Source organism: Ambystoma mexicanum, chromosome 1p (assembly GCF_040938575.1).
Source record: "Ambystoma mexicanum isolate Mex_15411 chromosome 1p, UKY_AmexF1_1, whole genome shotgun sequence".
Classification (NCBI taxonomy): domain Eukaryota; kingdom Metazoa; phylum Chordata; class Amphibia; order Caudata; family Ambystomatidae; genus Ambystoma; species Ambystoma mexicanum.
The window spans coordinates 485,547,263-485,691,441 of record NC_090921.1 but is presented as its reverse complement, the minus strand read 5'-3'; positions in this window follow the sequence as shown (position 1 = coordinate 485,691,441).

Genomic DNA, 144,179 nt, shown 5'->3' with positions numbered 1-144,179 from the left:
CCCAGCGCGGAAACACTTCCCGCACTAGGAACTTCGCGGCGCCCTTCGCGTCAGGGCGGGCACATGGGCCTGCCTCCACCCACCTCGAAAATGGACATACAACCACAATCATGTACCGAGCCCCATTACACCTTTCTCCCATGTCTACATAATCAATGTGGAGCTCTCTGAATGGGCCATTTGGTTTTGGTATCGTACCCCTTAGTGTACGCAAGGTCATACCTGAGTTGTAAATTTGACAGGTCGTGCATTCTAGGGCTAACCTTGTGACGTGTTCCTGGAGGCAAGGTGCAAACCAATCTTCTTGTATCTCTGCCATTATGTGTTTCTTCGTGTTGTGTGCGGGAAAGTGTAGTTGTTGAAATGCTATTTCTAACAGCGTAATTGGCATTACCACTTTTCCTGAACTCTCTTGTCGCCACAATAAATCAGTCGATGATTTGCTGCACCCTCTCTTAGTCCACCGCAATTTTTCCTCTGCACTAGCTCCCTCTTGCAGCTCTATTATCTCCTGTGTGGACATCATGTTGTATCCTGTGGGGACCTCTTGGCTTGCTGTGTGGTGCAACATGTACTCTCCTATTTCACCTTTTTGTAGATATGAAGCTGCTTTGGCAGCGGCGTCTGCTGCCGCGTTCCCCAAAGATACAAGATCTGTATTGGTGGTATGAGCTTGACATTTTACGATGGCCACTGCCGTGGGGTCTTGCAGGGCCTCAATCAGTTCTTTCAATAGTTCTGCATGCTGGACTGGTGTTCCGTCTGCTCGTCGGAACCCTCTCCGCCCCCACCGGGCCAACCCACCGTGAACTGTTGTTGTCATGTATGCTGAGTCTGTGTATATGGTCACTGCGCATCCCTTGGCGGCATGCAATGCTTCTATTAGCGCTATTAGTTCTGCTGCTTGCGCTGAATAGTGTGATGGGAGGCGGTGTTGTACTAGTATCTCATATTCATCTTCCTCTAATCGTACCACTGCCATACCCACATGCTTTTCTCCTGTCTCCATGTCTATTGATGCTGACCCGTCCACAAAATACACCTCACCCTCGGTCAGGGCATTTTCAAAAATCACTGCATCCTTACCTTCGTCACCTGTGTACGTGGCGCAGTTATGGTTTTGCATGTCCTCTACAGTGCATGCCTCTGTGATGAATGTGGCTGGGTTCACTGTTTTACATCTCACTATATGGATGTTAGCGCTGGACAGTATTATCTCATATGCTGTGGCGCGTTGTGTTGTCAATGTGCTCTTTGTTCGCTCTAATATTGCAAAAAGTGAGTGTTCCACAAACAGTGTCACCGGGCAGCCCATCACTATCGTGGCACTTTTTTCAATTGCGAACGCGGCTGCAGCTAGGGATTGCTCGCACGCGAAGTGACCTTGCATTACTGCATCTAGGGTGCCGCTATAGTAAGCGAGTGGTTTGTGCCCTAAAGATGTTTTCTGCGTCAATACTGCTGTCATCAGTGTTCCTTTGCAATGTGAAAATAAGAAAAATTCGCGCCCATAATCTGGATTTGCTAGTACTGGAGCGCTTGATATCAGCTCTTTTAGTGAGTTAAATGCTGTGTTCATCTCCTCCGTCCATTCTATGTGTTTGTGTTCTTGTTGTGCTTCTTTCAGTGCCTGTAACAAGGGCCTTGTGTACGCCGCATAGTCCAAGATCCATGCTCGGCAATAGTTACACATACCCAGAAATTTCTGCATCTCTTTTACTGTTTTGGGCTCTCCAATTGTTCTAATCGCCTGTGCCCTGTCTGGTATAATTCGCTTGCCATCCTTTGATATCAACTGACCCAAGTATAGGACCTCTGTCAGACAGTACTGTAACTTCCCTTTGTCCACCTTGTACCCCTTGTTGGCCAATAATGTCAGGAGTGTTATTGAGTCCTTTCTGCACTCTTCCTCAGCCTGTGCACAAACCAATAAATCATCAACGTACTGAATCACTGTGCTTTCTACAGACAAATTCCCCAGATATTCATGTAGTACCCTGTTAAATATGCTTGGGCTCTCGCAATATCCTTGTGGTAATCTGCAATGTTCGAACCTCCTTCCTCCCAATGTGAATGCTGTCAAGTACCTGCTCTCTTCTGCTAAGGGAATCGAGAAAAATGCATTTTTTAAGTCAATTACTGTGAAGTGTGATGCTACTTTTGGAATGTTGCACAGTATTGTCGCCGGGTTCGGGACTAGAGGGAACTCCTTCATTACCACATCGTTCAGTGGGCGTAAATCTTGTATCATCCTCCATGAACCCCCCTTTGCTTTTTTGATTGGGTAAATGCATGTGTTGCATGGGGAGTTTGAGGGCACGATTATACCCTGTGCTAGCAGTGCTTCTATTGTCTCTCTGATCCCTTCTTCTGCTTCTCGCGACAGTGGATATTGTTTCACCCGGGGTAGTATTGCTCCCTGTTTTACTTTTATCACCACAGGCTGAACTTCATGCAGCAACCCTACATCGTGGGGGCCATTAGTCCATAAGTCAGTGGGTACTGAACTCATGTCCTCATCAAAAAATGTGTGCGGTGCTCCTATTACCGCCATTAGTTCAACCTTAGTTTGTCTGGCTGTAACTACAATGTCGCAGGGCATTGCCAGTTCCATCACTATTTCACCATCTCCCTCAGTGTCAGAAAATAGCTCCTCGTCAGAGAGCTCTCTCAGCGGGATATTTGCATTTGTACACAATACTGTCCGCCACTCACACCCTTCCATGTCCATACCAATCACACATATTCTGTTTGTTGATACATGTATTGCATGCAAATCCAACGATATCACTGACCCGAGAGCAGTGTCGGGGCTTGCTATGGGGCGAAAAAGGAATTCTGCTGGGATCCTCCACTCCACCCTTTTTAGTTCTGGTACTATGAGAGCCAATGTTCTCATGCCTTCGACAAACATCTCCTCATTTCTTGGTACCCCTCTGATCTCTTTCATGATTGTGTGGCCGTGTATTACTGCTAATATGCGGAGGGGGCATATGCCTGGCGTTGAGCATACGATACCGCTCCCTGTGAATGATATTGTCATGTTTAGTTTGCTCAAGAGATCTCTCCCCAGTAAGTTGATGGGAGAGTTTTCATAGTACAGTAAGGGTGCTTTCACTGTTTTACCCCCCACTGTCACATCCAATACCTCTGTGTAAGGAACTTCAATTACAGCCCCAGAGAACCCCTGCGTCTCTAACGTTCTATTAGATAACGGGAACCGGCCCTCTCTAATGCATGATTTCTCCGCTCCCGAATCCACCATGAAAATGAATTGCTTGTCTCCTATCTGCGCTCCTATCAATGGTTCCTCTGATGCATTGTGGGTCGTAGACAGTACTGGACACGCAAGTGCTCTCTGTGGGCTGTCCTATGCGGGGTGTCTCATTGCCCCCCCTTGATCGAAAATGTTCCCCGAAACCACTGACACTCCACTGTAAGGTGCGGGGGCGGGTGCTCCATTAGCTACTGTTGCGAAAGTGTTACCAGGCGTGTAGTGCACATTGTCATTATTCTGTGGGCTGGTTTGTGTTCGGTACTGATGTCCATGCAGTTGTGCGTTACTCCTTTGTGCTACATTTTCTGGTTGCTGGTATTGTCCCATGGGGAGGCCGTAGGGGCTTCCCGGGTGGGGGTGTCCGTATTGTTCTATCTCTTGGAACCCGTTGTTTTGTCTACTCCTACATTCTCTTGAGTAATGCCCCCATCTCCCACAATTCCAACAGCTCCCCTGTGGACCTCTGGGACCCTGCCACCCATTTCCTCCCATACCTCCATACCCTTGTCCTCCTCTTCGACCCCTGTACCCACCTCTTCCTCCTCTTGGGGCCCACTCTTGCCACGTTGGACCTCCGTTCTGCTCCTGCTCTGTCCACTGTCGTTGCCCTTGTCCTGCCCAATTCGCTGCTATTCTTCCTTGTATTGCTATTTGCCCCTCCTCTCCTTCCTCTCCCTCCCGTGTGAGTGGGAGTCCCGCTACCGCGGCTGCGACCTTCACCAATTTTGATTGCACCAACTTCGCCTCGTCCGCCAACCTTTTCTGTGCTACTTCCCTCTCTCTTTCTTTGATCCGTTTACAATGGTGTACTATTATGCTTTGGATCTCTGGCCAGCCTTTTGCCTCAACGCCTGCTATTTTATCTAGTGCCTTTTGCACTTCCTTTGGGAGCCCTCTCTTAATGATGAAATAGAATAGAGATGTGGATTGGTGCCAGGGCGTACCCGTTTCCGCTCTCCACATCTCCTGCACCCGGAGAATGTAATCCATAGCGTCCTCCCCGTCATTCATGGTACATTGCATTACTGACTGCAAATCAGGGGTATCCGGGAAGGTTTCCCGTAGTGCGTCCCACACCCTTGCTCGCACAGTGTTAAAAGAAGCCCCATCATGGCGATCACACTCTAAAGTTACAGCTGGAAAACCCGCCTTAGCCCATACTCTGTCTGCCTGATCCCCTACTGCGGACACTAGTAGGCTTTTCACATCACCTACTGCCAGCGGTATACCAGCGGTATGTTTCTCAAATGCATATATCCACTTGCTTGCCCCTCCCGACAGCTGTGGTAGTAATTTCATTAAATTAGCCTTGTCCATCTGAGCCCACGGTATATAGTTTGGCCTCCCACCTCCTCTGTGCAGTAATGGGAGTTGTAATTTCCCTTTTGCCGTTGCAGCTTCCTTTTCCTTAGTCACTGCTGACTCTAATGACGCCATCTTCCCCACTCTATTTCTTAGTCGTCCCATCCATTCATCTTCTATAGTTTCCAGTGAACAGGCACCATCTAGCTCCTCGCCTTCTCCTCCTATTGCCATGCTCAATCTATCGCTCTCATCCACCCCTCCTCTGACATCACATAACAACTCCTCTCTGATCCCTCTTTCTCGTGATACTTCTCCAATGCTTCCTTCTGCTGTCCCCACTTCTATTATTCTTGTCGGTTCTTCCTCAATTCTGAACAGTATTTCCCCCTTTTTCCATCCCTCCTCAATTTGTCTAGTTTCGCTTGACGCTCTAGACGTGCGTCCAGATTGTGTAGGGGCGCATGCTGTGCGTTCACATATGTCTTTTATTCTTGAGAGTTCATCTCTTGCCACTGTAAGCCTCGACTCTAAGTCACTCGTTAACTTCTCTATATCCACTCTCTGTGGGCCTCCCTGGGCGCGCTCTCTGGTGTTTTCGTATGGTGGGGGTGCAGTTGGCCTCTGTGGTGTGCTGGTCGACGGGGGAGGCACATAAATAGGGTCGCTATATCCTGTTGCAGGGGCTGGTTTGGGTAGCATTGGGTACAACATAACCACCTCCGCAGGTTGTTCTATGCTTACCTGTTCCTTTTCCTCTCGTGGAATCATTAGTGGATTGTCTGTGGTGGAGGGTAAATCAATATTTGGTGCTGGGGCTTTGGGTGGGGGTACTTCCTCAAACAATCTCCAGAGATCTAATATCTCCTTCCTAGTCTGCCATTTTTTCCCCTTATACTTGAGGCGAATACAGGTACATACCATATCGAGAACGCTTTTGTCAAAAGACCCTCCTTCTGGCCAAATCTGGGGCAACCCCTCCCCTTTCAATTCTGTTAACCATTGATCATGATATTTATTTATGCGTTCAGCATATCCCGGCAAGCTCTTACAAATGTGTGACAAGGGAGTTTCAGCCCCCATCCTCTAAATCGTCAGCGCTACCGCGTTCGCCTTCGTAACTTTTAAATAGGTGTAAATATGCGTACGTATACCTTTATGGCACAGACAAGAGCGGACCTCTCAAAATTGTCACCCACTGTAATTCAGTGCACAAATCTCTTCTCACTCACCATATCTCATCTCTTTCTCATTCTCAGGCACACTTATGTGATCTCACTGGCAATCGATCTAGTACTGGTTATGTCCACACTCTTTGGCACCACCTCACGGCCACCTGTTCGTCTCTAACACTCGTACGGTGCGCGCACCCTTCACAATACTTCCCACTCACACTTTTGTCTTTTTCCTCCCTTTCCTCCCTAGCCAGCTGTCCCTGTTTCCCTACTAAGGTTACTATGTTCACGTCTGTACGTGCCACTACTGAGTCCCCACTTTTTAAGATGTTCTAACTACTTCATACCCTTCTCATTTTCACCCCCTACCCCGTGGAAATGGAAAAAAAGAAATAGAGAGAGAGAGCACAATCACTAAAAAATATTCCCGGTGTCTCCTTTTGCTAGACACCAATAACTTATTTCTCACTTCTTCATATATTCCCAGTACTAATTTAGATAGTACTATGCGGCGCCGCCTTCCACCCCCTTTCGGAGCTAGGTTTCCGTCACTTCTACCACGTCACTTATTTCTTACTCCTAATGGCCATATGCGAAAGAAAGAATAAAGAAAGTTTCAAGACCCGTCTTTAGTAGACCCCCGCAATTCTCCTTCTCTACCTTTCCCCGTTCCTCTATTCCCACTTCCCCTTCTTCTCCCCTTGCCGATCACTCGCACTCGGTACTCACGTGCCCGTCTTGAACCGATACTCTCCGAAACTGGGTCCGTCCAGGCGGCGTTACCGGTAACTCAACGGTCAGCCCCTGGCTCCGGCGAGCGGCACTCAAAGGGGATTTTTTTCCAATCGGGATCCCGTACCCTTTCTCATTGAGTGCGCACTTCTTATTGTGCCGGTCGCCGTTGGCGGGCGGCCTCCCGGAGGCGGTTCACCGTGCGTATCCCTTCTCAACCGGAGATTCTCGTGCCACAAGGGGGTCGTTAAAGAAGGAGTTAGGAAAAATAATTTGGAGATATCACGCTATCGGGGTCACCACTGAAGGGAAGCGCCCCCAATTCAGCACGATCCTCCCCGCAATGAGAGACAATAAGGGACTCTCCCGTAGTGGGAATAAGACCAAGACAGAGTGCGGGTGAGCGTAAGTGGGAGTTTATCCAAGGATAAGGCATGCAAAGAACTCTGCAACCTACGAGAGCGCTCTGTCTGACAATAGCAAAGACAGGCGTATTTCTAATACAGAAAACGTCATCAACACCTAAACACTATAGGGGGCACAAGTTAATTGGGATTGGGTATCGTCGACTAACTATAGGTGTTGCTGCAGCATGGTTGGTCTTGGCAAGACGACGTCACTGGTCAGCCTCGTGGGTTGGGTTGGGTTGGGCCTGGCAGGCCGGCTTGAGGTCATCCGTGCGGTGTTGGTGCGCTGGGGCAGCCTGGGACAATGATGAATACCTTTCCTGTCTTAGTTGCCCTAGGCCATGCACACTGCAGTTATTCAGAAAATGACATTTACGTTCACTAATAAATTGTTCCGTAGCTTATCTTATAAAATAAACGCAACACATGAGGAATGCACCTCGTGAGAGGTCTGGTGGTTATCGGTTGGGGTGAGATTTACCTGTGTCCTATTGACCGGTACTTTAGGTCGTAGGACGGGGCTCTGGGGCCTGGGCCGAATGATACATGTCTGTCTGCTGCGTTAGAAGTTATTATATAGATGGGTCTCTGTGTCTTGTCTCAATGATGGGGGTCGTCCTTACACGGGGTCAGGATTCTTGGGGGGTTCGTGGGATTTATGAAAGGGTGCTGGTAGATCAGTGGGTTCATCTGTGGGTTTATTACCGTGCTGTAAATAACACAGGTGGCAGGCTATGGCCTTGGTTGCGGCGCCGGGGCCTCTGAAGTAACGCCAGCTTGGTTGGGGGAGGTGAGGGAGCGCGGCACAAGTCTTAGCTTTTTTATCTTGCAGGCTTGGTAGGGTGGGAGAGGGAATGGCCTTGCATATCCACAAAGGTATTTTCCTCGTGCGTTGCTGATCAGTAAATGCAGAAGTTTTATACTGTTCTGCCTTATTTTGACGTTATTTAGACACACATATATATTTCAATTTCATTACACATTTCTTTAAGACAGTCGATTCCAGTACCTTTTCATTGCCTAACATTACATTCATTACATTGTGTGCGTATTGTATGTACATTTAGACGTTATACGAGGGATATCTAGGTTATGGCCTACAGAGATTGATGCTTGCCACTTTGGGTGGTTCAGTAAACATATATGAGTTCCAGTTTCTACATACTATGGAAAAAACACTTTTACAGATAGAGGTTATACGTTTGGTCAACATCTTTCTCCGTGGTTATAGCAGCATTAGTCCAGACCTGGAGGGATATCATATAACGTTACATTTTTATGGCTTATTCACATTTTAAAACAGAGGTAGTTCATTAGTACCAATACTTGAATTGTTTTCTACCTTCTTCAGATAGTGATGCTTCAGCTTTTTTCCTCGCTACCCCGGCCTTGCGGTCCGGGTCATACGGGGTGCAATATCACATTGTTACTAATATAATGTTGCCGTGTTGGCATCTCGGGTTTAGCTCATCTCCGACTTTCTCATGGGAACGCGCTCGCAGCGGATCTGCCAGTGCTGCTGAGGCGACAGAGACGCATGAAAGGCCCTCCAAAGGTGGGGGCCTCGTTACAGTGTGCTAAACTCACGCCGTGTTTGCTAGACAAGATGGCATCTAGGCCTGACTCGATTTTTGGTAAATGCAAAGACGAGGTGCGTGTGGGCAATGTCGTCGGCGGGCGAATCCTCCTCCACCTGGGCCCGGGTGGCATGAGGGGGCGTCCACCGAGTCATGGTCCTCACCTGGGGAGAAAGCTGTAGGTGAGGAGGGCCAGATAACATATGCATTTCTGGATTCCCATCACCCTCACAAATGCACAGCGATGCAACATGAACATTTGGAAAAAATATTAATATTTATCATTTTATCCATTTTTATTAAATCCACAGATATGTTTCAACTGCTTTTGTAGAAGATAACCTCATGATTACAATTCAACTTTTCTTTCAGTTCAGTCATATGTTTGTAGAGTTATAGCCAAGATTTTAGAATGCATCTCTAATGCTAACTCAAATGATTTTCATTTCCTTGAATTATGAAACCATTAGCTACCATCGTGAGACATGCAAATAGCTCACAGTGGTCCCTCTGTTGATCATTCATTAACTGGGCATGTGGTGGACTTTTTTGTGTTGTTGTGTCAAGAGGTGACTGTCAGGTAAGGACCACACAGGAGTTAATCTGTCTGAGCTCAAACTTTATTCAGTGAGTACATTCTAAAAAGGTCCTTAAACTGCATCCACCTCCCTAGACCACCCAGCCCTCTCTTCCCAAATTTCATCCTCCCATATGTATACAGGCATTGTTACATTCCATGGTGGAACTAGAGTCTCTTCTGAACTATAAACATAAAAAAACAAGGAACGCCCAACTGCTGTGACAGCCTTTTTTTTAACTCAAGCACATAAAGTACATCTTCCCTCTACACAAAGGCAACCCCAAGGATATCACCTCCTCCACCTATCCAATTCCCACTACTCCCCTTGCAACCAATCCTCCCCTTGTTCCATATCCCTCCATCCTCCAGGATCACTTCATCACTCAAAGCCTTCCATACTCACAACAGCCCCATGAACTTGCATTGACCCTGAGTTCTCAGTCCTGCCTTCCATAACCACACACTCTCACCTTCAGTCACTCTTGTGAGTCTTGCTCCCTTAATTCTGTCAAACATCAACTTCATCTCCAAATTCTTTTCACTCACAGCTTGCCTCAACAAGTGCTCTTCCAACTCTGCAAAGCATGTCCTGCCCAGCTACGGCAGACATACCGACATACATGCTTTCCTTCACCTCAGAATGTCAAAGGGCACCAACCCTGTGGTGACATGTGGAGCAAATCTACAAGCATATACTCTTTTTTCCATACATGCTTCCCAGCTCCTCCACTCCCTTACAGCTGTGCAAATCCCTTGCATAAGGGTAGGTTTGAAGCATTCTGCAGCCCCATTTGTTTCTGGGTGATATAACGCTGTCCTGTGATGGGCAATGTCTATACCTGATAAATAATCCTCCATTACCCTCTATGTGAACGGCACTCCATTGTCTGTGAGCATCTTTCTTGGAAACCCTTCCCTTTGAAACACATGATTCAAAAACATTACTACCGCCTTTTAATACATCTCCTGCACCCCTTTGGCTTCTACCCATTTGGAGTACAAATCTACCAGTAAAATTACATATTACTTTATGCTCTTACCTCCCAGAATGGGTCCTAAGATGTCCAGTGACACAAAATCCCAAGGCATATCCGGCATGACTAATGGCCTCAGGGGCTGAACACAATTCTTCAGCTCCTTATCAGAATCACTAGAAGAACTACCATTCCTCACCTCTTCCTCAATCTCACCATCAAGTCCTGACCACCAATAATCTGCTCTTAGGCATCCCTTGGGTATTTGTCATTTCCAAATGCCATTCACAGCCAGCCTCCAACAAAATTCGCCTGACCTCCTGTGGGGTATATTCATCCAACCTTACACACAAAGTCTCCTTCAATACTTAACTCATCCGTCACTCTTTGCTTTTTCAATCCTCTCAAACTCATTTTGACACTCCGCTGACCAACTGAAAGTGATATAATTTTTACACAAATCCCATATTTATTAATTTATTGAATACAATAATATGCTTATAGCCACCAAAGGCTTTACCTATGACAATTTCATAAAAACAAAATTAAAATCACCAACAGAATCCATATTCATCATTGTTAAAAAGTCTACTACAAAACAAAAATGCCAACAGATAATTGTTTAAGAATATTTAGATGAGCTCATAAAACTTAATCATGTGAAAAATGTAATTCATATTGGTTCCATTTAAAAGGGTTTTCCAAATGTCATTCATATTATCGAGAACACTAGAATTATCATATGCTTTCAAATATTAAGATCTTAGGAAGTTGAGACTTTCACATCGACAGATAATATGTTGAGCAGATTCTATAAATAAGGACCCACATAATCCACACAATTTATTTTCTCTTGCGCTTCCACATTTCGGACCTACTATTTCTAACTTGTCACACATGTTAAATTTAAATAGTTTGTAACGCCTAATTATATAACTATCTGGAAACATGGCCTGATATTTAGGTCTTCCAGAATCATTCAACCAGTATTTCAAGAACTTTCCACTAGTATCCCTTATGCTCTTGCAGCGATCCGCAAAATGTCTCACAGATTTGGCATAGTATTCTACAATGCCCAAAAATGACATGACAACCTGTCTGTCCTTTGGTGGTTCCAATCTCTCTATTGCTGTCTCAAGAGTCTCCATGAGTAAAAACCCTCTTTTACTAAGCCTATGCCCCAGATAGTCAATTGCTGCCAACCTGAAATTATATTTTTTTCTCTGAAGGGTAAGACCAATCTTGCTAAACTCACGCAGTACATCCGTAAATCTACAATCATGTTCCTCTAAGGTGCTCCCCATAACTAATATGTCGTCCTGAAAATATGACTTTGATGGAGGTGGCAGCGAGATGTGAAAGGGGCCTCGAATGCAGGATGGGCCCAGACCTAACCAGAGGCACAGGGTGCCCTGCACCCCATCTGGAGAGATTACACAAGCTCAACTCTTCAATTCAGGATAGAGATGCCAACTAACCAATTCCACTAACAATTTCCTCCTCTGCATACACCTCTCAAACTCCAAACCAAACGCAACCACAAACCTACAGCACAACAAACCGCACAAACTTCACTAGACTGCAACAACAAAACAAAAAAACACACATAGACTCGCACAACAGTACACGACGAATACTGGCTGCAAAAATGGTAAAAAGGTAAATAAAAACCCCAATCTAAATCAAATTTACCCAATGCGTTTTATATGGGAAAATCCCAGGATGAAATAGGAATGCTAAAGTGACACCGATACAGGTGCAGTCTTAAATATGGTGACTTAATTTCCTTATTTCATTAAAACCCAATGCATTTTGTGTTGAGGGGTGCAATGTAAAACTGAATGCATTTTGGTGCCAATTAAAGGCAGAATTTTTTTGTAAAATTATGCACCATCAAATACACTAGGCTCTTGTCGATACCGATTCACAGAGGTCAGAGTGTGTTTCTGCTTATGTAATAGGAAATATTGACTCACTATGTCATTGTGACCTTGCACTTTAAAATGTCTTGGGTCTTTTTATTGGCTTGCTTACTAGGCTGACATTCCCAGGGATTACATCATATTTCTGAGTGTGTGAGAGGTTGGAGGGCTGTGCGTTTTGGACAGTTTTTGACACACACACATATTTCATGCATATCTCTTTGTAGCAACATGATACAAAGATAACATATGCATTTCTGGATTCCCATCACCCTCACAAATGCACAGCGATGCAACATGAACATTTGGAAAAAATATTAATATTTATCATTTTATCCATTTTTATTAAATCCACAGATATGTTTCAACTGCTTTTGTAGAAGATAACCTCATGATTACAATTCAACTTTTCTTTCAGTTCAGTCATATGTTTGTAGAGTTATAGCCAAGATTTTAGAATGCATCTCTAATGCTAACTCAAATGATTTTCATTTCCTTGAATTATGAAACCATTAGCTACCATCGTGAGACATGCAAATAGCTCACAGTGGTCCCTCTGTTGATCATTCATTAACTGGGCATGTGGTGGACTTTTTTGTGTTGTTGTGTCAAGAGGTGACTGTCAGGTAAGGACCACACAGGAGTTAATCTGTCTGAGCTCAAACTTTATTCAGTGAGTACATTCTAAAAAGGTCCTTAAACTGCATCCACCTCCCTAGACCACCCAGCCCTCTCTTCCCAAATTTCATCCTCCCATATGTATACAGGCATTGTTACATTCCATGGTGGAACTAGAGTCTCTTCTGAACTATAAACATAAAAAAACAAGGAACGCCCAACTGCTGTGACAGCCTTTTTTTAACTCAAGCACATAAAGTACATCTTCCCTCTACACAAAGGCAACCCCAAGGATATCACCTCCTCCACCTATCCAATTCCCACTACTCCCCTTGCAACCAATCCTCCCCTTGTTCCATATCCCTCCATCCTCCAGGATCACTTCATCACTCAAAGCCTTCCATACTCACAACAGCCCCATGAACTTGCATTGACCCTGAGTTCTCAGTCCTGCCTTCCATAACCACACACTCTCACCTTCAGTCACTCTTGTGAGTCTTGCTCCCTTAATTCTGTCAAACATCAACTTCATCTCCAAATTCTTTTCACTCACAGCTTGCCTCAACAAGTGCTCTTCCAACTCTGCAAAGCATGTCCTGCCCAGCTACGGCAGACATACCGACATACATGCTTTCCATCACCTCAGAATGTCAAAGGGCACCAACCCTGTGGTGACATGTGGAGCAAATCTACAAGCATATACTCTTTTTTCCATACATGCTTCCCAGCTCCTCCACTCCCTTACAGCTGTGCAAATCCCTTGCATAAGGGTAGGTTTGAAGCATTCTGCAGCCCCATTTGTTTCTGGGTGATATAACGCTGTCCTGTGATGGGCAATGTCTATACCTGATAAATAATCCTCCATTACCCTCTATGTGAACGGCACTCCATTGTCTGTGAGCATCTTTCTTGGAAACCCTTCCCTTTGAAACACATGATTCAAAAACATTACTACCGCCTTTTAATACATCTCCTGCACCCCTTTGGCTTCTACCCATTTGGAGTACAAATCTACCAGTAAAATTACATATTACTTTATGCTCTTACCTCCCAGAATGGGTCCTAAGATGTCCAGTGACACAAAATCCCAAGGCATATCCGGCATGACTAATGGCCTCAGGGGCTGAACACAATTCTTCAGCTCCTTATCAGAATCACTAGAAGAACTACCATTCCTCACCTCTTCCTCAATCTCACCATCAAGTCCTGACCACCAATAATCTGCTCTTAGGCATCCCTTGGGTATTTGTCATTTCCAAATGCCATTCACAGCCAGCCTCCAACAAAATTCGCCTGACCTCCTGTGGGGTATATTCATCCAACCTTACACACAAAGTCTCCTTCAATACTTAACTCATCCGTCACTCTTTGCTTTTTCAATCCTCTCAAACTCATTTTGACACTCCGCTGACCAACTGAAAGTGATATAATTTTTACACAAATCCCATATTTATTAATTTATTGAATACAATAATATGCTTATAGCCACCAAAGGCTTTACCTATGACAATTTCATAAAAACAAAATTAAAATCACCAACAGAATCCATATTCATCATTGTTAAAAAGTCTACTATAAAACAAAAATGCCAACAGATAATTGTTTAAGAATATTTAGATGAGCTCATAAAACTTAATCATGTGAAAAATGTAATTCATATTGGTTCCATTTAAAAGGGTTTTCCAAATGTCATTCATATTATCGAGAACACTAGAATTATCATATGCTTTCAAATATTAAGATCTTAGGAAGTTGAGACTTTCACATCGACAGATAATATGTTGAGCAGATTCTATAAATAAGGACCCACATAATCCACACAATTTATTTTCTCTTGCGCTTCCACATTTCGGACCTACTATTTCTAACTTGTCACACATGTTAAATTTAAATAGTTTGTAACGCCTAATTATATAACTATCTGGAAACATGGCCTGATATTTAGGTCTTCCAGAATCATTCAACCAGTATTTCAAGAACTTTCCACTAGTATCCCTTATGCTCTTGCAGCGATCCGCAAAATGTCTCACAGATTTGGCATAGTATTCTACAATGCCCAAAAATGACATGACAACCTGTCTGTCCTTTGGTGGTTCCAATCTCTCTATTGCTGTCTCAAGAGTCTCCATGAGTAAAAACCCTCTTTTACTAAGCCTATGCCCCAGATAGTCAATTGCTGCCAACCTGAAATTATATTTTTTTCTCTGAAGGGTAAGACCAATCTTGCTAAACTCACGCAGTACATCCGTAAATCTACAATCATGTTCCTCTAAGGTGCTCCCCATAACTAATATGTCGTCCTGAAAATATGACTTTGATGGAGGTGGCAGCGAGATGTGAAAGGGGCCTCGAATGCAGGATGGGCCCAGACCTAACCAGAGGCACAGGGTGCCCTGCACCCCATCTGGAGAGATTACACAAGCTCAACTCTTCAATTCAGGATAGAGATGCCAACTAACCAATTCCACTAACAATTTCCTCCTCTGCATACACCTCTCAAACTCCAAACCAAACGCAACCACAAACCTACAGCACAACAAACCGCACAAACTTCACTAGACTGCAACAACAAAACAAAAAAACACACATAGACTCGCACAACAGTACACGACGAATACTGGCTGCAAAAATGGTAAAAAGGTAAATAAAAACCCCAATCTAAATCAAATTTACCCAATGCGTTTTATATGGGAAAATCCCAGGATGAAATAGGAATGCTAAAGTGACACCGATACAGGTGCAGTCTTAAATATGGTGACTTAATTTCCTTATTTCATTAAAACCCAATGCATTTTGTGTTGAGGGGTGCAATGTAAAACTGAATGCATTTTGGTGCCAATTAAAGGCAGAATTTTTTTGTAAAATTATGCACCATCAAATACACTAGGCTCTTGTCGATACCGATTCACACAGGTCAGAGTGTGTTTCTGCTTATGTAATAGGAAATATTGACTCACTATGTCATTGTGACCTTGCACTTTAAAATGTCTTGGGTCTTTTTATTGGCTTGCTTACTAGGCTGACATTCCCAGGGATTACATCATATTTCTGAGTGTGTGAGAGGTTGGAGGGCTGTGCGTTTTGGACAGTTTTTGACACACACACATATTTCATGCATATCTCTTTGTAGCAACATGATACAAAGATAACATATGCATTTCTGGATTCCCATCACCCTCACAAATGCACAGCGATGCAACATGAACATTTGGAAAAAATATTAATATTTATCATTTTATCCATTTTTATTAAATCCACAGATATGTTTCAACTGCTTTTGTAGAAGATAACCTCATGATTACAATTCAACTTTTCTTTCAGTTCAGTCATATGTTTGTAGAGTTATAGCCAAGATTTTAGAATGCATCTCTAATGCTAACTCAAATGATTTTCATTTCCTTGAATTATGAAACCATTAGCTACCATCGTGAGACATGCAAATAGCTCACAGTGGTCCCTCTGTTGATCATTCATTAACTGGGCATGTGGTGGACTTTTTTGTGTTGTTGTGTCAAGAGGTGACTGTCAGGTAAGGACCACACAGGAGTTAATCTGTCTGAGCTCAAACTTTATTCAGTAAGTACATTCTAAAAAGGTCCTTAAACTGCATCCACCTCCCTAGACCACCCAGCCCTCTCTTCCCAAATTTCATCCTCCCATATGTATACAGGCATTGTTACATTCCATGGTGGAACTAGAGTCTCTTCTGAACTATAAACATAAAAAAACAAGGAACGCCCAACTGCTGTGACAGCCTTTTTTTTAACTCAAGCACATAAAGTACATCTTCCCTCTACACAAAGGCAACCCCAAGGATATCACCTCCTCCACCTATCCAATTCCCACTACTCCCCTTGCAACCAATCCTCCCCTTGTTCCATATCCCTCCATCCTCCAGGATCACTTCATCACTCAAAGCCTTCCATACTCACAACAGCCCCATGAACTTGCATTGACCCTGAGTTCTCAGTCCTGCCTTCCATAACCACACACTCTCACCTTCAGTCACTCTTGTGAGTCTTGCTCCCTTAATTCTGTCAAACATCAACTTCATCTCCAAATTCTTTTCACTCACAGCTTGCCTCAACAAGTGCTCTTCCAACTCTGCAAAGCATGTCCTGCCCAGCTACGGCAGACATACCGACATACATGCTTTCCTTCACCTCAGAATGTCAAAGGGCACCAACCCTGTGGTGACATGTGGAGCAAATCTACAAGCATATACTCTTTTTTCCATACATGCTTCCCAGCTCCTCCACTCCCTTACAGCTGTGCAAATCCCTTGCATAAGGGTAGGTTTGAAGCATTCTGCAGCCCCATTTGTTTCTGGGTGATATAACGCTGTCCTGTGATGGGCAATGTCTATACCTGATAAATAATCCTCCATTACCCTCTATGTGAACGGCACTCCATTGTCTGTGAGCATCTTTCTTGGAAACCCTTCCCTTTGAAACACATGATTCAAAAACATTACTACCGCCTTTTAATACATCTCCTGCACCCCTTTGGCTTCTACCCATTTGGAGTACAAATCTACCAGTAAAATTACATATTACTTTATGCTCTTACCTCCCAGAATGGGTCCTAAGATGTCCAGTGACACAAAATCCCAAGGCATATCCGGCATGACTAATGGCCTCAGGGGCTGAACACAATTCTTCAGCTCCTTATCAGAATCACTAGAAGAACTACCATTCCTCACCTCTTCCTCAATCTCACCATCAAGTCCTGACCACCAATAATCTGCTCTTAGGCATCCCTTGGGTATTTGTCATTTCCAAATGCCATTCACAGCCAGCCTCCAACAAAATTCGCCTGACCTCCTGTGGGGTATATTCATCCAACCTTACACACAAAGTCTCCTTCAATACTTAACTCATCCGTCACTCTTTGCTTTTTCAATCCTCTCAAACTCATTTTGACACTCCGCTGACCAACTGAAAGTGATATAATTTTTACACAAATCCCATATTTATTAATTTATTGAATACAATAATATGCTTATAGCCACCAAAGGCTTTACCTATGACAATTTCATAAAAACAAAATTAAAATCACCAACAGAATCCATATTCATCATTGTTAAAAAGTCTACTATAAAACAAAAATGCCAACAGATAATTGTTTAAGAATATTTAGATGAGCTCATAAAACTTAATCATGTGAAAAATGTAATTCATATTGGTTCCATTTAAAAGGGTTTTCCAAATGTCATTCATATTATCGAGAACACTAGAATTATCATATGCTTTCAAATATTAAGATCTTAGGAAGTTGAGACTTTCACATCGACAGATAATATGTTGAGCAGATTCTATAAATAAGGACCCACATAATCCACACAATTTATTTTCTCTTGCGCTTCCACATTTCGGACCTACTATTTCTAACTTGTCACACATGTTAAATTTAAATAGTTTGTAACGCCTAATTATATAACTATCTGGAAACATGGCCTGATATTTAGGTCTTCCAGAATCATTCAACCAGTATTTCAAGAACTTTCCACTAGTATCCCTTATGCTCTTGCAGCGATCCGCAAAATGTCTCACAGATTTGGCATAGTATTCTACAATGCCCAAAAATGACATGACAACCTGTCTGTCCTTTGGTGGTTCCAATCTCTCTATTGCTGTCTCAAGAGTCTCCATGAGTAAAAACCCTCTTTTACTAAGCCTATGCCCCAGATAGTCAATTGCTGCCAACCTGAAATTATATTTTTTTCTCTGAAGGGTAAGACCAATCTTGCTAAACTCACGCAGTACATCCGTAAATCTACAATCATGTTCCTCTAAGGTGCTCCCCATAACTAATATGTCGTCCTGAAAATATGACTTTGATGGAGGTGGCAGCGAGATGTGAAAGGGGCCTCGAATGCAGGATGGGCCCAGACCTAACCAGAGGCACAGGGTGCCCTGCACCCCATCTGGAGAGATTACACAAGCTCAACTCTTCAATTCAGGATAGAGATGCCAACTAACCAATTCCACTAACAATTTCCTCCTCTGCATACACCTCTCAAACTCCAAACCAAACGCAACCACAAACCTACAGCACAACAAACCGCACAAACTTCACTAGACTGCAACAACAAAACAAAAAAACACACATAGACTCGCACAACAGTACACGACGAATACTGGCTGCAAAAATGGTAAAAAGGTAAATAAAAACCCCAATCTAAATCAAATTTACCCAATGCGTTTTATATGGGAAAATCCCAGGATGAAATAGGAATGCTAAAGTGACACCGATACAGGTGCAGTCTTAAATATGGTGACTTAATTTCCTTATTTCATTAAAACCCAATGCATTTTGTGTTGAGGGGTGCAATGTAAAACTGAATGCATTTTGGTGCCAATTAAAGGCAGAATTTTTTTGTAAAATTATGCACCATCAAATACACTAGGCTCTTGTCGATACCGATTCACACAGGTCAGAGTGCGATAGCATGCTAACATTTCTCATGCCTGGGTGAGTTTGGATATAAATGATATGTTTGTGAAAAACGAAATTAGCAGAGTATTCATCCCATCTTAGAAAATATTATAAAGTGTTAAACCCTTACAGGCCCTCATCTTTGAATGCAAACCCCCCCCATGCCTAATGTGGCAGTGGAAGGATTTTTTTAACATTATACATATACAGGTCGATTCATGGAATTAATGTGGGCTGAAATTTTCAGCGCAAGCGTGCGAAAGCGTGCGATTCGCAGTGCCAGTGCGAAAATCGCAGCGAAACCCGCGCACAGCGATTCATGGAAGTCCGTGCGCGTGTAAATCCCAGGATGTGCACCAAAATTCTGCGTGGCACACGCTGGCGCACACGTCTCCAAACAGCGTGCGCTACGCGCACAGCGAAATCGCACATAGCGTGCCGCACACAACAAAAGTATGAGGAACAGAGGGTGTGACACGCGGAATGGGGAACAACGCGTAAAAATGTGGGCATCACGGGGGAAGTACAGGAGGCAAATGCGCGGATCGCCCACACGCACGTTCAAAACACGTATTCATGGATTCGAACGGGGCTAACGCGTGTGCGAAAAAACACGCGCTAATCCGGAAACACATACGCCAGCAGGAAGCAGGCGTGCGTGGACCCACGCAGCATAAAAGTGCACGCAAACAACAAACAAGCTCAGATGCCAGGATGAATATACCGTTCCTAGCAGCAGTGGCCGTGGGATACCGCAGGAGGAAGAGGATAGTCAGGCCTAGAATTTTCACACCCAGAACCAGCCTTTTTGGGTTGCCTGATGACCAGGTGTATGGGAGGTACAGGTTTCCAACTCACATAATACTCAACCTGGTGAGTGAGTGGGAGGATGACCTCACATCACCCACCCTGTGCTCCCAAGCACTCAGCCCCCTGGAGAAGGTCCTCAAAGTACTGCACTTCTTGGCCACGGGATCATTTCAGCAGACAAGTGCTATAGTGGGGGGGTGTCACAGGCCACGCAGTCACGCTGCCTACACCAGGTCTTGGCCATCATGACTGCACGCCCATCAGTCCACAGGCACATATACCAGCCCAGAACACCTGTAGAAAGGCAGGCTGCCGTCCAGGATTTCTACGGGGTGGCACAATTCCCCAAAGTCCTAGGTGCCATTGATTGCACCCATGTGGCTCTACGTCCCCCCAGGGCATCAGAGCACATCTATAGAAACCACAAGCACTGGAATTCCATCAATGTCCAGGTAGTATGTGATGCCATGGGAATCATCACCTCAGTATATGCCAACTATCCAGGGTCCACCCACGACAGTTTTATTTACAGAATGTCAACCCTAAACAGGGACCTAGAGGTGGGCGGTATGGCGATACATGGCTGCTTGGTGAGTATAAATACCACATCACATGCATGCATGTCAGATACTGAGTAATGTCACATCCCCACTAATGATACCCATCACCACCTCCCCAGGGGACAGTGCCTACCCTCTGAGCACCCACATGATGACGCCAATAAGGAACCCCACCACGCCACCCGAGGTAAGATACAACACAGCCCACATTACAACCCGGGGCATAGTGGAGCGCACATTCGGCGTGCTCAAGTCACGCTTTCGCTCCCTTGACCATTCCGGCGGGCAGCTGTTGTACGCTCCCCCAGTAGTGTGCAGGATCATAGTGGCAGCATGTGTCCTGCACAACATTGCAACACGCAAGGGCCTGCCCGTGGATATGGTGGTGCCCCCACATCCCCAACCACATGCTTGGCCGCTGCGCATGGGAGGGGAAAGGGCACGCAGTGAGGCAGCCTGTATGCAGCTGGTGGCTAATTACTTCACCTAAAATCACACCCCTGTGTAGTGCACACAGCCCTAGCACATACCAATCAATGATGATGACATAAGGGACAGTCAACTGTCACAACCATACCAGATTGAGATTGGTCACCTGGAAGTGTTACATTGTGTGCATCCCTACCTACACAAACACGACCAATGCTGTGTCATCAAAAGACACACTTCTATGCTGCTAAATTCATTACCCCATTGCAAAATACAACATGACAACAGTGCCATGTCACCCAACCCCTCCCCAGCACTGCCACCCAACACACCATGGCATGTCAAGCTATATGAGAGCAAAAAAAGTAATCCCCAAAACATGACACACGTGTCACAAAGTACAGTGTCCCTAATGGAAACTGGCCACACACAATATGCTCCCAGTAATGTAGAACTAACAACACACATGACCAAATACATACCAACAATACAATGCAGCTACACAACCTCAAACATAGCATAAACATGACAGTACTAAGTTAGAGTAGTGGTAGTTTTACAACCTGATTATGCCAGCACAGCGACCACTTCCAACTGTACAGTGCTGCTGCCACGCAAATGTGTAAGTGCACTGCTTACAACATGAACTTCATCTCCAAAGTAGACGGCCTTGTGAAGACATGAGGAATGAACCTGCAAATTAGGAGGAAGACATGGATGCACAAGCACATATCAATACACCATGCAGTGTACAATACAACAACAATATCCACTAGGAATGTATACACAGTATTGACTACAGACTGCCCACACAGCTCATGGGAGTCCAACGTCACTATGTAAGTCACTGCCGCTTGGGCACACCCTTTGCAAGCCCATGGAAACGGGAAGCAGGAGGGGTGTTTGTCTCACGAACCCAAGCATCTAACCCGAACTCAGGACAAGCCTGCATGTGCCCAGCCGGAATACAGTGGATGCCCACGGGAGCCACACAAGGCAACACACTGTAAAAAAAATCAAAAATCAAAAATGGCCATGTGGGGAACGGGGGGGCAGTCCACCCAGGTGGTCCGAGAAAGGGTGCGCACCAACAGCCACCTGTGTGGATGTTGGGAAAAAAAAACACCTGCATGGGCTCATGGCCTGCACGGCTATGCCAATGTGGGAGAACTGCTGCTGTCGCTCTCATCACCCTCTGCTGCTGCCACTTGAGGTGGTGGTGCTATGGGAGGCAGCCCACGCAAAGCCCTGGTATGGTCCTCCATGGCAGCAAGCAGGCGGGTTATGGAAGGTCTCGTTCTGGAGGATAATAGTGCGGAGATCCCCATGCACCACCTGACGTGATGCCGGATCTCCTCCCAAGTTGCCTGCATCTCAGCTGAGAGCGAACGTGTGAGCCGCTCCAGCTGCTGTTCTGTCCACAAGTTAGTGGAAGCCTCAAGGTCAACAAGAGTCTCCCTGAGGTGATGGAGTTCTACCCTCAGGGCTTCCCTGTGGCCCTGGGACTCTATTGGTGTTGATTGGCGTAGAGTCTCCAGTGCCGCCCGTCTGTCCCTGTTGGACGCCAACATGTCCTCCCTGTGTGATTGGCAAATGGAGTCGGTTTCCTGCTGTAGTTGCTCCATCTGCCTTTCAGGGGGGACAATGGAAGTGGCCACCCTCTCCATTGCTTGAGCCATCATCTCAACTGATGCTGCCTGTTGGGTTGCCATACCGTACATGGATTGTTCCCATGTGGTATTGCCTGGTGGCGTACGGCCACCGCGTCGGCGGGCACCACACCTGTTTGGGGCAAGGCGATCTGCGCCTTGCTGTGCTGGCACTGCCTGAGGCTGCAGGACTGCATTCCCCCTCTGATCTGCTGGCCCAGGAACAGGATCAGATGTTGTGGAGTGTGACCCTGCATCCGTAACCGCCAAAGGCGGACTTACCAACACTGACGTCCCCATAGAGGGTTCTACCCCTGGTGCAGGTGGGTTGGACAGAACAGAATCCCTGCCAGAAACACTTACCTGCGACGGCTCATAGGTCTCATCATCCGAATCAGCACCTGAATAGAGGTCTGGGGAGGTGCACCCAGAGACACCCCTGGACAGAATGGTCTGCAGCAAGATTGGGTTCTCACCCACCACCACACCACATCCCCCACTGGTGCCCGGTCGTGCCTGAGATCCCTCCTGGGTCTGCACCATCTCCTCAACCTCAACAGCATCAAGTGCGTCATCGCCTGCAAAAGCATGAAAGACAAAAAATGGAAACAGGCATTAGCACCATAGCACACAAATAGGCCTGACAAGCTACAGAACCAGTACATGATTTACACATGTCCCACATGACTATAACACTCCCATGCATGCACTGTCACTGAGTTGGAAGTGGAGGCAAAAGGCAGACACTGATGACACCAAGATGGATGAGCAACACATTTGCTGCATGCTGGGTAGCACTGCCATCACACATTGGCCTGTGAGTGGCATGTCCAATACGCATACATGACACATGCCATCACACAGATGGCATGTACCATAGCCATTGTACATTCCACAAGTACATCCATATGTCAGTGAATGAATATTGTCAGCCATCCATGTGAGATGGACATGATGAGATGAAAAATGCTACATAGTGTGACAAAATAGGCATGTGCCACACACTGCAACACATCCAGTGTACAAAAATAAAGTGATTGCAGGCCGATGTACACATCAATGGTTATGCATTTCAACATGACAGGAAACAACTATCATGTTCCACATTCAAACAGGCCCCAAAAATGTATGTGATCAGGCCAATACTCAATCAGCTTGAATGGTCAAATCATTCACCTAACAAGGTAACACATGTGGGCCAATGTGGGGTTCATCAATGACAGAAGCATGTCACAAATGTGACAATAGGGCTGAGGAATGCGTAGCAAAAGTGGGAGAATTGAAACAATCAGCCTGAACGAACACTGAAAAATACAAACAATGTTGTTGCAAGATGCCACTTCAAGGGCAACTGCCGTAATGTTGCGCTTAATTACTACTGTGGGCAGAAGGGATACTGTCACACCCAAATCCAAGGCCGCTGAATGTTTTGGATGAAGCACATGGGTGACCCATACCACTCAGGCATACACACCCTCACCTGGCACTCAATCAAAACCCGTCACCCAAACAACATACACATGCATTACACACAAATGCATGGGCACTCACCGGACAATGCATCATAATCAGGTAGTTCTCACACACCTTGGATCTGTTCCTCTGTGACGAAGGCCCCAGCAACAGACTCATGTTCAGTGAGTTTGTTGTCCTCTTGTGGAGACCCACCGCCAGTCACCAGAGTAGCGGCATGATTTGAGGCCAGCTTGTTCTTTGCTCTGCGTTTCAGGTCATTCCACCACTTGTAGCAATCATCAGCTGTGCGCCTCACAAATCCAAGGGCACTTATGCGGTCGGCGATGGTCTGCCAGTGTGTCCTACGTTGACCAGGTGTGGTCTTGCACCCTGCAGTCACCACCATTTTGCGGCTATGTGCTGACACATAGGCCACAAATGCATCAAGTTCTGGATCATTAAAGCTAGGCTTTCTTGAGGTACCGGAGTGTGTAGCCGTGTCTGGGGTCTCAGCCTGTCATGCCAGAGCACCCTTCTTCCTCTTCTTTAAAGGTGGAGCAGAGCCAGAGTGGCTTACGCCGCTCTGGTCAGTAGGGGCAGAATCACCGGTGGACTGGGTAGTAGGAGTGTGGGAATGCACAATGACCATAGGTCTTGATGCAGGCATTGGTTGCAGGGTAATGTTGACAGGGGGAACGTCAGTTTGATGGACCTGTACTGACACTGTCCTGACTGGGAGAGTCAGAGCTGGGGCGGATGGAGCTGCAGCTGCCCCTGCAGCCTCCCCACCCTGCATACTTGGGGCAGCAGATGACATAGCTGCCCCAGATCCAAGCGGCTTGGTGACAACAACTTGCACCGCCACACGTGGCCTAGTCTTGCTGACCTGGAAGTCAGCCAGGGAGTCATCCTGTGCCAGGTCAGGTGCCACAATGGGCTGGTCGAACAGGGCTAAGCTGGGATGGTGTCAGCCACGTTTCCCTAAACCATGGGGGGAGCGTGGGTGTCCCTGATTGTTCCTCCACACAAGGGGGTATAGGGGCACCCTGCAAATCCCGGCCAAGTCCCCTACCGCGCCCACCACACCCACCATTTGAAGGTCGGCCACCTTTGCCTCCCTTACCGCTTGGTCGCCTCCCAACCATGGCACTGATGTTGTTGTGCGAATGGGAGTTGCAGTAAACTATTGTCCTGGGCGATTGGGGGTGAAAGGGGTAGGATACTAGATGGAATTCGTACCCTAGTACTCTGACAAGGCTGTCTGTGACCCCTGCGGGAAGATGACGGGTCATGCAACGCACAGGCAGCCCAAAATCAAAAATTAACGTGCACGCAACCCCTCGTAGACCACGTGTGTGACAATATGAACCTGCACTACGCTGTGGCACCCAGAAACACAAAACTAAGCGTACGCATAATACACGCAGCCTACAATGACCTCTGAAGGGGAACGCGACACACGGGGCAAGCACAGTTGCTAAGTACGCACGGAACTCACCGTCTGCCTGGAAAAAGAACGTGAAAAATATGCGCGTGTGCGCATTGCCAACACCCCCACCAAAAGAAGAATTGTATGCTGTCTGAAGAGACAGGGCAAAAGGAGAAGTGAACTCTGTTTGAGGAAACAGGCCCAACAAAAATTCAGAAAAGAGCTGTCAGAGGTAACAAGGAGTACGAACTAGAAACGCTGTGAAGTAATCGAGTGTGAACCGACAAGAAGTACAGATTTCACTCACTCGCTCTCCACGAAAAGCACGTACAAGGAAATGGCGTCCTACACGTGGCTTTTAAACCGGCCCACACGTACACATCAGATACGCGTGTACGCGGGCGATTTCCTCCAATTACATGCGATGACACTCGGATGTGCAGTTTTTCCACGTGTGCTCTGTCATCACGTGCTATGAGGGAAACGCCCGCGTGCGTAATGTAACTTACACGCTTACGCGCTAAGGGCCTTTGGTCCAATGAAATCGCGTGCGTGTGCTGACGCGCTTATGCGCTAAGGCCTTTTCCTCGAATTACACGCTGACGTGCAATTTTTTTCACGTGCCAAATCACTCCGTATCAAGCTGGCCACGCGAAAACATACAGAAGACCACGCTCCTGCCCAGAAGGCCGAATTACTGCCCCCAGAGCCCCGAGCACGCTCCCACCTGCCATCTGCTGCTGCCTGACTGCCTGCTGCCCACGTGCCCTGCCATTTGCTGCCTGCACATCAGCCAGGGGTGTAGTTGCTGTGACCACCCTTGCTGGAACCGAAGACTCCCGACTGAGATTCCATCGCTCCACAGCCCAGGACCCAGTTGCCCACCCACTCCTGCCTCTGGGGTTGCCATGTCCAGCACAACACCATCTGGCAGCACTGGCAACCCCCAGCCAGAGAGGCAGAGAGCCACCAGCTTCACTGCCACTGAAGTTGGTGTCCTGGTGGAGCAAGTCCTGGGGTAGTATGATGCCCTCTTTGGAAGTTTGCACGCCGACAATGAAGGACGGACCAGTATCTGGATGGACATCGTGACTGCCATCAACGCGGAGGGGGTGGCAGTCCGTGACTTACATCATCTCAAGAAGCCCTGGGAGGACTTCAGGTCCAGGACCCCCAACAAGACCCAGCACCTCGCTAAGCCAGCGGATGCCAAGGGGTGCCGGGGCCAGCTGTCGAACCATCAAATGAGGGTCCTGGAACGCATATGCCCAGCGCTCTATGTCCAGATCCTTGAGAAGCAGACCCGTCTGGAGTCGAGCGGTAAGTGTACATTCATGTTGATAGTACGCTGTGCATGTCGTGGTGTGCCAGTAGTGTGCAGGTTGCACATGTGTTTATGTAGGGCCATGTAGGGATGTGTATGAACATGGGTGTGAGGCTGCCACATGTGAGTCCTCTCAGTTGTGAGACACATTGATGGTGTATGTGTTGGTAAGCATGCTGGGCAAATGCAGGTGTGGGAGCACACATGTTTGAATTTCTGTGTATATACATTGGCATGGTTGTGGCATGGATGGTGGTTCATAATGCATGTATCTGCACTGTGTACATGTGCATGTATGTGTATCTGACAAGTGTGCAACTCTGATGCAACATGGATGAACGTGACACTGATATGTAGAAGGATGAATGGCAGATGTGACATGTATGGCGATCTCATCACTGCAACAGTTGGAGGAGATGTAGACATGCATGTAAGTGTGGTGGCGTGTGTGCATGTCTAGTGCACTCCTTGTGTCTCATGTGATGTCAGGCTCACCTTTGGCTGTTCATGCTGATGTATGTGTTTGGATGGTGCTGCCTGGTGCAATACTGCTGTTGAAATGTTCATGTGTGTGAGTTAAAATGACATGTGTCTCATGGAGTGTGATGCCGTGTCTGAAGTTAAACATTGCCACTCATGTGCAACTGTCATGTGTGTATCAGTCCATTGTACAGTGCTCTGATGCCTGTGTTTTATCTCTCCCTGTCTGCAGCGTCAACTGAAGAAGAGGGCGGAGAGGGTGCTGTGGAGCACAGGGGCAGGGATCGTCCCGCCAGCCGGAGACGCAAGGCCCGGCTCCCCTCCCAGATTGTCATCTCGTCAGGGAGTGAGGAGTCTGGTGCCGCATCCCAGGCTTCAGCTGCCGAGGGTAGGTCCAAGAGGCGGAGGTTTAAGGTGGACTCCTTGGCAGCAGAAGGGGCAGCTGTGACCCCACAGGGTCTGACGGAGGAAGATGGCATGGAGTCATCCAGGTTGGTGGGGGGTTTGGTGGAGGAGGAGGCCGTGGAAGGGACACACACGGGGTCTGGAGGTGGGGATTCCACTGGTGCTAGTGGTGCAGTGCAGGACCAGGGACAGGAGGCAGCACAGGCCGCTGCGGAGGTGCCTGTGTGCAATCCTGTCTCTGATCCTGTCACTGCATCATTTGGCACCAGCAGGGATGCCTACATCCATCCATGTTTTCAGGGAGGGGATGAGTGCACAACAACTGGCCTTCCTCTCCCTGCGGACGTGGCTATCCAGGACCGTGTTGAGCCTGTGCTGGCCGGGATAGCGTGGCGTCAACAGGGCATGCGAGGTGACGTGCAGTTCTTTCGTGAAGAGACTGCACGTCATCTCGAGTGCCTCTTTGACCGCGTTGACCTGTTGGGACGGGTCACCAGTGCTGTATTCCTCCGTGTGCTGGATCTCCATGCAACCCCCTCCTCACCTGAACCCCCTATGCACCAGTCGTCCTCCATGCCATCTTCCCACCAATGTATCACCTGGCTACCCTGTGGAGATGCCTCTGACCCTGCGGCCAGGCTGGTGGAGGACACATCCCTGCCACAGTCGGGAGTCAGACGTCCAGCAGGGTTGGCCACCTCAACAACTGCATCCCAGCCGGAGGAGGATGTGCAGGCAGCAAGAGCCAGGGCACAGGCAGAGGCACAGCAGCAGCAGCAACAAGGTGGGAGCCATCATGGCTCGGGGCCTTCGACATCGGAGGGGCAGGCATCGGCCAGAGGGCAGGAGGACCCAGGACTGGAAGTGTCTTCCGTGTGGCAGCGGTTAGGCCATGCTATAGATGCGGAGTGGCAGGGGGCAGAAGAGGCACAGCTCACAATGGTCAGGGCGGAGAACTCCATGCGGAGGGCCCTGAGCCCGGCCGAGTGCCTCGAGGCAATTCGCAGGGAGTTGGAGGAGAACATGTCGTCATCCCTGCGAACCCTCGGGCCATGGAAGAAGACCGCCTCCAGGACATTGAGCAGGAGTTCGATGATGCCCTGGGCCGGGACATCCAAAAGTGAGCCGTCAGCCTAGCCCGCTGCCCTTGTAAATAGTTTTTAGGGTTAGGTTTCCTTTTCGTTTTCCTTTTATTTGTGGTCAATGGACAATGCCACACAAGTTTGTATATAGGTATATTTTTACGTAGTTTGTTAGGTAGGTTTCATTTGTTTGGTTGGGATCATGGACCCTTTACATCCTTGGACAATGGATTGTAATTAGTTTCATCATGTATTCATTTTATTTTTTTTTGCATTATGGACATGGGGCAATGGATTTATTTTTTCCGGACAATGGATTGTAAATAGTTGGACTATGGATTGATTTCTCTTTTTTTGTTATTATGAACATGAAGCAATGGAGATTTCTTTTTACATTTCCTTTGGATTTGTGTTGTTGGAGGGTGACTTTGGACTGTTTTTCTTTCAAATCTTTTTGGATTGGTTATCATTTTCATTCAATCATCTTTTTCACATGCTTTTCATTTCATGTTTCATATTTTGGTATGCTTTCATTTCATTTTTGATTTTATGTACATAATACATTTTCATTTTTTAGTTCCATGTGTGGGATTCGCTCATTGGGTTGATGCATGTGAAAATGTGGGTTTACACAAGCAATGTCAACCAGTGTATGTGTGTGACGGACATGTGTTAATGTACATAGTTGACTTTTGGTTTGTGTCATGAGATCGGAATTTCTCTGCTGGGGGGTGGGGGTGCAGGGGGACATGAGTGGTGGCCTGCTGGCAGGTGCCCCTCAGAAATGGGGGGTGGGGGTGCAAGGGGACATGAGTGGGGGCCTGCTGGCAGGTGCCCCTCAGTGCTGGGGGGTGGGGGTGCAGGGGGACATGAGTGGGACATGAGTGGGGGCCTGCTGGCAGGTGCCCCACAGTGCTGGGGGGTGGGGGTGCAGGGGGACATGAGTGGGGGCCTGCTGGAAGGTGCCCCTCAGTGCTGGGGGTTGGGGGTGCAAGGGGACATGAGTGGGGCCTGCTGGCAGGTGCCCCTCAGTGCTGGGGGATGGGGGTGCAGGGCGACATGTGTGGGGGCCTGCTGGCAGGTGCCCCTCAGTGCTGAGGGGGTCGGGGTGCAAGGGGACATGAGTGGGGGCCTGCTGGCAGGTACCCCTCAGTGCTGGGGGTGGGGGTACAGGGGGACATGCGTGGGGCATGAGTGGGGGTCTGCTGGCAGGTGCCCCACAGTGCTGGGGGTGGGGTTCAGGGGGACATGAGTGGGGGCCTGCTGGCAGGTGCCCCTCCGTGCTGAGGGGTGGGAGTGCAAAGGGACATGAGTGGGGGCTTGCTGGCAGGTGCCCCTCAGTGCAGGGGGTGGGGGTGCAGGGTGACATGAGTGGGACATGAGTGGGTGCCTGCTGGCAGGTGCCCCTCAGTGCTGAAGGGTGGGGGTGCACGGGGACATAAGTTGGTGATCAGTAGTGCAAGGTGACATGTGGTTTGGCTGGGTGGCATGCCCATGGTGGATGGGCTGCCTGCGGGACATGACCAGGGGTGCAGGGTAGTCCCCTGAGGTGTAGGCTGCCTGCAGGGGTCGTGGAGGGTGTAGAGGGAACACCTGGGAGGACCCACACTGCCAATTCACGTGTAGGACTCGCCGCGCACCCCCGAAATTCACGTACCCTGCTATGACAGCAAAATCCTGTGTAAAACTTCCCGCGCACCCCAGGAATACACGTACCCCACTCGCACAGGCCCTTTCGTGGTGAAACTTCCCGCGAACCCCATTAATACACGTACCCCGCTCGCACAGGGCCCTTTCGCGTGTAAAACTTCACGCGAACCCCAGTAATACACGTACCCCGCTCGCACAGGGCCCTTTTGCATGTAAAACTTCACGCGAACCCCAGGAATACACGTACTCCGCTCGCAAAGGGCCCTTTCGCGTGTAAAACTTCACACAAACCCCAGTAATACACGTACCCCGCTCGCTCAGGGCCTTTTCATGTGTAAAACTTCACGCGAACCCCAGGAATACACGTACCCCACTCGCACAGGGACCTTTCGTGTGTAAAACTTCACGTGAACCACAGGAATACAAATACCCCACTCGCACAGGCCCTTTCGCGTGTGAAACTTCCCGCGCACCCCCGTAATACACGTACCCTGCTGAAATCGCGTGTGAGACTTCCCGCAAACCCCAGTTATACACGTACCCCACTCGCACAGGCCCTTTCGCGTGTGAAACTTCCCGCGAGCCCCGTAATACACGTACCCTGCTCCAATCGCTTGTGAAACTTCCTGCGAACCCAAGTAATACACGTACCCTGCTCACACAGGGCTTATTGCGTGTGAAACTTCCTGCGAACCCCAGTTATACAACTACCCCACTCGCACAGGTCCTTTCGCGTGTGAAACTTCCCGCGCACCCCCGATATACATGTACCCGGATCCAATCGCGTGTGAGACTTCCCGCGAACCCCCGTAATGCACGTACCCTGCTCCAATCAAGTGTGAAACTTCCCGCAAAACCCAGTTATACACATACCCCACTCGCACAGGCCCTTTCGCGTGTGAAACTTCCCGCGAACCCCGTAATACACGTACCCTGCTCCAATCGTGTGTGAGACTTCCCGCGAACCCCCTTAATGCACGTACCCTGCTCCAATCGTGTGTGAAACTTCCCGCAAACACCAGTTATACACGTACCCCACTCGCACAGGCCCTTTCACGTGTGAAACTTCCGGCGAACCCCGTAATACACGTACCCTGCTCCAATCACGTGTGAAACTTCCCACGCACCCCCAAAATACACGTACCCGGATCCAATTGTGTGTGAGACTTCCAGCGAACCCCCGTAATACACGTACCCTACTCCAATCGCGTGTGAGACTTCCCGCAAATCCCAGTTATACACGTACCCCACTTGCACAGGCCCTTTCGCGTGTGAAACTTCCCGCGAACCCCAGTAATACACGTACCCCGCTCGGTCAGGGCCTTTCGCGTGTAAAACTTCACACAAACCCCAGTAATACACGTACCCCGCTCGCACAGGGCCCTTTCATGTGTAAAAACTTCACGCGAACCCCAGGAATACACGTACCCCACTCACACAGGGACCTTTCGTATGTAAAACTTTACGTGAACCCCAGGAATACAAATACCCCACTCGCACAGGCCCTTTCGCGTGTGAAACTTCCCGCGCACCCCCGTAATACACGTACCCTGCTGAAATCGCGTGTGAGACTTCCCGCAAACCCCAGTTATACACGTACCCCACTCGCACGGGCCCTTTCGCGTGTGAAACTTCCCGCGAACCCCGTAATACACGTACCCTGCTCCAATCGCTTGTGAAACTTCCTGCAAACCCAAGTAATACACGTACCCCGCTCACACAGGGCTTATTGCGTGTGAAACTTCCTGCGAACCCCAGTTATACAAATACCCCACTCGCACAGGTCCTTTCGCGTGTGAAACTTCCCGCGCACCCCCGATATACATGTACCCGGATCCAATCACATGTGAGACTTCCCGCGAACCCCCGTAATGCACGTACCCTGCTCCAATCGAGTGTGAAACTTCCCGCAAACCCCAGTTATACACGTACCCACTCACACAGGCCCTTTCGCGTGTGAAACTTCCCGCGAACCCCAGTAATACACGTACCCCGCTCGCACAGGGCCTATCGAGTGTGAAACTTCCCGCAAAACCCAGTTATACACATACCCCACTCGCACAGGCCCTTTCGCGTGTGAAACTTCCCGCGAACCCCGTAATACACGTACCCTGCTCCAATCGTGTGTGAGACTTCCCGCAAACACCAGTTATACACGTACCCCACTCGCACAGGCCCTTTCGCGTGTGAAACTTCCGGCGAACCCCGTAATACACGTACCCTGCTCCAATCACGTGTGAAACTTCCCACGCACCCCCAAAATACACGTACCCGGATCCAATTGTGTGTGAGACTTCCACCGAACCCCCGTAATACACGTACCCTACTCCAATCGCGTGTGAGACTTCCCGCAAATCCCAGTTATACACGTACCCCACTTGCACAGGCCCTTTCGCGTGTGAAACTTCCCGCGAACCCCAGTAATACACGTACCCCGCTCGGTCAGGGCCTATCGCGTGTGAAACTTCCCGCAAAACCCAGTTATACACATATCCCACTCGCACAGGCTCTTTCACGTGTGAAACTTCCCGCGCATCCCCAAAATACACGTACCCGGATCCAATCACGTGTGAGACTTCCCGCGAACCCCCGTAATACACGTACCCTGCTCCAATCGTGTGTGAGACTTCATGCGAACCCCCGTAATACACGTACCCTGCTCCAATCGCGTGTGAAACTTCTCGCGCACCCCAGTTATACACGTACCCCACTCGCACAGGCCCTTTCGCGTGTGAAACTTCCTGCAAACCCCGTAATACACGTACCCTGCTCCAATCACGTGTGAAACTTCCCACGCACCCCCAAAATACACGTACCCAGATCCAATCGTGTGTTAGACTTGCCGCGAACACCCGTAATACACGTACCCTACTCCAATCGCGTGTGAGACTTCCCATGCACCCCCGTAATACACGTACCCTTGTAAGAGGATTCAATTCAACACTACAGCTAAGTCAATGCCTAGTCTGGGATACTGAATGGAAACCCTTATTGATATATCTTTATGTCCAGTTCATGCATTCTGGATGACTACCCCTATATAACACCCCTCTCTAGGAATCCCCCTGACCCCACTGAGCCAAGAAGTAGTTCTGTTTTGCAATTTAAAAGGTTTATTTGAGAATTTGAACAATATAGATATATATCACACTTTATAATAAATTAATAATTGGATATCACACTTAATCAGTAATCAATAATGGATAGTCTGATCAGTAATCAATAATGGATAGTTTGGCACTAGCACACTTGTTTATAATCAATGATGAGTGGTTATAGGATGGATAAGATAGCAACAATACTTTATGGTTTCAAATGGATGCAAGGTGGAATTAAAATGCAGTACAGAAAATACTCAATATGATTTCAACAAAACAATGTAATCACTTTTCTCTGGCAATCCACTCCCCCCCCTTTATGCAATGCAAGGAAATGGAAGGATAGCACACAGTTCTCAGAAATGTAATCAAATGTAATTCAGTTCACCCCAGCAAGCTTAGACTACAGAAGTTTGAAACACAGGCCCCAAAATGCTTTTATATGTGATAGCAATATATCGGAAAATGTGCTAAAATGATTTTAATTCCCTCTTGAGGTTCAGGGTGAGTGGTATCAAGTTAATATTAGTCCAGGCTCACTCTAGCAATGATTCAGGGATGGTTGGCAGGTTGCAAACGACTTTCTAACAGTTCTAGCAAGAAGCTGCTGTTTTCACACGTGGCAGACTTTTCAAATCGCGGTAAAATTCGCGCGTGCGTTTTTCGCGATTGCGGCAAAAGTATCTGGGGTAGGAATGCGTTCTAGGTCCATAGGAAAGCCAAGATTCCCAGCTTTCAGAGGAAAGTTACTGCAAGTCTCTAAGACAAACGGCCACGGAGATATGAGCGATATGGTAAAGGTCGTTTTTCAGATTTGAAATTTTAAAGTTCAAAAAGACAAGTGACAGCTAGCAGCTAGAAATGACAGGTGACAGCTTTACAAATGACAGGTGACAGTTAGGAGGCAGTTCTACTTAGATTAAAATAGATTGAATTATATTATTTTAACTAAGAGATTGGTTCTGCACAGTCTGCTAGGTACTCACAATATATTTTTGAAATAAATGGGCCTCGCCACGGATCTGGTCAGGTTTTAGACTGGACTCTGGTCTGGTCTCGGCACTTCACAGTGATCTGGGTCAGCTCTCTGGTTCTGCTAACGGTTGCTTGGGTCACTCTGCTCTGCCTCTGGTTTTGCACTGCTTCTGGATCTTTCTGCACAGCTTTCTCTGGAGATTGATGGATTTGAAGTCTGGATCTCTGGATGTGGTATGGTCCGGCAGAGCGCGTTGCAGCAAATGGAATTGAATGTCCCTATCTGTCCTGACTGTCTGCTTTTATGTGTTTTGAAAATGGTTGTGTGTGCAGCATCACTAGGCTCTACCCCTCTCCACTTGTCATTGGCCACTTCATCCTCTTCCCCTTGATTTGGGGAATGAAATGAAGTGTCATCATGATGAGGTCTGTTTATGGTACAGAGAACCCACCCCTGTCAAATTACACACAATCTATATTTTGACCCAAAAGACATATTTGCACAGGTACACATTTGTTTAAAGTTAAATGCACCCATCACATATCACAGGAGGTATACCCTGTCCAAATCTGCTCTTCCTGGGAGCTTGCATTCAGAAATGGCAACATTTGCACTTTTTAACTGATTTCGTAATATCGGACATTACCCCAAATTTACACACATGTGCGCAAGGAGCATGGACATTAATTGATGAAGTGTCAGATTTTTAACATGCATACATTTTCAGTAATACCCTCTTAACTGCTAGTTTGCCCCCAGATCATGCCACCGGTTCTAAAAACCTCTTAAAATGTGGGCAGAAAAATCACAAGAATTACGGTATCATTTAAATAAATATGACAAGTCCGTACTATGAGTTATTCATCTTTTTCTAAAACCATATTCTCGCTACAGGGGTGTGGTTTCCCCCCAGCACAAGGTTGAATTTCTGGTTTTTCCAGTTCTGCCAAGCCAGCTTGCTCTCACAGGCAGTGCTCCTCCCCTTTCCTTCCAGGAGGAAGCCACTTTTTACGGCCCCATAATAAAAAATTTGCCTGAGTCAGGACAGGGCTTTGTTCAATTTCCTGCAGAGCCCAGGTAATTCAATCAGGGAAGTGTCATATCCCTTTTGGTGGGAGCAGCAAAAGGGCAGCTAGGCCTGGGAACACAGCTGTTGTGCAAGCCTCATCTCCTGTCGGGGGTAGCTGGTGGGCAGAATTCAGTTCCTTAAGCCAGGCCCCAGCTAATTTCACTTTTAGTTACCCAGTTTTCTGCATTCAAATAAAATTATCCATTTCTTACATATGCAGCTAAAATGCTGATTCTAAGTTTAAAACTATGACATTTAAACAATTGCAACCTATGTGACACTCAAAAGTAGGTCACTCATTTCTTTTAAACATTTAGATTTTTAGTGTCTTTCAGTCAAAATTTACTTAAACTGCTGAAATCCACAACTCAGCCAGTCTTGTTATAAACCTTCAAGTCACTTCAGAATATAACTTTAGATTGTATCCACCTCTCAGTAAGTCTTTCTTTGGCCTGCCTTGGGTTCATTTATTCAGTTTTACACAAAAAGAAAAAAGTCTGGTGTTGTTTTAAACCGCCGGCTTTCTGATAGTGGTGAGTACTGGTAATGCACCCATTTTTGGGATTTAAGAAAATGAATTCCCAACAATTCTAGGTTGCTTTTGGCAATCAGCATTGCCATTCCCAATGGTTTCAGGCTACTGTGTGGGTAGTCCAATGGTGGTTTTAGGCAGTGCCCTTCTGTGCCCATAACATCGGCAAAATGGGTGGCAGCCTATTCTTCATGCACTTCCCTGGGCATTTTCTGGGAAGCTCTGGCCATCATGATGTTTTTAATGCCAGTACTGCACAGTTTTTGAGGTAGGGCTCGGATGCATGGGTAAGAACATCCCACAAGCCCCCCTCTTGCGATGGCCATTCTGTTTCACTGATGGGACTTGCAAGACCGGGGATGTTTCCTCATCTTCTTCCAATAGATGGCACAGTTCAGCATCTTTTCCTCCATCCGGTCGGATCGATCGGTTCTCCTCGCCGGTCCTGATGGGAATATTGGGCGGTACCCTGGGCCCCTTGCGTCTCTGCTCCCGGTCTCCGGATCGTCCTCCTTGGCCCGTCTCCAGGTTTTCTTTCTCCTAGGATGACAAAGGAAGAATGGCAATACCTATTCATGGACATTTCTCCCCCACCATTGATATAGTGGGGTGGCATATAAATTTATAGTCAAAACATATGAACATGCACATTTCTTTTTGCATTCAAAAACAAAAACACCCACATTGAGAAACTCAGAATTTGATAGGCGATATGTAGGATATTTTAAGTTAGAACTGAATTAATCTGAGACAGTACCCTCTAGGATTCCAGAGGATTCCTCCAGTTGTTGCAGAGTGTGCCTGGGATGGCAACACTTCAACTGGTTAATGTGGACCCACTTGTCTTCCCCCTCTGCCAAACTGCCTTTGGGGATGCGGATCTTGTAGGCCACAGGGGAGATTTTGTCTATAATCTCAAAGGGTCCCTTCCATGTAGGCAAAGATTTTCGCTGTTTGGCCTGGTTCCTTTGGAAATTGTATAGATAGACCCGGTCCCCCACCTGATATTCCTTCCTGGAAGTCTTCAGGTCATAGTGGGTCTTCATGCTATCAGCTGATCTTTCTAGATTCCGCTGAGCATAAGCAAAAGCATGTTGAAGGTGTTTCCTTAAATTCTCCACATACTCATGAGTTGTGGAGGCATTTATCAGTGTCTGCTCTTGGGTCCTGTAGAGCAAATGCTGAGGAAGCACCACCGTGCACCCAGTCATCAACTCAAATGGTGAGATTTTGGTTGAAGATGAAGGGGTAGATCTGATGGCCATTAGGACCAGAGGTAATCGGATATCCCAACTTGGCCCAGAATCTGCCACAAACTTCTTTAATATGCTCACAATGGTTCGGTTATATCTCTCTACTGCCCCAGAAGAAGCTGGCCGGTAAGCAATATGCAACTTCCTTTTGACCCCCAGTATCTCACACATCTTTGTCATTACTTCACTGGTGAAGTGGCTACCCCTGTCTGACTCAATCCTTTGAGGTAGACCGAAACAGGAAAAGATGTGGTTAATCATCAGGGCAGCAGCTGTTTCTGCCTTGCAATTTGGGGCTGGGAGACATTCCACCCACTTGGTAAACAAGCATGTCACAGTCAACATGTACTTATTCCTCCTAGCAGAGCGAATCACGGGGCCTACAAAGTCGATTTGTAAATCTGACCATGGCAGTTTCATCCCCCTCTTTTGGAGAGGCGCACGGTGCGTGAGGGATGATGGCTGAAATTGTGCACACACAAGACACCCCTTCAAGTATTGGTCGAGGTCCTGCCCCATGTGTGGCCAGTATGCAACCTCTCTTAAGATTTCCAATGTTGTGTGAAACCCCCTATGACCAGCAGTGGCCGCATCATGGGCGTGACTTAACATCAGGCTTCGGAATGAGGTAGGAACCACCCACTGATCGTGGCCAGCTTTGGATTGCCTTACCAGCAAACCGTCTTGGATTCGGAACATTTTCGGACATTTCATCAACACTCTAAGGTCCTCTTTCCCGTTGTAATCGGTATCCGTCAGGGGAAAGTTCTCAGGGTCCTCAATGTGTTGGTAAAATTTACCAATTATTGGATCCCCCTTCTGAGCGGTAATCAAATCAGCATCAGGGGTCTCCTTACTCCATTGTGCAATTGAAAGGTCGTTGTGAGCATTTGTCTGGGACCTAGTGATAGCAGTGACCTGGATTTCCCCCAACAGGGACTCAATCTCAATTAGATCCCCTTCGATGGCCCCGGTTTTGGCCAGCTGATCAGCTAAGTCGTTTCCAGTTTTGTCTGGTCCCTCTACTTTGGAATGACCCTTGATCTTTTTCCAATGGATGGTCATCTCATTCGAGGTGACCAGATCATCAATGTTTTGGATCAACTTCCCATGTTTCAAGGGTTTATTATTAGCACATAACATGGCTCTGGTTTTCCAATTAACCAGGTGCTCCACGAACCCGTTCCGTACATAATCCGAATCTGTGATTATATCCAGTTTGTGGAGTTGATGCTGGACAGCAGTGAGGATGGCCTGATGCACAGCCATCAATTCTGCCACCTGACTACTTCGGGGACCAATTTTGTATCCAGCGGAGGGTTCTGGGGACTCATTCACCCATGCTTTCCCTACGCCAGCCACCAGTTCTTTCTCCCCGTCGTTGTCAACATGGTACGAGCATCCATCCACATAGACAGTGGGCATTCCCTCACACTTGTCCTCTTCAAAGACTTTGTGGGGGGAATTAAGGTATGCCTCCATGTTGTCCTTTGTTTTTAGACTTTCGTCCTTGAGACAGTTTTCTCTGGCACAATCATGCAAGTCAGCCAGACCTTGCGCGAGGGGACTTTTCTTGTTTTGGCCATATCCGACCTCCACAGGAAAGCCTTGCATTGACAGAATCCAGGAAGTAATTCGGGAATTACCCACATTTCCGGCCCGGATTCTGTCACTTTGGAGATATTGCAGAGGCTGGTGTGGAGTCTCCACTATGATGTGTTCCCCATGGATAAACGGGCGGTAATTCTTCAATGCCCACACCGTTGCCAGGAGTGCCTTCTCACAATCGTTGAATTTTTCCTCCACAGAGGATAAAGTTTTGCTCGCATAGGAGATTACTTTATTGACCTGGTCATGCTTTTGGTATAATACCGCCGTCAAGCACGTATTAGAGAACCCCGTCTCCAGGAAGAACTCCTTGTTTCTGACAGGGTAAGCCAGGCAAGGAGCTTGTGAGAGGCTTCTTTTGAGTTGTTTTACCGCCTCGGCTTGTTCTGGACCCCATTCCCACTTGACCCCCCCCTTCAGGAGATGAGTCAGGGGTCTGGTGATCTCTGCGTAGCCCTCAATGAACGTTCTGCTGTAATTAGTCAGTCCAAGGAGGCTCCTTAGTTCCCGCAGAGTTGTGGGGTCTTTCAGTTTCTGAAGTGCTTCCACTTTCTTTTCCTGGGGCCAGAGACCCTGAGGAGTAATCTCATGCCCCAAGAAATTAACACGGGTTCTACACCACTGTGCTTTCTGAAAGGAAAGTTTTGCTCCGGCGGCCCTCAACTGCGTCAGAACATAACGGATCTCCGCTATGTGTTCCTCCACAGATGAACTTTTGATGAGGACATCATCTACATAAGCCAGGTTACCCCTCGCACCCAGGTCGGGCACGGCCTTATGTAGGAAAATATTGAACTCATTACCGGAGTTGAGGTATCCGAAGGGAGTCCGGGTCCATGTGTACTGCTGGCCCCCAAAGGTAAAAGCCAGTTTGTATTGGTCCTCCCTACTGACAGGCACAGTCCAGTATCCATTGGTCAGGTCTATTGCAGTGAATACCTGTGACCCCTGGATCTGGGCCAGCCCTTGGTCAATGTAGGGCAGAAGCCATCGGGAAGTATGGACCCGTTTGTTGAGCTCCCTGAGGTCAGCGCAGAGTCTCCACTGGCCGTTTGGCTTTAATATTCCCAGCACCGGATTATTGAAGGTGCTGTGGACTGGACGGATTATTCCCCGGGACTCAAGGTTCTTAATTATTTCAGTAAGGGACTCCATTGATGCGAGAAGCAAGTGATATTGCTTCACAAACACAGGAGTCATGCCAGGGTCCGTGGGGATTGTTGTTGTGTGGATGTCAGTGCGACCACAGTCATATGAGGCTACCGCAAAGAGATCTTGGAAATCCAAGAAAACTTGTTTCAACTTTTGCTTTTGTTCCAGAGTCACACAAGCATCAGCTAGGTTGACTCTCTCTTCCACCATCTGCCTGAAGCCTGGAAAGACGTCTGGTTTGGCTATTTCAGCGGCCTCCTCCAGCTGGGTGGAGAAGTCCCTGGTCAGAGTGCTGATTTGGACTGGAGGCTTCAGGTGGGAAAGGCAGCCCTCATGGACCTGGAAAATCACCTCATCCCTTCTGAAGTCACAAGTCACATCTTCCTTACCATAAGGGCAAGAAGTGTACACCAGGAAGTTCCCGCCATGCCGGGTAAAAATCCTGTCTGGTGTTGTATTGTCCTCACTGTCACTGTCAAAACAGTCCTTGGGGATTGGCCCTAACAGTTCATTACCTAAATCTATGGAAAAATGTCGGTCATCAACCGCCATTCCAATAATGGTGCCTGTGTCTAGAGTAATACTCTTTAAGTCGCTGTTATCCACCTCTATTAGAATGGTGTCATGTTCTATGTTGACTAATGGTGTTGGGTTTACCCCTAACCCTTGCTGTTGGAGAGAAGCATTAAGATGTATGTAAGCATCAGGGTTTTTCAACTGTTGTCCTCTTTTAACTTCACTTCCAGGGAGAATTGTCGGGTCCTTTCTGGGATGGTGACTTCCTCTTTGATCTGAATTTCAACTGCATAAGGTAGCAATTGAGCTGACCTAAATGCTTTTTCTGGATCATCAAAGCCCATGGGATTATCCGCTAAGCGGGACCAAGCTTTGAAGTTTATTAGGTCCAAACTAATGGCAAAGCGATTGAGAATGTCACTGCCTAAGTAAAATGCGGCAGTGACGTCTCGCACAACCCAACAATTATGGACTATGCTCTTGTTGCCAATGGAGATTTTGAGCATACACCTGCTTGGCAGGAGCTGTTTGGAATTAGGTGCTTCCAGGTCCATTTCCCATTTGTCTATCAGTTTGAATGTGGGAATGGCTGGATCTTTTGGGAGTTGGCGAAACATGGCTTCGCTGATGAAGCTCTTACCATTGTTCACGCACACTCGAGCGAGAACATGGTCCTTCCCATCATTTAACTGAACAGGGATGAACAACTGCTCTCCAATTTGCTGAATATCAGCCAGGCTCTGAGCTGATTTCACATCTTTCTGGACTATAGGAGTGGGAGTTTCTGATTGTGGATTAGTATAGAATCTCAGAGTGTTTCCTTCCAGCGTGGAGTACCACTTTAGACTGGAAGGGAGGTTGATTTTCAGAAATAGAGAGGACCCTCCATCACCAGTCTGTTGTCCTACTGCTATTACTGTCACGTCTGGAATTTGGCTATTCTGGAAGTGAAATTCTACTTGGTCAGATTTTTGTTCAACCATGTGGCAGGTGCCGTTTAAACTAACATGGTTGACACTCTGTTTTAATTTTTATTGGTCGGCTAGTCTGGGTCCAGAGGACCTTGTTTACACAATCTATTAAGGGTGACAACCTCCTCAGGAGGTCATTCCCCAGTAAACAAGGGGTGCCTTCTGGAGTCACTACTATGACCGGGTGTTTCACCTTGTGTCGCCCGATCTTAATGTCCAAGTCTGCAGTCCCCTCAACGGGAATTTCCTTCCCGTCAAAGTTCTGCAGTTGTCCAGGAAGAGAGGTGAGAGGAATTTGGTAATTCTCTCCCCTTCCTGCATTCAGTTCGTCAAAGGCTCTCCTGGACAGAAGGGTAGCTTGAGATCCAGTGTCCACCAGTGGCAAAATTGTACCCTGCCCCTGTACTTGTACCGGGGCATAGTATCTTCCCTCCTTCTCCTCAAGGGGGCACAGATAATGCACATTTTTGGACAACTGGTGGGCTAACTTTCTGGTTTTGGACATCGCTAGCGAAGAGATTTGGGCAGAATTATGTGGAGAGCCTTGGGAATCTGAAAGAAAAAGTTGGCAACTGGAGATCAGAGCCATTGTGGGTTCCCCTGGCTCCGGTTCCGGGCCGCCCCCCCTTTTTGGAGACAGTCAACAGGATGGGTTTGAACCAGGGGATTTTCTTGCTGTTGGTTCTGGGATGAGATGGTGGGCGGCGGTAGCTCAGTCTCCACATCTCCCCAGTCTGAATTTGCATCCCTAGGGACCCATTTTTCTTTGGGAGGAGTTCCCCCCTCTCTGAAGGAGAAGATCCTTTTCCCAGGATCCTCTGAGGATCCCTCCCCCTCAAATTGGAACATCTGTACCTCCTCCTCAAACTGAGTCTGTTTGGGTCTTTGGTTTCTCCTACCCCCCCTCTGTTCCTTAGGAGGCAGACTTTCAGGGGCAAGAGATTTTGTTTCCGGTTCCTGGGTTTCCAGGGGCTGTTTACAAGTGAGGAAGGAAGCTTCCTCCAAGGCTTTACACCCCCCTTCCCTTTGTGCCTCCTCCCTGGGAACCGGTGAGTTATCGGGGTGCTGCCCCCGTCATTGTTCTGGGGCACCAGGTCCAGAGTTGGGTGCGTTCTGCGCCGGCATGCCGATCTGAGGGTTCTGCTGAGCCCTCAGTATGTGACCCAGATCCCGCGCCATGTTTTGAACCTGGCGCTCTAACTGGGAAACCCGCACAGGCTGATACGGGGCCCTGTTTTCTCCCCTGGGCTGATCCCGGGAAGGGTAGCTATCCCTTCTTTGGTAGTACCCCTGGTTGGGAAGATTTGGATACCCCTCCACCCTTGGCCTCCCCTCTCCCGGATTCGGTTGTCTGGGCTCAGGGAATTGGGGAAAGAAGGGTGGAGGATTTTGGGGCTGGAAGTTGGGTGGATACCTGGGGAAGAAGTTCTGCCCAGGGTTTGGTGAGTTTCTGCCCTCCTGTGAGAAGTTGGGAGGGAAGTTCTCTGGGTTAGGTGCATGGCTGGATCCCCCCACCTTGGGCTGGAGGAGTCCACACATAACCCAGGATGGGTCTGTTTCCCTTGTAACGGGGGCTTACATAATCAGGAGAGCGAGGGACCCCATTTTTGGGGCTGCCTCCCTGGCTCCCTGTCTGTGACTGGCCCGAGGACCTTCTGGGCCTAGCAATATTAGGTGCAGGTAGGTTTTTAGGCCCCCCCATCTCCAACTCTAAAACGTGGGTGACCTTTACCTCTGCCACCTTGGCAGCAGCAGGGGTGTTGTTGGCTTTGGGGTTTTTGGGTGCATTATTTTTATTTTCTATTGGCTTCTGCACCTCATAGATCCGGGTCGCCTGTTCAATGACCCAGTCTAAAGATCTTTTCTCGTGAAAATCCCTCACGAGCTGGGTCATTATGTATTTGGGTAGGCATGGAAAAACGTATTAATAAATTCTCTGCTATCCATGCGCACCCTTCTTGTGGTCTGTGCAAAAGCACGCTTTAACTCCTGCACAAATTCTTGTGGGGCCTGATCCTCCCCACATTGTAAATTGTAGGCTGCCTTGCGAGCCTCTTGAGGATTTCTATGAGTAGAAAAATGTTTCAAGATGGCCGCCTTATATGTGAACCATCTTAAATGATTTTGGTCCTCCAGCCCCGCAAAGAAACTGGAGTATTCCGGGGAGAAGGTCCACTTTACATATTGAATACAGCTTTGGCTGTCCTTCAAATGGAAAGTCTCCATCATTTGCTCAAACAACTCTAAGTGCTCCCAAACAGAATACTTGGTGTTCTTATGATAAGGCGTGATGACGCTCCTGATTGCCTTAATCTGCTTTAAGGGGTCCTTAAGCAAGGCCCTTTTTGTCTTATTGGCCTTTTTGGTCCGGGTAACCCTGGTCCATTCATCTTCTGACTCAGAGGCACTGCTCCCAGAGGTTCCCGTCTGTTCTTCCAGGTTTTCCCTGATTCTGCGAGCCTGGGAATGGCTGGCAGAATGTGGGGACCTGGTCTCCTGTGTCCTGTACCGTTCAGAGGAGTCTTCAGATTCCTCTTTGCTGCCAGGATTTGATGGGTACCCCCCCACTGACCTAACTGGGCAGAGGTTTTCAGGATGCCCTTAATGGGCCTACTCTCCTGGGGTTCCCCACTAAATTGCACTGTGCTTGGGTGCCCATACCCGGATGCCCGCCCCTCCATTCCTGGGTGGTACTGGCCTATGAGCCCCATGCTTCTGGCTGGATAGTAATCTGCCATCCCTGTGGCCCTGTGCTCATGTGTGCCAGGGGACATGGGGGTGGCAGAGTCCAGGGACTGAGAGAGATAAAGGCCTCTGGTACTAGGGCTCCTGGGGTTATGCTCAGGAGTTTCTCTTTCCCAGCGAACCTCATCTCTATCCGCCCCTGCTCCCTATTGCAATGCAAGAGCCTGTGCCTTCAGTTCCTCAGTTAAGGACTTATTAGACTCTATCAGTCTCTCCTGCATCGCTACCTGGCGTTGGAGCCTATCATTGTGCTGGCAGAGAGCCTCATTCTCTCTCTGCGTTTCCTGATTGGTCCTGGAGCACTGGGCCAGTCTTTGCTGCAGGAGGGTTACCTCCTGAGCTGTGTCCCTATTGGCCTGCTCCTTTCTTGCCAGAGCATCCTCCACCTTCCTGGTGTGCTCTAACAAGTTATGGTGTTCTTTTTGGAGGTCACCCAGTCCCTGGAGGGCCAAGTGATTTTCTTCCATTTTCCTTTTTAAGTGGCAGACTTCCTGGCCTAAGGTATCCCTTTCCTGACTAAGAGCCTGCATCTGTGCCGCCAGGTCGTCCCTTTGCCTTTGGAAGGCACCAGCTTTCTGGCGCTCCTGGTCAAACTCTGCCTGGGTATTCAGGTCTTTCAAAATCAGTTTATTGCTCTCTGCCTTCTCCCTATCTAGGTGACTTTGCAGGGTGACTACCTGCTCAGCACATGCCCTATTGAAGTCTAACTGTTGCTCCAGCTTTTTCTGGTTCTGCAGTAGGGAGTCCAAACCTTCTTGGTACTCCTTCTGCAAGGCCAGAAATCTGGTATCCTGGTCAGCCTTTTCCTGTTGCAGGATGTCCATATCCTTCTTTATTTTAATGATGTGCTGTCTACTCTCATTTTCTGACTCCTGGCTCCCCTGCAGCCTCTGCTCAGAAGAGACCAGGTCAGATTGGACCTTCTCTAACGTCATCTGTCGCTTATTCGCCAGATCTTGGCTTTCAGTACATTTATCCTGCATGTCTCCCATATATAGGTACAGGTATGCCGCTATCCTAACCATCTTGTCTTGTTCATCCTTAGCTTTAGGAGCCATGTATAGTTCACTCAGGGCCACATGTAAGGGACCCTGATCTCTCCATTTATCTGACCCTGTTTCCGGGACCTGTTGCGTGATGGCCTGCAACCAGACAATGCGGTCCTGGTGAGTCCACTCACCTCTCACAAATAACTTATGTAAGAAGTGCTCTCTGGCTATTTTCATATCTACCAAGGTCGTCATTCTGGAATTTGAGTTCCTTCCTGACTTACAGAAGTTTGTATTTTATTTTTGCAAAATAGACCTTTTCCTTAGAGCGTTCCTTTGAGGAGTGCTTTACAGCGTAACACAGCGTGGTGATCCGACCGGATATGTGTATCTGGTCAGCTGGCACACGGTATTAATCTGCACAAATGGTAGATCTAACCCAAACGTCCCGCTCGAGCCCCCAATTTGTAAGAGGATTCAATTCAACACTACAGCTAAGTCAATGCCTAGTCTGGGATACTGAATGGAAACCCTTATTGATATATCTTTATGTCCAGTTCATGCGTTCTGGATGACTACCCCTATATAACACCCCTCTCTAGGAATCCCCCTGACCCCACTGAGCCAAGAAGTAGTTCTGTTTTGCAATTTAAAAGGTTTATTTGAGAATTTGAACAATATAGATATATAGCACACTTAATAATAAATTAATAATTGGATATCACACTTAATCTGATCAGTAATCAATAATGGATAGTCTGGCACTAGCACACTTGTTTATAATCAATGATGAGTGGTTATAGGATGGATAAGATAGCAACAATACTTTATGGTTTCAAATGGATGCAAGGTGGAATGAAAATGCAGTACAGAAAATACTCAATATGATTTCAACAAAACAATGTAATCACTTTTCTCTGGCAATCCACTCCCCCCCTTTATGCAATGCAAGGAAATGGAAGGAAAGCACACAGTTCTCAGAAATGTAATCAAATGTAATCCAGTTCACCCCAGCAAGCTTAGACTACAGAAGTTTGAAACACAGGCCCCAAAATGCTTTTATATGTGATAGCAATATATTGGAATATGTGCTAAAATGATTTTAATTCCCTCTTGAGGTTCAGGGTGAGTGGTATCAAGTTAATATTAGTCCAGGCTCACTCTAGCAATGATTCAGGGATGGTTGGCAGGTTGCAAACGACTTTCTAACAGTTCTAGCAAGAAGCTGCTGTTTTCACACGTGGCGGAATTTTCAAATCGCGGTAAAATTCGCACGTGCGTTATTCACGATTGTGGCAAAAGTATCGGGGGTAGGAATGCGTTCTAGGTCCATAGGAAAGCCAAGATTCCCAGCTTTCAGAGGAAAGTTACTGCAAGTCTCTAAGACAAACGGCCACGGAGATATGAGCGATATGGTAAAGGTCATTTTTCAGATTTGAAATTTTAAAGTTCAAAAAGACAAGTGACAGCTAGCAGCTAGAAATGACAGGTGACAGCTTTACAAATGACAGGTGACAGTTAGGAGGCAGTTCTACTTAGATTAAAATAGATTGAATTATATTATTTTAACTAAGAGATTGGTTCTGCACAGTCTGCTAGGTACTCACAATATATTTTTGAAATAAATGGGCCTCGCCACAGATCTGGTCAGGTTTTAGACTGGACTCTGGTCTGGTCTCGGCACTTCACAGTGATCTGGGTCAGCTCTCTGGTTCTGCTAACAGTGGTCTGGGTCACTCTGCTCTGCCTCTGGTTTTGCACTGCTTCTGGATCTTTCTGCACAGCTTTCTCTGGAGATTGATGGATTTGAAGTCTGGATCTCTGGATGTGGTATGGTCCGGCAAAGCGCGTTGCAGCAAATGGAATTGAATGTCCCTATCTGTCCTGACTGTCTGCTTTTATGTGTTTTGAAAATGGGTGTGTGTGCAGCATCACTAGGCTCTACCCCTCTCCACTTGTCATTGGCCACTTCATCCTCTTCCCCTTGATTTGGGGAATGAAATGAAGTGTCATCATGATGAGGTCTGTTTATGGTACAGAGAACCCACCCCTGTCAAATTACACACAATCTATATTTTGACCCAAAAGACATATTTGCACAGGTACACATTTGTTTAAAGTTACATGCACCCATCACATATCACAGGAGGTATACCCTGTCCAAATCTGCTCTTCCTGGGAGCTTGCATTCAGAAATGGCAACATTTGCACTTTTTAACTGATTTCGTAATATCGGACATTACCCCAAATTTACACACATGTGCGCAAGGAGTATTGACATTAATTGATGAAGTGTGAGTTATTCATCTTTTTCTAAAACCATATTCTGGCTACAGGGGTGTGGTTTCCCCCCCAGCACAAGGTTGAATTTCTGGTTTTTCCAGTTCTGCCAAGCCAGCTTGCTCTCACAGGCAGTGCTCCTCCCCTTTCCTTCCAGGAGGAAGCCACTTTTACGGCCCCATAATAAAACATTTGCCTGAGTCAGGACAGGGTTTTGTTCAATTTCCTGCAGAGCCCAGGTAATTCAATCAGGGAAGTGTCATATCCCTTTTGGTGGGAGCAGCAAAAGGGCAGCTAGGCCTGGGAACACAGCTGTTGTGCAAGTCTCATCTCCTGTCAGGGGTAGCTGGTGGGCAGAATTCAGTTCCTTAAGCCAGGCCCCAGCTAATGTCACTTTTAGTTACCCAGTTTTCTGCATTCAAATAAAATTAACCATTTCTTACATATGCAGCTAAAATGCTGATTCTAAGTTTAAAACTATGACATTTAAACAATTGCAACCTATCTGACACTCAAAAGTAGGTCACTCATTTCTTTTAAACATTTAGATTTTTAGTGTCTTTCAGTCCAAATTTACTTAAACTGCTGAAATCCACAACTCAGCCAGTCTTGTTATAAACCTTCAAGTCACTTCAGAATATAACTTTAGATTGTATCCACCTCTCAGTAAGTCTTTATTTGGCCTGCCTTGGGTTCATTTATTCAGTTTTACACAAAAAGAAAAAAGTCTGGTGTTGTTTTAAACCGCCGGCTTTCTGATAGTGTTGAGTACTGGTAATGCACCCATTTTTGGGATTTAAGAAAATGAATTCCCCACAATTCTAGGTTGCTTTTGGCAATCAGCTTTGCCATTCCCAATGGTTTCAGGCTACTGTGTGGGTAGTCCAATGGTGGTTTTAGGCAGTGCCCTTCTGTGCCCATAACATCGGCAAAATGGGTGGCAGCCTATTCTTCATGCACTTCCCTGGGCATTTTCTGGGAAGCTCTGGCCATCATGATGTTTTTAATGCCAGTACTGCACAGTTTTTGAGGTAGGGCTCGGATGCATGGGTAAGAACATCCCACACCCTGCTCCAATTGCATGTGAAACTTCCCGCAAACCCCAGTTATACACGTACCCCACTCGCACAGGCCCTTTCACGTGTGAAACTTCCCGCGAACCCCGTAATACACGTACCCTGCTCCAATCGTGTGTGAAACTTCCCGCGAACCCCCGTAATACACGTACCCTGCTCCAATCGCGTGTGAAACTTCCCACGAACCCCAGTTATACACGTACCCCACTCGCACAGGCCCTTTCGTGTGTGAAACTTCCCGTGAAACCCGTAATACACGTACCCTGCTCCAATCACGTGTGAAACTTCCCGCGCACCCCCAAAATACACGTACCTGGATCCAATCGTGTGTGAGACTTCCCGCGAACCCGATTAATACACGTACCCTACTCCAATCGCAAGTGAGACTTCCCGCGCACCCCCGTAATACACGTACCCTGCTCCAATTGCGTGTGAAACTTCCCGCAAACCCCAGTTATACACGTACCCCACTCGCACAGGCCCTTTCGCGTGTGAAACTTCCCGCGAACCCCGTAATACACGTACCCTGCTCCAATCGCATGTGAAACTTCACACAAACCCCAGTTATACATGTACCCCACTCGGTCAGGTCCTTTCGCGTGTGAAACTTCACGCGAACCCCAGTAATACACATTCCCCGCTTGGCGTTTGCTGTTTGGCAGCCCTGTAAACTGGTCCAGGGTTAGCGCAGCCCTTTGCGCTGGATTGGGGATTTTGATGGCTTTTCCTTGCGTGAGGGCGTTCTTGAGGGCGTAACTGGTGCTGCTGCAGGGTCGCTGTGCCACTCTGCACCACAGCTGGTTTTGGAGGCTAAAATCCATGAATACGCTGTGCGCGGAAATCGATTTTTTTTTTTCAGCTTAACAAGTTTGGTTTGGGGATGTAATCTCCCCCAAAAAAGGGGGTAATTCATAGAATTTCGTGCACAAGTGGCGTACGCGGCTGGCGCACAGCGTGCGCGTACAAATGTCTTGCCAGCCGCGTGCGCCACTTGTGCGCGAAATTCTATGAATTACCCCCTTTATTGGGGGAGATTACATCCCCAAACCAAACTTGTTAAGCTGAAAAAAAACTCAATAGGAGTAGCTATAAACCAGTACACACACAAGTGTATATTTAAAGCTTCACACACATTTGTATTTAAAGCAACACACACACACATACATTGAAAGTTATTTACACATGTTCTTGGAAAGCTGCACAAACATATTCTGAAAAGAACGCACACAACTCTGTTCAGAGAAGAGTGCACTATTCTGAGGACATTAATTTCCAAATTCAAACCTATGCGAGACATATTTAAGGTGGTCATTGTCTACATTTAAATGATCTGGACATAGCTAATACATTCACAACCCCATACTTGTACAGGCTAGCTGAATAGAATTGATTGTTGTGTTTAAATATTGGTTGTTCAAGTAATTTTTAGGATATCATACGTGTTTTGCTGCTGAAGGAAATCAAGTATTTTTGAATTTATTTTATATCCATATGCGCTTGCCGAAAAGTGGCAAAATGATCATTAAAGTCAATTGCGTTGTCTAGATAGAAGGAAACAGAAGGAGTTCATGTGCATAGTGCCTGTTAGAATATAATATACATATATTCGAGACAGGAAATTAATGCTTGTGTGCACATTAGGAGAGGGATTCATATAGGAAGGAACATTTATTCGATTGACCAAATATATTTGAACATATAACATCGTAGTGATCTTCCTGACAATCAGTTGAAGTTTACTTTAGTCTTTAGTCTAGATCAAGTTTACTTTATTCTTTTAAATACATTTCACATTTTCTGAAAATCACTGTCTTTTTGATGCATCGAATTGTGGGATGGGACCATAACTCAGGGGATATAAGTTTTGACATGTTTCCTCTCTGAGTGGGCTGACCTCTCCTCCTCACTCCTGTCCTCAACCACTCAACTCCTCTTACTTGGCGACTTCAACATCCACCTTGATGCCTCCAGTCCCCCCACTGGTCTCTTTCGTGACCTCTGCGACTCTCTCTCACTCTCTATTCTCCCGTCTGGGCCTACTCACTCTGCTGGGCACACTCTTGATGCTCTGATCTCTTCTGACCTTCCCCTCTCCGTCCCTCTCTCCACTCCTCTCTCCTGGAGTGATTACTTTCTCCTATCCTCCCACCTCACCCTCCCTACTCCACAGGCAAAGCCACCCTCTTCACTGCCACCCACCTTCTCGGTCATCCGACCCATGAAGCGTGTGTCAGTTGAGGCTTTCGCTGCTACCTTCTCGCCCCCCCCCACCCCTTCGACTGACTCCCACCCTGACACAGCCCTCTCCATGCTCCACTCTGCTATATCTGTTACTCTTGATATCCTTGCCCCCGTCATGAGAATCCGCCTGAAGCCCAAAGCCAAATGTAACTCCTGGTATGACTCGGATCTCGTCACCCTAAAACGCAAGTGCAGGGTTGCAGAGAGGAAATGGCGTGCTTCATGTTCATCCTCTGACAAACTGGCCTGCCGCCTGCTCCAAAGGCAGTACCGGCTCTCCGTTCTCACCAAGAAGAGAGCCCTTATCCAAGCCCGCATCTCTGCGGCATCTAACAACTCCGCCGAACTCTTTAAAATCTGCAAGGAGCTGGCCAACCCTGTTGCAGTCTCTACCTCTCCTGTCCCCTCCCAGGCCCTCTGCACTGCACTGGCCTCTCACTTCATCTCTAAAACTCAGGACATCCTGTCCTCGCTCTCCTCCTTTCACCTCCCTCCCTCCCTTCCCGGCTCTTCCTCTGGCCCTTCTGCAGTCACCCCTCCTCCCTCTTTCTCTGCCTTTCCACTTTTCTCTGCTGACGAGGTTTCCAGACAAGTCCGATCTATGAAAGTCTTGTCTAAACAGGTTCACCCCTGTTCCTCCAAAACTATCAAGGACCACATCGACTCCCTGGCTCCTGCCCTGGCTGACTTATGCAACCACTCCTTCGCCTCTGGAGTCTTCCCTTCCCCCCTCAAGCACTCCCTTGTGCACCCTCTTCTCAAGAAACCCTCTTCCGACCCCTCCTGCCCGGCTAACTATCGCCCTATCTCCATCACTCCCTTCCTGGGCAAGCTCCTGGAGAAACTGGCCATCTCCCAGCTTAACCTCCATGCTGAATCCGTTGGTAGTCTTCATGACCATCAATCTGCTTCAGAGCTGCCAGAAGCACGGAAACTGCTCTCCTGAACATCCGTGAAGACCTGCTCTTGAACCTCGATTCCAACACTCCGTGTGTTCTCATTCTGCTCGATCTCTCCTCTGCCTTCGACACTGTCAACCATGCCATCCTGCTCAACCGTCTCCGTGAAAACCTGGGTATCACTGGTCAGGCTCTGGCGTGGCTGACCTCTTTCCTTTCAAATCGACCCTCCCAGGTCCAACTGGGGTCCTTCCTCTCCGACATCTTTTTCTCCACCTGTGGTGTCCCCCAGGGATCTAATCTCTCTCCCTGGCTGTTCAACCAGTATCTGGCACTCCTTGCCCACCGCATCGCCGCTCTCTGCCCTAATTTCCAGTGCTATGCGGACGATACCCAGCTCATTTTCAGGCTACCCTCAGCCTCCCCCTCTCCTTCCCTCATCTCTGACTGTCTGTCTGCTATCCAGGAATGGTGTGCCGCCAATGACCTCTGCCTTAATGCCAGTAAGACTGAGATTCTACTCATCAGTACACCCACTCCCTCCTTCCCTGCAGCCCTCTGGCCTGCCTACCTTGGCCCCCTCCCTGCTCCTACCTGCAAGGCAAAAAACCTTGGGGTCATCTTCGACTCCACACTCTCCTTCTCTCCTCATATTTCTGACGTCGCTAAGAAGTCACACTACCAGCTGCACCTCCTCAGAGGTATTCTTCCCTTCCTCTCCTTCCCCCAGAAGCTCACTGTCTCCCGACCCCTGGTTCTCTCGAAGCTGGATTACTGTAACAGCCTCTATCTGCCTCCACTCTCCGCCCTCTGCAACTCATCCAGAACAGAACTGCGAGACTTGTCCTTGGCCTCAAGCCCAGGGACCGTATCTCTCCAGGACTGAAATCTCTACACTGGCTCCCAGTGGCTGCGAGGATAAAGTTCAAAACCCTCTGCATTGTCCACAAGGCCTTCTGGGGCCTGGGTCCTAAATACCTTCAACTCTCTCTTCCCAAATATCTTCCTTCCCGAGCCCTTCGCTCATCCGCCTCCAACTCCCTCAGGATCAGCCGCTTCTCGAAGCAACGAGCTGGGGGTAGACCTCTCTCCGCGGCAGGGGCCTCCCTCTGGAACAGCCTTCCTGCCTCCCTGAAACTTGAGGAGAACCATCTCCGGTTCCGGAAGCACCTCAAAACCTTCCTCTTTGCTTCTGCTTTCTCTCTCCCTCTCCCCTGCTGAACAGCTAATATCCTTCACTGAAACTGCACTGATTCTGCAACTGGACCACTCTTAACGGCCTCGGTCCTGGGCCCAGCCACTCTCCACTTGCACTGATGCACTGGAACCCCTCTGCACTGCGGGACTGTCTCTGTATCCCTACAGCCCCCCCCCCCTTTCCCAGCACTTGTTCTGCACTTACCTTGCACTTGCCACCAGCTGGCCCTATTTATTTATTACTTTACGCCACTTACCTTGTACTGCACTTCCCCCCTCCCCTTCCCCCTGCACTTTTCCCCCTCCCCCACCCCTGCACTTGCGCGATCTGAATGACACCTGGCCTAGTAGGATTGTTGTCTGTCTCCCCTTGTTCCTCCCCTCCCTGCCTCATCACGCCTTGAAAAACCTGTGTATAGGCGCGTTACAAATGCCATATCATATCATCATATCATATCATCTGAACTAGTTAATACTAACATCACAATCTTTCACACTTAAAGTGCTTTTGACTGGGTTTGAAGAGCTGGTCCTGGAATACATGGCTGGTCATCCTGTGATCATTTCAGATTATTATCAGTCCATAGGACTATTTTAGGCCTTCTAGAAATGTAAACATGTATTTATTCTTAACAATAGATCTCTTGAAATGGGCCCAGGTGATGGGGGGTATTGCATTACCCAGAGGCTCTGCACAGTTGTTATAAAGAGCGTAATGTGCTTCTTTGATTGCTTTAATTATATAGTCATGTGTTATTTTCATGGCACAGCTAAAATTCTGCTATTTCAATCCTACACCCATTCGACAATGTATGCATGGCTAAATAGAAATGATATTGTTGTCAGATTCCCTGAAAAAGACTCGGCGGTTCTCTCATTGGATGCCGAAAAAGCATTCGATAGGGTCAATTGGCAATTTATGTTTAGTGTTCTGGAAAAAATGGGTTTTGGTCATCATTTTTGTTCTTGGGTCAGACTATTATATACCAAGCCCACGGCGGATGTCAAAACTAATGGTTGGAGGTCCCAATTTTTTGATTTGGAACGTGGAACGAGACAAGGATGTCCGTTGTCTCCTCTTTTGTTTGTACTCAGTGTTGAACCTTTGGCCATTAAGCTGAGGACGGAGGAGGGCCTGCAGGGTATTGATGGTGGGGGGTTGAAACAAAAAGCTTGGCTATATGCTGATGACTTGCTATTGGTCCTTAGGAATCTTGCTGAATCATTGCCTGTGCTTATGGATATTCTGGGGGTCTTTCATCGGTGCTCTGGGTACAAGATTAATTGGGCGAAATCGGAAGTTCTACCCCTTGTCCCACTATGTGACAAACAGTTGGTTACTGGGTTGGGCTTCAAGTGGTGTGCTGAGAGGTTAATGTACCTGGGTGTTTGGATTTTGCCAACAATTGCAGATTTTGTGAGAGTGAATATGAATGTGGTCTGTGCTGCTTTCAAATCAGATCTAGATAGATGGTCCTTGCTTCATCTTTCCCTTTGGGGGAAGGTGAATGCTTTAAAGATGGTGTCATCTCCCAGAGTGAACTATGTTTTAAGTATGGTTCCATTGGAAATTGAGAAAAGGTATTGGCGGGAACTGGATAGACTTATGCAGGGTTTCTTGTGGGATCATAAACCTCCGCGCCTGAGGATAAGTAAACTACAATTGCCCTTGTCGAAAGGCGGGCTAGGGGTGCCGGACTTCAGGGCATATCATCTGGCCTTCATGGCCCGTACCTTATTTGCATGTATTAAATCGGATGGTACGGATTGGTTTGGTGCGGAATCTAGCCAGGTGAGTCCGTTGTCACCCCGGGCTTTATTAACGAGTCAGCCATGCAGACGGAGGTTGGAGAATCCGTTGACTAAGAGTCTACGGACTTCGTGGTTGACTTTGAATGAGTGTTTGAGTTTCGATGCATTGAGAGACCCGAATGCTTCACTTTGGCTGAATCCAAGTGTTACATATGAAGGGAAAGTTATATTCTGGCATGAATGGTTCCTTGCTGGGGTTCAGTGGATTGGGGACCTTTTTAATGGTATGACATGGATGACTGCCAGAGAAGTCAAGTTGAAGTTTGATATCCCTACCTTTTGTATGGCGGACTATCGGAAGATCCGGAGAGCAGTAGGAGATGTAGATATGGAGAAAGGAGTCAATTTGGATTTGCTTGGTTGGATACCTGGGGTGAGTGGTTGTGGCTTGGTCAGCTATGTGTATAAACAAATTATGTCCAACTACAAGATAAATGATGCTGTGAGACAAGATTGGAACCAAAGGATTGGTGAGGACATTGCGGAAGAGCATTGGTCTCGAATCTGTGAGAATGTGAAACTGTGTTCTTTGAGTCTGGTTGAAAGATCGCGGCAGATTAAGATTCTACATAGAACTTATTGGACACCAGAGCGTTTGATGGAAAGAGGAATGAGTGATAACTCTGATTGTTGGGCGTGTGTTCAGGAGAGGGGCACCTTTGAACATATGTTGTGGGAATGTCCAAGAGTGAGGGGTATGTGGTTCGAATTTGATCAGATTTGTGAGAGAGTTCTCGAAGAGAGAATCCACTTAGATTTTAAGACCATTGTGCTGGGCAGCACTGATGTGCTGGAAGATTTGAGCACCTCCCAGAGAAAGTGGATCTTTCGGGGAGCAATGGTGGGAAAGAAATTGATATTGAGAAACTGGAAAACATCTACTCCTGTTACAATTGAAATGTGGATTGCAGAGATGCATATTTTGGCTGATATCGAAAGAGTGCTATACCTGAGGGAGAAAAAGAGTGCATTGTTCAATAAGATATGGAATAAATTTCTCTTATTGTATTAGGCCTGATTTTAGATCTGATTTGACTCTGGGGGGTTTGTATATAGTGGAATATGTAGATTAGTGAATGTAGGTTTTTGTTGTAATCATCTAATATGTTTTTGTTCATCTTATTGTAATTTTGAAAATTAAAATAAAAATTTCAAAAAAAAAAGATTCCCTGAAAAATCATGATTTCCTATACATGAAACGCTTGTTTATATCTGTGGTATACATGGCACACAAGCCATTCTTTAGAAATATCTTACAGTGATGTCTTGCCTTTGTGTTCAGCATATCCTGAATAAACAGCACATTGCAATTGTGTACAGTATGACATTTTCCATTTCTTCTTGCTTAAAATATAAAGGTGGTCCATGTAAAACACACCATATGTGAGCTTATAAAATGACAAGAAGGTTTTCTTTACCAATGCAGTTACATTTATAGGATCTTTCAATAATGCACACTAAACTTTCTTCTGTACTTAGAAACATTTCTCAAATGTTTATTTTCACAATGAGAGTTAAGATTCCAATATGCATGTTTTGCCTAATGTGTAGCAGGAACTAGAACTTTCTATTTATAAACGAGCACATCTTGGATGTTTGCATTACAATTAGGGAATATACCTGGTCTGTGTCCGAACCTGTGTCCTAGGTTGATTTCTGTTCCTCAGGCGAGCACAGGTGCACCATTTCATGGTAGGGGAAGAAACGCATCTGAAGTAGCCACGTGTCATTCTGGCATATCTCGCTTTAGATTCAGGCCCTCTCCTTTTCCCTTGACAATAAGCTATTTGAAACAGAATCTTGTGCCCCACAAGAAACATTTTGCTTTTAGGAGCATAGTCTGGGGCAGTAAGAACTAACAACAAAGGGGTACTAATGAAAAAAGTACAGGCATTTGATTGTAAACGGGAACAGGGGAGGCTATAGGAAAAAGAGAAAAAGTGAGAGTGGGAAATGGAATGGCAGAAAAGAGAAAATGATAGAGCTGAGAGGATAGCTTAGGTGCAACATGCTCGCCTTGGAAGCAAGTTGATGCGGAGCAACACAGGTTCGATCCACGGGTCCGTGCTTAGAATCTTCTGGGTATTGAGCAAATAAAATAAAATAAATAAATAAAATGAGTTAAGATCTCAGGGAAAAGTTGGAGAGGCAATGGAAGGAGTAGAGGCAGAGGAAGGAAAATAAGAGGTACTGGATGGAGAAGGAGCTTAAGGACAGGAAGAAGATTGAAACAAAGATGGAGGCACAGAAGGCGATAGGGAAGGGGGATGATAGAGAGAGGATGCAGATGGAGAAGGGGGAAGAGATAGAGATGCGAAGAGAAAGGAAGGTTTGGGAAGTATCAGAGGAACTCTGTTGTCAGGGCAGGAAGTAGCTTCTAAGGAAGTCTGGAGCAAGCAAGGAAATGGGAACCTCTTTGCTGGGTAGATACTGGAAAGGCAGGTTCAGCTGTATGATCAAGGTGTTGTACGCTTACTGGAGTGCATTATATAGGTTTATGCCCAATAGGGATCCATCCAAACTTTCAAGTGCACGACAAGTTATAGACAAATCTGTAAAAACAGGTTGAAGCAAGAAGGATATTTTGGCAGAACGCATTGAAGCCATGGAAGAGAGAAACAGGTGAGGGTGCATTAGGTGACAGTCGCAAGAAGGAGAGTGTTGATAGCTCGGAGAATATACAGGTGGTGTGAATCAATAGCAGCAGCACTAGGACCAATGGGGTCAGTGGCAACATACCAGGGAGATTGCTGCCAGTAGAAAATCCCTTAGTGGCCCATTTGAGGTGGCCCACCATCTTGGTGGAGAGTGAAAGAGTCCTTGTGTAAGGTAGTCTCATATTTTAATAATAATGTTGGCTGCAGATTTCAAACCCAGGTCGAGTTGAAGTGTCTTTCTTGTCTATAAATTCATTGATTTATGTATCTGATGTTATGAGTGTGCACATTAGGATTTGGGAATTCCAAAGGAGAAACAGCCTTGCTGTGGGGCCTCTCCCACTCCTTTCACAATGGTATTAGGAATTGCAGGTCATTTGAATACCTTGGAAGTCTCTCCTCAGAAGCGCTCAGGAGGATTTAGATTTTGTATGTGCACACTAGTATGTGAGTGTGAGAGTACTTAGTTGAAAACAGCATTGAACATATCATGGCATGAGCATGGTCACGACTTTATCACCTACACTCCTCTCTCCTCACAGGTACTACATACACCTAAAATGTGCTAACCACTGAAACAGGTATTGCGTTGTCCCCATTTGTTCACAATGTCCACTACTCTTCATTAGACTACACATTGCATCTACATGGGTGCCATTTTTACCTTAGAAATTACTTCTACCACATGTCTCCTTTAAGCAAATGTAATTTGTACGTGTAAGACAATGTTTTCTATGGGTGCCTGTACTCTTTCCAAGATGGCTCCTAGCCTTATATCTGAGATCTAGGCTAGCATTATTTTGTTTCTATCGTTAATCATTTATATTAAAAATGCTATATGTCAATTATTTTCTGTTCATACACCTGACTGCTCCAAGTATCATTTTTGTTTCTTAAAGTAATTAAGAGCTTTGACTTTTGAACCTCTCACATTATCTGGATCACTTACAGCAGGGATGTTTTTCACCGTTAGGATTCAACTGTTTGTTTAATGATCTTTTATGTAGCAGTTTACAGGAGAGGGAAACACAGGGACAACGTTTTCCCACAACTAGACTTCATAATAATGATTACACTATCAGATTATTCCATTCTATTGAAGCAGTCAAGCCCTACATATATACATCCAAATGATAGATCCAAAAATCTTCACAGTTCGAATGTTGTTTGTCTAAACGTCCTACCTCTTTAAATGATCCCCACTTGTTGGAGGAGGACCCAAAACATCTGGTTATGACAATGTCCTATATCTTTATAATGTTATACTGGTGTTTTAACTTGAACTTCATTATAATTATTTATTTATTTATTAATAATGTGGTATAGTTTATGATTAAACTTTACACATATTTATACATTGAATTATTTGACTATACAATCAAACAATACTTCAAAGCTAGAAAGGAAAGAGGGAAAACAAAACAAGAAGAAAGAGATAAAAATGTAAAACATATATTTTCTTTTTTTTTTTTTTTTTTAGAGATGAGCAAAATTAAATATGCGGAAGACTTATATTTCTAAGTACTACCATATTTAGAATTCCCATATACAGTCCAGGCATGCAGATGGAATAGTTCACCAGTAGCATTTAGGGTATCTTAGATCCATGGTCAGCTCAACCATAATAACATTAGGTCCATGTCCCTATTCCTGACTCCTCTTTGCTCAGTAGTTAATAACAATTTCTGCTTGGTCGAAGTTTAACTTCATTATGTAAGCAAGAACAATGTACAGATTGTCCTTCTTTCATTCATCTCAAGTAATTGCTTGTACCTTTTACTGGTTACAAACCACACCCTCTTTTTTCGATAAATGCGAATTCTTTTTGACCAGTTGTGTCAATGTGTTGCTGTTGGACTGCAAGTCATAACACAATACTTAACACATGACACTTCTCTTGTGGGTGCATGCTGTTTGTAAGGATTCATAGTAGTGATATCATTCGCTTGTCTTTGAGGGGAAACACTCCGTTGACCTGCGAGTCCAACTAGTATGACAGAAATCCTTCCTAATGCTTTTTTTTATGATGTTAATGTACTAGCCAATTAATTAGGGAGTGTTTTGGAGCTATGAACATGATTGGAGAATATAGAGTTGTTTAAACATATGCAGTAAATACCTCGCTAGTCATAATATAAGTATCATCGATAAAAGCATGCTATTAGTAAAATACAGATTTACATATGGCAGGCCCGCTTCTGTAATGGACCACACAGACCAAACAACAATGAAATTGAAGCTGCCTAGAGCAACGCCAGCGGTTACGATCAATGCATATATTTCCTCTAATCCATTTTAGTTTGTATTGTTTCACTGGCAGGGGATAGTCCAGGTTTGGGTCCTTTGTCGTTGTTCATAGAAAGTAAGGTGCATTTCACTGATGACACACAACATGGCCGAAATCATGTAGGTGTTGGTTGTATTCCCATATAGTGGGGGTGTGGTCGAGCAGGTTAGGCTGGAGTGCTCCCATTGCTGGCTGGGCTCATGCTGATATGCATATAACTGGTCACCCTCTGTAACAATACAGATGGACTGAACAATTTTGAAATCAAAGTTGCCTAGAACTATGCCACTGACTATGATTAATTGATAGCTTTCGATTCATCATTTTTTTGTATCTATTGATATAAAATACACCATCCTCATAATGAGCCCCTACGTATGTGTTGTGTGACCTACAACACATGAGTTTACGAACCCTGGTAGGGGTTTTCCTTGCCTTGCTCAGGCTACAGGGAGTAAGGGAGACACAACACAGTTAAACCCCTTGAAATCGGCCTAGCTGCACACATAGTCTCATTCACAAACACGAGAGGTCCCAGAATGCAGATACCCACGTCCATTGGTCGTGCTGCACACATTCTACTCATCTCACAAAACCACTGCATCACACCTAGCAATAGCATGCCGCCACACACCACCTATTCCACACTGGCTGCACACATACCGCGTGCACCTAAGCACGTTTTACTACATTACTCTCTCCACTGACTGACCTGGAATGTGGTCCCCAAGGGCGTGCAACCCACATCACTTTGGAATCATACCGATGGTAAAAGGCCCTATATAAATGCAATAACATAACATAACAAGATAAAGCATATGCCCTGATATGTGTGCTCCTAACAAGCCCTAATCTCAGGTAATCCTAAAGATTGGATACGGCCTGGAATTACAGAATGGGAATAACCAGATACAAATCAGTCTTGACCATACCACCAATAAGAAACTGTTCTGCCACGGCACATGTCGAGGGACCTCGCAGGTGGACGGCATCCACCCCATTTTATCAGGGGACAGAGGGTTGTGTGGGATCAATTCATTAAAAAAAATTCTGACCACACGAAACAGTGCCATGATCGGGATTCAAAACCAGGTCACGCGGCCGGGTGATCAGACACTTAGCCACACGACCACTCAAATTGCTCATCACGAGCTGGAAAATGCCTTATATTGATGTTCTGCTACACAGGACACGTGTTGTTACAGATTCTTTGATGTAAATGATGTGCCCTTTTATTCATGGACAGCAAAGTTATAAGGACATTTGTTCTCTTGCCAAATGCTTACTTGTCCTCTGTGCTTTACGTTGAGTTCCTGTAAGGACACTTCCGATTGTGTACTACCCATTCCCCACGCCCACTTTTTTTTAACACTTTAGCCCTGCCCTCTGGTCACTCTGAATATTCAATCTGCAGCTCACTGAGGAGTCTGACAAGAGTGAGACATGTCTGGCTGTTCTTGTGCAGGTTCATGCAGGACTCATTGGGATTCAAATATGGATGGTGCTCCTCTGTAATAGCACCGAACAGAAATGTGCTCAAACGAAATGCAAGTGGTTATGATTGCTTCTGCCCTTTCCGGCCATCACTTTTCTTGCTTATCTTGGCTTTTATGCTGAGTTAGTCTGTTGGCAGTTCTGTGCTTTCATTTAACAGCCCAATGCATTCTTTGAGCTGCATTCTTGGTTCACGGCAATTCTTACCACTTAATTACAGTACGAAATAGCATGATTGTTTAAGGGAATGTTCTTGGAAATGCGGTTCTCCATAGTGATATGAGGCAGCATTGTTGGCCCAGACAAGGGGTCTCTTAATGCAGCAACAACCACGCAAGCAGGATGGGCTGTCGCTCTGCCGGCGCGGAGGAGTGTTTGACGCTCTCTGGCCTGCCACGCTCTGCCGTCGCTCAGGAGTGTTTGACGCTCTCTGGCCTGCCACGCTCTGCCGTCGCTCAGGAGTGTTTGACGCTCTCTGGCCTGCCACGCCCGAGGACAATCTGCCGCCATTTCCGCGGCTGATAGAAGAGGCAATCAGGGAGAGCTTGAAACGATCAACACGCAAAGACAATTAAAAAAACTGATAATAATCACACACAGGCAGCAAAGATGAGGGGGAAAACATTGGAAGGGGGAGGGGGGCTCACTTTCTGACAAGTAGCAAGGCTGTAAACCGAGAGCAATTAGACCACAAAGGCAATTACAGCTTTTTAAAAAGCTTCGGTGAAATTTATTTACTTCTGCGGCTCTGTCCTTCCTGGAATATGTTTCATTTAGTGCTTCCAGTGGGAAATCGTTACTCTCGCCAGAAACCTGTGCGCGCGAAGGGCCAAGGCACATGGCCTTTGTGTGCAGGGATGGTAGGGAGCCCTGAATTGCCCTGCCTGCTGTACACATGATTGGCAAGACCTTATCTGCATCATTGACTCAAGTTCTGTGGGTGAGCTTGTGTGGTGACCCAGTTGGGTGCATGCTTTCATGCAGGGCTGGCCTTAGCTGCGGCAGCGACTCAAGCAACAAAACATAAATGTGCCGTCTCCCCACCTGCACACCCCTTGTCATGTGGTGCGGGGTGCTACATTTTTCAATAGGGGCCGTTCCAAAAGCATCAGCACCCTATTGTTATTAAATATGTCAGCCTCCTGAGAGCGGGCACCTGCCACACCTTTTCCCACCACGTCAGCTCAGGGGAGACCTTGAAAGAAGTGGGGCTGAAGGCATCCTGGGAGGTTGCCCAGATGGCCCTACCATAACGCCGGCCCAGCATGTATGTCATAAACTGTGAGGTTGTGGTAAAGGGTGCTTGGCATGTAGAGTTTGTGTTATGGGGGTGTGGCAGGATGTGGTCACATTATGGTGTGAGGCTGAAAGGTTTGTTGCAAGCTAATGTTGGGTTCCTGCCAGCGATGCCACATGGCTCTCCCAATCAGTGACTTCCATCTATCTAGTCCACCCACAGATAACAATAAATGGCACTAAGACTATTGCAGAATGGCAAGCATTTATTTTAGCAGCTGTACATTTTGCAAATGAGAATTGACACATTTCATACAAAATAGCAGAAGAAATTAGCAGATTGTAGAAGTCAGTCCCTTACCAGAACTTTTGAGCTTGGTAAGGGTGCCGTTGGAAGGGTCGGGGGTTAGTGCGCTTGTCTTGGAAGAAAAACAATGCAGAGCAGCACAGGGTCGAATCCCTGTCTCTGGTATTAAGTGTCCTATTAAGCACAGGGGCTGAACACAGCCATTACTGTGCTCAATTAAAACCCTTGCCACTGATTCATCACTTCATAACATTATAACACTGTGCAGACTAATTGCTTCACCCCCTAGGTAGCCCAATAGATGTGCTTATAGTAATCTGTGTGTTGCACCAATCTATTTCCAGGGCAAGAAATGTGCCTCCCCTTATCTGTATTCTGAAGGTGGAATATGTGTCACATTTAGCTGCACTTTGGGGGTAGGAAATGTGTTGCACTCAGATGGATTTCTCGGGCTAGGAAATGTAATCCACTAGGCTATACTTTTGGTTGTCAGATATGTGATATGTGTCAGATGGATTTTGGGGAGTAGGAATGGCATCAAACTTAGATGTATTTTTGGGGGTAGTAAAATGCCTGGAGCTGTACATTTGGGGTGGGAAATGTGTCACACTCACATGGATTCATGGGGTGGGAGATGTATTGCACTTAGCTGTACTTTTGGGGAGTAGGAAAGGCATTGCACTTATGGATTTCAGGGGGCAGGAAATGTATTGCAGTTAGCTGTGTCACGCTTTTATAACACGGCACACTCCAGCCAGGCCCCGAAACGTCTCACACCCACTTTTTACAAACACCCCGTGTCGCAATGGACCAGGAACCAGGCTGGTGTGCATCAATAAAATATGTATTCATGTATTATTTAATGGAAAAATGAAAATATCCAAATTACAATTTTACAGCCAACATCAAAGTTGTGGCACACAATGCAATGTTTCCTACAAAACAATGGGTTCAGAAATCCTACACAGTTTGCATGAATCTTTAGTGGCAAACAGGACAAATAATTTTAAAGTATGTGATAGCACTAAAGTTAAGCACTCCCCCTGCAACTTCACCCCCAAACATCAGCTAACTTAATTCCCTTTGGATAGAAGGCAGTGTCAAGGAGTAAGGATGAAGAGCGAAAAATCTGAGTTAGAATACAGCCCACCACCCCAAGATGGGAAGTCAGAAAAGAAAATGAAAACCTGTTTTTAGAGCAAAACGGCAGAGTCGGATTTTGCTTATTGCCCGCACGGCTATGGGACAGAATGCAATGAAATTCATGTTGCTACCCTCGAAGAGATAGGGAAGCTTATAGGCTACTAATCCACACACAGAACAACATGGAAACAAGGTAGGAAAATCGATTTTAAGGAAGAAAGCAATGCAAAAGAAAAATACATACAGCAATGAAATTTTGCTTTTACATGAGATTTGTAATGACAGGTAGCTAAGAAAAGGGATGAGCTGTGAAAATCAGAAATCGTTTTTCAGGGACACGGACAGAAGCAAATAACAGGTGAGATGCTAGGCACAATGGATGGCTCTCAATGGGAAATTAAGTACAACATGATTCAACAATCCACGCCCCCACCACCACTCCACCTCCCCCACCCTACTCCCATGCCCCCAAACACCCCAGTACTACACACTACACCCACCACCCCTCCACCTCCCCCACCCTACTCCCATGCCCCCAAACACCCCAGTACTACACACTACACCCACCACTGCCCTCCACCCACCCCCTAAAACCCAAAGTCAACTATGGCACGACATGTTTCTGGATGTATACCCAAAGAGATTATGCAGGGTGGCCCTGCTACTGTTGAGCCCCCTTCGGAGGTGGGGGATGGATCTCTGAGCGGCGGGTACTCCTCAGGGACATGCGCACGGGGCTGGTCTGCCTCGAGCTTGCTGGCGTGGATGATGCGGATGACCCAGATGGTTGTGATCCCAGGGGCAGGGTTTGCCGTTGGTCCATGCGGTCAGCAATCCTGGTGAGGATCTGACCCAAGGCATTGAAGCCATCACGCACTAGCTGTGCACTTGAGTTAATGGCCTGGATAACGGCCGCAGTGCTGTCCTGGATAATACGACGTGTTGTCTCCCCTTCAGCAAGGTACTGCTGCACATGGCCTTGCATCGCTTCCTGTCGGGCCTCCGTCCTGGAGAGACATCCCTCAAGGTCCCGTATGGCAGTGTGGGTTGTGGTTGGTGGGTGATGTGGTGGCACAGCATGAATCATGGGGCTGTGCATGGCCGGAGACCACTCTCCATGGCTGCCCTGGTCGGATGAGTCCCGCTGAGGTGTGTCCTGTGGGTGGCCTGTGGGCTTGGTGTGTGCACTACAGGCTCTGAGTGGACAAGTCCTGCATCGCCCTCATTGTCCGGCTCAGCTACCTCATCAACACTATGATCTGCCGATGCAGCCATCTCCCCAATTGTGCTGGCAGCAGCAGAATATATGCCTTCCTCCATGCCTGCTGTGTCCTCAGCCAGTGTGGATGGTGTGACCATGGATGCAGGTGCAGGTGTCAGCTCGTCCTGTGTGCTTGTCTGTGGTGCTGTTTTTGCACCGGTTCTTGGCCTGCTTCCCGCTTGGCCCATCCTTGGTCCACTTGAGGTTGATGGACCTGTGCCATCAGATTGCGTCCTAGGCCTTTCAGCTGGTGTGCATTGTGCACTCCCTTGCGCTTCATCACTGTCAGCATCCGTACCTGTGGGGGACAGAGAGTGGCAGGACATCAGTGATTGTTCCGCTTGCATTGTGCATGCATTAGTCATTGGACATGTGGCACCATCTGATCAGTTGCATTCGTGGATTTGTAGGGGACTGTGTACATGCAATGTTGAAGAGTGGATTTTGATAGCGTAGTCGTGTCCACATGTACGCATTGTTGGGTGCAGTTGGACATTGATGTGTTTTTGGAGGGTCGTCCTGGGTGGCACATGCCCATAAAATGTGTCGTATTCGTGTATGACCGCAACATGCATTGGGATGGGATGGTGGTAGACCCAGAATGTGTACATGGATATGTGTAGGTGTGCATGATGGCCCATTTGTTGGTGGTGTAGCAGCCACATTTAGGGGAGGATGATTTTGATTATTTTTACTGTTTCAGTAGGGACACTCACATTCATCTGCCAATGTTGGCACACCAAACTCTGCTTCACCGACTCCTTCGATGGACTCCACGTCTATGATGGAGCTGCAGGTCTCCTCCCATCTGGCCAATTTCAGTGGGGAGTGTGGTCCTCCTCCTGTTGCCAGCCCCTGGCTCCGATTAGCCACCAATATGTGCCGGACTCTCAGCCTGAGGTCGTCCCAACATTTTTTGCAATCACGCACTGTGCGTGCGGTGGTGCCGACTGCACTTACTTTCTGGGCAACTTCTTCCAGATGGCCTTTTTCTTGAGCTGGGCTGGACGCCTGAGGAGGTTGCAGAACACCACTTCAGCATTTGCCACAAGGGTGTCGGCCAACATGTTCAGCTCATTGTCCGTAAAACGTGGTTTGCGCAGGCAGGCCATGCCTTTCCGGGTGGTCTTTGACATGTTGTCCATGGTGGCCTGGGAGTTGGGGTGTAGAGGGTCCTGTAGGTGGAGGATGGCAATGGATTGTGTTTTTAAAGATGGCCGCCATGGCATTTCCCGTTCCGGCGCGATGACGTTACTTCCGGGTCCGGTATTAACGCACCCTTTATTTGCACTATGTTAATAACGGTAGCAGTATTTAGGGGTTGCCGAGGGCGGAGCCGTTCTGTGCGTATTGGTCAATGCTACTGTCTGGGGGCTTGGGGGTCGTTACCGGCATGCCGGTACGGCCGTTACCGGCATGCAGGGATGCGCGCGCTCGCGCACTCTTGATCGTAACGCTATTTGCGGGTTGGTGCCAAGCCGGACATGTTATTACCGCCATGCTGGTATGGCCAGATTTTTAGCGCATCTTGTGATGCGTGTCTGTTTCATGGGTCATGGAAAGGCAAGCAACACATCAATCAAATTAATGGGACATTTAACATGCCCATGTTACACTGCAGGTTGCTGTTCATTGTTTACCAGTGAGCCTCATACAGCCAGGCGTGCTGCAGCCATACATTGGTAGGTTTGCAGAGCCACTCACGTAGTCGGCAGCAGTACTTGAAATGCGATAGCCTACTGTATGAATCCATAGGGCTGGGGACAGGGGCGGTCTTGCCAGCACACAGAGGATCCCTACGCCTGGTTATAGCTGTGCAATGGATACACGTGCGCTCCCACAACTATTTAAAAGTGCATTAGAAGATGCGGACATACAGCCACTAATGGAGTCCTACGGATACTTACAGTGTGCATACACATACGCCGGCTAGGTGCAGTCTCCCTACGAAACGTCCATATTGCTCACCTGCAGGCATCTCGGCCAGTACTGTGCAACACAGATTCACCATGCAATGTTAACACAAAAAGAGAAACCACTCAAACACTCACCAACACTTAACATGACCATCTGTAATTGCAAGATACACCAACAGTATTAGAAAAAGGAAGGGGTAGCACAAATGGATACATACACCAGAGAAGTTGGCCTTTCCACACGTTCATCATGAGGGCAGCCAAGGAATCAGTGACAGACCATTGTTAACGGGACGTTATGGTTCAGTTGCAGTACTAAACAGCTATCATCTTTACAAAAAACACTATGCTAAAGCAACATTCGTTTTCAATGTTCACTACCTGCCTGTCAGTGAAGAAAACCACCTGCCCTACATATGTCTGTGAACAAAAAAGGGGGAGCCAGATATGTGATATCATCAGTGATGTCATTAATGACATTTGTCACGTCATCTTTGATGTCATGGATGTTAGTCTTAGCAGTGCACAGTGGTGGTGCGAGTTATTTTTGCTTAGGTTACCGTTAACTGGCGAATATGTGGGGGTTTTCGGTTTTACTTTTAAGCATAGACTGGATAGGTTGTTGTTATTGCAAAGTAGCTGTAATGTTCCTGAAACAAATGTTTTGGCACTGAAGTTGCTAGGTTGTTCTTAGGGCAGCTGAAGCATAACGTCCCTTCACCAACGTGTTTGCACTGAAGGTGATAGGTTTTTAGTAGGCCACTGTAGCCAGACCCTTCCTTTAGCATGGTTTTTTTCAGTAACGGGGATAGGTTTGTAGTAGTGCAACATGGTATTGTACAAAATTACCTACTCCCAAAAGTTTGACCCCCAATTTTCCGCATATATATATGTGGGGGGGGATAAAGTGAATAAAAAATGTAAAGGGGTCTTCCCGCACAAATATATTTGCAGGAAATTGAGGAAAAAAAATAAAAAATGAACTTTTGTGGTTCGAAATTTTCAGCTCGGTAAAATCACATAGATCTGTGCAGCTTAACCATAACGTCCATTTGTCAATGTTTTTGTTAAAAACAAAATTTAAAAAATGATATATATATATATATATATATATATATATATATATATATATATATATATATATATATACTGCTCTTTATCAAAAACAGTAATGTGCCATCTTAACCCACTGCTTGACCAAACCACAAATGCCCCAATAAAAATATGAGGCACAACATGCATGCCAGAAAATCAACTGATGGGCCCACAAGCGCAACTCAAGTCACGTGCACAAAACTACAGCACAGCACAAAGAGCAATATCTTGTACAACTTGTCAGCTTGTTATACAACAGTACCAACCAATGGCAAACAAATTGCAGAGCTCATAGCTCAACACTAAATGCACGTTCCTTACGGAAGTACTGACCAGTCAAACTGGTCATTCAATCCATCTAGATAAGATTGCAACTGATAAATCCACTAATCACGTTTTGCCAAAACAGCATCGATTGATTCATCCACTTCCCCCATTCCCCACAACCTTTTTTGACCAAACACCACTGAAAATCATCTGATGTGTGGTTGAACTCACAAAAATGGTATACACGCATTTCGCCGACCTATTTTTGGTTGTGGTACTTTTCATCGCCGGATTTTACATCGCCAGAAATCCCGTTTTTTTATTTTTTTATTTTGGGGGGTGTTTTGTTGGGGTTGGGGTATTGTTATAATAGTAAGGGGGGGTGTGTGGACCCACCCCACAATAAAAAAAAAAACAGGGTTTCTGGCGATGTAAAATCCGGCGATGAAAAGTACCACGATCAAAAATAGGTTGGCAAAATCACACAGAACCACAAAAATATGCCACTAATGGAGCTGGTAACACCTTGTTACGAATGCAAGTTCTGTGTTCATTACACAACGTTTTGTTTTGCCAGCATAATGTTTATCACAGACACATGTAATAACATACACCACACTTGATGCTTTGCAGTTCGTAAAATGATTTGCTGGCCATTTCTTTCCTCTCGGCTCAAACACGGTAGTTTGCTGGACAGATGGTCACACTGGGCAGTTACTGCACCTATAGCGAGCGCTCTTTTGCCAAAGGTAATCGAAGCATAGCGCTGGTATCAGTGTTAACTCCCTCTTATTCTCTCGGGGCATGAATTTACACCTGGCGTAGGTTGGCTCCCTTTTTGAAAGCAAAAGGCGATCTTGCCAAATTGGGATCCAAAACCTGTAAAATATGCCTAGTTGTGCATCATTAGATTCCGCAAGTAGTTGCTCAAATGACAAAAAGTCGTCATACAAACAGGCGATTGTTTTCAATTTTAACTTTATATTCAAGAAGGTTTTCTCTAGGAAAAAAAACATGCCCGTTTTATGGTGTGCTTTGGTGCTTTAGCAGGAAGGTTTCAATCAGTTTTTGCGCGTACGAAGAAATTGCACTAATCTGGAAGAGTTGCGTCATCAAGCCAACATAATGAAAAGTGGCCTGCTGGCTTGTGGGTGTCCTAAAAACCTACCAAAGCACTGCATAAAACGGGCACGATGATGTGTAGGAACCTGTTAGGTTAAATAGCCAGGGATGTTGTCCTTGCAAACGATGAATTCATTTTGTTTTACCCATGAATACTAATTGCCCATTGATTTTATGTACGAAGACAATGTGCTGTTTGTATAGTTGTGCAGTTTTTCAGGACCCCTGCTGCAGTCTAGCGGCTGGGTAATGTAGCCAGGCTGCCTCACCTTCCACCGCAGTCAGATGTATGTATATTTAAGGACGGAGAACCCCTTCTTGCATGTAATGCTGTCCCATGTGAAGAGAATAAGGAGATACTCATTTCTTCACTTCTGCATTGGGTCAGCCTGGAGTAGATTGGTCAAACAACCTTTTAAACATTTTATTTTTAGCAAATGGGAACATCATGTTTTCCCTGATATAATTAGTGCATGCATAGCGGATAACAGTAGGTTCGTATTGAAATCTCTGCTACCCCTTTTTTATAGGGGACACACCACCGCTTTCTAAGACAGGCTTGCTTATAGGTAGAGAGGGCTCTAGCGGCTACAGGGTAAGGGCGAGTAACCATCACACTTCTAACCACTGATAGGTTCTTTCCAACTGTTTTGATATGATATATGCCCGAGTATAGGGGGGAGTCGCTCACTCGAAGTAGCCCTTTTTTGTTGTAACAGTTACTTCAAGGGAGTTGCCTTCCTTATTTCCATTTTTTCCAGGGCAGTGGGTCAAGCGATGGGTTGTGATTGCGTTATGGGGGGTGCACAGCAAAGAGATTCCCTTAATTTCTTTGGTTTGGGCGTGGTCCAAAACTGTCTCTTCTCCGGGCCCCAAAAACCTTAATGATGGCCTTGCTCCCAATCACTAAATGCTCCTACAAACTATCTTTTCCCCAAAGGGGAATTCACACATAAACCCAGCCTGGCATACATCCCAATTCGTACCCAGCCTGGCACCCATATCGATTTATACCCAGCCTGGCATCCATCCCAATTCGTACCCGGCCTGGCACCCACCCCGATTTGTATCCAGCCTGGCATCCATCCCAATTCGTACCCAGCCTGGCATCCATCCCGATTTGTACCAAGCATGACATCCATCCCAATTCTTAGCCAGCCTGATACCTATTCCGATTTGTACCCAGCCTGGCATCCATCCCAATTCGTACCCAACCTAGCACACATCTCGATGTATACCCAGCCTGGCATCCATCTCGATGCATACCCAGCCTGGCATCCATCCCAATTCGAGCGCAGACTTGCCTCCATCCCAATTTGTACCCAGCCTGGCATCCAATTTGTACCGAGCCTGGCATCCATCCCAATTCGTACTAAACTAGATACATTTCTGGAACTAAATACTGGTGTTACCGATTTTGACGTTTTCGATGCATGTGTTTTAGAGTTCACTGTTTTATTTTAAATTTGTTAAAGCACTTGCAGTATTTATAATTGATGTTTAGCTGAATTGTGGATAAACTGAATACGTGGTGTGCTTGTAATAGCACTTTATTTCTAAGACAATTGGCCTTACTACATCATCCACACACATACATGCATACATACAAACATATAACGTTTAATCTGCTAATAGGCCAATCAAACTCTGCGAACTCATGTCCAGCTCTTCTAGATCTCGACATTTGAAGACGCCAATTCACTTCTTAAAATGATCATTCCCACTTGTAGCGATCTGTAAAATTGAGACTGTTTACTGTTGCATAACTGTAGGCTGTGGCTTAATGGTGGTGGGTCTCTCCGTTTTCTCTAGGTACACCGACTTGGTGTTATGCCTGCAGAGGTTAGACATGACTCACCCGGGGTAGCCTTGGTTGCCCAGTCAAGGCCCCAGCTCCGTAGGTGAGGTCTGCGGGGTGTTACGAGACACACAACATATGTTCCATCGTAAATACATGCGCATTTCCAGCCAGAGACATGTCCATTAAGAGTATAGCTCTTTTATAGCTCAACGAAATTGATGTAGAGTAAACATAAGTACCATGTCTTCAGCCATTACTTTTCAAAGGGTTGGACCACAAATGAAGGGAGATGAAGGGAATGCATCCGCCCAGGTTTTATTATGGAGCATGGGCCCTCTGGATGGCAAAGTCATGGCAGTGCTTGCGCTCGGGGCCCAGGCAACAGGGGATTGCTATTCAGCATTCACCCCAGGGCCAAGTCTGCAGGGGCCGAAGGGTGGAGGCTAAACTATGGAGGTACAAGATCACATAGGGAGCCAATGAGCAACCCCCTCTTTGCATATGGACGGGTCAGTGCAAGGGGTACTGGTGCTAGACCTCACACTTAGTCAGAGGTTGGCTCAGATGGTAGGGAGACGGTGACCCTATTCTCATGCCATGAAGTGGGATACTTGCCATTGCATGCCTGGGGAGCAGTCTGAGGAGAGAAGATGGTTCTGTGGGTACCATTTCTCTCAAGCAGACCAGGCCAGATCCTGAGAGATAGCTAAGGGTGCTTGTGCCAGGCGGAGTCACCCCCCTGCTGTGCTAATATGACTGGGTCTTGGTGGGGAGATTGGGTGGTCCTGCGAGGAAGAGTATTCTTTGCTTACGGTGTTGCTGCTGTCCTCTGGTACCCGTCTTCAAGGTGGATCTACTTGGATCTCTCCCTTGACAGTCAAGCTCCATGAGGAGTTAAGTGGATCACTGGCTGGTCTGCCTCATCTCTCAGTTGATGCAGACCAGCTGGCTCTCTGTTCACTGATTGGACGCTTCTTCGCTGAAGATGCAGGCTATGAAGTCACACAGTCAGCACTTCAGTGGGCTTCATTCTGAAATGGGGGTGTTATGCGTACTCAAGTGACGTTCTTATTACTGGTTCATTGATCTGATACTTTTGGGCAGAGAAAGGACAAAAGTTCCAATCGCATTTGTGCATTTTTCTTGACTCTCGACGGCCTGAACACTGGGCATCTTATTCCTACTTCACGGGCAAACACATCAGGGCTTTGGACCTCTGCGATTGAGTAAAACATCTCCATATATCGTCATGGCTTCCTGGAGAAAAGATGGACTTCCTCACCACCTGCTTTCTCTGCGAGGGAACATAGTTTGTCTGGTGCTGAACGCAGACTTCCTTGTGGTATTGTCACCATCTTAAACACTGCCTTATGGCAAATACCTAAAACTTGTAAACTACCCAAAAACACGCAGCCTGCATGCAGGACTGGTAGCTCACCTGCAATAGTGTGGCACTTCCAGTATCCTCTCTGATAAAAAATAAAAAAAAATGGCGCTGCGAGCAGCAGACTGCTAAGTGCTTTCGTGTACAAGCTTTTGGAACGCCAGGTCATTATCCACGCATAAACTAATCATCTTGAACACTTTCAAAAGCTGTTTAAAATGGAAGAGAATGCCCTTTTTTCATATCAACCCATGAGGAGTGTGGTAGAAAGTGTGACATGAAAGCGCATATTATTTTGTGCTTCCTTCTGTTTGGGTTTCTCTCGGGCAGAGCTCTTATATTATTTATTTGTTGTATCTGTTTATTCGTAGCTTGATTGTATGTTTTAAATACCCGTCTACTAAGCTGGTGGCGAGTGCTTGTGCTGCGGCTGCAGGTATGGTTTCTCTCGGTATTCAGTGGTCGAAATGGAAAATAATTGGTGGGGGATCCCACAAGGGCCGGGGTGAGGTGGAGTTTGGGGGGGCGGGCGGTGCCCGTTATGGCAGGGTTAACAGGGGCAGAGCTTGCAGTTGACCTCCGATCAAAGGCAATGTTAAATGTTAAAGATATTTGTACCGCGCACCGGCACTGGCTCTGGCGGATCTGCAAACGAGAGGGTGGGATGGGTTAGTAGGGTGAAGAGGGAGTAGGACAGTGAAAGGAGTGGTGTTCTGTTGGCAGCTTCAACTCTGTATACATCGGGTGCTGAGCTTTTGGTGCAATGTCAGTCCTCGTGTGCTGTTGGCGCGGTTTATGTGTTGTGGCAGTGTGGTGAAGTGCTTGAGGATTGCGGTGCGAGAGGTGGTTGTGTTAGCTTGAGAGAGATAAGTTTGTAGAAAGTTTAAAGCTTTTTTGGATAGTGGGTTAAATGTTTTGCAGCTAATCACAGTATGGCTGAATGCTTGGGTTTTGGGAATCTTGTCTGGTGCGGAAACGGCTAGACTTGAGAGACCCACATAGTGGGTGAGAGGCCTACACCCAACTGCGCAATTGAGTATAGTAACTTACTTCGCTGGATTTTGGAGACAATTGAATAATTCAGTGCTGTCCTAAAACACAGCTAGAATCGAGAGTCTCGCAAGGCGAGAGAGAGGCCCACACCTGACAAAGATTTGTTTTTTTGCGATGCATTCCCTGCTTTGTTCTAATGAGTTATGTCTACTGTAGTATTTTATTGAACTATGTATAGTGAAGTTGGAGTGTCTATTCTCCCCTTGGGTGTTGGAGCAGGAGTCGGGGTCTCCTCTTACCCTACCATCTCAGTGAGAATGTCCGCTTGAACGTTCGGTGTGGGACGTGCCGTGATGCTGTGGGGGAGTCAACTGAGTGGTTTCGTCTTGGTCTGAATATGTTTTCGGTCTGTAGTGTCCTCCTCTTGTAACTATCTCTGGAGATGTCTTATGAACTGTCGTGTGGTGCATTCTGATCGAGTCTGGTGGTTTGTTGGGGGCCAAGGTCGGTCTCTTTATTCATAGTTGATTGGCGGTGTGGGTGTTCTTGTGGGTGGTCTTTTAGTTACGCAGTGCAGAGCCAGGATTGGAGCAGTTTCCTGAATGATAGGTGGTTTCTTGTGTTCCGCATATTCTTCAGTAGATGATTCCATGTTTTCGGTGCCAAAATAATAGTTTAAATAGTTTAAAACGGTGCTATTTCTTTCATGCTGCTTCTTTTCCAAACTATATATCAATTCCACTTTAAACCTCTTCCTTTGCTCTGGTGATGAGTTACTTCACTATGTATGCAGATAATAGTTTTGACAAGTATTGCTGAGTAAATATTCTTTAAAATGCACAATGTGTATCCCATTTTATTTATAAAAACTTCCCCTTTGGTACTATTCACACAGGGTGATTTCTTTGCATTTGCAACGTTTTCTTTTACTTGATCCACACCCAGCACAGCTCCTGCAGCTCTCCTCTGAAAGCAGTTGGGTGGCTGCATAGTGTGTGATGTTAATAGGGGTATTTATTCATGCAATGTTTGTCGGATACCTGTATATTTATTTATTTATGCAATGTTTGTTGGAAACAGGTATCTGACAAACATGGCATACATAAATAAATTAATAATCCGAGTCTATGTATCCGACAAACATTGCATAAATAAATAAACCGGGTCCTGGGTGAGGAACGGGTAGTGGCAGAGGACTGTAACTTCCTCTTGTTACCTTTTTCAGTGGGTCACCAGAGGAAGTTACAGTTTGCTCGCGGGCGCTTTTTTTTTCTCTCCCTAGTGCAAAGCAGGGGTTTGGGGCAGCTGACTCTGGCCGGATCCCGAGATCCGGCTACACATCTGGTGCCAGATCTGGGATCCGGCGATAGCCGGCCCAATCGCCAGCGCTGTCCGTATTGTAATATCGTTCCCGGCTGCCCAGAATGATCATACGATAAAAACATGTTCATGTAACAAAAGATGAAAAGCTGAGATTCTCTTCACTTGGGTTAGAACACAGATTTTGCACACGGGTAACTCTACACTTCCCACCAGGAACCTCTCTGGCAAAGTTTCATTCTCCAGCGCTTTGAAACGCAGTGTCAGGCAACACTTTATACAGTCAAGGTCAATGGGGAGGCTGCAGACAAATATGTGGGATTGTCTTTGGACTGTCGGACGTTACCCTCAAAGCAAATTCGTCCATTGTTATGTCATGAGCCCGCTTCCCCCACGGCCACACCCATTTTAATTAATTGGGTCCTCAATGCTTCCACGGAGTCCCTGCAGAGCCAGTCCCGCAGCTAGCTAGCGCCGGGGAGGCAGGCCGGAAGTGGCAATGGATTTGATTGCCTATTTTCACCCAGCGTTACCCTGAATCGATAAAAAGCCAATTCATTCAGCAAGTAGGAGATGGGGTCCCAGGGCAGTCTTTGCAATTAAGAAAAAGCCCAGTTCCTTACCCCCCAGTCCTGTTCCTACTGAGAGGCGTAGATAGGATAGGGCCTGAGCAGGCAAGGCCCACCCAAAATCTGTAAATGCCCACTCGGCAGTGCTGTGTGGCCATTTACAAATGTTAATGTTACTGTGGTGGGCCCAACTATATTAGCCTCAGGGCCCTCTTGTTAGACAATCTGGCTACGCCTCTGGTACCTATGTCCTGTACTAGCCCCGAAAGCAGACGTCGACTTCACAATCCAATCGGCATGAATGAGTGGATGAACCAGTCCTCACCTCACTTCAGCCCCCACAACCTCAACCACTATTTTCCGGAGAGGCGTCTTCCAATCTACCCTGCAAAGAACGCATTATGGAAAGCTCTCTGTCTCCAGGTCGAATTTCACTACTCACTTGAATCATGTGGCCTGCTACCCTAAAGGTCCTCCCTTACCCATATGTGGGAGGTGCGGAGGCAGGTTCGTTCTTCAAGAGTCTCCAGACCTGTCCCTTACCCAGGGCTTTAAGTGGGCTGGCAGTCTCCTAAATCGTGCCTGGGCTCTCCCCACCTACCCCCAACCACGGCAACCTCTCAGGCAGCCATTTAGCTGAGCGCTGTATGTTAACCCGGCTGCCTGCAAGTGCTGCATGATGTCTCTTTATTCAGAAACAGGAGGAGGGCTGGGTTAGCCGTGCTTCGTTAAAAGGGCCTCCACTTCGTGGTAGCTCTTTACTCAGAAACAAAAGAAGAGGCTGGCCAACGCAACCCTCCTCCTGTTTCAGAATAAAGAGAGATCACGCAGCAGACTTTCCATGGGGCCGTGTGGTTAAAGAGTAGCCTGGGGGGGTCAGAGACCCCCGCAGGCAATTCCTTACCCACGTTTCCTTGAATACAAGGGCTGGGAGGGCCTCTTGTTGAAGGGCCTGGTCTAAGCATTCGTACTTAGACCACACTCCCCGATGATACCCCACTCATTTTACCACCCCACTTAAAGCACTGCTCTCACCCACTCCTGTCCACAAGATGATTGGCCTGGGATTTCCGAACTACCTGGTGAAGACGATTGCAAGCTACCTGGGAGACCACACCTTCCATGTCACCATGCGGTCTGAGATGTCCTCATCACATCTCATCAGAGCAGACGTGCCACAGGGATCGAACCTCTGACCCTTCCTGTTCAACATGTTCACGAAGGACATCCCGACAGAACTCCACAAGACCGACCTAGCACTGTATGCGGATGATGTTGCAGTCATCTCCCAGTCATTCAGCGAAAAAGGAAAAGGAAGTGGTGAAGAACCTGCAAAGCTCATTGGATACCATCTCGACCTGGTACATCAATTGGCAGATAGAACTCAACACCAGCAAGACAACTGCCATGCTGTTCACCAGAAAGAAGATCAAGGAGCACACACACATCAGCCTCAACGAGGAGACCATCAAGTGGGAAAGCAGCATTCGCTGCCTCGGTGTGGCCCTGGACAGCAAACTGAACTGGAGAAGCCATATCAGGAATACTCAGCAGAAGGCAACAGGAAATATGGCAGTGCTGTACTCACTCCTGAAGACCTAGTCCACCCCCCTCCAGACAAAGATCAGCATCTACAAGGCGATCATCAGACCTACCCTAACGTATACCTCACCAGCATGAATGACCTGCCATGAGCGACAACTGAAGAGTCTTCAGATAGTCCAAAACAAGGCCCTGCAGCTAGCGTCTGGAGCTCCACTCTTCACAAGGATAGCTGACCTTCACAGAGAACTGGATATGGAGATGTCAAACAATTAGGGAAGCTGAGTAACTTCTGCCAAGGACTGGATCAGAACCCGAACCCTCTGATTAGAAGACTCACTGACACCACTGCAAACCCTTTCGATGGCTACCCACGGCCCATCACAGCAAAGAACCTATGAAAACAGCCCTACTGTGGCACGTCCACACAGACCATGTAGAATCCAAACCCAAGACTAAATACTCAACCCAAAAAGATGGAGTAATGAGGCTTAAGCCTCGGCATCCAATAATCACTGCTGATGGATAAAATCTATCTGCAAGAAGAAGAAACACAGCTCCTGTCCACTGCAATTCGACCTCAATGCATAATCCCAAACTATCCTGCAGGTTTGAGGTGGAGCTGGGGCAATTCCCTGACCCCGGCCTCACCACACCAGTCCCCACCTTTCCCGCCCCTTAAGACCTGGAACGATTTTAAAGCTGTCTGGAAAAGGAGAGCAGAAGGTGGCCGTTCATGGACTGCTCTCTACCTCCAGCCCCCACCCCAGCGTCTGCCTTCCCTACCGGCCTTGGAGCTACGCTGCTGGAAGGCAGCCATCCTCGCCATGGTTCAAGAGCTCGTGATTAAGGACACATATTTACAGGCCCATTCTCCAGCTGTAGCCCTCGGCCATTAGCTCCTCAGTGCCTGACTGATGATCGTGAGCAGAAAAGAACAGCCATCTCTGGAGCTGGCAGAGCAGCTTGTTAATTGTTTAAACACACAAAGGATGGGAAAGGGAGGGGGTGAGGCAGACTCCTGGGGGAGCCTCCTGCTGTACAGGGCAAGGGGAGATCCGGGAGAAGGGCGTCCTCCGAGTCTGCCCCCTCTGTGTAGCAGGAAAGATAAAGTAAAGACAAGGACAAAGTGAAAGTAAGCATGTGCTTGAAGCATCAGTTGCAGTATAGGACGGCGACTGAACCCGGAAACAGCGTTGGAAATGGAAAAAAATGTAAAGCGGGATCCCATAAAGACCAGGGTGGGGTGGAGTTTGGAGTGGGGCAGGGGGGTTCATAGAAGGCAGAGTTCAGAGGCGTCGGAGCTGGCAGATGAACTACACTCAAAGGAAATGTTCAAAATAATAGTTTAAAAATAGTGCAATTTCTTTTATGCTGCTTGTTTTCAATAACTATGCTGGCGAAGTATAAAAAGCACTCACCTTTTAAATCTAGGAATCTATAGTGCATTATTCATTGGAAAACAAAATATCCAAATATGAGACATGTGCTTTGATGACAATTTAGGGAATTAACCAAATTGTTCAAACATAATTGTTCGAATTACCTAATTGACCGAAAGGCCCGGGTCCGAATTGACCTTTGCACAATTGACCATATATATATATATATTGGGGAATTGCAGGGGGGTTTCCCCCCCACATATATGTAACAATTGACCTTCACAATTCGGTCAATTGTGCAAAAGTCAATTGTGATTCAAACAATTGTAGTTCGAACAATTCGTATACAACCCAATTTAGTGTGGTCTTGTGTGCAGGCGTCAACACTGGGGACGTGCAACCTGGGTGAAATCCTGGTAGTCAAGATTGTCGTCCTCACAAACACACAAGGAATGCTGTGTCTGCCCTCTGGAAAAAAGTGACACTGTCCAGCCACATATATCCTTTCCCTGTGCCCTGAAAAGCCACACAGGGTCACAATCAGGGAAAAGAACTACTCCAGTCTCCAGGATTGTAAACTCTCTTGCCACATCCTGAGCAAATATTCACCACTCACTTGCCCTCTCATTATCTCCCCTCCTCACCCCCGGTTTGGTAACATTCACCAATGCTCTGATTTATAAAATATGGCCTGAAAATTACACAAACCATAGTTAGCCACGCACACAAATATATTTAAGGATTTATGTTTGTGTGTGTACCTTAATATGGTTTGTGTACTTTTCAAGCCACCTTTTATAAACATAAGGAGAAATATGGTCCGCAAAAACGTGTACAATTGTGACATTCCCCCATCTTGACTGAGAGACTACAAATACCAGAAACCTTCCTAGCATATTTCACTGAACCCCGAGCTTTGCGTGTCTTCCCTTGGCGAAGCTGGGGGGATCGGTAATGAAACCTGCTCTACATCTGCTCACACAGAGCAGATTTGATCACTGAGTCTGAGGAGTCTTTGACCCGCTGCGAACCTGGCGGCTCAGAGCCACACTAGGTCAGGCCGAGGCTGAGGGATGCCGGATCGCAAGATTGGTCCAGACATCCTATGCCAGATCTCAAACCCGGCAAGAGCTGGCCTATTGGCCAGCGTTGCACAAAACCCTTTGATCTCAGTACTCACTGACCACAGCACCCACTAAGCAGAAAAACATATTTACCAAAATACCACAAACCTTAACACCTACGAATCATAACATCTGCATTCATGAAGACACACATTAATAATAGCACCAGCTAGCCATTATAAAACATACCAGACACCCACTAAGGTAATCCGCTGCAGCTCAGACCAGTGAACTTGTTCCAGATGCTGGCCTCCGGTCAGGGAGAAGTTTTAGCATAAGTCTCTAAGCACTCATGCCATTTTTATGATTTCACTTCACAGCCTGGGCCCACCAACAAAATGGTGACGTTGTTACCCTTGTTCACTGTATATAGCACAGATTATTCCATATGTGCGGCTGAAAGAACAGAAACAGTAAGGATAAAACCATTCAAAACTGCAACGCTGGCCACCACCTGTGGAGTACCACAAGGATCCTCACTAACCCTGCTCTTCTTTGAAATCTACATGATGCCACTAATCACCCTTATCAAAAGATATGGCTTCACCCACTATAATTGTGCAGATGGCACCCAAATCATCTACAAAATTGGCAATGTACAAGAAGAAAACACAATGCTAATAGGCTATCGCAAAGAACTCTGCTAATGGATGAACACTAACAACCTCAAAATTAACCCTGGGCAAGATGGAAATTATGATTCATCCAACAACCAAGGAAGCAATAAATACATCCCATGGCCCACTGAACTCGGAACAGCACCCATACCACCCAAAATTGTAAAAGACATAGGAATCCTAATGGACAATGAGCTAACCCTTGAACGGCAAGTAAACGCCATAATCAAGAAATGTATCTTCCATCTACACACATTCTACCATTGCTCTCCTTCATGCACAAAACACTGAACATCATCTCCCTCATCATGTCCAAGATAGACTACCCCAACAGCCTATACGTCGAAATGCCAGATTATTTACTGAAGAAACTGCAGCGTAAGCAGAACTCAGCGGCCACACATCTCCTTAAACTCTCACGAAGGGACCACATCACTCCTGTGCTAAAGATGTTAAAGATGCTACATTGGCTACCAGTCAACTAATGAATCACCTTCAAAACAATGAGTATAACACACAGAGCAAATCACGTCTTAGGAGTGGAATTCATACAAATGAAAATCACCATCTACCAGCTGACTTAAACACTCAGAACCAGCAACGACTTTCGCCTAGAACCTAAACCATACACAAGGAAAAAACATGGCGAATCAACATTCTCTTGCCTAGCCGTAAAACTTTGGAACTCCCTCCCCAGAGAAATACGAACCATGAAGGACCATCTAATATTCAGAACATTTCTAAAAACCTGGATCTTCAACTCAGAATGGGATGAAAACAAATAAACAACACCCACGCCCCATGAAATGAACAAATAACTGAAAAGGACTGTGGAGTAGGCCGGACCGGAGTGAAGTTCAGGGAAGTAAAGAGGTATCTGAACGGGAAGGAAGTCCAGGTCTAATGGCCCCCATAGAGGGTGAACCTGGAAACAGAGGAGAGAAATGAGTCTGTGCTCTAGCACCTTGGAGCGTCTCTTGTGCTGGATGGAATTATCAATAAAGATCTCAGACCAAATAACTGGACTGAAGGAATATGGCAAAGCACTGCTTTAGTCTCATCAGATGGATGCTTGCACACTCACACACAAACTTGATTACACATATATACTACAATATGCGTCATCTATGACACCATTTTATATGGCAAACCATAAAACGCATAAGTGGGAGGGATTGTTAGAGGACCATATCTACTTATAGAATGTATACAGGTTTGTATTTCATTTGGTGTCTCTTACCTGTAAGACACACCTCAAACTACCTCTGAATACATATAATACTGATTATAGCAAACAAAATGGCAGCGGATTGGTCTATTCAACATTTCATATCAGGTTGCCGCATAGACGCATGATTGGTTGGCATTCTCACCCAACCTTGAACTTTCGGCCAGCATCATCTCTCATCAATCCGGCCATGAGTGAAAGTGTCCTATCTGTAGTTGACCTTGTAGCCTGCTCTCTGTTCTAGAACATTCAAGGGAGTGAAAGCCCATCACTATCTTCATTGGTGGCTTAATGAATAGCCCTTTTTTCTGACTTCTGATTCACACGTAAGGAGACCACAAATGTGTCAATTTCAGCCTCCTATTGACTGCTATTTGATTTAATTATACTAAGTGTCCTTGCTCCTCTTGGCCTCTAGAGACTTGTTCACTCTACCTTGTATAGACTTTAAATACTTTTAATTGGCCAATACTTGGCTCTTGCAGATGTTTTCTTCTTCTTTTATTTAAGAGGAATATGTCTCATTCATGACTTATCAGTCTGCCTCCCTTCGTGCTTTGCAGCTATTCCTTAAAAATAGCATCCTTGATCCCAAGCCAAGATAGACGTCTCTTTGTTTAGCACATGAAGCTGTTCTTTCAGCGTCTCCTGACTCTGCAACCCTGATCCGTCTCTGAGGTATTTCAATTGATTTACCACGAGCTGGCATCCATTTTCCAACTATGGCTGTCCTTGCCATGTTATATATTCCTCTATAGCAAGTTTCTGTGTATCTTTTCTACCTTGCGTTACTGCATGTTTCCACTTATTGGTCAGCAAGTTACTTTTTCTTATTTTTCATTCATGATTACTTTATTGTTTCATACATGTTTCTCTTATTATTTCAGTTATATTGTCAAGTATTTTCATATCGTTTCAGCATGGCTTCATATAGTTTCTCTATAACATCACTCTGCCCATATCATATTTTACTCAGCACTCCATTATGTTCAATGGTGCATGCTGACATAATTCCATACGGCATCCTTCCACACTTCCAATGCAAAGGGACATTGGTTATAGACAAGAGTAAATGCTGCCCAGGACCACTACTGGTCCGTGGGTTTTGTCAAACAAACCACACAACAACAAGTGTGAACAGGTAGATGTGCAATGATGTTGTGTCATAAATTTGACTTATTTATGACACACCATCATTGCACATCTACCTTTTCACACTTGTTGTTGTGTGTTATGTTTGACAAAACCCACGGACCAGTAGTGGTCCTGGGCAGCATTTACTCCTGTCTGTAACGAATGTCCAAATTGTCTGTAACGAATGTCCAAATTGTCTTTGAAAGATTTTGCACCTTTTGTGAGGCTAATACCCTCGACACTAAAGAGGGTGGTACGCAGTGGTACCCCTAAATGTCAATTCAAAATATGTCTGTTTGTCTGTTATCCTACGAATAAGTGAAACTTATTCTTGTATTTGTACCATAATTCTGAGATTAAATTAATTAATCCATAATTCTTGTGTGGATCTCCCACCCTGATTTTTTTCTTAATGATTATTTGCTACATTATGGGCATACGTTTTTAACGTAGTTGGAGGAGCAACAGGGGGTTCTCATGCGGCGTCCAGCCACCAACTCATGAGGAGATGGTGATGTGAGCCAGGCTGGTTCCTTAGGCTATATAAGGCTACGGGTAGGCAATTTAGCCATCCCTTCTTCAAAGTTATCTTTATTTTGGCAATCCTTTCCTTCAATAATCCAATGAATCATTACAAACACCATTCGCCTATGGGTGATGTAAGGGAGGCATGGTATCACAAGTATGACATTGACACAAGAGCTACAAGTTTCAAAACCTGTATTAAATTCTTGGGGTTTGGAAACCCCCTACTTTGCCCTATTGCTATGATAGGAGTAGTCTCTACCATCAAATAATAAAGAAAACACAGTCTCACTGTAGATGCGCTCATCAGCTAGCAGAGATACGACATATGAGAGGCAACCCATCAGGACCAACAGCGGATCCGTTTAGGCGTCAACATTCGGTATACACTACCAACACTTTTCTTCACAATTCTTTGGAGTGAGCCAATACCAGGCCCGGCAGGCACACCTACCCCACCAACAGACTGAAATTCCATATAAACCGATCGACTGTCTGGGTCCCCTCCACATTCTCTTTGGGACCCAAGTGATGACCCACTTTGACCAGTATCAAGCCTTTCTATGAATGACAGCCGAGCATTTGGGATAAATAGCACCGGCAGGGTCGCCCATATGGAGCCCTGATGAAGGCGGACGTGTTTCATCCTAACACCGCCGAAACGTGAAACCAACCAGGAACACCCAATCAAGTCAGTTCCTGGTTTTGCAGACCCGGTTTAGTCAGTCTCTGCCACGTTGGCAAAGGCAAATATATCTTCCATCCTATGACCCTGAGATATTCACTGTACATATTGAAACTACTTTCCTAGAGGACATTCACTGTTCAATTGAAATCATTTTGTATTTTAGGCAAATCAAATACGTCAATGAAATGATAATTGATATCTATACTTAATTGTGTGCATTACGCCACGTTGTGTCAATGAAATGATAATTGATACGTATACTCAACTTTGTATGATATGATGTGTTTTCCTAATGTATTTGTATGATGTCACCATAAGATGCTATCATTTGGTATATGTCTTCACATTTAGTTTGTCTTATATGTTTATCACATGCCAAATATGTTTAGTAAATAAATAATTGTTTTTTAATACACAGAAACTGTGAGTGGGTAGCATACTCGGATTCATTCTTTGGATCTCTTACTTATGAGACCAACCTTTCATAAACTCTTCTGGACATATATAGAATTATGTATCTGTCCCACTAAGTGTTTAGGTTGAAACTTTTTCCCTTAGGGGTACATATATTTGTTTACATGACATTGACACAAGAGCTACAAGTTTCAAAACCTGTATTAAATTCTTGGGGTTTGGAAAACCCCTACTTTGCCCTATTGCTATGATGGGAGTAGTCTCTACCATCAAATAATAAAGAAAACACAGTCCTACTCAGTCTATATGAAATCAAAATGGCCTATACTAAAAACAAAATGAATGCCTGCCCTATCTCTTATTAAAAAAATGTGTAAAGGGAAATCTGTATGCAAAGGAAAGTCAGTGTTATAACATAAAGGATCGAGGTGGCTGAGTCAGCTTTCCTCCCTACGTTGGACAGCATGGATTAAAGCAGCCCACATAGACAGGATGTCAAACTCTGGCTCAGGTTATCAAAAAGGCAGTTCAAAATGTGGGTCGAGGCCCGCTTGGTCTTCCACGTTAAAGTCACTTGTTTTCAGTTCACTAAAGGTTCTTTCACAGTTCAAAGAAAGTACACGTAGGTCTCCCTCTGTTGGGCTCAAACCTGTCAAGGCATCAACACTTCATGTAGATCTCTTTCAACTGGGCACAGACCTCACAATCTCAGCACTTGCAGGGGTTCCCTTCCCCAAGTTTCATTTATATTCATAAGTGGTTCCCTTTCCCTAACTTATTTCACATTCAAGGTCTCCCTCAGTCAGTTTCAGAACATTTCACTGATGTCGAAGACTTTCGAGTGTGCAAGGTTTTTTGACAGACCTACACAGGACCAGATCGACTTTCACTTCAGCTCTCCCTTATGTTATTTGCCCCTGTGTCTCTTGGTCTTGGTAGTTCCATAACACAATCAGAAAAGTTCAAAGAAATCTTTCTCTTTAAAGCATTCACCTTTTAACTTCCCCTCTCCTTGGAATTAATCTTGACCATTGCGCATTTCAGAGTTTGTTCACTTTGTTCGCTTTATAACAAGACACCAAACCTTTCGTGGAGACTTTCGAGTAGGCTATTTCCTTTCCCCGGACCACTCTGCTGCTCTGTATCACTGGCTTCACAGTTATCTGTAAGTTTCAAGATCACTATTGGTTTGGTTTATTTTGCATCTCCTCAGCATGCATGCATCCTTCAATTTTCGAGATACACTGTTGCCACTTCAATCTTTCTTTGACACAAACCAGCCTTTCATGTCTTTTGCTAACTCACCGGTTGTGTGCATTCCTTTCTTTTCTCTACAGCTTTGATTCAGGTGTCAAGGTTTATACCACAGACTTGGCATCACCTCCGCAACCCAGCTGTTCACCCGGGGGGGTCACTGGCATTCTTGAAACACAATGCAGGCTTCTTCTTGCCTGGTGATTGGCTTTCTCTGCATATTCTTCATGATTTCCCGGAGGCAACGGCCTCCTGCAGGGATTGTTATGCTTTCCCTACCCCTCGTTCTGGTCCCTCGATCAGTCTTCCTGCTCCAGTGGCTTCTCCTTTGACCTGGAAGTTCTGCTCCTTCTCGTGTCCCACCTTGCTCAGACTGTGTCTCAATGTTCTGCCTTTTATGCATGCGGGGAGAGCTAATGGGTATCAGATCTATGTAATTAAGGTCAAATGCCACACTTTGCCTGACCTTATTAACGGGACACACCCAATGAGATATGCAAGTGTTAGCCTCTTTACTCTCAGTCCACCTCTTCCTCGGCCCAGTGTTTGTGTAGAAGGGGGGGTTGCAACGTTGGATTATCCTATAAATTAGGATGGGGTATGGGCACGGGAAAGGGGGATACTGTCTCTCACCATGGTTGCCTCACCCCCACTCCCCAAAGATCCCTCACCCAGGTGATCCTCCCACACTGGTCCACCCCCAGGGACTGGATCCAAAGGTGATGGTCGTGCTATGGCCACCTGAGAGAGAGATCCCCGGAGACTAGCAAGTAAGACGCCCTTTGGTTTCTCACAGTGATAAGCATAAGAACACTTATGCTTAATGCCCAATACAAAAACTATTTGTTCGAATAACTCATTTACAAATCCTCACACACACCACATCTTGGGAACACTTCACGCACAAGGAACTTGACAGAAAACATGGCATAAGGGTGTGTGCATGGACCTGTCTCGATATATCTAGAAAAAGGACATACCACAACCAGCATGTATCTGTAATCATTGCATGTCTGCAGTATATCTACATAGTATATATGTAGGTGCTGAAATGGGCCATTGGATCTAGGAATTGCTCCTCTCACTGTTCGCAAAGTGTGTCCTGCAGTACATTTCTGGCACACAATGCAATTTGCAATAAACTGGTCCATGCAGGAAATTCATAGCTGAGTATCGACAGTACTAGCAGTTGACTTATGTCCCTGCTCAAGTCGTCTGGGAATGATAAATGTGTACGAACCCCCTAATAACAGAGACACCAAATGAAATGTAGCTGCAGTTGGCATTATATTGAAATCATACCATCAATCGTTGCCAATTATATTAGTAGGTGACTTCAATGCTTTAATCGATTTTACTATTTTAGTTCAGAGTGAGAATGTTTCTTCTGAGCTGAGCACAGCACATAGTGCTGCTAGCCACAGTGGAAACCAGAGGGTGTCTCTACTGGATGAGTATGGTATGATGCGCCTGAATGGGTACTGTCCAGGTGAAGCTTCCATGGCTTATACTCATGTAAAATGGAAAATGGAGTGGAAAATCGGCCTCCACCCTGGATTATGTTTGTGAATGCACTGGGCTTGCAACTTGTCAAAGACATGGCAATTATCCCACGGGGAGAAATCGATCACCTTCCCTTATGTCTCTTATTGACACCCTTAACCAGTTGTAAATTGCAAAACAATAAAGCCACTAACGGTGAAAATACCACTAATCTGCAGGGCAATCAATAGAATCCAATGGAATGATTCCAAAATCGAAAAAGGCAACTACTATTTTGAGCATTTTGCTTACCTCTTTTAATAGATGTTATGAACTAGCTTCCGAAGAACAATGTGAAGATTTACAGGGTAATTCATAGAATTTCGCACAAAAGTGGCGCACGCGGCTGGCGCACAGTGAGCGCGTGCGAATGTTTGCGCCAGCCGCGTGTGCTAAAATCGATTTCCGCGCACAGCGTATTCATGGATTTTAGCCTCCAAAACCAGCCGTGGCGCAGCGACCCTGCAGCAGCACCAGTTACGCCCCCAAGAACGCCCTTGCTCAAGGCAAAGCCATCAAAATTCCTAATTCAGCGCAAAGGGCTGCGCTAACCCTGGACCAGTTTACAGGGCTGCCAAACAGCAAACGCCAAGCGGGGAACGTGTATTACTGGGGTGTGAGTGAAGTTTCACACGCGAAAGGGCCTGTGCGAGTGGGGTACGTGTATTACTGGGGTTCGCGGGAAGTTTCACACGCGATTTCAGCAGGGTACGTGTATTACGGGGTTCACAGGAACTTTCACACGCAAAGGGCCTGTGCAAGTGGGGTATGTGTATTACGGGGTGTGCGGGAAGTTTCACATGCGATTAGGCTGGGTACGTGTATTTCAGGGGTGCGCTGAAGTTTCACACGTGAATGGCCTGGGTATGTGTATTTCAGGGGTGCGCGGGAAGTTTCACATGCGATTGGCCTGTGTACATGTATTTCAGGGGTGCGCGGGAAATTTCACACGCGATTGGCCTGGGTACGTGTATTTCAGGGGTGCGTGGGAAGTTTCACACGCGATTGGGCTTGGTACGTGTATTTCAGTTGTGTGCTGGAAGTTTCACACGCGAAAGGGCCTGTGCAAGTGGGATACGTGTATTACGGGGGTGCGCAGGAAGTTTCACATGCAAATTGCCTGGGTACGTGTATTTCAGGGGTGCGCGGGAAGTTTCACACGCAATTGGCCTGGGTACATGTATTTCGGGGGTGCGCGGGAAGTTTCACACGCAATTTCAGCAGGGTACGTGTATTTCGGGGTGCGCAGGAAGTTTCACCTGCGATTTCAGCAGGGTGCGTCTATTCCTGGGGTTCGCGGGAAGTTCCACCCGCGATTGGCCTGGGTACATGTATTTCGGGGGTGCGCCGGAAGTTTCACACACGATTGGAGTAGGGTACGTGTATTACCGGGCTGCGCATTAAGTTTCACACGCGATTTTGCTGTCAGAGTGGGGAAGGCGTGTTTCGGGGGTGCGCGGGGAGTCCTACAGGTGAATTGGCAGTGTGGGTCCTCCCAGGTGTTCCCTCTACCCCCTTCATGGCCCCTGCAGGCAGCCCACACCACAGGGGACTACCCTGCACCCCTGGTCATGTCCCGCAGGCAGCACATCCACCATGGGCATGCCCCCCAGCCAAGCCACATGTCACGTTGCAATATGATCACCAACTCATGTCTCCCAGCACCCCCAGCCTCCAGCAGTGCAGGGCACCTGCCAGCAGGCCCCCACACATGTCCCCCAGCACCCCCACCTCCCAGCAGTCAGGGGTATCTGCCAGCAGGCCCCCACTCATGTCCCCTTGCACCCCCACCCCCCAGCAGTGCAGGGCACCTGCCAGCAGGCCCCCAATCATATCCCACTCATGTCCCCTTGCACCCTAACCCCCCAGCAGTGCAGGGCACCTGCCAGCAGGCCCCCACTCATGTCCCACTCATGTCCCCTTGCACCCCCAACCCCCAGCAGTGCAGGGCACCTGCCAGCAGGCCCACACACATGTCCCCCAGCACCCTCACCCCCCAGGAGTCAGGGGCACCTGCCAGCAGGCCCCCACACATGTCCCACACATGTCCCCCTGGACCCCCACCCCCCATCATTGACAGGCACCTGCCAGCAGGCCTTGACACATGTCCCCCAGCCAACACATCATCACAATCCAGATCCCTGGCTCTTATGGCCACACAAATCTCACCCCACAGCACCCCAGTCCAAACACCCAAACAAGCTTTACATCCACTCCAAATTGAAATCTCCATTACATTATAGATCACAAATAAGCAGTATGCGCATGAGTACAAGTCTGTCCGACCCACACAATGGCAACATATGACTGAGAAAACCCACATTGTGACATGCATGAAACCAATGAGAGAAGACCACATATTGAAGTAAGAAACAAAAATGTAATCAAGTCAAAATGAAGGGAATGAAATAAAAACACTCAATAATGCCAATAACAATGAAAATGCAGCATGTCCCAAAAAATGATAAATAAAAAAAATGACAATCCAAATTAATCCAAATGAAAATGTGTCCAAAGTCACCGCCCAACAAAGCAAATCCAAAGGGAAAGAAAAGTGTAATATCCATTGCTCCATGGTGAAGAAAAATAAAGATGAAGGAGAAAAATCCACTGTAAAACTATGTACAAATAGCAAATTCAGGGTCCATGAGCCCAACGACATAAATGAAACCTACAATGAAACCTAACTAATTACTAACTTTATACAAAAATGTGGGGCATAGTCCATGCGCCCCAAATGAAAGAAAAAAGAAATGAAACTTAACACTAATGAACTATATACAATGGCGGCGGGCAAGTCCAACGGCTCACTTGTTGATGTCATGGGCCAGGGCATCATCAAACTCCTGTTCAATGTCTTGGAGGCGGGCCTGTTCTCTGGCCCCAAGGTCTCGCAGGGATAACGCCATGTCCACCTCCAACTCCCTGCGAATTCCCTCGAGGCACTCAGCCCGCCTCAGCGCCCTGTGCATGGAGTTCTCCTCGCTGACCATCGTGAGCCGTGCCTCCTCCGCCCGCCGCCACTCCGCACCTATCTGCTGGCCCAACCGCTGCCACACGGAAGACACTCCCATTCCAGGGTCCTCCTGCCCTATGGCCGATGCCTGCCCCGCTGATGTAGATTGCCCCGAGCCATGATGCCTCCCACGTTGAGCCTGCCGCTGCCTCCAACGCAACTGCCTCTGCCAGCACGACGGCATCCAGGCTCATGAAATCCACCGACGCCATCGTGCACGTGCCCTACTCGATAATGCCGGCACATCCTCCATCTGCTGGGGTCCAGTTGCTGTGGTGTCCACCCCTGCTGGACCTCTGACTCCCGAATGTTGCAGGGATGGGATCCCCACCGAGCTGGCTGCCTTGGTCAGGGCAGGTCCACAGGGGGCCCTGGTGGCATCTGGGCTGGAAGACGGCATGGAGAACGACTGGCGCATAGTCTCCACAGAGGAGGAGAGGGCCGCCAGAGTGGCTGACACATGTACAAAACCCCCGACCATGGACACTCCCAACTGGGCCACGTTGGCACACTACTCTTCGTGATGGTGTGCGTGCTCCCCCTGGAAAGCACGCACGTCATCACGAATGTCACGCGTGCGCAACACGACACCAATCAGGACCTTTCTCCATACGGCCAGGGGTCCCCTCGTCCGCAGGTAGAGGAGTGTCAGATGACATGGACATCCCCCTACCTGCGGACAGGCCTGGGATGGGGCATCCCTGCTGGTGCATGGTGGTGCAGTCACATGGTCAGGGACAGCGACATGCACAGGCCCCTCCGTGGTGACCTGTGCTGCCTCCTGCCCCTGCCCCTGGACTGCACCACTTGCACCAGTGGTACCACCCCCACCAGGACCCATGTGCGGCTCAGTAGCGGCCTCCTCCTCCTCTGTGGAAACCAACAACCTGGATGGCTCCACACCGTCTTTCGCTGTTGCAAGCCCCTGTGGGGGCTCACCCACCCCTTCCACTGCAGCCGTAGTGGCAGATGCAGCACCAGTCCACTCACTCCCAGAGGATGGTAAATTCTGGGAGGGTGACTGGGCCTTGCGTCGCCGGCCGGTGGGGGCATCCCTGCCGCTTTGCTCCACAGCACCGTCTCTGCCCTCTTCATCTCTTGCCGCTGTGCAGAGGGAGACATAGAACACAAGCAGCAGGGTACTGTACAATGGTCCCCTAGACAGGAAGCAATAGCAGATGAGTGGCACTGTCAAACATCACTTACATCATGTCCTTCCACAACACATGGGTCAGTGCAGGCAAAACACATGCAGTAACAGGCATGGCGCATGCTATGAACATTAGCATACATGTCCAAGGGACTCTTCAAACATACAATGCTGGTTTGAAACTCACATGCATCATGGTTCATGCCCATCACATGCACACACTTCACCCTAGTTTCATCCATCTGGCCTCGTACACCCCAGAAACAGTGGATACAAGGATGAGTAGGCTGCATCAGTGAATCTGAACATTGTCACAGACATGTGTCATGCATCCATGGCATTTCCAAGTCACAGACACGCAAGTCAGACACACAGACATGGACACCATACATGTCCATGACAGCAGCACCCATCTCTCACACCCCATCCATGTCCAATAACAGAGACAGGCATGCATTAATGTGTGCATTCCCCATGCTGCTCCGCATGTTGCATTGTAACACATGCATCAACCATGTGGTTCACAAATTACTGGTCTCACATGCATGACCATGATGTCCCTCTACACACACATAAGTGCATGGCCTATGTCACACATACAGGCAAGTATCAGACAACCAGCACCCTGCAACATGCCCTGTCTCACACAGCAATGCTTGGCCACCTACCGCTCAACTCCGGACGGGTCTGCCTCTGAAGGATCTGGGCGTGGAGCACTGGGCCTACGCATTCTAGGGCCCTCATCTGGATGGTACTCATGCTGCCCCGGCCCCCCTACACGAGGCGCCGGGCCTTTACGAGGGTCCTGGACCTCAAGTCCTCCCAGCACTTCTTGACATGTTGGTAGTTGCGGGTTCCCACTGTTAGGCAGAAAACTGTGCAATTCCCTCTGGGACCACTGCAAAAAGTTTAAGACTACAGGAGTTAGCGGTAAACCCAATTGGTAGCAGTCTGCACCACCCAGATTTACTTGGTAGCTGTGGCTGAGCAGTCAGACTTCTCTCAAGACGAGTTAGGCAGTATTTGGAGTATACAAGATAGGGCAATTTACACAGTAGAACAAGCAGACACGGATCAGAGCTTGGGTGTAAAGATATATAATTATTTATTTAAAAACACATCTATGAAAAACACACTGGCACTAATATGGAAAACAACTTCAATCACAATTACTATAAGTATATATCAATCCCATAACAATATTTGCGACAAGTCTAGGTTCAACAGCACCACTTATTTGCAGACAGAGGTGAATGCTTTAACCCAGATGGCAGGATATAAAACCAACTCGGTACCAACACTTTTACGAAGCAAATGCAAGGCAAGCACAGCAGGGTTTACTGTAGATCACCAAGTTCAGAGGCCAGGCCCACTGGGAGAGGGGCAAGGCGGTATGTCCGAAAAGTATCACAGTGGAAATGCACTTCAAGTCTTTGTCGCAAATTGCTATAGAAAGTTTGGACCAGTTCAGAACAGAAAGTTAAGAAGGCTTGGAGGCGACCCAATGGATAGGCGAGGATTAAGACACCCCAGGCTAACGGACACAAGGGAAGCCAGGCGGACACGGTACCTTGTATGTGGAGAGACAGCTCCGGTGGGGGCAGTTGTTCCTGGTGGTGGATGCAAGTCGGGGCTTTGCCAATAGAAGAGATGCTCTTGTCGTCGAAGGAAAGTTGAAGATCGTTGCACCACCAGGGAAGAGACCAGCCACGGAGTGCTCCGTCACAAGGCACCACCTTTTGGTTGTGGTACAGGTTAGTGGCTATCCGGTTGCCCGGGTGCTCAGCACGGGCAATTCGACCACTACGCCCTGGAAGCGAAGAAAAAGCAAAGGGGACTGGTTGTTCCGACCAGTCAGGGGAAAAAGACTCTCCAGCCGGGAGATCTCCTCTGTCGTTGGGAAGTGGTGAGTCGGTTCAGCAGGGCTCCACTGGAGGTGTCGTCGTTGCAGGTCGGCTCAGCTTTACCCTCGTCGGATTCTTAGGTCCTGTGGCGACTTCTGAAGATCCAGTCCCAAAAGCCCTGCTTTTATGCAGAAAACCCCCATTCATTCAGCCTAGCTGTCAATCAAAACACGCTAAGTGGTGGGCGGGGTGGCTCACCACTTGGGCCAATCACACCAGAGTGCGACTGGAGTTGGCAAGGCAACTCAGTCCAGGGTGCCTGAACCCCCTCCCACACCCCTGTGGTAACCCAGACAGAATGGCACCACTTTGGAGGGTCTCTGTACAGAAGCCCGCCAAAAGTGGAACAAAGGGCTCAACCTTTGGTTTAGGAGTCACAGAGATGAACACAGACGCCATTTTAAAAACTGAGTTCTGGCAGAAAATACCAACCGATAGATTTATTTAAGATAAATAAACCAGTGGTATGTTAGAGATTAATGAGAAAAAGTATCAATCTCCAACAATGGGACGAATCCCATAGAGTTATGCTTGGGGTCGAACATAACAAGTAGTTTCCACTGCCACCAGCCAAAACTCGATGAGGGGGGACGGGACAGTGCCCCCTCGCATAACAGACCCAGGAGTAATCGAATTACCCCTACTAGTACGTCCACAATAAGATGGTTGGTTCTAGTTCTATTAGTAAATTTAGGTCTAGTAAAGCCAATGGTGACTTTACATGCCCGGGGAGACAGGAGTCAGTCCCCGGGTATGGAGTCTATGGTGGGGGACCCGCTAGGGCGCCCCCGTGTTACGACACGTAGGGTGCGGTGTAACACACATAGAAAAACATATGAGACCCTATGGAGTAAAAGACCCCATAGCCCATCGAACACATTGACATTTCAAAGGGATTACACACATACATGTCCAAGAGTTGGAGAAAAGAGTCTCACTCTTGACAGGATGGAAAAAAACAAACTCCAGAAATCCAGCAAAGCTGCTGGGGGACTCACTAGGTTAGGAAATTCAGCCTAAACAGAGAATTCTCCCTAACAGCCTCTTCATCACTATCATCAGAACTTTGATTTAGATCAACACCATTACTGTTATCTACATTTGCTGGAGAAGTCGGTTCCTCTGAACCAGTACCCACAATTTGGTTTGCCAGCAAGCTCGCTATCAGTTCTACTTTCGTGCCTGTTACAGAAAGATTCTCTTGTCTACAGAAGGCTCGTAAACTCTCAGTATTTTCACCTGACAAGGATTCTTGACTGTAAACTTCCATAGTAGACATGTTTTTGAAAGTTGCTTTTTAGTGCTAAGCTTTGTGGTTAGTTATCCTAAAGTGTTGAAAAGCACTCTAAACTGTATATTCGATATAAATCCCACCGCTGCACACCAGTGTTAGGCGGAAACCTGTGAAGTTCCCTCTGGGACCACTGCAAAAGATTTAGGACTACAGGTGTTTGGCAGTAAAAACCCACATGGTAGTAGTCTGTACCACACAGATTCACTTGGTAGCTGTGGCTGAGCAGTGAGACTTCCCTCAAGAAGGGTTAGGCAGTATGTGGAGGATACAAAATAGGGCAATTTACACAGTAGAACAAGCAAATACGGACAGAGCTTCAGTGTAAAGATATATAGTTATTTATTTATAAAAACACATCTAGGGAAAACACACTGGCACTAATACGGCAAACAACTTCATTCACAATTACTATAAGTAAATCAATCCCCCTAACAATAGTTTGACAAGTCTAGGTTTCACGGCACCACTTATTTGCAGACAGAGGTGAATGATTTAACCTAGATGGCACTCTAGTATTCGTTAGGATGGGAGAGAAAAGCCAGGGTATGAAATCAACTTGGTACCAACACTTTTACGAACAAATGCAAGGCAAGTAAGGCAGGGTCTACTGTAGATCGCAAAGTTCAGAGGCCAGGCCCACTCGGAGAGAGGCAAGGCGATATGTCCCAAAAAGTATCACAGTGGAAATGCACTTTGTGTCTTTGTCGCAAATTGTTATAGAAAGTTTGGACCAGTTCAGAACAGAAAGTTAAGAAGGCTTGGAGGCGACCCAATGGATAGGCGAGGATTAATACACCCCACGCTAACCGACACAAGGGAAGCCAGGCGGACACGGTACCTTGTATGTGGAGAGACAGCTCCGGCGGGGTCAGTTGTTCCTGGTGGTGGATGCAAGTCGGGGCTCTGCCAAGAGAAGAGATGCTCTTGTCGTCGAAGGAAATTTGAAGATCGTTGCACCACCAGGGAAGAGACCAGCCGCGGAGTGCTTCATCACAAGGCACCACCTTTTGGTCGCGGTACGGGTTAGTGGCTATCCGGTTGCCGGGGTGCTCAGCACGGGCAATTCGACCACTACGCCCTGGAAGGGAAGAAAAAGCAAAGGGGACTGTTTGTTCCCACCAGTCAGGGGAAGAAGACGCTCCAGCCGGGAGATCTCCTCTGTCGTTGGGAAGTGGTGAGTCGGTTCAGCAGGGCTCCATCGGAGGTGTCGTCGTTGCAGGTCGGCTCAGCTTTACCCTCGTTGGATTCTTAGGTCCTGTGGCAACTTCTGAAGATCCAGTCCCAAAAGCCCTGCTTTTATGCAGAAAACCCCCATTCATTCAGCCTAGCTGTCAAACAAAACACGCTAAGTGGTGAGCGGGGTGGCTCACCACTTGGGCCAATCACACCAGAGTGCGACTTGAGTTGGCAAGGTAACTCAGTCCAGGGTGCCTAAACCCCCTCCCACACCCCCTGTGGTACCCAGACAGAATGGCACCACTTTGGAGGGCCTCTGTGCAGAAGCCCGCCAAAAGTGGAACAAAGGGCTCAACCTTTGGTTTAGGAGTCACAGAGACGAACACAGACGCCATTTTAAAAACCGAGTTCTGGCACAATATACCAACCGATAGATTTATTTAAGATAAATAAACCGGTGCTATGTTAGAGATTAACGAGAAAGAGTATTAACCTCCAACAATGGGACGAATCCCATAGAGTTATATTCGGGGTTGAATATAACAAGTAGTTTCCACTGCCACCAGCCAAAACTCGATGAGGGGGGACGGGACAGTGCCCCCTCGCATAACAGACCCAGGAGTAATCGAATTACCCCTACCAGTACGTCCACAATAGGATGGTTTGTACTAGTTCTGTTAGTAAATTTAGGTCTAGTAAAGCCAATGGTGACTTTACATGCCCTGGGAGACAGTAGTCAGTCCCAGCGTATGGAGTCTATGCTGGGGATCCTCGAGGATGCCCCAGTGTTACGGTGCAGAGGGTGCGATGTAACACACATAGTAAAACATATGAGACCCTATGGAGTAAAAGACCCCATAGCCCATAGAACACATTGACATTCAAAGTAATTAACCACATTCATGTCCAAGAGTGGAAGAAAAAGAGTCTCACTCTTGACAGGATGGAAAAAAACAAACTCCAGAAATCCAGCAAAGCTGCTGGGGGACTCACAAGATTAGGAAATTCAACCTAAACAGAGAATTCTCCCTAACACACACCCACCCCCCAGCAGTGCAGGGCACCTGCCAGCAGGCCCCCACTCATGTCCCTTTGCACCCCCCCCAGCAGTCAGGGGCACCTGCCAGCAGGCCCCCACTCATGTCCCCTTGCACCCCCACCCCCCAGCAATGCAGGGCACCTGCCAGAAGGCCCCCACTCATGCCCCCTTGCATCCCCACCCCCCAGCAGTGCAGGGCACCTGCCAGCAGGCCCCCACTCATGTCCACTTGCACCCCCCCCAGCAGTCAGGGGCACCTGCCAGCAGGCCCCCACTCATGTCCCCCAGCGCCCCCACCCCCCAGCACTGAGGGGCACCTGCCAGCAGGCCCCACTCATGTCCCACTCATGTCCCCTTGCACCCCCACCCTCAGCAGTGCAGGGCACCTGCCAGCAGGCCCCCACTCATATCCCCTTGCACCCCCACCCCCCAGCAGTCAGGGGCACCTGCCAGCAGGCCCTCACTCATGTCCCCCAGCACCCCCACCCCCAGCACTGAGGGGCACCTGCCAGCAGGCCCCCACTCATGTCCCACTCATGTCCTCTTGCACCCCCACCCCCCAGCAGTGCAGGGCACCTGTCAGCAGGCCCCCACTCATGTCCCCTTGCACCCCCACCCCCCAGCAGTCAGGGGCACCTGCCAGCAGGCCCCCACTCAGGCCCCACTCATGTCCCCTCCACACCCACCCCCCAGTAGTGCAGGGCATCTGCCAGCAGGCCCCCACTCATGTCCCCTTGCACCCCCACCCCCCAGCAGTCAGGGGCACCTGCCAGCAGGCCCCCACTCATGTCCCCCAACACCCCCACACCCCAGCACTGAGGGGCACTTGCCAGCAGGCCCCCACTCATGTCCCACTCATGTCCCCTTGCACCCCCACCCCCCAGCATTGCAGGGCACCTGCCAGCAGGCCCCCACTCATGTCCCCTTGCACCCCCACCCCCCAGCAGTCAGGGGCACCTGCCAGCATGCCCCCACCCATGTCACCCAGCACCCCCACCCCCCAGCACTGAGGGGCACCTGCCAGCAGGCCCCCACTCATGTCCCACTCTTGTCCCCTTGCACCCCCACCCCCCAGAAGTGCAGGGCACCTGCCAGCAGGCCCCCACTCATGTCCCCTTGCACCCCTACCCCCCCAGCAGTCAGGGGCACCTGCCAGCAGGCCCCCACTCATGTCCCACTAATGTCCCCTTGCACCCCCACCCCCCAGCAGTGCAGGGCACCTGCTAGCATACCCCCACTCATGTCCCCTTGCACCCACACCCCCCAGCAGTCAGGGGCACCTGCCAGAAGGCCCCCACTCATGTCCACAGCACCCCCACCCCCCAGCACTGAGGGGCACCTGCTAGCAGGCCCCACTCTTGTCCAACTCATGTCCCTTTGCACCCCCACTCCCCAGCAGTGCAGGGCACCTGCCAGCAGGCCCCCACTCATGTCCCCCAGCACCCCCACCCCCCAGCACTGAGGGGCACCTGCCAGCAGGCCCCCACTCATGTCCCCTTGCACCCCTCCCCCCAGCAGTGCAGGGCACCTGCCAGCAGGCCCCCACTCATGTCCCCTTGCACCCCTACCCAGTCATGACGATCCTCAATCATGGCCCTTATGACCAGCCTCCCCAGCCCAAAGACCCAACCAAGTATTGCATCCACCCACATAGAAAAGGCAATTACATGATACAACTCCAATGGCAAGTATGTAAATGAACACATGTCCGTCACACAACAAAACCCATATCATGACATGCATGAAACCAATGAGATAATACCACACATCGAAGTATGAAGAAAAAAATGTATTAAAAGCAACATGAATGGAATTAAAATCAAACAAACAACAAAGGGAATAAAAAAAGAAAAGCTGCATGTCCGTAAAATAATCATAAACAAGAAATCATAATCCAAAGGAAAGGTGTCCAAAGTCACAGTCCAACAAAGCAAATCCAAGGGAAAAACCCTTGCTCCATGGGGAACTCCCAAAAAAAGAGATGAATACAATAGTGAACTATATACAGATGAACAATCCAGGGTCCATGATCCCAACTGAAGAAATGAAACCTATCAAAAATACTACCTAATGAAAAACTTTATACAGAAACGTGGTGCATTGTCCAAGCGCAACCAAAATAAAGAAAAAAACAAAGGAAACCTAACACTATCTAACTATTTACAAGGGCAGCGGGCTAGTCCGACGGCTCACTTTTGGATGTCCCGGGCCAGGGCATCATCGACCTCCTGCTCAATGTCCAGGAGGCGGTCTTCTTCCATGGCCCCGAGGGTTCGCAGGTACGACGACATGTTCTCCTCCAACTCCCTGCGAATTGCCTCGAGGCACTCGGCCCACCTCAGGGCCCTCCGCATGGAGTTCTCTGCCCTGACCATCGTGAGCAGTGCCTCTTCTGCCCGCTGCCGCTCCGCATCTATGGCATGGCCTAACCGCTGCCACACGGAAGACACTTCCTGTCCTGGGTCCTCCTGCCCTCTGGCCGATGCCTGCCCCTCCGATGATGAAGGCCCCAAGCCATCATGGCTCCCACCTTATTGCTGCTGCTGCTGTGCCTCTGCCCGTGCCCTTGCTCTTGCTGCCTGCACATCCTCCTCCGGCTGCGGTGCAGTTGTTGAGGTTTCCACCCCTGCTGGACGTCCGGCTCCCGACTGTGGCAGGGATGTGTCTTCCATCAGCCTGGCCGCAGGGTCAGAGGCAGCTCCACAGGGCACCCAGGTGACACATGGGTGGGAAGATGGCATGGAGGACGACTGGCACGTAGGGGGTTCAGTTGTGGAGGGGGTCGGAACAAGGCCCAGCAAACGGAGGAATCCGGCCCTGGTGACCTGTCCCAGTAGGTCGACGTGGTCAACGAGCCATTCGAGACGACATGCAGTCTCCCCAAGAAAAGACTGCATTTCGCCTCGCATGGCCCGTTGATGCAACGCCACACCACCCAGGACAGGCTCAACCCGGTCCCGGATAGCCACGTCCGCAGGCAGAGGAAGGCCAGTTTTCATAAGCTCATCCCCTGCCTGAAAACGGGTCGGACGTAGGTATCCCTGCTGGTGCAGGATGATGAAGTCACAGGATCGGGGACAGGATTACACACAAGCACCTCCGCGGCGGCCTGTGCTGCCTCCTGTCTCTGCCCCTGCACTGCACCACTAGCACCAGTGGAATCCCCACCTCCAGACCCTGTCTCTGTCCCTTGCACGGCCTCCTCCTCCGCCAAACCCCCCACCAACCTGGATGACTCTGTGCCATCTTCCTCCGTCAGGCCCTGTGGGGTCTCAGCTGCCCGTTCTGCTGCCGAGGAGTCCAACTCCGACCTCCACCTCTTGGACCTCCCCTCGGCAGCTGCGACCTGGGATGCTGCACCGGACTCCTCACTCCCCGACGAGATGACAAGCTGGGAGGGGAGCCGGGCCTTGCATCTCCGGCTGGCGGTGAGATCCCTGCCGCTGTGCTCCACATCACCCTCTCCGCCCTCTTCATCAGTCGACGCTGCAGACAGGGAGAGATAGGACACAGGCATCAGGGCACTGTACAATGGACTCATACACACATGACAGTTGCACACGAGTGTCATTGTCAAACTTCAGACATGGCATCACAATCCCCAACGCACATGTCATTTCAAATCACACACATGAGCTATTCCACAGCCATATCGCAACAGCCAACACCATCCATACACATGCAACAGCATGAGCAGGCAAAGGTGAGCCAGACATCACATGAGACACAGGGAGTGCACTAGACATGCACACACGCCACCACACTTACATGCATGTGTACACCTCCACCAAGTGTCGCAGTGATGAGATTGGCATCCATGTCACATCGGGCAATCAGTCTTCTACATATCAGTCTCACATGCATCCATGTTGCATGACAGTTGCACACTTGTCAGATACACATACATGCACATGTAAACAGTGCAGATACATGCAGCTGGAACCAACATCCATATGTGACACCACAACCTTGACAACTGACATACACAGTCATTCAAAAATGTGTGCTCACACATCTGCATTTGGCCTGCATGCTTACCCACAAATACACCATCCATGTGTCTCACACATGAAAGGACTCGCATGTGTCAGCCTCACGGCCCTGTACATACACATCCACACATGGCCCTACAAAACCACATGTGCAACCTGCACACTACTGGCACAACACCACACGCACAGCTTCCAATCACTATGCATGTACACGTACCACTCGACTCCAGACGGGTGTGCCTCTCAAGGACCTGGACGTGGAGCGCTGGGCATACGCGTTCCAGGACCCTCATTTGGTCTTCCGACAGGTGGCCCCGGCACCCCTTAGCATCCGCTGCCTTCAAGAGGCGTCAGGCCTTGTTGAGGGTCATGGTCCTGAAGTCCTCCCAGCGCTTCTTGACATGATGGAATTTGCGGACTGCCACCCCCTCCGCGTTGATGGCAGTCACGATGTCCGTCCAGATCCTGGTCTGTCCTTCCTTATCGACGCGCGACCTTCCGAAGAGGGCATCATACTGCCCCAGGACTTGCTCCACCAGGACACCAACTTCGGTGGCAGTGAAGCTGGTGGCCCTCTGCCTCTCTGGCTGGGGGTTGCCAATGCCGCAAGATGGTGTAGTGCTGGACATGGCAACCCCAGAGGCAGGAGGGGGTGGGCAACTGGGTCCTTGGGCTGGGCTGTGGAGTGATGGAATCCCAGTCGGGAGTCTTTGGTTCCAGCAGGAGTGGTCACAGCAACAGCACCCCTGGCTGACGTGCAGGCAGCAAATAGCAGGGCACGTGGGCAGCAGGCAATCAGCCAGCAGCAGATGGCAGGTGGGAGCGTGCTCAGGGCTCTGGGGGGCAGTAATTCGGCCTTCTGGGCAGGAGCGTGGTCTTCCGTGTGTGAACGCGTGGCCTGTTTGATACAGAGTGATTTGGCATGTGCAAATCTTGCACGTCAGCGTGTAATTCGAGGAAAGGCCCTTAGCGCATAAGCGCGTCAGCGCACGTATGCGATTTCATTGGACCAAAGGCCCTTAGCGCGTAAGCACGTCTGTGACGTAACGCACGCAGGTGTTTCCCTCATAGCACGTGATCACAAGGCACACGTGGAAAAGCTGCACGTCCGAGTTTCAGCACGTGTAATTGGAGGAAAGGGCACGTACACGCGTAAGTGACGTGTACGTGTGGGCCGGTTTAAAAGGTACGTGTAGGACACCATTTCCTTGTACGTGCTTTTTGTGGAGAGCGAGTGGGTGGATTATGTGCTTCTTGTCGGTTCACACGCGATTACTTCACAGCGTTTCAAGTTCGTACTCCCTGTTACCTCTGACAGCTTTCATTTTTCTACTTTTTTTGGGCCTGTTTCCTCAAACAGTGTTCACTTCTCCTTTTGTCCTGTCTCCTCAGACAGCGTACAATTCTTCTTTTGGCGGGGGTGTTGCCAACACGCACACGCACGTATTTTTCACGTTCTGTTTTGTGGGATGTTTTTACCCATGCATCCGAGCCCTACCTCAAAAACTGTGCAGTACTGGCATTGAAAACATCATGATGGCCAGAGATTCCCAGAAAATGCCCAGGGAAATGCATGAAGATAGGATGCCACCCATTTTTGCCGATGTTATGGGCACAGAAGGACACTGCCTAAAACCACCATTGGACTACCCACACAGTAGCCTGAAACCATTGGGAATGGCAATGCTGATTGCCAAGAGCAACCTAGAATTGTGGGGAATTCATTTTCTTAAATCCCAAAAATGGGTGCATTACCAGTACTCACCACTATCAGAAAGCCGGCGTTTTAAAACAACACCAGACTTTTTTTGTGTAAAACGGAATAAATGAACCCAAAGCAGGCCAAATAAAGACTTACTGAGAGGTGGATACAATGTAAAGTTATATTCTGAAGTGACTTGAAGGTTTATAACAAGACTGGCTGAGCTGTGGATTTCAGCAGTTTAAGTAAATTTGGACTGAAAGACACTAAAAATCTAAATGTTTTAAAGAAATGAGTGACCTACTTTGAGTGTCACATAGTTTGCAATTGTTTAAATGTCATAGTTTTAAACTTAGAATCAGTATTCTAGCTGCATATGTAAAAATTGTTAGTTTTATTTGAATGCAGAAAACTGGGTAACTAAAAGTGACATTAGCTGGGGCCTGGCTTAAGGAACTGAATTCTGCCCACCAGCTACCCCCGACAGGAGTTGAGACTTGCACAACAGCTGTGTTCCCAGGCCTAGCTGCCTTTTGCTGTTCCCACCAAAAGGGATATGACACTTCTCTGATTGAATTACCTGGGCTCTGCAGGAAATTGAACAAAGCCCTGTCCTGACTCAGGCAAATGTTTTATTGGTGGGAGTCGTAAATGTGGCTTCCTCCTGGAAGGAAAGGGGAGGAGCACTGCCTGTGAGAGCAAGCTGGCTTGGCAGAACTGGAAAAACCAGAAATTCAACCTTGTGCTGGGGGGAAACCACACCCCTTTGGGGCCAGAACATAACTCTAAAAAGATGGATCATTCATAGAGCGGACTTGTGAACATTTTATAAATGATACCATAATTCTTGTGATTTTTCTGCCCACATTTTAAGAGGTTTTTAGAACCGGTGGTATGATCTGGGGGCAAGCTAGCAGTTAAGATGGTATTACTTAAAATGTATGCATGTTAAAAATCTGACACTCCACCACCTAATGCCCACATGCTTTGCGAACATTTGTGTAAATGCGGTGACAAATCCAATATTGGTAACACGACCAAAAAGTGAAATATGTGCCATTTTTGAATGCAAGCCCCCAGGAAGAGCAGATTTGGACAGTGTATACCTCCTGTGATATGTGATGGGTGCATGTAATTTTAAACAAATGTGTACCTGTGCAAATCTGTTTTTTTGATCAAATATAGATTGTGTGCAATTTGACAGGGGAGTGTCCTCTCTGCAGGCCATTAAATGACATCATTCTGACACACAATCCTGCTCTCCAGTGAGAACACAAAGAATTCTCCAACCTATCAGAACTCTGAAGGGGTTGGGCCTAGAAAGCTTAGCCTCTCCACCCACTTTCAAAACACATAAAAGCAGACAGTCAGGACAGATAGGGACATTCAATTCCATTTGCTGCAACGCGCTCTGCCGGACCACACAACATCCAGAAGATACTAGATTCAACACTTAGACTTTAAAACTCCAAAGAACTTGATTCAGAACTCAAAGCAAGGGCCTAAACCCACAAACTGAGAACTCTTCTCAGTGGGCCTCAGCATCCAGCAAACCTAACAGTGATAGCAGCATCCAGGAGCCGTGCAGATCAGCGCTGGGTCCAGAGACAGCTGTGCAGAAAGATCCAGAAGCAGTGCTGTACCCAGAGAAAGCAGAGCAGTATCCAGAACCAGAGGCAGAGCAGAGCTGACCCAGACCGCTGTTCGCAGAACTAGAGAGCTGACCCAGACGCTGTGCGCAGAGACCGTCCGTGGCGAGTGAAGAAAACCTGTTGACCAGATCCGTGGCGAGGCCCATTCTATTTCTAAATATATTGTGAGTACCTAGCAGAACTGTGCAGAACCAATCTCTTAGTTAAAATAATCTAATCCAAGCTATTTTAATCTAAGTAGAACTGCCTCCTAACTGTCACCTGTCATTTTCTAGTTGCTAGCTGTAACTTGTCACTTTGAACTTTTAAAATTTCAAATCTGAAAAACAACCTTTACCAGATCGCTCATATCTCCGTGACCGTTTGTCTTAGAGACTTGCAGTAACTTTCCTCTGAAAGCTGGGAATCTTGGCTTCTCAACGAGTCTAGAACCGCATTCCTACTCCCTATACTTTTGCCACAATCACTTTCATTTGCCAAAAATTCGTTTAACCTGCCAATCATTCCTAGAACATTGCTAAAGTAAGCCTGAACTAATTTAAACCAACTAATCCTCAACCTGAACCTCCAGAGGGAATTAAAATCATTTTAGCACATTTTCCAATATATTGCTATCACATTTTAAAGCATTTTGAGCATGTGTAAAACTCATATCTATTCTCCTCTAAGCTGGCTGGGAAACTGGAACTCTGAATTACATTGTGATTGTATACCTGAACTGTGTGCTCTTCCTTCCATCTCCTTACATTGTATGGGGGGGGTGAATTGCCACAAAGGGAAAGTGATTACCTTGTCTTTTGTGAAACCATATCAGTTTATCTTCTATACTGCATTTCATTCATTCAACCTTGCATTTCCTTGAACCCTATAAAGCATTCTCTACCACATTATTCTTCTGTCCCTATTTACCAGTGTGCTACCTTATCCATTTTATGTCAACTCCTTAGTGATTATAAAGAAGTGGGCTAGTGCCAGATTCTCCGTTGTTAATCTTTATCATATCAGATTAAGTGTGATATTCAATTATTAATTATTATAAAGTGTGATATATATCTATCGTTTAAATTATCAAATAAACCTTTTAACTTGCAAAACAGAACTACTTCTTGGCTCAGTGGGGTCAGGGGGATTCCAAGAGAGGGGTGTTATATAGGGGTAGTCATCCAGAACGCATGAACTGGACATAAGGATATATCAATAAGGGTTTTCATTCAGTATTCTAGACTAGGCGTTGACTTAGCTGTAGTGTTGAATTGAATCCTCTTACAGTTTCCAGGCAGACGGTGAGTTTCGCACGTACTTAGCAACTGTGCTTGCCCCGTGTGTCACGTACCCCTTCAGAGGTCATTGTAGGCTGCGTGTATCACTCGTATGCTTATGTTTGTGTTTCTGGGTGCCACAGCATAGTGCGGGTTCATTTGTCCACGCACGTGGTCTACGAGGGGTTGCGTGCACATTTATTTTTGTTTTTGGGCTGCCTGTGCATTGTGTGACCCGTCATCTTCCCCCAGGGGTCGCAGACAGCCTTGTTAGAGCACTAGGGTACGAATTCCATCTAGTACCCTACTCCTTTAACCGCCAATTGCCCAGGACAATAGTTTACTGCTCCTCCCATATGCACAAAAACATCAGTGCCATGGTTGGGAGGCGACCAAGCGGTAAGGGAGGCAAAGGTGGCCGACCTTCAAAAGGTGGACGTGGTGGGCACGGTAGGGGATGTGGCCGGGATTGCAGGGTGCCCCTACACCCCCATGTGTGGAGGACCAATCAGGGACACCCATGACCCCTGCCCCATGGTTGAGGGAAACGTGGTTGAGACCATCCCAGCTCAGCCCTTGTTGGACCAGCCCATTGTTGCACCTGACCTGGCAGCTCCCTAGCTGACTTCCAGGTCAGCAAGTCTAAGCCACGTGTGGCGGTGCAAGTTGTCACCAAGCCACATGGATCTGGGGCAGCTATGTCATCTGCTGCCCCAAGTATGCAGGGTGGTGAGGCTGCAGGGGCAGCTGCAGCTCCATCCGCCCAAGCTCTGACTCTCCCAGCCAGGACAGTGTTGGTCCTGGTCCATCATACTGATGTTCCCCCTGCCAACATCACACCTCAGACAAAGCCTGCACCAAGTCCTATGGTCAATGTGCATTCGCACACTCCAACAACCCAGTCCACCAGTGATTCTGCCCCTACTGACCAGAGCGGCGTTAGCCACTCTGGCTCCGCTCCACCTTCTAAAAAGAGGAAGAAGGGTGCTCTGGCATGACAGGCTGAGACCCCAGGCACGGCTACACACTCCGGTACCTCAAGGAAGCCTTGCTTCAATGATTCAGAACTTGATGCACTTGTGAGCTATGTGTTGCAACATAGCCACGAAATGGTGGTGACTGCAGGATCCAAGACCACACCTGGTCAACGTAAGGCACACTGGCAGACCATCGCCAACCACATAAATGCCCTTGGATTTGTGAGGCGCTCAGCTGATGATTGCTACAAGTGGTGGAACGACCTGAAACGCAGAGCAAAGAACAAGCTGGCCTCAAGTCATGCCGCTACTCTGGTGACTGGCAGTGGGTCTCCACAAGAGGACAACAAACTCACTGAACATGAACTGTTGCTGGGACCTTCATCACAGAGGAACAGATCCGAAGTTTGGGAGAACTACCCGATTATGACACATTGTCCGGTGAGTGCCCATGCGTGTGTGTGTAATGCATGTGTATGTTGTTTGGGTTACGGGTTCTGATTGAGTGGCAGGTGAGGGTGTGTGTGACTGAGTAGTATGGGTCACCCATGTGCTTCATCCAAAACATTCTGTGGCCTTGAATTTGGGTGTGACACTATCCCTTCTGCCCACAGTAGTAATTTAGTGCAACATTACGGCATTTGCCCTTGAGGTGGCATCATGCAACAACATAGTTTGTATTTTTCAGTGTTCTTTCAGACTGATTGTTTCAATTCTCCCACTTTTGCAACACATTCCTCAGCCCTATTGTGACATATGTGACATGCGTCTGTCTTTGAAGAACCCCACATTGGCCACATGTGTCACCTTGGTAGTTGAATTATTTGACCATTCAGGCTGAATGAGTATTGTCCTGATCACATGATGTTTTTGGGCCTGTTTGAAAGTGGAACATGCTAGTTGTTTCCTGTCATGTTGAAGTGCACAACCATTGATGTGTACATGGCCCTGCAATCACTGTATTTTTGTACACTGGATGTGTTGCAGTGTGTGGCAAATGGCGTATCTTTTCACACTATGTGGCATTTTTCATCTCTTCATGTCCATCTCACATGGATGGGTGACAGTACTCATTCACTGACATGTGGATGTACTTGTGGAATGTACCATGGCTATGGTACATGCCATCTGTGTGTTGGCATGTGTCATTTATGTGTATAGGACATGCCACTCACAGACCAATGTGTGATGGCAGTGCTACCCAGCATGCAGCAAATGTGTTGCTCTTCCATCTTGGTGTCATCAGTGCCTGACTTTTGGCTCCCCTTCCAACTCTGTGACAGTGCACGCATGGGAGGGTTATAGTCATGTGGGTCATGTGTAAACATGTACTGGTTCTGTAGCTTGTCAGGCCTATTTGTGTGCTATGGTGCTAATGCCTGTTTCCATTTTTTGTCTTTCATGTTTTTGCAGGGGATGACGCACTTGATGCTGTTGAGGTTGAGGAGATGGTGCAGACCCAGTAGGAACCTAAGGCACAACCGACCACCAGTGGGGGACGTGGTGTGGTGGAGGGTGAGAACCCACTCTTGCTGCAGACGATTCTGTCCAGGGGTGTCTCTGGGTGCACCTCCCCAGACCTCTATTCAGGTGTTGATTCGGATGATGAGACCTATGTGGTGTCGCAGGTAAGTGTTTCTGGAAGGGGTTCTGTTCTGTTCAACCCACCTGCACCAGGGGTAGAACCCTCTATTGGGATGTCAGTGTTGGTTAGTCAGCCTTTGGCGGTTACGGGTGTAGGGTCACACTCTACAACATCTGATCCTGTTCCTGGGCCAGCAGATCAGAGGGGGAATGCAGTCCTACAGCCTCAGGCAGTGCCGGCACAGCAAGGCGCAGATCGCCTTGCCCCAAACAGGTGTGGTGCCCGCCGACGTGGTGGCCATACACCACCAGGCAATACCGCATGGGAACAATCCATGTACGGTATGGCAACCCAACAGACAGCATCAGTTGAGATGATGGCTCAAGCAATGGAGAGGGTGGCCACTTCCATTGTCCCCCCTGAAAGGCAGATGGAGCAACTACAGCAGGCAACAGACTCCATTTGCCAATCACACAGGGGGACATGTTGGTGTCCAACAGGGAAAGACGGGCGGCACTGGAGACTCTACAGCAATCGATATCAATAGAGTCCCAGGGCCACAGGGAAGCCCTGAGGGTAGAAGTCCATCACCTCAGGGAGACTCTTGTTGACCTTGAGATTTCCACTAACTTGAGGACAGAACAGCAACAGGAGTGGCTCGCACTTTCGCTCTCAGGTGAGATGCAGGCAACTCGGAAGGAGATCCGGGCATCACGTCAGGTGCTGCATGGGGATCTCCGCACTATAATCCTCCAGAACTGCATGCTTGGTGCCTTGGAGGACCATACCAGGGCTTTGCGTGGGCTGTCTCACATAGCACCACCAACTCCTGGAGCAGCAGCAGAGGGTAATGAGAGCGACAGCGACAGCAGCAGTTCACCCACATTGGCATAGCCGTGCAGGCCATGAGCCCATGGTGGTGTTTTTTTTTCCCAACATCCACACAGGCGGCTGTTGGTGCGCACCCTGTCCTCGGACCTCCTGGGCAGCCCCCGGCCCCCAGATGGCCATTTTTGTTTTTTGTTTTTTTTTTATTTTTGATTATTTTTTAACAGTGTGTTGCCTTGTGTGGCTCCCGTGGGCATCCACTGTATTCCGGCTGGGCACATGCAGGCTTGTCCTGAGTTTGGGTTCGATGCTTGGGTTCGTGAGACACACACCCCTCCTGCTTCCCGTTTCCATGGGCTTGCAAAGGGTGTGATCAAGTCACAGTGATGTACACAGTGATGTTGGGCTCCCATGAGCTGTGTGGGCAGTATGTAGTCAATACTGTGTAGACATTCCTTGTGTATATTGTTGTTGTATTGTACACTGCATGTTGGAATTATGTATGCTTCTGCTTTCATGTCTCCCTCTGAATTTGCAGGTTCATTCTTCATGTCTTCACAAGGCTGTCTACTTTGGAGATGGAGTTCATGTTGTATGCAGTACACAGACAAGTTTTGAAGCCTGCAAGACTAAAGTTGGTAGGGGGCAATGTGGTGGCATATTCAGGTTGTAAGACTACGACTACTTTATCTTAGTACTGTCATATTTTAGTTATGTTTGAGCTTGTCTAGCTGCATTGTATTGTTGGTAAGTATTTGGTCATGTGTGTTGTTAGTTCAACATTACTGGGAGCATATGGTGTGTGGCCAGTTTCCATTAGGGACACTGTACTTTGTGACACTTGTGTCAGGTTTTCGGGATTGCTTTGTTTGCTCTCATGTAGCATGACATGCCATGGTGTGTTGGGTGGTGGTGCTGCGGAGGGGTTGGGTGACATTGCACTGTTCTCATGTTGTATTTTGCAAGGGGGTAATGCATTTAGCAGCATATGTGTCTTTTGATGACACAGCATTGGTGCTGTTTCTGTAGTTAGGGATGCACACATTGTGACACTTCCAGGTGACCAATCTCAGGCTGGTATAGATGTGACAGTTGACTGTCCCTTGTGTCATCATCGATTGTCAGCTGGTATGTGGCATGGGTGTGATTCTAAGTGATGTAATTAGCCACCAGCTGCGTTCGGGCTGCCTCACCCCGTGCCCTTTCCCCTCCCATGTGCAGCGGGCGTGCATGTGGTTGGGGATGTGGGGGCACCACCATGTCCACCGGCAGGCCCCGGCGTGTTGCAATGTTGTGCAGGACACATGCTGCCACTATGATCCAGCACACTACTGGGGGAGCGTATAACAGCTGCCCGCCAGAACGGTCAAGGGAGCGAAAGCGTGACTTGAGCACTCCGAATGTGCGCTCCACTATGCCCCGGGTTGCAATATGGGCTGTGTTGTATCTTACCTCGGGTGGCGTGGTGGGGTTCCGAATTGGCGTCATCATGTGGGTGCTCAGAGGGTAGGCACTGTCCCCTGGGGAGGTGGTGATGGGTATCATTAGTAGGGTTGTGACATTGCTCAGTATCTGGCAGGCATGCATGTGCTGTGGCATTTATACTCACCAAGCAGCCATGTATCGCCATGCCGCCCAGCTTCTAGGTCCCGGTTTAGGGTTTACATTCTGTAAATGAAAATGTCGTGGATGGACCCTGGATAGTTGGCATATACTGAGGTGATGATTCCCTTGGCATCAAATACTACCTGGATGTTGATGGAATGCCAGTGCTTGCAGTTTCTATAGATGTGCTCTGATGCCCTGGGGGGACGTAGAGCCACATGGGTGCAATCAATGGCACCTAGGACTTTGGTGAATTGTGCCACCCCGTAGAAATCCTGGACGGCAGCCTGCCTTTCTGCAGGTGTTCTGGACAGCTATATGTGCCTGCGGACTGATGGGCGTGCAGTCATGATGGCCAAGACCTGGTGTAGGCAGCATGACTGCGTGGCCTGTGACACTGTTAGGGAGAATTCTCTGTTTAGGCTGAATTTCCTAACCTAGTGAGGCCCCAGCAGCTTTGCTGGATTTCTGGAGTTTGTTTTTTTCATCCTGCCAAGAGTGAGACTCTGTTTCTCCCACTCTTGGACATGATTTGTGGTTGATTTCTTTGAATGTCAATGTGTTCTATGGGCTATGGGGTCTTTTACTCCATAGGGCCTCATGTGTTTTGCTATGTGTGTTACATCGCACCCTCCGTGCCGTAACACTGGGGTGTCCTAGGTGATCCCCACCATAGACTCCATACCCTGGGACTGACTACTGTCTCCCAGGGCATGTAAAGTCACCATTGGCTTTACTAGACCTAAATTTACTAACAGAACGAGTACAAACCCTCCTTTTGTGGATGTACTGTTAGGGGTAATTCGATTACCCCTGGGTCTGTTGTTCGAGGGGGCACTGTCCCATCCCCCCTCGTCGAGTTTTGGCTGGTGGCAGTGGATAATACTTTTTATGTTCGACCGTGAATATATTCCTATGGGATTCTTCCCATTGTTCGAGGTTAATACTTTCCCACATTAGTCTCTAACATACCGCCGGTTTATTTGTCTTAAATAAATTCACCGGTTGGTATTTTCTGCCAAAACTCGGTTTTTAAAATGGCGTATGTGTTCGCCTCTGTAACTCCGAACCAAAGGTTGAGCCCTTTGTTCCACTTTTGGCGGGCTTCTGCACAGAAGCCCTCCAGAGTGGTGACATTCTGTCTGGGCACCATAGGGGGTGTGGGAGGGGGTTTAGGCACCCTGGACTGAGTTGCCTTGTCAACTCAAGTCGCACTCTGGTGTGATTGGCCCAAGTGGTGAGCCGCCCCGCTCACCACTTAGCATGTTTGAGTGACAGCTAGGCTGAATGAATGGGAGTTTTCTGCATAAAGGCAGGGCTTTTGGGACTGGAACTTCAGAAGTCGCCACAGGACCTAAGAATCCGACGAGGGTAAAGCTGAGTCGACCTGCAACGACGACACCTCCGGTGGAGCCCTGCTGAACCGACTCACCACTTCCCAACGACAGAGGAGATCTCCCTGCTGGAGAGTATTCTTCCCTTGACTGGTGGGAACAACCGGTCCCTTGCTTTTTCTTCGCTTCCAGGACGTCTAGTGGTCGAATTGCCTGTGCTGAGCACCCCGGCAACCGGATAGCCACTAACCACTGTACGGCAACCAAAAGGTGGTGCCGTGTGACAGAGCAGTCTTCGGCTGGTCTCTTCCCTGGTGGTGCAACGATCTTCAACTTTCCTCGACGATGAGATCACCTCATCTTCTGGCAAAGCCCTGACTTGCATCCACCACCAGGAACAACTGCCCCCGCCGGAGCTGTCTCTTCACTTTCAATGTACTGTGTCCACCTGGCTTCCCTTGTGACGGTTAGCGTGAGGTGTCTTAAATCCTTACCTTTCCACTGGGTCACCTCCAGACCTTCTTAACTTTTGTTCTAAAACTGGTCCAACCTTTCTGTGACATTTTGCTACAAAGACTTGAAGTGCATTTCCACTGTGATACTTTTTGGGACATATCGCCTTGCCTCGCTCCGAGTGGGCCTGGCCTCTGAACTTTGTGAGCTACAGTAGAGCCTGCCTTGCTTGCCTTGCATTTGCTTCGTTTGGTTTTGCCAAAAGGTTTGGTACCAAGTTGGTTTCATACCCTGCCTTTTCTCTCCCTTTCTAACGAATATTAGAGTGCCATCTAGGTTAAAGCATTCACCTCTGTCTGCAAATAAGTGGTGCCGTTGAACCTAGACTTGTCGAAATATTGTTAGGGGATTGATATCTACTTATAGTAATTGTGATTGAAGTTGTTTGCCATATTAGTGCCAGTGAGTTTTTCGTAGATGCGTTTTTAAATAAATAATTATATATCTTTACACCCAAGCTCTGATCAGTGTCTGCTTGTTCTACTGTGTAAATTTCCCTATTTTGTATACTCTAAATACTGCCTAACTCATCTTGAGAGAAGTCTGGCTGCTCAGCCACAGCTACCAGGTAAATCTGGGTGGTACAGACTGCTACCAATTGGGTTTACTTCTAACTCCTGTGGACTTAAACTTTTTGCAGTGGTCCCAGAGGGAACTGCACAGGTTTCTGCCTAACACTGGTGTACAGCGGTGGGATTTGCATCGAGTATACAGTTTAGAGTGCTTTTTAACACTTTAGGATAACTAACCACAAAGCTTAGCACTAAAAAGCAACTTTTAAAAAAAACATGTCTACTATGGAAGTTTACAGTCAAGAGTCCTTGTCAGGTGAAAATACTGAGAGTTTGAAAGCTCTCTGTAGACAAGAGAATCTTTCTGTAAGAGGCAAGAAAGTAGAACTAATAGCGAGATTGCTGGAAAACCAAAGTCCGGGTACTGGTTCAGAGGAACCAACTTCTCCAGCAAATGTAGATAACAGTAATGGTGTTGATCTAAATCAAAGTTCTGATGATAGTGATGAAGAGGCTGAAGAGGAAGGAGAGGCTAATGAAACTGTCTCCCCTGCTCCTCTGTCTGCCTTACCAACTGTACCTACTGGGCCTATAGCAGGTCCCACACAAAGTCCTCAAGTCCTTGAACTAGAAAAAATGAAAATAGACTTGGAATTCAGAAGGATTACTACTCAAACTGAACAGAAACACCAAGAAATGCAACACATTTTTAGGCTCAGAGAAATGGAGCTCAAGCATGAGTTAGAAATGAAAAAGTTGTCTATCGAAACTGCTTCCGTCTCTGGCTCCTCTAGAAGTTCCAGTCCCAAAAGACACCAGATGCCTAAGGAATTAATTGGTATGTATGAACCAAAGTTGGATGTGTTGGATTGGCTGAGTTTGTCTGAGTACAATCATGGGCTCCAGAACATCACAGGTAATGAGCTACTTACCTGGTTGTTCTCTAGGCTCCCCCCTGTTGCAAGTGATGTGGTAATGGAGTTGGGGGAGGAGGATAGGATAGAGTATTAAAGTGTGAAACTAGCTCTGATAGCTAGATTTGGGAAGACCCCTTCCCAGTATCTTAAGAGGTTTAGATCCCTCAAAAAGAATGATGGTACCCCTTGGGCTACCTGGGTGAGTGAAGGGTTGAAAAACGCAGAGGGATGGATTAAGGTTTACAAGGTGAACACTTATGAGGGTATGAAGAATCTTTTTATGTTGGAGTCTATTTATGATGCCTGTTCGCCTGAGCTCAGAGAGCACTTGGCTGATTTGAAGGAATTGGATTCCATGAAGCTAGCTAAGGCTGCTGACTTGTGGGTTGCCAGCAGGGCTACTCATAAGGATTCTGGGGCAACTCAGAAAAAGAATGAGGGAAAACAGCCTAAAAAAGACTCAAAAGAGAATTCTAATAACTCAAATTCCAAAGAGGGCCCCAAACAAAACCATAAGGGTAAGCCACAAGGAAAACCACAGCAGAATAGTGTACCTTCTGGTGCCAAACCAGAAGGAGGCCAGAACAAGCCACCATTCCACAAAGCATTTGGAAAATGCTTTGTTTGTGGCTCTACTGACCATGTGAACGGAGATCCCAGATGCAAGGGTAAACCTTCAGGGGTCCAGCTTGTCTCCTTAGCCTTCGCTCCAGAGGAGGAAGACCAAATGGCAAGTGGACACTTTCTACTGCTGGCTGATGAACTCATTGGAGTCTCAGCCAGTGTTTCTTTAGTGTCTCTGGGTTTGTGGGAACAACAGAATTTAGATGTATATAATTCTATCCCAGATAATACTAAAGAGTATTATAAGAACAGTGTCCAGGTGAATGGTCAGGAGACTCCTGCCATTAGGGACACTGGGGCCAGCATAACTGTGGTGGATACATCTTTTTTTCAGGCTGAGAATGTTGCTAAGGCACCCAAACACCTCACCAAGTTAGCTGGAGGGCCTGTGCAGATGCTTCCCCAATTACCAGTTCTCATCCAGTGTAATGACATGACTGTGAAGATACCTGTCAGCATACAAAGTGAGGTACCAGGACAAGTTCTGTTGGGTAACGATTTAAAAACTCTCGGAGTTGTGTCTTATACCCCCAGACCTCCTAGTAAACGGTTACAGGAGCTAACCAGACCTGCAAGGGAGAGAACCATGAGAGGTACTGCCCAGGAGATGATAAAGAAGGATATCACTCCTGCTCCACTGGAATTGTCAGCTGCTGTCTAAAAGAAATCAGAAGCGAAAGGGAAACCTAAAACTTCTATACCGAAACCAGCAGCCAGCATTTCAGTGCAGACAACCAGGACTTCCCCTCGGTTGTCCAAAGTTGCACCCGTAACTCCCCCTCCAGCCGAGAGGGTGGTACAACCCTGTGTGGTAGAATTAGACTCTGAGGAAGAGCTAATGGAAGGCCAGGAACTCATTGGAGATCTGGATCCTGTTGACCATCCTGAGCTGCAGTCTTTACTGGCAGAAGGTGGACCCAACAGGGCGGAACTCAGTAAGGGACAGAGAGAATGTCCAACTCTGGAAGGTCTTCGCCACCAGGCAGAAGCTCAGGCTGAAGGGCAAGAGCCTGGGAAATACAGGTTGCACTGGGAATATGGCCTCTTCTACAGTGAACCGACCGAGTCTGCACCTGGAGACTACAAACGACTTGTAGTACCCAGAGAGAACAGACAACAGTTCTTGCAGTTAGCCCACGAGATTCCTTTGGCTGGTCACTTGAGTTTCAAGAAGACTAAGGAAAGGCTCTCTCTCTACTTTTATTGGCCAAAGATGGGGGCCGAAGTAGAAAAACACTGCAGGAGCTGCCACACCTGCCAGACCTCTGGTAAGGTTGGCGCCGAGAATGTGGCACCTTTAGTGCCCCTCCCAGTTGTGGGAGTCCCATTGAGAGAGTAGGGATTGACATTGTTGGTCCCCTTGATCCTCCAACCTCCTCAGGCAACAGGTTTATACTTGTTGTAGTAGACCATGCTACGAGGTATCCTGAGGCCATTCCTATGAGGACTGTTACGGCTCTGTCTGTGGCTAAGGCCCTCCTTGGTATTTTTGCCAGGGTCGGGTTTCCTAAGGAAGTAATCTCTGACAGGGGGTCAAACTTTATGTCCCACTACATGAAAGTCATGTGGAAAACCTGTGGAGTTACTTACAAGTTCTCAACAGCTTACCACCCCCAAACCAATGGATTGGTAGAAAGGTTCAACCGAACCATGAAGAGCATGATAGGTGCTTTAGAAGACCCCCTTGAATGAAAGTGGGATCTCCTACTGCCATGCCTTCTCTTTGCTTATAGAGAAGTCCCTCAGGAGGGAGCAGGTTATTCTCCCTTTGAGCTTTTCTATGGTCATCCCGTCAGAGGTCCATTGGCCCTGATTAAGGAGGGGTTGGAGAGTGCTCCTTCCCCCAAGCCAGTCAGAGTGACTGACTACGTGATAGGTCTCTGGAGGAGAATGTCGCACATGATGACAGAAGCAAGCGATAATGTGAAAGCTGGACAAGCATTGGTCAAGCACTGGCACGATCAAAAAGCTAACATGGTTGAGTTCGCTCAAGACCAGCTCGTTCTCGTTATGATCCCAACAAGGCAGAGGGCCTTGCAAGACAAATGGATGGGATCCTTCATGTTGTGGGTAAACTCGGAGAGGTCAACTATCTGGTGGACTTGGGCAATCCCAAGGAGGCTCCAACAGTCTTCCACACCAACCGACTCAAAGCGTATGTGTCGAGACCTGATGTAGGAGCGTTGCTCCTAGCATCATCAGAGGAAGAAGAAGAGAGTGAAGCTCTTCCAGATCTCCTCAGAGGCTTACCTTTAGACAAAAAGAAACCTGAACAACAAGAAGAGTGCAAATCTATGTTGAATCAGTTTGCCTCACTGTTCTCACTTTCACCAGGCTTGACCCCCTGGGGCCCGCATGACATACACACTGGTGACTGTCTGCCAGTCAAAAGCAGAGGATACAGAATGTCAGAAAATGTACGAACCCACATCAAAGGTGAGGTCAGCAAGATGCTTGATCTCGGGGTAATAGAGCCCTCTACTAGTCCATGGTCTAGCCCAGTTGTGTTAGTACCCAAGGCAGGATCTAAAGAACTTAGATTCTGTGTGGATTAAAGAGCTCTTAATGCAGTCACCAAGACTGATGCCCACCCTTTGCCAAGAACAGATAAGTTGGTGGATAGACTTGGTTCAGCCAAGTTCCTCAGCACATTTGACTTGACGTCAGGCTATTGGCAAATAGCACTGACATACCATGCCAAGGAGAAAACTGCATTTTCTACTCCCGTTGGCTTATACCAGTTTAAGGTAATGTCTTTTGGATTGAAAAATGCACCTGCTACATTTCAACGGATGTTAAACCAGGTTTTGAATGGGATGGAGGACTTCTGCATGACATACACACTGGTGACTGTCTGCCAGTCAAAAGCAGAGGATACAGAATGTCAGAAAATGTACGAACCCACATCAAAGGTGAGGTTAGCAAGATGCTTGATCTCGGGGTAATAGAGCCCTCTACTAGTCCATGGTCTAGCCCAGTTGTGTTAGTACCCAAGGCAGGATCTAAAGAACTTAGATTCTGTGTGGATTAAAGAGCTCTTAATGCAGTCACCAAGACTGATGCCCACCCTTTGCCAAGAACAGATAAGTTGGTGGATAGACTTGGTTCAGCCAAGTTCCTCAGCACATTTGACTTGACGTCAGGCTATTGGCAAATAGCACTGACATACCATGCCAAGGAGAAAACTGCATTTTCTACTCCCGTTGGCTTATACCAGTTTAAGGTAATGTCTTTTGGATTGAAAAATGCACCTGCTACATTTCAACGGATGTTAAACCAGGTTTTGAATGGGATGGAGGACTTCTGCATGGCATACTTGGATGACAAAGCAGTGTTCAGCAATTCCTGGGACGAACATTTAACCCACCTAAGAGATATTTTGCAGGCTCTTGGATGAGCCAATCTGACCATAAAGGGAAGTAAATGCCAAATTGGACAGAGTAAAGTAGTCTATCTTGGACATGAGGTAGGAGGTGGAGAAATAAGGCCTTTGCTCAGTAATATTGAAGCTGTGCAAAATTGGACAACACCTACTACTCAGACCAAGGTGAGAGCCTTCTTAGGTCTCAGTGGGTATTACAGGAATTTCATTGAGAACTATGGGACCATAGCTTCTCCTCTGAATGTCATCTCCTCTCCAAAATTCCCTAAAAAGGTTAGGTGGAATGAGGAGTGCAATCAGGCCTTTGAAAACCTGAAAAAGGCTCTTTGCCAAGCCCCAGTACTCAGAGCTCCTGATTACCACCAAACTTTCATTGTGCAGACAGATGCTTCAAATGTAGGAATAGGTGCTGTCCTCAGTCAACTGGATGGGAAAGCTAGGGAGCACCCCGTTTGCTTCATCAGCCGCAAGCTGAAGGATCCAGAAACAAGGTGGGCAACAATCGAAAGAGAGTGCTTTGCTATCGTGTGGGCTCTGAAGAAGTTTAGGCCATACTTGTATGGTTCTACTTTTGTCATTCAGACTGACCACCAACCCTTGAGATTGTTAATGCAAATGAAAGGGGAAAACCCAAAACTACTGAGATGGTCAATCTGCCTGCAAGGGTTTGATTTCACCATTGAGCACAGGTCATGGTGTCACCACCAAAATGCTGATGGTCTCTCTAGGATGTATATCATCGACTAGAGGTATGAGATTCATCCAGGAGTGGATGAAATTCTCCTGTCCCTTAGTCTGGGGGGGGTGTATGTTAGGGAGAATTCTCTGTTTAGGCTGAATTTCCTAACCTAGTGAGTCCCCCAGCAGCTTTGCTGGATTTCTGGAGTTTGTTATTTTCACCCTGCCAAGAGTGAGACACTTTTTCTCCCACTCTTGGACATGATTTGTGGTTGATTTCTTTGAATGTCAATGTGTTCCATGGGCTATGGGGTCTTTTCCTCCATAGGGCCTCATGTGTTTTGCTATGTGTGTTACACCGCACCCTCCGTGCTGTAACACTGGGTTGTCCTAGGTGATCCCCACCATAGACTCCATACCCTGGGACTGACTACTGTCTCCCAGGGCATGTAAAGTCACCATTGGCTTTACTAGACCTAAATTTACTAACAGAACCAGTACAAACCCTCCTATTGTGGACGTACTGGTAGGGGTAATTTGATTACCCCTGTGTCTGTTGTTCGAGGGGGCACTGTCCCGTCCCCCCTCGTCGAGTTTTGGCTGGTGGCAGTGGATACTACTTTTTATATTCGACCGCGAATATATTCCTATGGGATTCTTCCCATTGTTCGAGGCTAATACTTTTACACATTAGTCTCTAACATAGCACCGGTTTATTTGTCTTAAATAAATCCACCGGTTGGTATTTTCTGCCAGAACTCGGTTTTTAAAATGGCGTATGTGTTCGCCTCTGTAACTCTAATCCAAAGGTTTAGCCCTTTGTTCCACTTTTGGCGGGCTTCTGCACAGAAGCCCTCCAGAGTGGTGCCATTCTGTCTGGGTACCACCTGGGGTGTGGGAGGGGATTTAGGCACCCTGGACTGTGTTGCCTTGCCAACTCAAGTCGCACTCTGGTGTGATTGGCCCAAGTGGTGAGCCGCCCCACTCACCACTTAGCATGTTTGAGTGACAGCTAGGCTGAATGAATGGGGGTTTTCTGCATACAAGCAGGGCTTTTGGGACTGGGACTTCAGAAGTCGCCACAGGACCTAAGAATCCGACGAAGGTAAAGCTGAGCCGACCTGCAACGACGACACCTCCGGTGGAGCCCTGCTAAACCGACTCACCACTTCCCAACGACAGAGGAGATCTCCCTGCTGGAGAGTCTTCTTCCCTTGACTGGTGGGAACAACTGGTCCCTTGCTTTTTCTTCACTTCCAGGACATCTAGTGGTCGAATTGCCCGTGCTGAGCACCCCGGCAACCGGATAGCCACTAACCACTGTAGCGCAACCAAAAGGTGGTGCCTTGTGACGGAGCACTCCGCGGCTGGTCTCTTCCCTGGTGGTGCAAGGATCTTCAACTTTCCTGGACGACGAGATCACCTCATCTTCTGGCAAAGCCCCGACTTGCATCCACCACCAGGAACAACTGCCCCCGCTGGAGCTGTCTCTTCACTTTCAATGTACTGTGTCCACCTGGCTTCCCTTGTGATGGTTAGCGTGAGGTGTCTTAAATCCTTACCTTTCCACTGGGTCACCTCCAGACCTTCTTAACTTTTGTTCTAAAACTGGTCCAACCTTTCTGTGAAATTTTTCTACAAAGACTTGAAGTGCATTTCCACTGTGATACTTTTTGGGACATATCGCCTTGCCTCTCTCCGAGTGGGCCTGGCCTCTGAACTTTGTGAGCTACAGTAGACCCTGCCTTGCTTGCCTTGCATTTGCTTCGTAAAAGTGTTGGTACCGAGTTGGTTTCATACCTTGCCTTTTCTCTCCCTTTCTAACGAATATTAGAGTGCCATCTAGGTTAAAGCATTCACCTCTGTCTGCAAATAAGTGGTGCCGTTGAATCTTGACTTGTCGAAATATTGTTAGGGGATTGATATCTACTTATAGTAATTGTGATTGAAGTTGTTTGCCATATTAGTGCCAGTGTGTTTTTCGTAGATGTGTTTTTAAATAAATAATTATATATCTTTACACCCAAGCTCTGATCAGTGTCTGCTTGTTCTACTGTGTAAATTGCCCTATTTTGTATACTCTAAATACTGCCTAACTCATCTTGAGAGAAGTTTGGCTGCTCAGCCACAGCTACCAGGTAAATCTGGGTGGTACAGACTGCTACCAATTGGGTTTACTGCTAACTCCTGTGGACTTAAACTTTTTGCAGTGGTCCCAGAGGGAACTGCACAGGTTTCTGCCTAACAGACACCCCCCCCACTATGGCACTTGTCTGCTGAAATGATCCGGTAGCCAAAAAGTGCAGTACATTGAGGACCTTCTCCAGGGGGCTGAGTGCTTGGGAGCAGAGGGTGGGTGATGTGAGGTCATCCTCCCACTCACTGACCAGGTCGAGTATTATGTGAGGTGGAAACCTGTACCTCCCATACACCTGGTCATTAGGCATGGCAAAAAGGCTGGTTCTGGGTGTGAACATTCTGGGCCTGACTATCCTCCTCCTCCTCCTCCTGTGGTATCCCATGACCACTGCTGCTAGGAACGGTATTTTCATCCTGGCGTATGAGCTTGCTTGTTGTTTGCGTCCACTTTTATGCTGCGCGGGTCCACGTACGCCTGCTTCCTGCTGGCCTACGTATTTCCAGATTAGCGTATCTTTTTTGGCACGTGCGTGTGAGCGTTCAGCGCATTTGCCTCCTGCACTTCCCCGCCCACCCCAGTAATCCACGTACCCCTCTCGCCCAGGCCCAATCCCGTGTAAAACTTCCCGCGAGCCCCTGAAGTACACGTACCACGCTCGCCCAGGCACAATCGCATGTGAAACTTCCCGCGCACCCCCGAAATACACGCTATTTTTGACACAGCGGGTGTCCGTGTTTGTCGCGTACCCCTTTGCACGTCATTTGTCCTAGAGGGCCACAGTATGGGACATTCATCAGAGCTGTATATACAGGCTTTTTGTTAGGGCACATTTTTTTAATGTGCAGGGACGCTACCGCCTGCCTTCGTGTGGCGGACATGTGTTGATGTACATAGTTGACTTTCGGTTTGTGTCATGAGATCGCCATTTCACTGCTGGGGGGTGGGTGTGCAAGCGGACACGAGTGGAGGCCTGCTGGCAGGTGCCCTGCACTGCTAGGGGATGGCGGTGAAAGGGCACATGAGTGGGACATGAGTGGGGGCCTGCTGGCAGGTGCCCCTCAGTGCTGGAGGGTGGGTGTGCAAGGGGACATGAGTGGGGGCCTGCTGGCAGGTGCCCCTCAGTGCTGGGGGGTGGGTGTGCAAGGGGCCATGAGTGGGGGCCTGCTGTCAGGTGCCCTGCACTGCTGGGGGGTGGGGTGCAAGGGGACATGAATGGGACATGAGTGGGGGCCTGTTGGAAGGTGCATCTCAGTGCTGGGGGTGTGGATTCAAGGGGACATGAGTGGGGGCCTGCTGGCAGGTGCTCTGCACTGCTGGGGGGTGGGGGTGCAAGGGGACATGAGTGGGACATGAGTGAGGTCCTGCTGGCAGGTGCCCTGCATTGCTGGGGGGTGGGGGTGCAAGAGGACATGAGTTGGACATGAGTGGGGGCCTGCTGGCAGGTGCCCTGCACTGCTGGGGGGTTGGGGTGCAAGGGCACATGAGCAGAACATGAGTGGGGGCCTGCTGGCAGGTGCACTGACTGCTGGGGGGTGGGGGTGCAAGGGGACATGAGTGGGGGCCTGCTGGCTGGTGCCCTGCACTGCTGGGGGGTGGGGGTGCAAGGGGACATGAGTGGGACATGAGTGAGGTCCTGCTGGCAGGTGCCCTGCATTGCTGGGAGGTGGGGGTGCAAGGGGACATGAGTGGGACATGAGTGGGGGCCTGCTGGCAGGTGCACTGACTGCTGGGGGGTGGGGGTGCAAGGGGACATGAGTGGGGGCCTGCTGGCTGGTGCCCTGCACTGCTGGGGGGTGGGGGTGCAAGGGGACATGAGTGGGACATGAGTGAGGTCCTGCTGGCAGGTGCCCTGCATTGCTGGGGGGTGGGGGTGCAAGAGGACATGAGTTGGACATGAGTGGGGGCCTGCTGGCAGGTGCCCTGCACTGCTGGGGGGTTGGGGTGCAAGGGCACATGAGCAGAACATGAGTGGGGGCCTGCTGGCAGGTGCCCTGCACTGCTGGGGGTTGGGGGTGCAAGGGGACATGAGTGGGGGCCTGCTGGCAGGTGCCCTGTACTGCTGGGGGGTGGGGGTGCAATGGGACATGAGTGGGGATCTGCTGGCAGGTGCCCTGCACTGCTGGGGGTGGGGTGCAAGGGGACATGAGTGGGGGCCTGCTGGCAGGTGCCCTGCACTGCTTGGGGATGGGGTTGCAAAGGGACATGAGTGGGGGCCTGCTGGCAGGTGCCCTGCACTGCTGGGGGTGGGGGTGCAAGGGGACATGAGTGGGACATGAGTGGGGGCCTGCAGGCAGGTGACCCTCAGTGCTGGGGGGTGGGGATGCAAGGGGACATGAGTGGGGGCCTGCTGGCAGGTGCCCTGCACTGCTGGGGGGTGGGGGTGCAAGGGGATATGAGTGGGGGCCGGCTGGCAGGTGCCCTGCACTGCTGGGGGGTGGGGGTGCAAGGGGACATGAGTGGGACATGAGTGGGGGCCTGCTGGCAGGTGCCCCTCAGTGCTGGGGGGTGGAGGTGCAAGGGGACATGAGTGGGGGCCTGCTGGCAGGTGCCCTGCACTGCTGGGGGTGGGGGTGCAAGGGGACATGAGTGGGACATTAGTGGGGGCCTGCTGGCAGGTGCCCCTCAGTGCTGGGGGGTCAGTGTGCAAGGGGACATGAGTCGGGGCCTGCTGGCAGGTGCCCTGCACTGTTGGGAGGTGGGGGTGCAAGGGGACATGAGTGGGACATGAGTGGGGGCCTGCTGGCAGGTGCCCCTCAGTGCTGGGGGGTGGGGGTGCAAGGGGACATGAGTGGGGGCCTGCTGGCAGGTGCCCTGCACTGCTGGGGGTGCAAGGGGACATGAGTGGGGGCCTGCTGGTAGGTGCCCTGCACTGCTGGGGGTGGGGGTGCAAGGGGACATGAGTGGGACATGAGTGGGGGCCTGCTGGCAGGTGCAACTCAGTGCTGGGGGGTGGGGGTGCAAGGGGACATGAGTGGGGGCCTTCTGGCAGGTGCCCTGCACTGCTGGGGAGCTGGGGGTGCAATGGGACATGAGTGGGGGCCTGCTGGAAGGTGCCCTGCACTGCTGGGGCGTGGGGGTGCAAGGGTCCTGAGTGGGACATGAGTGGGGGCCTGCTGGCAGGTGCACCTCAATACTGGGGGGTGGGGGTGCAAGGGGACATGAGTGGGGGCCTGCTGGCAGGTGCCCTGCACTGCTGGGGGGTGGGGGCGCAAGGGGACATGAGTGGGACATGGTGGGAGCCTGCTGGCAGGTGCCCCTCAGTGCTGGGGGGGTGGGTGTGCAAGGGGACATGAGTGGGGGCATTCTGGCAGGTGCCCTGCACTGCTGGGGGGTGGGAAAGGGGACATGAGTGGGACATGAGTAGGGTCCTGCTGGCAGGTGCCCTGCACTGCTGGGGGTCGGGGTGCAAGGGGACATGAGTGGGACATGAGTGGGGGCCTGCTGGCAGGTGCCCTGCCCTGCTGGGGGTGCAAGGGGACATGAGCGGAACATGAGTGGGGGCCCGCTGGCAGGTGCCCTGCACTGCTGGGGTGGGGGTGCAAGGGGACATGAGTGGGACATGAGTGGGGGCCTGCTGGCAGGTGCCTTGCACTGCTGGGGGTGGGGGTGCAAGGGGACATGAGTGGGGGCCTGCTGGCAGGTGCGCTGCACTGCTTGGGGGTAGGGGTGCAAGTGGGACATGAATGGGGGCCTGCTGGCAGGTGCCCTGCACTGCTGGGGGCTGGGGGTGCAAGGGGACATGAGTGGGGGTCTGCTGGCAGGTGCCCTGCACTACTGGGGGGTGGGGGTGCAAGGGGACATGAGTGGAACATGAGTGGGGGCCTGCTGGCAGGTGCACCTCAGTGCTGGGGGGTGGGGGTGCAAGGGGACATGAGTGGGGGCCTGCTGGCAGGTGCCCTGTATGGCTGGGGGGTGGGGGTGCAAGGGGACATGAGTGGGACATGCGTGGGGGCCTGATGGCAGGTGCCCCTCAGTGCTGGGGGGTGGGTGTGCAAGGGAACATGAATGGGGGCCTGCTGGGAGGTGCTCTTCAGTGCTGGGGGGTGGGTGTGCAAGGGGACATGAGTGGGACATGAGTGGGGGCCTGCTGGCAGGTGCCCTGCACTGCTGGGGGCTGGGAGTGCAAGGGGACATGAGTGGGGGTCTGCTGGCAGGTGCCCTGCACTGCTGGGGGGTGGGGGTGCAAGGGGACATGAGTGGAGCATGAGTGGGGGCCTGCTGGCAGGTGCACCTCAGTGCTGGGGGGTGGGGGTGCAAGGGGACATGAGTGGGGGCCTGCTGGCAGGTGCCCTGTATGGCTGGGGGGTGGGGGTGCAAGGGGACATGAGTGGGACATGCGTGGGGGCCTGCTGGCAGGTGCCCCTCAGTGCTGGGGGGTGGGTGTGCAAGGGGACATGAGTGGGGGCCTGCTGGCAGGTGCCCTGCACTGCTGGGGGGTGGGGGTGCAAGGGGACATGAGTGGGACATGAGTGGGTGCCTGCTGGCAGGTGCCCTGCACTGCTGGGGGGTGGGGCTGCAAGGGGACATGAGTGGGGCATGAGTGGGGGCCTGCTGGTAGGTGCCCCTCAGTGCTGGGGGGTGGGGGTGCAAGGGGACATCAGTGGGGGACTGCTGGCAGGTGCCATGCACTGCTGGGGGGTGGGGTGAAAGGGGACATGAGTGGGACATGAGTGGGGGCCTGCTGGCAGGTGCCCTGCACTGCTGGAGAGTGGGTGTGCAAGGGGACATGAGTGGGGGCCTGCTGGCAGGTGCCCTGTACTGCTGGGGGGTGGATGGGCAAGGGGAAATGAGTGGGGGCCTGCTGGCAGGTGCCCCTCAGTGCTGGGGGTGGGTGTGCAAGGGGACATGAGTGGGGGCCTGCTGGCAGGTGCCCTGCACTGCTGGGGGGTGGGGGTGCAAGGGGACATGAGTGGGACATGAGTGGGGGCCTGCTGGCAGGTGCCCCTCAGTGCTGGGGGTGGGTGTGCAAGGGGACATGAGTGGGGGCCTGCTGGCATGTGCCCCACAGTGCTGGGGGGTGGGTGTGCAAGGGGACATGAGTGGGGGCCTGCTGGCAGGTTCCCCTCAGTGCTGGGGGGTTGGGGTGCAAGGGGACATGAGTGGGGGCCTGCTGGCAGGTTCTCTGCACTGCTGGGGGGTAGGGGTGCAAGGGGACATGAGTGGCACATGCATGGGGGCCTGCTGGCAGGTGCCCCTCAGTGCTGGGGGGTGGGTGTGCAAGGGGCCATGAGTGGGGGCTTGCTGGCAGGTGCCCTGCACTGCTGGGGGGTGGGGGTGCAAGTGGACATGAGTGGAACATGAGTGGGGTCCTGCTGGCAGGTGCCCCTCAGTGCTGGGGGGGTGGGTGTGCAAGGGGACATGAGTGGGGGCCTGCTGGCAGGTGCCCTGCGCTGCTGGGGGGTGGGGGTGCAAGGGGACATGAGTGGGGGCCTGCTGGCAGGTGCCCTGCACTGCTTGGGGTGGGGGTGCAAGGGGACATGAGTGGGGCCTGCTGGCAGGTGCCCTGCACTGCTGAGGGGTGGGGGTGCAAGGGGACATGGGTGGGACATGAGTGGGGGACTACTGGCAGGTGCCCTGCACTGTAGGGGGGGTGGGGGTGCAAGGGGACATGGTGGGACATGAGTGGGGGCTTGCTGGCAGGTGCCCCTCAGTGCTGGGGGGTGGGGGTGCAAGGGGACATGAGTGGGGGCCTGCTGGCAGGTACCCTGCACTGCTGGGGGGGTGGGGGTGGAAGGGGACATGCGTGGGGGCCTGCTGGCAGGTGCCCTGCACTACTGGGGTGTGGGGGTGCAAGGGGACACGAGTGGGACATGAGTGGGGGCCTGCTGGCAGGTGCCCCTCAGTGCTGGGGCGTGGGGGTGCAAGGGGACATGAGTGGGGGCCTGCTGGCAGGTGTCCTGCACTGCTGAGGGGTGGGGGTGCAAGGGGACATGAGTGGGACATGAGTGGGTGCTTGCTGGCAGGTACCCCTCAGTGCTCTGGGGTGGGTGTGCAAGGGGACATGAGTGGGGGCCTGCTGGCAGTTGCCCTGCACTGCTGGGGGGTGGGGGTGCAAGGGGACATGAGTGGGACATGAGTGGGGGCCTGCTGGCAGGTGTCCTGCACTGCTGGGGGGTGGGGGTGCAAGGGGACATGAGTGGGGGCGTGCTGGAAGGTGCCCTGCACTGCTGGGGGGTGGGGGTGCAAGGGGACATGAGTGGGGCCTTCTGGCAGGTGCCTTGCACTGCTGGGGGGTGGGTGTGCAAGGGGTTATGGGTGGGGGCCTGCTGGCAGGTGCCCTGCACTGCTGGGGGGTGGGGGTGCAAGGGGAACTGAGTGGGACATGAGTGGGGGCCTGCTGGCAGGTGTCCTGTATTGCTGGGGGTGGGGGTGCAAGGGGACATGAGTGGGGGCCTGCTGGCAGGTGCCTGCACTGCTGGGGGGTTGGGGTGCAAGGGGACATGAGTGGGGACCTACTGGCAGTTTCCCTGCACTGTGGGGGGTGGGGGTGCAAGGGGACATGAGTTGGGGCCTGCTGGCAGGTGCCCCTCAGTGCTGGGGGGTGGGTGTGCAAGGGGGCATGAGTGGGGGCCTGCTGGCAGTTGCCCCTCAGTGCTGCGGGGTGAGGGTGCAAGGGGACATGAGTTTGGGCCTGCTGGCAGGTGCCCTGCACTGCTGGGGTGTGGGGGTGCAAGGGGACATGAGTGGGACATGTGTGGGGGCCTGCTGGAAGGTGCCCCTCAGTGCTGGGGGGTGGGTGTGCAAGGGGACATGAGTGGGGGCCTGCTGGCAGGTGCCCTGCACTGCTGGGGCGTGGGGGTGCAAGTGGACATGAGTGGAACATGAGTGGGGGCCTGCTGGCAGGTGCCCCTCAGTGATGGGGGGTGGGTGTGCAAGGGGACATGAGTGGGGGCCTGCTGGCAGGTGCCCTGCACTGCTGGGGGGTGGGGGTGCAAGGGGACATGAGTGGGGGCCTGCTGGCAGGTGCCCTGCACTGCTGGGGGTGGGGGTGAAAGGGGACATGAGTGGGGGTCTGCTGGCAGGTGCCCTGCACTGCTGGGGGATGGGGGTGCAAGGGGACATGAGTGGGACATGAGTGGGGGCCTGCTAGCAGGTGCCCCTGACTGCTGGGGATGGGGGTGCAAGGGGACATGAGTGGGGGCCTGCTGGCAGGTGCCCTGCACTGCTGGGGGGTGGGGGTGCAAGGGGACATGAGTGGGACATGAGTGGGGGCCTGCTGGCAGGTGCCCTGCATTGCTGGGGGTGTGGGTGCAAGGGGACATGAGTGGGGGCCTGCTGGCAGGTGCCCTGCACTGCTGGGGGGTGGGGGTGCAAGGGGGCATGAGTGGGACATGAGTGGGGGCCTGCTGGCAGGTGCCCTGCACTGCTGTGGCATGGGGGTGCAAGGGGACATGAGTTGGGGCCTGCTGGCAGGTGCCCCTCAGTGCTGGGGGTGGGGGTGCAAGGGGTCATGAGTGGGAGATGAGTGGAGGCCTGCTGGCAGGTACCCTGCACTGCTGGGGGTGGGGGTGCAAGGGGACATGAGTGGGGGCCTGCTGGCAGGTGCCCTGCACTGCTGGGGGGTGGGGGTGCAATGGGACATGAGTGGGGGCCTGCTGGCAGGTGCCCTGTACTGCTGGGAGGTGGGTGTGCAAGGGGAAATGAGTGGGGGCCTGCTGGCAGGTGCCCCTCAGTGCTGGGGGTGGGTGTGCAAGGGGACACGAGTGGGGGCCTGCTGGCAGGTGCCCTGCACTGCTGGGGGGTGGGGGTGCAAGGGGACATGAGTGGGACATGAGTGGGGGCCTGCTGGCAGGTGCCCCTCAGTGCTGGGGGGTGGGTGTGCAAGGGGACATGTGTGGGGGCCTGCTGGCAGGTGCCCCACAGTGCTGGGGGGTGGGTGTGCAAGGGGATATGAGTGGGGGCCTGCTGGCAGGTGCCCCTCAGTGCTGGGGGGTTGGGGTGCAAGGGGACATGAGTGGGGGCCTGCCAGCAGGTTCCCTGCACTGCTGGGGGGTAGGGGTGAAAGGGGACATGAGTGGCACATGCATGGGGGCCTGCTGGCAGGTGCCCCTCAGTGCTGGGGGGTGGGTGTGTAAGGGGACATGAGTGGGGGCTTGCTGGCAGGTGCCCTGCACTGTTGGGGGGTGGGGGGGCAAGTGGACATGAGTGGAACATGAGTGGGGTCCTGCTGGCAGGTGCCCCTCAGTGCTGGGGGGTGGGTGTGCAAGGGGACATGAGTGGGGGCCTGCTGGCAGGTGCCCTGCGCTGCTGGGGGGTGGGGGTGCAAGGGGACATGAGTGGGGGCCTGCTGGCAGGTGCCCTGCACTGCTTGGGGTGGGGGTGCAAGGGGACATGAGTGGGGCCTGCTGGCAGGTGCCCTGCACTGCTGGGGGGTGGGGGCGCAAGGGGACATGAGTGGGGCCTTCTGGCAGTTGCCCTGCACTGCTGGGGGGTGGGTGTGCAAGGGGACATGAGTGGGGGCCTGCTGGCAGGTGCCCTGCACTGCTGGGAGGTTGGGGTGCAAGGGGACATGAGTGGGGCCTGCTGGCAAGTGCCTGCACTGCTGGGGGGTGGGGGTGCAAGGGGACATGAGTGGGGGCCTGCTGGCAGGTACCCTGCACTGCTGGGGGGGTGGGGGTGGAAGGGGACATGCGTGGGGGCCTGCTGGCAGGTGCCCTGCACTACTGGGGTGTGGGGGTGCAAGGGGACATGAGTGGGACATGAGTGGGGGCCTGCTGGCAGGTGCCCCTCAGTGCTGGGGCGTGGGGGTGCAAGGGGACATGAGTGGGGGCCTGCTGGCAGGTGTCCTGCACTGCTGAGGGGTGCGGGTGCAAGGGGACATGAGTGGGACATGAGTGGGTGCTTGCTGGCAGGTACCCCTCAGTGCTCTGGGGTGGGTGTGCAAGGGGACATGAGTGGGGGCCTGCTGGCAGTTGCCCTGCACTGCTGGGGGGTGGGGGTGCAAGGGGACATAAGTGGGACATGAGTGGGGGCCTGCTGGCAGGTGTCCTGCACTGCTGGGGGGTGGGGGTGCAAGGGGACATGAGTGGGGGTGTGCTGGCAGGTGCCCTGCACTGCTGGGGGGTGGGGGTGCAAGGGGACATGAGTGGGGCCTTCTGGCAGGTGCCTTGCACTGCTGGGGGGTGGGTGTGCAAGGGGTTATGGGTGGGGGCCTGCTGGCAGGTGCCCTGCACTGCTGGGGGGTGGGGGTGCAAGGGGAACTGAGTGGGACATGAGTGGGGGCCTGCAAACAGGTGTCCTGTACTGCTGGGGGTAGGGGTGCAAGGGGACATGAGTGGGGGCCTGCTGGCAGGTGCCTGCACTGCTGGGGGGTTGGGGTGCAAGGGGACATGAGTGGGGACCTGCTGGCAGGTTCCCTGCATTGCTGGGGGGTGGGGGTGCAAGGGGACATGAGTTGGGGCCTGCTGGCAGGTGCCCCTCAGTGCTGGGGGGTGGGTGTGCAAGGGGGCATGAGTGGGGGCCTACTGGCAGGTGCCCCTCAGTGCTGCGGGGTGGGGGTGCAAGGGGACATGAGTGGGAGATGAGTGGAGGCCTGCTGGCATGTACCCTGCACTGCTGGGGGTGGGGGTGCAAGGGGACATGAGTGGGGGCCTGCTGGCAGGTGCCCTGCACTGCTGTGGCATGGGGGTGCAAGGGGACATGAGTGGGGGCCTGCTGGCAGGTGCCCCTCAGTGCTGAGGGGTGGGGGTGCAAGGGGACATGAGTGGGAGATGAGTGGAGGCCTGCTGGCAGGTACCCTGCACTGCTGGGGGTGGGGGTGCAAGGGGACATGAGTGGGGGCCTGCTGGCAGGTGCCCTGCACTGCTGGGGGGTGGGGGTGCAAGGGGACATGAGTGGGGGCCTGCTGGCAGGTGTCCTGTACTGCTGGGAGGTGGGTGTGCAAGGGGAAATGAGTGGGGGCCTGCTGGCAGGTGCCCCTGAGTGCTGGGGGTGGGTGTGCAAGGGGACACGAGTGGGGGCCTGCTGGCAGGTGCCCTGCACTGCTGGGGGGTGGGGGTGCAAGGGGACATGAGTGGGACATGAGTGGGGGCCTGCTGGCAGGTGCCCCTCAGTGCTGGGGGGTGGGTGTGCAAGGGGACATGTGTGGGGGCCTGCTGGCAGGTGCCCCACAGTGCTGGGGGGTGGGTCTGCAAGGGGACATGAGTGGGGGCCTGCTGGCAGGTGCCCCTCAGTGCTGGGGGGTTGGGGTGCAAGGGGACATGAGTGGGGGCCTGCCAGCAGGTTCCCTGCACTGTTGGGGGGTGGGGGTGCAAGTGGACATGAGTGGAACATGAGTGGGGTCCTGCTGGCAGGTGCCCCTCAGTGCAAGGGGACATGAGTGGGGGCCTGCTGGCAGGTGCCCTGCGCTGTTGGGGGGTGGGGGTGCAAGGGGACATGAGTGGGGGCCTGCTGGCAGGTGCCCTGCACTGCTTGGGGTGGAGGTGCAAGGGGACATGAGTGGGGCCTGCTGGCAGGTGCCCTGCACTGCTGGGGGGTGGGGGTGCAAGGGGACATGGGTGGGACATGAGTGGGGGACTGCTGGCAGGTGCCCTGCACTGTAGAGGGGGTGGGGGTGCAAGGGGACATGGTGGGACATGAGTGGGGGCTTGCTGACAGGTGCCCCTCAGTGCTGGGGGGTGGGGGTGCAAGGGGACATGAGTGGGGGCCTGCTGGCAGGTACCCTGCACTGCTGGGGGGGGTGGGGGTGGAAGGGGACATGCGTGGGGGCCTGCTGGCAGGTGCCCTGCACTACTGGGGTGTGGGGGTGCAAGGGGACATGAGTGGGGGCCTGCTGGCAGGTGCCCTGCACTGCCTGGGGTGGGGGTGCAAGGGGACATGAGTGGGGCCTGCTGGCAGGTGCCCTGCACTGCTGGGGGGTGGGGGTGCAAGGGGACATGGGTGGGACATGAGTGGGGGACTGCTGGCAGGTGTCCTGCACTGTAGAGGGGGTGGGGGTGCAAGGGGACATGGTGGGACATGAGTGGGGGCTTGCTGACAGGTGCCCCTCAGTGCTGGGGGGTGGGGGTGCAAGGGGACATGAGTGGGGACCTGCTGGCAGGTGCCCTGCACTGCTGGGGGTGGAAGGGGACATGCGTGGGGGGCCTGCTGGCAGGTGCCCTGCACTACTGGGGTGTGGGGGTCAAGGGGACATGAGTGGGACATGAGTGGGGGCCTGCTGGCAGGTGCCCCTCAGTGCTGGGGCGTGGGGGTGCAAGGGGACATGAGTGGGGTCCTGCTGGCAGGTGTCCTGCACTGCTGAGGGGTGGGGGTGCAAGGGGACATGAGTGGGACATGAGTGGGTGCTTGCTGGCAGGTACCCCTCAGTGCTCTGGGGTGGGTGTGCAAGGGGACATGAGTGGGGGCCTGCTGGCAGTTGCCCTGCACTGCTGGGGGGTGGGGGTGCAAGGGGACATGAGTGGGACATGAGTGGGGGCCTGCTGGCAGGTGTCCTGCACTGCTGGGGGGTGGGGGTGCAAGGGGACATGAGTGGGGGTATGCTGGCAGGTGCCCTGCACTGCTGGGGGGTGGGGGTGCAAGGGGACATGAGTGGGGCCTTCTGGCAGGTGCCTTGCACTGCTGGTGGGTGGGTGTGCAAGGGGTTATGGGTGGGGGCCTGCTGGCAGGTGCCCTGCACTGCTGGGGGGTGGGGGTGCAAGGGGAACTGAGTGGGACATGAGTGGGGGCCTGCTGGCAGGTGTCCTGTACTGCTGGGGGTGGGGGTGCAAGGGGACATGAGTGGGGGCCTGCTGGCAGGTGCCTGCACTGCTGGGGGGTTGGGGTGCAAGGGGACATGAGTGGGGACCTGCTGGCAGGTTCCCTGCACTGCTGGGGGGTGGGGGTGCAAGGGGACATGAGTTGGGGCCTACTGGCAGGTGCCCCTCAGTGCTGGGGGGTGGGTGTGCAAGGGGGCATGAGTGGGGGCCTGCTGGCAGGTGCCTCTCAGTGCTGCGGGGTGGGGGTGCAAGGGGACATGAGTTTGGGCCTGCTGGCAGGTGCCCTGCACTGCTGGGGTGTGGGGGTGCAAGGGGACATGAGTGGGACATGTGTGGGGGCCTGCTGGAAGGTGCCCCTCAGTGCTGGGGGGTGGGTGTGCAAGGGGACATGAGTGGGGGCCTGCTGGCAGGTGCCCTGCACTGCTGGGGCGTGGGGGTGCAAGTGGACATGAGTGGAACATGAGTGGGGGCCTGCTGGCAGGAGCCCCTCAGTGATGGGGGTGGGTGTGCAAGGGGACATGAGTGGGGGCCTGCTGGCAGGTGCCCTGCACTGCTGGGGGGTGGGGGTGCAAGGGGACATGAGTGGGGGCCTGCTGGCAGGTGCCCTGCACTGCTGGGGGTGGGGGTGAAAGGGGACATGAGTGGGGGTCTGCTGGCAGGTGCCCTGCACTGCTGGGGGATGGGGGTGCAAGGGGACATGAGTGGGACATGAGTGGGGGCCCGCTAGCAGGTGCCCCTGACTGCTGGGGGTGGGGGTGCAAGGGGACATGAGTGAGGGCCTGCTGGCAGGTGCCCTGCACTGCTGGGGGGTGGGGGTGCAAGGGGACATGAGTGGGACATGAGTGGGGGCCTGCTGGCAGGTGCCCTGCATTGCTGGGGGTGTGGGTGCAAGGGGACATGAGTGGGACATGAGTGGGGGCCTGCTGGCAGGTGCCCTGCACTGCTGGGGGGTGGGAGTGCAAGGGGGCATGAGTGGGACATGAGTGGGGGACTGCTGGCAGGTGCCCTGCACTGCTGTGGCATGGGGGTGCAAGGGGACATGAGTGGGGGCCTGCTGGCAGGTGCCCCTCAGTGCTGGGGGGTGGGGGTGCAAGGGGACATGAGTGGGAGATGAGTGGAGGCCTGCTGGCAGGTACCCTGCACTGCTGGGGGTGGGGGTGCAAGGGGACATGAGTGGGGGCCTGCTGGCAGGTGCCCTGCACTGCTGGGGGGTGGGGGTGCAAGGGGACATGAGTGGGGGCCTGCTGGCAGGTGCCCTGTACTGCTGGGAGGTGGGTGTGCAAGGGGAAATGAGTGGGGGCCTGCTGGCAGGTGCCCCTCAGTGCTGGGGGTGGGTGTGCAAGGGGACACGAGTGGGGGCCTGCTGGCAGGTGCCCTGCACTGCTGGGGGGTGGGGGTGCAAGGGGACATGAGTGGGACATGAGTGGGGGCCTGCTGGCAGGTGCCCCTCAGTGCTGGGGGGTAGGTGTGCAAGGGGACATGTGTGGGGGCCTGCTGGCAGGTGCCCCACAGTGCTGGGGGGTGGGTGTGCAAGGGGACATGTGTGGGGGCCTGCTGGCAGGTGCCCCTCAGTGCTGGGGGGGTTGGGGTGCAAGGGGACATGAGTGGGGGCCTGCCAGCAGGTTCCCTGCACTGCTGGGGGGTAGGGGTGAAAGGGGACATGAGTGGCACATGCATGGGGGCCTGCTGGCAGGTGCCCCTCAGTGCTGGGGGGTGGGCGTGTAAGGGGACATGAGTGGGGGCTTGCTGGCAGGTGCCCTGCACTGTTGGGTGGTGGGGGTTCAAGTGGACATGAGTGGAACATGAGTGGGGTCCTGCTGGCAGGTGCCCCTCAGTGCTGGGGGGTGGGTGTGCAAGGGGACCTGAGTGGGGGCCTGCTGGCAGGTGCCCTGCACTGCTGGGGGGTGGGGGTGCAAGGGGACATGAGTGGGGGCCTGCTGGCAGGTGCCCTGCACTGCTTGGGGTGGGGGTGCAAGGGGACATTTGTGGGGGCCTGCTGGCAGGTGCCCCTGACTGCTGGGGGTGGGTGTGCAATGGGACATGAGTGGGGGGCCTGCCTGCAGGTGCCCTGCACTGCTGGGGGGTCGGGGTGCAAGGGGACATGGTGGGACATGAGTGGGAGCCTGCTGGCAAGTGCCCCTGACTGCTGGGGGTGGGGGTGCAAGGGGACATGAGTGGGGGCCTGCTGGCAGGTGCCCTGCACTGCTGGGGGGTGGGGGTGCAAGAGGACATGAGTGGGACATGAGTGGGGGCCTGCTGGCAGGTGCCCTGCACTGCTGGGGGGTGGGGGTGCAAGGGGACATACGTGGGACATGAGTGGGGGCCTGCTGGCAGGTGCCCTGCACTGCTGGGGGGTGGGGGTGCAAGGGGACATGGTGGGACATGAGTGGGGGCTTGCTGGCAGGTGCCCCTCAGTGCTGGGGGGTGGGGGTGCAAGGGGACATGAGTGGGGGCCTGCTGGCAGGTACCCTGCACTGCTGGGGGGGTGGGGGTGGAAGGGGACATGAGTGGGGGCCTGCTGGCAGGTGCCCTGCACTACTGGGGAGTGGGGGTGCAAGGGGACATGAGAGGGACATGAGTGGGGGCCTGCTGGCAGGTGCCCCTCAGTGCTGGGGGGTGGGGTGCAAGGGGACATGAGTGGGGGCCTGCTGGCAGGTGTCCTGCACTGCTGAGGGGTGGGGGTGCAAGGGGACATGAGTGGGACATGAGTGGGTGCTTGCTGGCAGGTGCCCCTCAGTGCTGGGGGGTGGGTGTGCAAGGGGACATGAGTGGGGGCCTGCTGGCAGGTGCCCCTCAGTGCTGGGGGGTGGCGGTGCAAGGGGACATGTGTTGGGGCCTGCTGGCAGGTGCCCTGCACTGCTGGGGTGTGGGGGTGCAAGGGGACATGAGTGGGACATGTGTGGGGGCCTGCTGGTAGGCGCCCCTCAGTGCTGGGGGGTGGGTGTGCAAGGGGACATGAGTGGGGGCCTGCTGGCAGGTGCCCCTCAGTGCTGGGGGGGTGGGGGTGCAAGGGGACATGTGTTGGGGCCTGCTGGCAGGTGCCCTGCACTGCTGGGGTGTGGGGGTGCAAGGGGACATGAGTGGGACATGTGTGGGGGCCTGCTGGCAGGTGTCCTGCACTGCTGGGGGGTGGGGGTGCAAGGGGACATGAGTGGGGGCATGCTGGCAGGTGTCCTGCACTGCTGGGGGGTGGGGGTGCAAGGGGACATGAGAGGGGCCTTTTGGCAGGTGCCCCTCAGTGCTGGGGGGTGGGTGTGCAAGGGGACATGAGTGGGGGCCTGCTGGCAGGTGCCCCACATTGCTGGGGGGTGGGTGTGCAAGGGGACATGAGTGGGGGCCTGCTGGCAGGTGCCCCTCAGTGCTGGGGGGTGGGGGTGCAAGGGGACATGAGTGGGGGCCTGCTGGCAGGTTCCCTGCACTGCTGGTGGGTAGGGGTGCAAAGGGACATGAGTGACACATGCATGGGGGCCTGCTGGCAGGTGCCCCTCAGTGATGGGGGGTGGGTGTGCAAGGGGACATGAGTGGGGGCTTGCTGGCAGGTGCCCTGCACTGTTGGGGGGTGGGGGTGCAAGTGGACATGAGTTGAACATGAGTGGGGTCCTGCTGGCAGGTGCCCTGCACTGCTGGGGGGTGGGGGTGCAAGGGGACATGAGTGGGGGCCTGCTGGCAGGTGCCCTGCACTGCTTGGGGTGGGGGTGCAAGGGGACATGAGTGGGGGCCTGCTGGCAGGTGCCCCTCAGTGCTGGGGGGTGGGCGTGTAAGGGGACATGAGTGGGGGGCTTGCTGGCAGGTGCCCTGCACTGTTGGGGGGGTGGGGGTTCAAGTGGACATGAGTGGAACATGAGTGGGGTCCTGCTGGCAGGTGCCCCTCAGTGCTGGGGGGTGGGTGTGCAAGGGGACATGAGTGGGGGCCTGCTGGCAGGTGCCCTGCACTGCTGGGGGGTGGGGGTGCAAGGGGACATGAGTGGGGGCCTGCTGGCAGGTGCCCTGCACTGCTTGGGGTGGGGGTGCAAGGGGACATTTGTGGGGGCCTGCTGGCAGGTGCCCCTGACTGCTGGGGGTGGGTGTGCAAGGGGACATGAGTGGGGGCCTGCCTGCAGGTGCCCTGCACTGCTGGGGGGGTCGGGGTGCAAGGGGACATGGTGGCACATGAGTGGGAGCCTGCTGGCAAGTGCCCCTGACTGCTGGGGGTGGGGGTGCAAGGGGACATGAGTGGGGGCCTGCTGGCAGGTGCCCTGCACTGCTGGGGGGTGGGGGTGCAAGAGGACATGAGTGGGACATGAGTGGGGGCCTGCTGGCAGGTGCCCTGCACTGCTGGGGGTGGGGGTGCAAGGGGACATACGTGGGACATGAGTGGGGGCCTGCTGGCAGGTGCCCTGCACTGCTGGGGGGTGGGGGTGCAAGGGGACATGGTGGGACATGAGTGGGGGCTTGCTGGCAGGTGCCCCTCAGTGCTGGGGGGTGGGGGTGCAAGGGGACATGAGTGGGGGCCTGCTGGCAGGTACCCTGCACTGCTGGGGGGGTGGGGGTGGAAGGGGACATGAGTGGGGGCCTGCTGGCAGGTGCCCTGCACTACTGGGGAGTGGGGGTGCAAGGGGACATGAGAGGGACATGAGTGGGGGCCTGCTGGCAGGTGCCCCTCAGTGCTGGGGGGTGGGGTGCAAGGGGACATGAGTGGGGGCCTGCTGGCAGGTGTCCTGCACTGCTGAGGGGTGGGGGTGCAAGGGGACATGAGTGGGACATGAGTGGGTGCTTGCTGGCAGGTGCCCCTCAGTGCTGGGGGGTGGGGTGTGCAAGGGGGACATGAGTGGGGGCCTGCTGGCAGGGCTGGGGGGTGGCGGTGCAAGGGGACATGTGTTGGGGCCTGCTGGCAGGTGCCCTGCACTGCTGGGGTGTGGGGGTGCAAGGGGACATGAGTGGGGGCCTGCTGGCAGGTGCCCCACATTGCTGGGGGTGGGTGTGCAAGGGGACATGAGTGGGGGCCTGCTGGCAGGTGCCCCTCAGTGCTGGGGGGTGGGGGTGCAAGGGGACATGAGTGGGGGCCTGCTGGCAGGTTCCCTGCACTGCTGGTGGGTAGGGGTGCAAAGGGACATGAGTGACACATGCATGGGGGCCTGCTGGCAGGTGCCCCTCAGTGCTGGGGGGTGGGTGTGCAAGGGGACATGAGTGGGGGCTTGCTGGCAGGTGCCCTGCACTGTTGGGGGGTGGGGGTGCAAGTGGACATGAGTTGAACATGAGTGGGGTCCTGCTGGCAGGTGCCCTGCACTGCTGGGGGGTGGGGGTGCAAGGGGACATGAGTGGGGGCCTGCTGGCAGGTGCCCTGCACTGCTTGGGGTGGGGGTGCAAGGGGACATGAGTGGGTGCCTGCTGGCAGGTGCCCCTCAGTGCTGGGGGGTGGGCGTGTAAGGGGACATGAGTGGGGGCTTGCTGGCAGGTGCCCTGCACTGTTGGGGGGTGGGGGTTCAAGTGGACATGAGTGGAACATGAGTGGGGTCCTGCTGGCAGGTGCCCCTCAGTGCTGGGGGGTGGGTGTGCAAGGGGACATGAGTGGGGGCCTGCTGGCAGGTGCCCTGCACTGCTGGGGGGTGGGGGTGCAAGGGGACATGAGTGGGGGCCTGCTGGCAGGTGCCCTGCACTGCTTGGGGTGGGGGTGCAAGGGGACATTTGTGGGGGCCTGCTGGCAGGTGCCCCTGACTGCTGGGGGTGGGTGTGCAAGGGGACATGAGTGGGGGCCTGCCTGCAGGTGCCCCGCACTGCTGGGGGGTCGGGGTGCAAGGGGACATGGTGGGACATGAGTGGGAGCCTGCTGGCAAGTGCCCCTGACTGCTGGGGGTGGGGGTGCAAGGGGACATGAGTGGGGGCCTGCTGGCAGGTGCCCTGCACTGCTGGGGGGTGGGGGTGCAAGAGGACATGAGTGGGACATGAGTGGGGGCCTGCTGGCAGGTGCCCTGCACTGCTGGGGGTGGGGGTGCAAGGGGACATACGTGGGACATGAGTGGGGGCCTGCTGGCAGGTGCCCTGCACTGCTGGGGGGTGGGGGTGCAAGGGGACATGGTGGGACATGAGTGGGGGCTTGCTGGCAGGTGCCCCTCAGTGCTGGGGGGTGGGGGTGCAAGGGGACATGAGTGGGGGCCTGCTGGCAGGTACCCTGCACTGCTGGGGGGGTGGGGGTGGAAGGGGACATGAGTGGGGGCCTGCTGGCAGGTGCCCTGCACTACTGGGGAGTGGGGGTGCAAGGGGACATGAGAGGGACATGAGTGGGGGCCTGCTGGCAGGTGCCCCTCAGTGCTGGGGGGTGGGGTGCAAGGGGACATGAGTGGGGGCCTGCTGGCTGGTGTCCTGCACTGCTGAGGGGTGGGGTGCAAGGGGACATGAGTGGGACATGAGTGGGTGCTTGCTGGCAGGTGCCCCTCAGTGCTGGGGGGTGGGTGTGCAAGGGGACATGAGTGGGGGCCTGCTGGCAGGTGCCCCTCAGTGCTGGGGGGTGGCGGTGCAAGGGGACATGTGTTGGGGCCTGCTGGCAGGTGCCCTGCACTGCTGGGGTGTGGGGGTGCAAGGGGACATGAGTGGGACATGTGTGGGGGCCTGCTGGTAGGCGCCCCTCAGTGCTGGGGGGTGGGTGTGCAAGGGGACATGAGTGGGGGCCTGCTGGCAGGTGCCCCTCAGTGCTGGGGGGTGGGGGTGCAAGGGGACATGTGTTGGGGCCTGCTGGCAGGTGCCCTGCACTGCTGGGGTGTGGGGGTGCAAGGGGACATGAGTGGGACATGTGTGGGGGCCTGCTGGCAGGTGTCCTGCACTGCTGGGGGGTGGGGGTGCAAGGGGACATGAGTGGGGGCATGCTGGCAGGTGTCCTGCACTGCTGGGGGGTGGGGGTGCAAGGGGACATGAGAGGGGCCTTTTGGCAGGTGCCCCTCAGTGCTGGGGGGTGGGTGTGCAAGGGGACATGAGTGGGGGCCTGCTGGCAGGTGCCCCACATTGCTGGGGGGTGGGTGTGCAAGGGGACATGAGTGGGGGCCTGCTGGCAGGTGCCCCTCAGTGCTGGGGGGTGGGGGTGCAAGGGGACATGAGTGGGGGCCTGCTGTCAGGTTCCCTGCACTGCTGGTGGGTAGGGGTGCAAAGGGACATGAGTGACACATGCATGGGGGCCTGCTGGCAGGTGCCCCTCAGTGCTGGGGGGTGGGTGTGCAAGGGGACATGAGTGGGGGCTTGCTGGCAGGTGCCCTGCACTGTTGGGGGTGGGGGTGCAAGTGGACATGAGTTGAACATGAGTGGGGTCCTGCTGGCAGGTGCCCTGCACTGCTGGGGGGTGGGGGTGCAAGGGGACATGAGTGGGGGCCTGCTGGCAGGTGCCCTGCACTGCTTGGGGTGGGGGTGCAAGGGGACATGAGTGGGGGCCTGCTGGCAGGTGCCCCTGTCTGCTGGGGGTGGGGGTGCAAGGGGACATGAGTGGGGGCCTGCTGGCAGGTGCCCTGCACTGCTGGGGGGTGGGGGTGCAAGGGGACATGGGTGGGACATGAGTGGGAGCCTGCTGGCAAGTGCCCCTGACTGCTGGGGGCGGGGGTGCAAGGGGACATGAGTGGGGGCCTGCTGGCAGGTGCCCTGCACTGCTGGGGGGTGGGGGTGCAAGGGGACATGGGTGGGACATGAGTGGGAGCCTGCTGGCAAGTGCCCCTGACTGCTGGGGGGTGGGTGTGCAAGGGGACATGAGTGGGGGCCTGCTGGCAGGTGCCCTGCACTGCTGGGGGGTGGGGGTGCAAGGGGACATGAGTGGGGCCTGCTAGCAGGTGCCCTGCACTGCTTGGGGTGGGGGTGCAAGGGGACATGAGTGGGGGCCTGCTGGCAGGTGCCCCTGTCTGCTGGGGTTGGGGGTGCAAGGGGACATGAGTGGGGGCCTGCTGGCAGGTGCCCTGCACTGCTGGGGGTTGGGGGTGCAAGGGGACATGGGTGGGACATGAGTGGGAGCCTGCTGGCAAGTGCCCCTGACTGCTGGGGGTGGGGGTGCAAGGGGACATGAGTGGGGGCCTGCTGGCAGGTGCCCTGCACTGCTGGGGGTGGGGGTAGAAGGGGACATAAGTGGGACATGAGTGGGGGCCTGCTGGCAGGTGCCCTGCACTGCTGGGGGGTGGGGGTGCAAGGGGACATGGTGGGACATGAGTGGGGGCTTGCTGGCAGGTGCCCCTCAGTGCTGGGGGTTGGGGGTGCAAGGGGACATGAGTGGGGGCCTGCTGGCAGGTACCCTGCACTGCTGGGGGGGGTGGGGATGGAAGGGGACATGAGTGGGGGCCTGCTGGCAGGTGCCCTGGACTACTAGGGAGTGGGGGTGCAAGGGGACATGGGTGGGACATGAGTGGGGGCCTGCTGGCAGGTGCCCCTCAGTGCTGGGGGGTGGGGGTGCAAGGGGATATGAGTGGGGGCCTGCTGGCAGGTGCCCTGCACTGCTGAGGGGTGGGGGTGCAAGGGGACATGAGTGGGATATGAGTGGGTGCTTGCTGGCAGGTACCCCTCAGTGCTCTGGGGTGGATGTGCAAGGGGACATGAGTGGGGGCCTGCTGGCAGATGCCCTGCACTGCTGGGGGGTGGGGGTGCAAGGGGACATGAGTCGGACATGAGTGGGGGCCTGCTGGCAGGTGTCCTGCACTGCTGGGGGGTGGGGGTACAAGGGGACATGAGTGGGGGCGTGCTGGCAGGTGCCCTGCACTGCTGGGGGGTGGGGGCGCAAGGGGACATGAGTGGGGCCTTCTGGCAGTTGCCCTGCACTGCTGGGGGGTGGGTGTGCAAGGGGACATGAGTGGGGGCCTGCTGGCAGGTGCCCTGCACTGCTGGGAGGTTGGGGTGCAAGGGGAACTGAGTGGGACATGAGTGGGGGCCTGCTGGCAGGTACCCTGCACTGCTGGGGGGTGCGGGTGCAAGGGGACATGAGTGGGGGCCTGCTGACAGGTGCCCGGCACTGCTGGGGTGTGGGGGTGCAAGGGGACATGAGTGGGACATGTGTGGGGGCCTGCTGGCAGGTGACCCTCAGTGCTGGGGGGTGGGTGTGCAAGGGGACATGAGTGGGGGCCTGCTGGCAGGTGCCCTGCACTGCTGGGGCATGGGGGTGCAAGTGGACATGAGTGGAATATGAGTGGGGGCCTGCTGGCAGGTGCCCCTCAGTGATGGGGGGTGGGTGTGCAAGGGGACATGAGTGGGGGCCTGCTGGCAGGTGCCCTGCACTGCTGGGGGGTGGGGGTGCAAGGGGACATGAGTGGGGGCGTGCTGGCAGGTGCCCTGCACTGCTGGGGGGTGGGGGTGCAAGGGGACATGAGTGGGGCCTTTTGGCAGGTGCCCTGCACTGCTGGGGGGTGGGTGTGCAAGGGGACATGAGTGGGGGCCTGCTGGCAGGTGCCCTGCACTGCTGGGGGGTGGGGGTGCAAGGGGAAATGAGTGGGACATGAGTGGGGGCCTACTGGCAGGTGTCCTGCACTGCTGGGGGGTGGGGGTGCAAGGGGACATGAGTGGGGGCCTGCTGGCAGGTGCCCTGCACTGCTGGGGGTGGGGGTGAAAGGGGACATGAGTGGGGGTCTGCTGGCAGGTGCCCTGCACTGCTGGGGGATGGGGGTGCAAGGGGACATGAGTGGGACATGAGTGGGGGCCCGCTAGCAGGTGCCCCTGACTGCTGGGGGTGGGGGTGCAAGGGGACATGAGTGGGGGCCTGCTGGCAGGTGCCCTGCACTGCTGGGGGGTGGGGGTGCAAGGGGACATGAGTGGGACATGAGTGGGGGCCTGCTGGCAGGTGCCCTGCATTGCTGGGGGTGTGGGTGCAAGGGGACATGAGTGGGACATGAGTGGGGGCCTGCTGGCAGGTGCCCTGCACTGCTGGGGGGTGGGAGTGCAAGGGGGCATGAGTGGGACATGAGTGGGGGACTGCTGGCAGGTGCCCTGCTCTGCTGTGGCATGGGGGTGCAAGGGGACATGAGTGGGGGCCTGCTGGCAGGTGCCCCTCAGTGCTGGGGGGTGGGGGTGCAAGGGGACATGAGTGGGAGATGAGTGGAGGCCTGCTGGCAGGTACCCTGCACTGCTGGGGGTGGGGGTGCAAGGGGACATGAGTGGGGGCCTGCTGGCAGGTGCCCTGCACTGCTGGGGGGTGGGGGTGCAAGGGGACATGAGTGGGGGCCTGCTGGCAGGTGCCCTGTACTGCTGGGAGGTGGGTGTGCAAGGGGAAATGAGTGGGGGCCTGCTGGCAGGTGCCCCTCAGTGCTGGGGGTGGGTGTGCAAGGGGACACGAGTGGGGGCCTGCTGGCAGGTGCCCTGCACTGCTGGGGGGTGGGGGTGCAAGGGGACATGAGTGGGACATGAGTGGGGGCCTGCTGGCAGGTGCCCCTCAGTGCTGGGGGGTGGGTGTGCAAGGGGACATGTGTGGGGGCCTGCTGGCAGGTGCCCCACAGTGCTGGGGGGTGGGTGTGCAAGGGGACATGTGTGGGGGCCTGCTGGCAGGTGCCCCTCCGTGCTGGGGGGTTGGGGTGCAAGGGGACATGAGTGGGGGCCTGCCAGCAGGTTCCCTGCACTGCTGGGGGGTAGGGGTGAAAGGGGACATGAGTGGCACATGCATGGGGGCCTGCTGGCAGGTGCCCCTCAGTGCTGGGGGGTGGGCGTGTAAGGGGACATGAGTGGGGGCTTGCTGGCAGGTGCCCTGCACTGTTGGGGGGTGGGGGTTCAAGTGGACATGAGTGGAACATGAGTGGGGTCCTGCTGGCAGGTGCCCCTCAGTGCTGGGGGGTGGGTGTGCAAGGGGACATGAGTGGGGGCCTGCTGGCAGGTGCCCTGCACTGCTGGGGGTGGGGGTGCAAGGGGACATGAGTGGGGGCCTGCTGGCAGGTGCCCTGCACTGCTTGGGGTGGGGGTGCAAGGGGACATTTGTGGGGGCCTGCTGGCAGGTGCCCCTGACTGCTGGGGGTGGGTGTGCAAGGGGACATGAGTGGGGGCCTGCCTGCAGGTGCCCTGCACTGCTGGGGGGTCGGGGTGCAAGGGGACATGGTGGGACATGAGTGGGAGCCTGCTGGCAAGTGCCCCTGACTGCTGGGGGTGGGGGTGCAAGGGGACATGAGTGGGGGCCTGCTGGCAGGTGCCCTGCACTGCTGGGGGGTGGGGGTGCAAGAGGACATGAGTGGGACATGAGTGGGGGCCTGCTGGCAGGTGCCCTGCACTGCTGGGGGTGGGGGTGCAAGGGGACATACGTGGGACATGAGTGGGGGCCTGCTGGCAGGTGCCCTGCACTGCTGGGGGGTGGGGGTGCAAGGGGACATGGTGGGACATGAGTGGGGGCTTGCTGGCAGGTGCCCCTCAGTGCTGGGGGGTGGGGGTGCAAGGGGACATGAGTGGGGGCCTGCTGGCAGGTACCCTGCACTGCTGGGGGGGTGGGGGTGGAAGGGGACATGAGTGGGGGCCTGCTGGCAGGTGCCCTGCACTACTGGGGAGTGGGGGTGCAAGGGGACAAGAGAGGGACATGAGTGGGGGCCTGCTGGCAGGTGCCCCTCAGTGCTGGGGGGTGGGGTGCAAGGGGACATGAGTGGGGGCCTGCTGGCAGGTGTCCTGCACTGCTGAGGGGTGGGGGTGCAAGGGGACATGAGTGGGACATGAGTGGGTGCTTGCTGGCAGGTGCCCCTCAGTGCTGGGGGGTGGGTGTGCAAGGGGACATGAGTGGGGGCCTGCTGGCAGGTGCCCCTCAGTGCTGGGGGGTGGGGGTGCAAGGGGACATGTGTTGGGGCCTGCTGGCAGGTGCCCTGCACTGCTGGGGTGTGGGGGTGCAAGGGGACATGAGTGGGACATGTGTGGGGGCCTGCTGGTAGGCGCCCCTCAGTGCTGGGGGGTGGGTGTGCAAGGGGACATGAGTGGGGGCCTGCTGGCAGGTGCCCCTCAGTGCTGGGGGGTGGGGGTGCAAGGGGACATGTGTTGGGGCCTGCTGGCAGGTGCCCTGCACTGCTGGGGTGTGGGGGTGCAAGGGGACATGAGTGGGACATGTGTGGGGGCCTGCTGGCAGGTGTCCTGCACTGCTGGGGGGTGGGGGTGCAAGGGGACATGAGTGGGGGCATGCTGGCAGGTGTCCTGCACTGCTGGGGGGTGGGGGTGCAAGGGGACATGAGAGGGGCCTTTTGGCAGGTGCCCCTCAGTGCTGGGGGGTGGGTGTGCAAGGGGACATGAGTGGGGGCCTGCTGGCAGGTGCCCCACATTGCTGGGGGGTGG